The 125,999-nt window shown below is 43.7% G+C and overlaps 1 protein-coding gene across 2 annotated transcripts; it reads right to left on the bottom strand.

Moving 5' to 3' along the window:
- Positions 1-5,105: 5,105 nt before the first annotated feature.
- On the bottom strand, positions 5,106-87,193 carry LOC121545023 (storkhead-box protein 2-like). 2 transcript variants are annotated; one of them, XM_045208412.1, is made up of 4 exons: positions 85,733-87,193; positions 26,973-27,125; positions 13,799-16,151; positions 5,106-10,091 (listed from the first exon to the last, which is right to left on the bottom strand). In XM_045208412.1, the coding sequence occupies exons 1-4, from the start codon at positions 85,896-85,898 to the stop codon at positions 9,887-9,889; spliced, it is 2,877 nt and encodes a 958-aa protein (XP_045064347.1). In that variant the 5' UTR covers positions 85,899-87,193; the 3' UTR covers positions 5,106-9,886. The 2 variants fall into 2 exon arrangements, with proteins under 2 accessions (XP_045064347.1, XP_045064351.1); XM_045208416.1 differs by lacking the exon at positions 85,733-87,193 and adding an exon at positions 44,462-44,569.
- Positions 87,194-125,999: the final 38,806 nt, after the last annotated feature.

Here is a 125,999-nt window from a genome sequence, read left to right as displayed (position 1 = left end):
ACACCTGGAGCACTGGCAGCAGTGCATGGTTCCTTGTTGCTTTTGCAACATTTCTGTAAGTAATTGCCCATCAGACATAGTATCCATGGGATTTCCTCGATCCCTAAATAGGGAAAGGGAGATACCTAGTCAGTTGTACAACTGAATGCATTCAACTGAAATGTGTCTTCTGCATTTAACCCAACCCCTCTGAATCAGAGAGGTGCGGAGGGCTGCCTTAACCTCTACGGGATCGGTGTCCCTTATACGGGACGTTGTTGCTCAATATGCGATATGTGACTAGAATGGTGTTGTAAAGAATAGACATGTCTTCTATGTGCAGAAAGCTTAAATTATTGTTAATCTAACTGCAGTGTCCAATTTACAGTAACTATTACAGCTAAAAAATACCATGCTATTGTTTGAGGATAGTGCACAACAACAAAACACTTTTATCATGGCAACTGGTTTGGTACATTAACCTCTGAAGGTAAATAATGTACTTACATTCAGTAATCTTGCTCTGATTTGTCATCCTGAGGGTAGTGTAGTCATCCAAATGTAGTGTAGTTTTGTTTGAAAAATAAATGTGTATATTCAAATGTAGGAACTGGGTTCTACAGTTTGACCTCTGACTCCATACCCACCTCCATCTAGATGAAGGTTAGTTTATTTTATGTAGGGAAGCTAATGATCCATCATTTATGACATTCCTGGAAGTGTGCAATCTTAAATGTTGTATTACCATAGCATTTTTGTATGTTCTCTATAGTTATGTACTTTAAAACAAATTTGGCACATTTGGGAAAACTCCTGGCAGACTTGATACAAAATATTGTGTAGTGATGTAATTCTTCACTGGATCAGTCTGAAACTTTGCACACACAATGCTGCCATCTGATGGACAACATCTAAATTACATCTAGAATCCTACATCACTGTCTGCATTTCTCTTCCATTTCAAAGATGAATAGAAAAATAAAATAAATGTTTTTTTGTTTGTATTATCTTTTACCAGATCTAATATGCTATATTCTCCTACATTAATTTCACATTTCCACAAATGTCAAAGTGTTTCCTTTCAAATGACATCAAGAATATGCATATCCTTGCTTCAGGTCCTGAGCTACAGGCAGTTAGATTTGGGTCCGATCCTTTTGACATCCACGTCTTCAGCGCCCAGGGAACAGTGGGTTAACTGCCTTGCTCAGGGGAAACGACATATATTTACGTTGTCAGCTCTGGGATTTGGTCCAGGAACCATTCGGTTACTGGCCCAACGCTCCTACTCGCCAGGCTACCTGCCGCCAGCCAAATACCTTCATTGAAAATGTTATTGCTTTCCTGTTGTTCTTCATCATCAGACATGATAATATATTCAGCCATGGTCTCAAAATGTAGCTAGCAGTTAAGGGAGCTCAGAAGGTACCTTAAGTTTATTATGTCAAATGTGCCCTTAAAGTCTTTTTTGCAACTGTCAAATTAGTTAAGGTTAACCTTAAGTGTGAATTCATATTTAAGGGAAACTTAAGGAAAATATGACATTCTTTTTAAGAAATCCCTTATGCAATCCACTTAGAGAAAAGCCAAGTTTAAGGGGGAAAATTAACTTAAGGTGTTTTATGCAACCGGGCCCAGAGCCTGAGGACATGGACCAACAGCACTCGGGTGTCCCTAACCAAAAGACCCCTATCTTTGGTCCATTTGTCACAATGAGAAATCCGGTGGGGAAAATAACTTCATTGATCAGCTCATTGTACATCTCAGACTATGAGGAGGAGGGGAAAGCGGTGACGACCTGAGTGAGGAGCCACCCAATCAGCCTACTGTGAGGGAGGAAACACGTTGAGAAAAAAAGTGTCAAACACAACGTTGCAGCGCAGCAGACAGAGTAAACAGCCAAGTAGCCTACTGTCTATGGTGATGAAACGGACAGCACTCTCCAAGGTGCTGATTAATTCAAACAATTTTAGACGTCACTGCAGTACCCTCATGCTGGCCCTGACCAAACCGATAAATTGCCCCTAACTATAGCTGCACTTCTCCACATGGACAGACTTATAGTGGTCTTCTCCCATTTTATTGCTCTTATGCTCATCCTTGAAAAATGCCATAAGTCTGAAAAAGGTCTGAAATAGACACCAAAGTCGACATAAGGTACAGTTGAAGTCGGACGTTTACATACACCTTAGCCAAATACATTTAAACTCAGTTTTTCACAATTCCTGACATTCAATCCTAGTTAAAATCCCCTGTCTTCGGTCAATTAGGATCACCACTTTATTTTAAGAATGTGAAATGTCAGAATAATAGTAGAGTGAAGCTCTACAGCTTTTATTTATTTCATCACATTCCCAGTGGGTCAGAAGTTTACATACACTCAATTAGTATTTGGTAGCATTGTCTTTAAATTATTTAACTTGGGTCAAACGTTTCAGGTAGCCTTCCACAAGCTTCCCACAATAAATTGGGTGAATTTTGGCCCATTCCTCCTGACAGAGCTGGTGTAACTGAGTCAGGTTTGAATGCCTCCTTGCTCGCACACGCTTTTTCAGTTCTGCCCACAAATGTTCTATAGGATTGAGGTCAGGGCTTTGCGATGGCCACTCCAATACCTTGACTTTGATGTCCTTAAGCCATTTTGCCACAACTTTGGAAGTATGCTTGGGGTCATTGTCCATTTGGAAGACCCATTTGCGACCAAGCTTTAACTTCCTGACTGATGTCTAGAGATGTCGCTTCAATATATCCACATAATTTTCCTTCCTCATCCTGCCATCTATTTTGTGAAGTGCACCAGTCCCCCCTGCAGCAAAGCACCCCCACAGCATGATGCTGCCACCCCCGTCATTCACAGTTGGGATGGTGTTCTTCGGCTTGCAAGCATTCCCCTTTTTCCTCCAAACATAACGATGGTCATTATGGCCAAACAGTTCTATTTTTTTTTCATCAGACCAGAGGACATTTCTCCAAAGAAAACGATCTTTGTCCCCATGTGCAGTTGCAAACTGTAGTCTGGCTTTTTATGACGGTTTTGGAGAAGTGGCTTCTTCCTTGCTGAGCGACCTTTCAGGTTATGTCGATATAGGACTCGTTTTACTGTGGATAGACTGCGTACTATTGTTTGTACAGATGAACGTGGTACCTTCAGGCGTTTGGAAATTGCTCCCAAGGATGAACCAGACTTGTGGAGGTCTACAATTTGTTTTCTGAGGTCTTGGCCGATTTCTTTTGATTTTCCCACGATGTCAAGCAAAGAGGCACTGAGTTTGAAGGTAGGCCTTGAAATACATCCACAGGTACACCTCCAATTGACTCAAATTATGTCAATTAGCCTATCAGAAGCTTTTAAAGCCATGACATCATTTTCTGGAATTTTCTAAGCTGTTTAAAAGGCACAGTCAACTTAGTGTATGTAAACTTCTGACCCATTGGAATTGTGATACAGTGAATTATTAGTGAAATAATCTGTCTGTAAACAATTGTTGGAAAAATTACTTGGTGTCATGCACAAAGTAGATGTCCTAACCGACTTGCCAAAACTATAGTTTGTTAACAAGAAATTTGTGGAGTGGTTGAAAAAACTAGTTTTAATGACTTCAACCTAAGTGTATGTAAACTTCCGACATCAACTGTATCTATTTTTTACGTAACACTTATTTTTCTTAAAACTGCATTGTTGGTTAAGGGCTTGTAAGCATTTCACTGTAAGGTCTACACCTGTTGTATTCGGCGCATGTGACAAATACAATTTGATTTGATTTGATTTGAAAGTACATTAGTAAATGGTCCCTCATAACAGAGTCAAACAAAACTACCTCTGCTCCAAGCACCTCTGTAGCTGACATACCGTATATAGAACTCTCGGGAGAAAGAATATGTTTTTTCTGTCTGTACGAGATCTTCAGTTTCTTGGCAATTTCTCGCATGGAATAGCCTTCATTTCTCAGAACAAGAACAGACTGACGAGTTTCAGAAGATAGTTATTTGTTTCTGGCCATTTTGAGCCTGTGCTCCAACACACAATTGCTGATGCTCCAGATGCTCAGCTAGTCTCAAGAAGGCCAGTTTTATTGCTTCTTTAATCATCACAACAGTTTTCAGCTGCGCTAACATAATTGCAAAAGGGTTTTCTAATGATCAATTAGCCTTTTAAAATGATAAACTTGGATTAGCAAACACTACGTGCCATTGGAACACAGGACTGATGGTTGCTGATAATGGGCCTCTGTACATCTATGTAGATATTCCATTAAAAAATCTGCCATTTCCAGCTACAATAGCCATTTACAACATTAACAATGTCTACATTGTATTTCTGATCAATTTGATGTTATTTTAATGGACAAAAAAATTGAATTTCTTTCGAAATTTCTAAGTGACCCCAAACTTTTGAATGGTAGTGTATATTATGACTTCATTTTGTGAAGTTTTTGTGAAGTTTGTCTTCAGTTTTTGGGGGGCTGTTCGTGCACATTACATTTTTCTTGAGGCAAGTCGAAGTTCGGTAGGCAAAGTCTACGCCCCTTTGTCGGTGATTGGTGAACAGTACTACTCCTAGTAGGAGTGGGAACATGAAGTGTTGTCATTCAACGAGAGATGACTAGTTTTCATGCAAATGTTTTCACTTGAGAAATACTGCACCAAGCATCTTAGCTAGATGTAAAATTGAGCGACTAAGACGTCAATTTATGACAGATTTCTTGATTTATCTTAGATTCATTTTGACTATTTTGAGGAAGTGTTTCTGGCTAGGTTGTTGCTACGGTGGTTCAAGAGGGACAAACAGGAATATTAGTTATTTTTTATTTTTTCCCCAAGCAAAGGTCTTTAGTGAGTATGCGAGCACAGACAGTCGCTTTGCATAGCTGAGTTCTGCTAGGAGCAAACCAAACCTATGTAATCAGATGCCGTTAGCGCCATCTACAGGTGCAAACAAGCTCTTTCGGGGCCGTGTGTATCAAGTGTCTCAGAGTAGAAGTGCTAATCTAGGATCAGGTCCCCCGTCCATAATCTTGTTAATTGTGATCTAAAAGGCAAAACTGATCCTAAATCAGCAGCCCTACTCTGAGACACTTGATACATACAGCCCATGGGGTTTACATTAAATAAAGACATTCAAGACATAACCAAACATGTTATTTTATTATCTTAAAAAGTAACACAATCCCCAAAGGGTATATCACATACACTACAACAACAGTAAACACCATTACTACACAAAAGGAGACTTTCAGATATTACAGAAATAAAAAATCCCTCTTATTGTTTAAATTATTTTACTAGGCATGACAGAAACATAATTTACAATATGACATACCGTCACAATTAGAAACAATGTTATTGAAGGGAAGACATTTCATGGACTGTCAGCATTTCATGACATATTTTCAATATAAACAGATCATCCTTCTTGGATGGATTTTACAGCAACCAGAGACTAAGACCAGGCATTTATTTCAGTGCAAACGTGATAATACAAGGCAGTCTTGGCTGCAATTGTCCCTTTCGATTTCAGATGGGATTGATCATGTTAATCATTATTTGAAAATGTACCTTTTCAATGCGTTGTCTGGAACTTTAACACCAGAGTACCAAGGTTGACACCACTCCCTTCATAGGCTCATCATCATACTGTATGAGACATGGGTAGTGATGGTACACAACAGAGTCCCGAGAGGACGGTGATGTACTATACGTAAAAGCTATGCTATAAGAGGTCACCTTTGATCTTCGATATCCTTAACATTTAACAGAGCAGAGGAGAAATGACCCTCCTCTACTCAAACTGCACAGAAGTGATTACATTTCTGGTGAGGAACGGAGAGAGTCAGAGAGTGAGAACTGAGTGAGAAGAACACCACTAGTAAACGCAGAGCGAGAGACAGTGGGGCTAAATAGTCAAGTAGCACATACAGGTGAGCTCTGCTGTCGTGAGAATGACAATAGGAGAGTCAGTCCAGCACTTTGACCTGGTCTTCGTATGTGAGTCATTTCAAGAGCTTTTACATTGACATTCACAGGATACAGAATAATGACAGTGATTTGTAAGAGGAAAGCCACTACTCATTATCTTTTTGCTGTTGTGGAGGTAGTTGTATAAGTGAGTATCTGAGAACATAGGGTTAAATATGAAACCTGAATGTACAAATCAGAGGGGTGGTGAGAGAAGACATGATCTGCCTCTATAAAGGAGATGGTTTTTGACGTTGTCCATATTCAAAAGTCCCTTGTTGTTAATTTGAACATTACATGCATTCAACAGGAAAATACCACAGGTAATAGCACCAGTAATAGTGGGATTTCCCCCCCCCCAATAAAAATAAAAGTTACGTTTTTTTTCCATTATTGGCCATGACTGCCGTGTAGTACCGCTTTGAAACTCCCTGTCGGGCAAAGAGGCATTTCCCAAATCTGTATTTACAATGTACCGAAATGTGCCGAGCGACCTGATTCTATATATGTAAATGTTAGCTCTAAGAGCCCAGTTCAAACACTTGGATTTTGTTATCAAGTAATGCAGCAAGACTACAGCAGCATCGGGGCTGGGTTCAGTACCATGGAACACAGGGGTACTCTTGACACACCAATAGTACCCTACAGATAGAGGTTGGATGGACTGGACATGCTGCACTCTTAACATTCATAGGATAACATGTCACTTGTACCCTCCAGACCTGGGATAACTATAGTTTTAACTATGATTTGTGGAAAACAAAAATAAATTGGGGGAACAAATAGTTACAACTATTTGACTACAGATCTCAGAAAGTGACTACTTTTGTAAACTATTTGAACAAAATATTGGATTGGCTGCCTTAAACTAATGGCAGGGCTGTATCTGGAACTGCATGTTGAAGATACAAATTGGAAAGAATAGAGCACGCACTATTCCAATATTATCTGACAGTCATATTTGATCTACACAATACATTTCTGAACATTTAGTAAATGTCCTGAATGTCCATTGCCCCAGGTGTACATAATCAAGTCAAACCAATTAACCAATGATATTTTGTAGAGATACACACAAATAAGTTGTGATGCTGTGATACAGTATGACTTTTCAACATGCCACTGAAAAGGTTGAAAGCTGCAATTCATTTTATGATACCTGAAAATACTGTAGAGTAATTCAAAGCCATTTGCAAACAGCAGGTTGGATGCTTAGAAAAAACAACTTTGATCCTCTTTGTCCATCTGAGGGTAAGTGTTCTTGTTCCAAACACTCACTATACCATATTTAAAGGAATCGTTTACTCAGAATACAAACTAACATGATTTTCAAACTACCTTGGCTGTATTTGATTCAAGAAAGTAGTTTGGGGATATTTTGTTTCCTTTCGACACTTAATAGCCATATTTTGTTACTGTTAGTATTCTCGGTAACACTTAACATGAAACTGTTTTTGTGCCTGTGTAACAAAACAAATTACTTTTGGAGAAACATTTTATTAGCATGTTGTTACATAATACTTTGGTCAATGCATTTTAATTGCATAGCAATGAGCTGAGAGGTTTTGTAACTACTGTACACATGAGGAAGTGGGACAGTTCCTTATTCCACGTATGTAATAACGCCAATATAATGCAATTATAAAGCAATTTCCAAAGTCCTATGTAACAACTGTTGCGATTGTACAATTCTAATTGTATAAGAACTTGATGTCAAGTATTACTGTATAACATGTCTCACTCATTATGAAAATATATGTGTTAGTCATTTTGAAGCTGCAAAAGTGGTCTACTCTAATGTTCAGGTGATTTCATGTCCTTCATGTATTTAATTCTAGGCTATAGGTTATATTAATATCTATGAGCCCTCCAAACCATGTGCTTATGGTCATATATTTACACCAATTCAAAGTAACTGTTGTAGTTTTTGGTTCATAAAATATTTGGCAGCCATCAAATAAATGTTTTTTTGTTTTCAAATAAATTGCATATATTCAAATACCTTCAAATGTTAATTGGTTTTCTGAGAGTTATTCAAAACACTTTCAAATACATTTTTAAAAAAATTGTTTGACCTGTATTTGAATATCAAAGAAAATAGTTGCCTTTTAGTTGAAACTCTATATAAACTATATTCGACTACCTTGAGTATTTGCCCAGGTCTGGTACCCTCTAACCCACCCTATGTAAGAATGTCATAATAATGTGATAACATTATAAACCATAATGGCAGCTCCTTATGTCTGCCTATGGCAACTCACTTGACACAGTCATGACACAAACCGTTACTCAAGTATGCGTATTTGCTGGCCTAAACAACGGTTTCTGTTATGATAGTGGTAAATCAGTTGTCATAACGGTTTATTATATGTTATATTATCATGATGTAGGACTTATGACAGAGGGTTCAGGTAAAGTGTTTTCATACTTGTCTAGCAGAGCTCTGTATTTGTGATGTGCAGTTTGCGAATGAGTCGTTTTTTTTGAACGACTCTTTTTACTGACTCGTTTTTCTGAGTGACCCGTTCATTTTAGTGCTTAGTTTGACCTGCTGGCCGCAATGAATTCTACAGCAGGATTAATACGCGCTCCTCTGGTGACTCTCGAGATGTGCTCCGACCAACAAATGTCTGTCATATATGCGCGCAGGCAAACTAGATCATGCTGCAGGCAGCATAGAGAATAAAAAGACGTGTAGAACTGATTATGATCGCATGGTGCAAGAATGAATAAAACTGATTGATTATAGAATGCTATGATGGACAGTTTTGTAGAACCAAAACATACACAGCCACTTCTCAACAAACTCGAGCGAATTGTCTGGGGTGATGCAGTTTGCGAACGATATTGTGCTAATCACCCTAATGGCAGTCAAGCAATGCATTCCGCCAAGAGTCGTTTACAATGTAGTCCGGTTGCTGCCCACAACTAGACCTCGTTTCAAATGTACCATGAAACATAGCCGTGGAAATTAGGGGTGCTGAAAACATCTCAGGTCCCCCACCCGGCGAAAATAATCGCAGAACGCCCACCCCCAAACTACCTCCCGCGGCTATGCCAAAGAAATTGTTATTCGTATGCATAGAAATCAACAAATGTACATAGTTTAAAACACGCTTTTACAAGTCTCATTCACAAATGACAACTCCAATAAGCCCCTTACGGTGAACGATGTGAACGAGAGGCTTGTAAGATCATGACTATTTCGAGTTTTTAGTTCATCGTTTGCAGACAGGGGATCCTGCGTGCTCTGGGCATTACTGACTCAAATGAATGAAATGAGTCGAAAGATTTGTTATTTTGACTGAACGAGTCGAAAAGATCAGAGTCAGTAAAAAGAGCTGAACTTCCCATCACTACTCTGTTTGCATGGCACTATGTCACAGCTCTATGTGAGCCAGTAGAGGGGGCTAAAGAGTAGGTTTAGTAAGCTGAACAGCCACACAGCCAAAAAAATTGTAAGAGTGTAATTATTACACGTGACCTGAGATTATACAATTATAAATTTGACACCAAAACAAATAACAGAATATCAACTGGTAGGTCAAAGTCAAATCAATCACATTAAAGAAATACATACTGCTCAGTAAAAACAAAAACCTAAAAGGACCGGTAGAATTACATGATTTTCTTTCAAGGTTTAGAATGGGTTTGAAAAAGATCACTGCCTTTAATACATATTTTTATAAATATCCTCTTGTGAGAATAAGTGGTGTTACAATGTAGTAGTGAGCATCACAAATTCAAATATTACCCAACAGAAGATGAGGAGAACTAATCCAAAAGCATTGAATGACAGATGTAGTACCAGTCCTTGAGCTGGCTGGTGTATGTTGTGAAGTTCCTGTCAGTCTGTATGCTGTAACCGTCCCAGTTACAGGTGGAGGTGTAGGGTATACATCCAAACCCAACACTTCCCTCTTTCTTTTTTTACCTCCCACTCCGGCCACTGTCACACACTCGTTATGGAGGTCAAACAGTTTGAGGGTTTCTGCAGTTTCTCGGGTTGGGCGGTGGGCGGCTCTGGAATGGTCCGGTAGGTGAAAGGTGGACCATTGCCCGTGGCGATTCCCAGGTGTCCGGGACTCAGAGCCAGATTCTGACGTCTGTTGCTCTCCACAATGCTGGAGGTGTTTGAGGCCAGGCTCTCTCGTGTGCTGACCCAAGGAAGAAAGAAGACGAGAGGAAGGGAGAGAAAAAAATAATGGTGAAGAGAATGAAGAGAAAGAGGGAGAGAGGTCCACACACAGAGGATACAGAAAAATGTTACGCTGCCTGGGCTTCCCTTGTTTGTGTGGAATTGTGTGAGAGCAGAAAGTATCGGATTGATTGTTGACACATTGTCTATAATATTTTCCAGCTATTGGCTGCACTTATTGAGGTTAGGTCGTTCCCTTCTAGTAAAACAAAACTTGATATCCTCTCCATATTAACCACTAACTGCTGTAACTAATGCCCAAAGAGGAAGTAACAAAAGATGAGAAGAAAAGATGGGTAAAGCGAGAAGAGAGAATGAGAGAAGGGTCATTTGTGAGTAAGTCTCTGGCAGATATAGACAAGTGTGGTCCTCATTCATGGTTTCTCTGATATTCTCTACAATGGGATTGTTTTAAACATTATATGACTGATAATATGTAAGGTATTAGCCTAATATCTGTATGACAAGACACTTCTTTGGAATGGTGTCATTAGTGGTTTACAGAGTAACAGCATGTCAAAAAGTCTGATCACGCCAGTTTCTTGTTATATTTGTGTACTTGTTTGATATTTTACTGCATTGTTAGGAGCAACTAACATAAGCATTTCGCTGCACCCGCTGTAACATCTGTTAAACTGTGTACATGACCAATAAACTTTTATTTGTTTGTATCTTTTCACTTCCAGCTAGACCAGGTGACCCATGAAAGGTGGATGTGCTTCTGGTCACTGCCTCCATCTGCAGGCCAGGGCTATGGAAGAGAGGGGTGGAGCTGAGCTGAGCTGCCTGGGGGAAGGGAGGGGGCCAAATGACCAAGTACACATCTGTGGACAGATGCCCTTTACAACAGCAGTCACAGAGGAGATGAGTGAAATCTGCCCTGATGGCTCATACAGTGGGGGAAAAAAGTATTTAGTCAGCCACCAATTGTGCAAGTTCTCCCACTTAAAAAGATGAGAGAGGCCTGTAATTTTCATCATAGGTACACGTCAACTATGACAGACAAATTGAGAAAGAAAAATCCAGAAAATCACATTGTAGGATTTTATATGAATTTATTTGCAAATGATGGTGGAAAATAAGTGTTTGGTCACCTACAAACAAGCAAGATTTCTGGCTCTCACAGACCTGTAACTTCTTCTTTAAGAGGCTCCTCTGTCCTCCACTCGTTACCTGTATTAATGGCACCTGTTTGAACTTGTTATCAGTATAAAAGACACCTGTCCACAACCTCAAACAGTCACACTCCAAACTCCACTATGGCCAAGACCAAAGAGCTGTCAAAGGACACCAGAAACAAAATTGTAGACCTGCACCAGGCTGGGAAGACTGAATCTGCAATAGGTAAGCAGCTTGGTTTGAATAAATCAACTGTGGGAGCAATTATTAGGAAATGGAAGACATACAAAACCACTGATAATCTCCCTCGATCTGGGGCTCCACGCAAGATCTCACCCCATGGGGTCAAAATGATCACAAGAACGGTGAGCATAAATCCCAGATCCACACGGGGGGACCTAGTGAATGACCTGCAGAGAGCTGGGACCAAAGTAACAAAGCCTACCATCAGTAACACACTACGCCGCCAGGGACTCAAATCCTGCAGTGAAAGACGTGTCCCCCTGCTTAAGCCAGTAAATGTCCAGGCCCGTCTGAAGTTTGCTAGAGTGCATTTGGATGATCCAGAAGAGGATTGGGAGAATGTCATATGGTCAGATGAAACCAAAATATAACTTTTTGGTAAAAACTCAACTCGTCGTGTTTGGAGGACAAAGAATGCTGAGTTGCATCCAAAGAACACCATACCTACTGTGAAGCATGGGGGTGAAAACATCATGCTTTGGGGCCGTTTTTCTGCAAAGGGACCAGGACGACTGATCCGTGGTAAAGGAAAGAATGAATGGGGCCATGTATCGTGAGATTTTGAGTGAAAACCTCCTTCCATCAGCAAGGGCATTGAAGATGAAACGTGGCTGGGTCTTTCAGAATGACAATGATCCCAAACACACCGCCCGGCAACGAAGGAGTGGCTTCGTAAGAAGCATTTCAAGGTCCTGGAGTGGCCTAGCCAGTCTCCAGATCTCAACCCCATAGAAAATATTTGGAGGGAGTTGAAAGTCCGTGTTGCCCAGCGACAGCCCCAAAACATCACTGCTCTAAAGGAGATCTGCATGGAGGAATGGGCCAAAATACCAGCAACAGTGTGTGAAAACCTTGTGAAGACTTACAGAAAACGTTTGACCTGTGTCATTGCCAACAAAGGGTATATAACAAAGTATTGAGAAACTTTTGTTATTGACATTTTTGTCACAGGAAAGGAAAATGACATGGTCATGAGAGGCTGTGAAATAGGCAAAAGACCCTACAAGAAAGGACCACCACTCCAACTCCAACTCCAGTTCTACAATCACTGCCATAAAAGGTCACCCATCTTGTTTGAATAAGTCAGCTGAGGAGGCAGGTCAGTCTGCTGAGGAGCATTAGTTAGCGACAGTCACGTCTGCTGAATAGAGATACATTATTTTCGATTACTGGCCACGGGGGAGAGCAGGAGGCTGTGTCTGGAAACGTGGAAGGGGCTGAGGGAAGGGGGGGCACTCAGCCAGAAAACAAATGAGTCGATCGTCCCAGAGGTCCTGAACTGCAAACCAATCAAAGACGACCGGCACTAGCGCGGGCATCCATCTTGTTTAGAGGCTGGAACATGTGGTCGGGGTTAGACACAGGAAGACACGTGACCCTAATGAAGTGTCACACACTCCCACTATGCCAGAGGGGCCCGGGCGAAAAGGATTTGGTAAAATCAGGCACAGTGTTGTAATGCACAAAATATTTTGGGGGTTGCTATCTGTGTAATGTAAAACCAAAGTTTAATAGGCAGTCTTTTAAAACAACTGGAATACAATTCTACACACAATTTGAAAGTACATTTAAAAAAACTGTGCTTAGTTCTTCGCGATATATTAGCTGTTACGGTTCTGACCTGACAGATGAACTCCATACACACTATGACAGAGACAGGCCTACTCCCCCTTTCTCCCTCTTTTAGCACTGATAAATATCAAAATCCTCCATGTTGCTTTTGGGACCAAAAAAGGTAATATTTTGTCGGTTGATGGTAAAGCCATGTGAATGGTTGTCTTAATGGACATATTTCAGTAACAGACACCATGTATCATGAGCTAAAAACTCCACAAAAACACAGATGTCTGCTTACGCTCAAGTGATTCAAGAGACTAAGAAAAATATCTGAGTTCAAATGAACGTGAATCATTGAGTGAAGCAGAGACATCAGAAAGAAACAAAAAGTAACAAAGAAAGCAAACCAAATCCATTCAGAGCAAAAATGAGGTTTTGTAAACAGACAAGCATAGGCTCACATGAATGAGGCAATTATGAAATTAGGAAACATTGGAACCTCCTATTCTGTCTCTTCTACAGGGCTATAACCCATGATAGGTTGTACCTCAGATTCACTAGAATCAATAGCACCATATTTTATAATAGTACCGGTCCATTTGGTTCTCATGTGAGAACAATAATCCCACCATTAGTCTATTCACAGAATAAGAAGCCATCCCCTCTCATTACCACCGCCGACACAAACAGAGACGCTGTGTGTGTCTATGTGAGTGAGTGTGTTGTTTTTACCCGACCAAGGCTTACCGTGGAGAGTTAAATCCACTGTCCACTGTAACACTGTTGCTGTCCATGCTGTCCAGCCTGGCCGAGTGGGCCGACTGCTGGCTCTGGTTGTTGTGGTCGCTCTCCTTGGGGTTGGGGAAGGTCAGGTTCCTCTCAAACCTGCGCTGGAGGTCCCTCTCCTTCTCCCTCTCCAGCAGCCACTGCATGGTGCCCCCTCCTCCCCCACCACAACCCTCTGGGGCCTTCTGCTTCTGCTCTGCCCGCTTGGCCGAGGCAGCGTCCTCCAGCTCGTCGTCAGACACATTGTAGTAGTCGAAGGCGGCCTCCCCGGCCTGGCACGAGCCAGCCTGCTCCATCCCCGAGGGTCCAGAGGAGGGGGGCCGGGGCACAGCTAGCAGGGGGCCAGGCTGCTCAAAGTGCTCCTGGCTGTCCAGCACCTCGGCTGACAACATGACCTGGGTCTTCCTCAGCGTGCTTGACCTGGAGTAGCTGCCGTCCCCATAGGCTCCTGTCAGCGCGTTGGGCGGCGGTTTAAACAGAGTGTCTTTGCTGAAGATCTCCTTCCTCTTGTCCATGCTACCGGAGTTGGTGTTGTGGTGCTGTACCGAACGTCCATTTGGCAAAGGCTCAGGCATCTGGCAGGGCATGGGTAAACTAACGCCGTTATGTCCCTTTGTAGTTTCCTCTTTGTACTCTGGGGGTTGAGGGGTCTGTCTGTCGGACATACAGCCCACCTTCACCTTAAGTAAGCTATCGTGATTGTGTTTTCCTAAGGGGCTGGGAGCAGTGAAAACCACTTCGTTGGATGCATTGCACTGGAAATAGTCCTCAGCCATGGGTTTGGGAGAGTAAGCCTTCAAGCTGTCGTAGGCAGGTAAAATGTCTCTACTTTTGTTCTTTTCAAGTGTCATCCCGCCGTCGGGCCCACACACATCAGAGGTTAACTTAGCAGCAGGGGGCATGGCCCGCGAGTGGGAGTAGTGGGAGGCCTGGGTTGAGGCCCTCAAGGTCCCGTCGTCTGTGTAGTAGCGGCTCCTCTCTCTGTCCCTCTCATCAGGGCTGCGCTCAAAGTAGTCCGGGGGCCCAATCAGCCCGACCCCCAGGGGCCCTTTGGAGTTATCCATGGAGCGGGACCTCTCTTTGGCCTTGTTGTCTGAGCGCTCGTTGCGAGACTTCCTCTCCTGTGTGTGGCTGTGGCTGCGGTGCACCTTGGAGTGGGACGGCCCGTGCGAAGGCTCGGGGAAGGGCATCTCCGTCCTTCTCTTGGCCAGCTCTCCCGACACGTCCCACTCCGGGGTGACGGGCAGGTGGGAATCCATGATGTTGGGGTTGCTGTGGGCCAGGTGGCGGGCACGGCTGCATTCCCTGGAGGCGGCGGCGTCCCGCGGCGAGTGCGCCAGGGAGGAGCTGTAGGCCCAGTAGTCCCTCTCAGCCGCCAGGTCCATGTTGGATCCCTCAGAGGGGTCTCCCCGGGAGGCGCGGGTCTTACTGTGGGAGCGTGAGGGCTTACCCTGGGGCTTGCGGTGTCCGCGGCTCCTCCTGCTGCGTGCGCTGTGTTGGGCAGACGAGCTGGCCTTGCTCCTCTGGGCCCTCTCCTCCTCCAACCTCTTCATCACGGCTGTGTGCCTCGCCACGTTCTCCACCGTCAGGTCCGGGTTGATCCGTCTGATGATCTCCATCTCCACATCGCGTGGCACGGCCGTGGGCGTCTCCTCGTCCCGCAGAGGCCACTCTTCCGGGGGGAACTGGGCCGAGAAGGTGGTCAGTTGCTTGGTCTTGTCCTTCTTGAAGCTCAGCCTGAACAGCTTAAGGCCAAACTTCTTGGACTGCTTCTCCCCGCTGCTGCCACCCTCGCGGTGCTTGGTCAGTGTGTCCGACTTGAAGGGGAAGCTGAGGGTGCTCCGGGTCTTCTCCGTGGTGTGCTGGGGCTGTGTGGGGGTGTGAGGGGAGTGGGGTGAGTGAGGCGAGTGGGGCGAGTGGGGCGAGTAGGCCTCTCGGTGCTCCTTGGGGGACTTCCTGGTGAGGGTGGTGTGGTGGCTGGGGGGGTCATCACGGTAACTATTATAAGAGTCTCCATGGTTCTTAGGATAGGACCTGTCCCTGACACAGCCAGAGGTAGAGGGGGTGATGGTTCCAGAGAGGGGGGAGGTACACTGCTGCTGTTGTTGTTGTTGTTGTTGCTGCTGCTGCTGGCGGTCCGGTATCCTCTCGTCCAGGTGGTACCACTTGGAGCTGGTCCTGATGAGAGAGGGCGTGATGAAGTAGGTCTGGGGCGTGATGATGAAGTAGCCCTCCGGCGTAGGGTAGATCTTCCTCTCCCGGACCAGCATGCTCAGGGTGTGGTGGAGGATCTCCGCCGTTGGCGTGGGCACACCTAGACAACGACACGGAGAGGAACATGTCATATATGTCAAACATAACATTCTAGATGCATCTCAAATGGCACGCTATTCCCTTTATAGTGCACTCCAATAGGGTGCCATTTGGTACGCACCCTATATCACGTGATAACGTCTTAATTTGTGATATTATCATATAATAGCATTGAATGCTCATTATTCAGCAATGGATGCGCTATTATTTGTAATAACCAATACATCGATCGTGAAAACTGTCATTCGCCCAATACATCAACCACATAGTCGACCTGGATCTATCAGATAGTAATCTGACAGAACAGATTGTTATATGTATAGAATAAATGTCTTCACTGTCTGATCATCCCTTTGGGGAGCCAGTCAGCCGGGGCCCTTGATGCAGGGAGAGACGTATTGCGTCCCAAATGACACCCTATTCCCTATATAGTGCACTACTTTTGACCAGGGCCCATAGGTCAAAAGTAGTGCACTATATAGGGAATAGGGATCCATTTCAGACACACACAGAGAGAGACAGGGCGATCAATGCTGCAGCAGTAGCAGCTCCCCATCCACTCCTCCATGCCACTCACAGCACAGCACGGCGCTGAACTGCTTCACTTCACTGGAGGTAGTATTACTCACAGTTACATCATGGTGCCCTTTCAGCCCGTCCAGCGTGATGCAATCCCACCAGCCAGCCACATATGCAGACTGAGGCTGCAGCAAAATACAGGCAGGCGAGGAAGCTAGCGGTCACACCCATCTCAGACTCACGCAGCACCCAGCCCCTCCACGACTACACACAGACACACGCACACGCACCGGACAGAATAGCTTCACTACAATGCTTGGCATGTGATAGGGAGAGGCAGCTACTGTGTCTACAATACAGGTACAATACAGGTCTACTGTCGTGGAGCAATAGAGAGGGATTATTTAAAATCCCTAAAATGAACTGACTAAATATGCCCCCTGCTGAATGAAAGGAATGTTAACAGTCTAAAATAGGATAATACATACTAGATTCAGCTTAGGAAATGAGTAATGGGACTAAACATGTATGCACTCACTAACTGTAAGTCGCTCTGGATAAGAGCGTCTACTAAATGACTAAAATGTAAATGTAAAGGCAAACGTAGTGTAAATTGAGTTGACAGGTTATGGTAGTGTGTACGCATTTGGCAATAGTGGTTGACTGGTCGTCCCTCTTAGTCCAGACAAAAATAGTCAACACACAAACGCATTAATTAAGATCTATTGGTAAACTGGCAGGCAGGCAGTTACCCGCCTGCACATACGTCTGTACGATAGATAAGCCTTGACTAGTTGGGGTTGCCTGCCATTACATCATATGGGTTTAGTTGCCCGACCAAAGTGACGCAACTTCCTCTTGTTCCTTCTTGTGACTCAAGTGTCTACAGAGGGGTAGTAGTCTAGGAAATGCATCCCAAATGGCAACCTATTCCCTATTTAAAAGTGGTGCATTATAAATAGAATAAGGTGCCGTTTGGGACCCAGCCCATTTGCCATTATGAAGCAGGACTTACGCTCACCTACATAAACTATCATCCAGTTCAACTCCTCTTTATACCTCTGTATCCAGGATTACAGCACACAGTTACACACACACACAAACACACACACACCTGAGCTGACGGTCCAAACTTATTCATTAGCCGGATTGGAGGGAAGGGGCCATATGATGGAGATGATTTGATTGGTATGGTGAGGTAAAGGGGGGTGACACATAACTGAGGGGCTTTGATGTTGAAACAGCGAGAAAGAAAGAGGACAGAAAGAGAGAGAGGACAGAGAGAGGACAGAAAGAGAGAGAGGACAGAAAGAGAGAGAGAGAGACTGAGTTAACAGCTAACTGGATCAGCTCCTCCTCATCCTAATCCTTCCAGCGCTGGCTCTGAACTTCCAGAGTGGAGAGAGAGGGGCTGTGTCTGAGGGGGGGATTGGGGAGGGGGCCTGATTGGATGGTCAGGGAGAAGGCAGATGGGGCTAGGGGCTTATTCAACACGGGGCTCAATATTCTGAACGTTGCAGAATGTAATTTCTATAATAAACAGACTATGGAACACAAAAGGGTTGTACCTGGAACCAAAAAGGGTTATTCAAATGGTTATCCTATGGGGACAGCCGAAGAATCCTTTTAGGTTCTAGATAGATAACTATTTTCCTAAGAGTGTACACAAAATGCCGCCGTGACCTGTTTGTTGTTCCAGTGTAAAGCCAGCGTGGATCATGTTTAGGTCTATCAGTATTCAGTAGGGGAAAAAAGTATTTAGTCAGCCACCAATTGTGCAAGTTCTCCCACTTAAAAAGATGAGAGAGGCCTGTAATTTTCATCATAGGTGTACGTCAACTATGACAGACAAATTGAGAAAAGAAAATCCAGAAAATCACATTGTAGGATTTTTAATGAATTGATTTGCAAATTATGGTGGAAAATAAGTATTTGGTCAATAACAAAAGTTTCCCAATACTTTGTTATATACCCTTTGTTGGCAATGACACAGGTCAAACGTTTTCTGTAAGTCTTCACAAGGTTTTCACACACTGTTGCTGGTATTTTGGCCCATTCCTCCATGCAGATCTCCTCTAGAGCAGTGATGTTTTGGGGCTGTCGCTGGGCAACACGGACTTTCAACTCCCTCCAAAGATTTTCTATTGGGTTGAGATCTGGAGACTGGCTAGGCCACTCCAGGACCTTGAAATGCTTCTTACGAAGCCACTCCTTCGTTGCCCGGGCGGTGTGTTTGGGATCATTGTCATGCTGAAAGACCCAGCCACGTTTCATCTGGACATGTATTGGCTTAAGCAGGGGGACACGTCTGGCACTGCAGGATTTGAGTCCCTGGCGGCGCAGTGTGTTACTGATGGTAGGCTTTGTTACTTTGGTCCCAGCTCTCTGCAGGTCATTCACTAGGTCCCCCCGTGTGGTATTGGGATTTTTGCTCACCGTTCTTGTGATCATTTTGACCCCACGGGGTGAGATCTTGCGTGGAGCCCCAGATCGAGGGAGATTATCAGTGGTCTTGTATGTCTTCCATTTCCTAATAATTGCTCCCACAGTTGATTTCTTCAAACCAAGCTGCTTACCTATTGCAGATTCAGTCTTCCCAGCCTGGTGCAGGTCTACAATTTTGTTTCTGGTGTCCTTTGACAGCTCTTTGGTCTTGGCCATAGTGGAGTTTGGAGTGTGACTGTTTGAGGTTGTGGACAGGTGTCTTTTATACTGATAACAAGTTCAAACAGGTGCCATTAATACAGGTAACGAGTGGAGGACAGAGGAGCCTCTTAAAGAAGAAGTTACAGGTCTGTGAGAGCCAGAAATCTTGCTTGTTTGTAGGTGACCAAATACTTATTTTCCACCATCATTTGCAAATAAATTCATTAAAAATCCTACAATGTGATTTTCTGGATTTTTTTCCCTCAATTTGTCTGTCATAGTTGACGTGTACCTATGATGAAAATTACAGGCCTCTCTCATCTTTTTAAGTGGGAGAACTTGCACAATTGGTGGCTGACTAAATACTTTTTTCCCCCACTGTATGTGGATATAAAGAGCATATAAGGAGACTAGGGGAGCATCCCACTTAAAGGGTAGCCTAAGCTTCAGTGCTACACATCCACTGTCTGCAATTCATATCTGCAGCCTTGTGCAATTAGATTACCTCAGCATGTGTCAAATGCTTTATTTTGTAGTTATACACAGAGAGAAAGAGAGGGAACTGGTTGGCCAGGCAGTGAATAGACACAGTCCTATCCCAAGTAATGCCCATCTGTAACAACCTTCCCCACTCTCCTATTGTCCCAGAAAAGTGGACCTTTCCGTAACATCATATGGAGCAGACTGATTGTGCATCCCAAATGGTAACCTATTCCCTATTTAGTGTCCAACTTTTGACCAGAAGTCAAGTTGGTACCGCTGATGTGCCAACTTGTGTCTCTCACGAATACGTACATGTTGGTTGTTCTGCTATACAACGCCCACAAGCCTCGTCTAAAGGTAACCCGGTAATAGTTAAAACAATACGGACGTATACACTCAGTGGCCAGTTTATTAGGTACACCCATCTAGTACCGGGTCTGACCCCCCTTTGCTTCCATAACAGCCTGAATTCTTCTGGGCATGGAAACATGCTCAATTGGTATCAAGGGACCTAACGTGTGCCAGGAAAACATTCCCCACACCATTACACCACCAGCCTGTACAGTTGATTACAGGCAGGATGGGGCCATGGACGCTGCTTAATCCAAACCCTGACTCTGCCATCAACATAACACAACAGGAACCGGGATTCATCGGACCAGGGGATGTTTTTCCACTCATCAATTGTCCAGTGTTGGTGATCACTTGCCCATTGGAGCCGCTTCTTCCTGTTTTTATCTGATAGGAGTGGAACCCGGTGTGGTCGTCTGCTGCAATAGCCTATCAGTGGCAAGGACCGACAAGGTGTCCGTTCCAAGATGCCGTTCTGCACATCACTGTTTTACTGCGCCATTATTTGCCTGTTTGTGGCCCGACTGTTAGCTTGCATGATAATTGCAATTCTCCTTCAACAAGCTGTTTTCGCCCACAGGACTGCCGCTGACTGGTTGTTTTTTTATTTGTCGCACCATTCTCGGTAAACCCTAGACACTGTTGTGCGTGAAGGCCGGCAGTTTCTGAGATAATGGAACTGGCGCGCATTTAAAAACAAATATATTTAAGTAGACTGAGAACACATTCTCATTTACAGCAACGACCTGGGGAATAGTTACAGGGGAGAGGAAGGGGGATGAATGAGCCAAGTGGAAGCTGGGGATGATTAGGTGGCCATGTTAGTATGAGGGCCAGATTGGGAATTTAGCCAGGACACCGGGGTGAACACCCCTACTCTTATGATAAGTGCCATGGGATCTTTAGTGACCACAGAGAGTCATACCACCCTCAAAGTCGCTTAGGTCACTTGTGTTGCCCATTCTAACGTTCAATCGAACAGTAAATGAATGTCTCGACGCCTGTCTGCCTGTTTTAAATAGCAAGCCACGGCCACGTGACTCACTGTCTGTAGTAGTGAACCATTTGTGAACAGGGTGGTGTACCTAATAAACTGGCCACTGAGTGTATATGGAAGAAGTTAAATATGGGTAAAAAAAACAATTTCCAGAGCTTTCTTATATCTCCCAGATATAGGAGACACTTCAAAACATATCATTTTATTTATTTTTTGACTATCTGTTTTGTCATGTACGAATGCTATTAAATGTGTTTCTATGGGCGAATAGCAGTCAGGCCAAATTCAATGTTTCATTTTGTAAATATTTGTTTTTATACCTACAGGGGTCCCTCTTAAACTTTATTTATATATTTTAGATGATTTTCTATATATACAGTACCAGTCCAAAGTTTGGACACATCTACTCATTCAAGGGTTTTTCTTTATCTTTACTATGTTCTACATTGTAGAATAATAGTGAAGACACAAAAACTATGAAATAACACATGGAATCATGTAGTAACCAAAAAAAGTGTTAAACAAATCGAAATATATTTTAGATTCTTCAAAGTAGCCACCTTTTGCCTGGATGACAGCATTGCACACTTTTGGTTCTCTCTTTCTCTTGAAGGAGTTCCCACATATGCTGAGCACTTGTTGGCTGCTTTTCCTTCACTCTGCAGTCCAACTCATCCCAAACCATATCAATTGGGTTGAGGTCGGGTGATTGTGGAGGCCAGGTCATCTGATGCAGCACTCCATCACTCTCCTTCTTGGTCAAATCGCCCTTATACAGCCTGGAGGTGTGTTGGGTCATTGTCCCGTTGAAAACCAAAATATAGTCCCACTAAGCACAAACCAGATGGGATGGCGTATCGCTGCAGAATGCTGTGGTAGCCATGCTGGTTAAGTGTGCCTTGAATTCAAAATAAATCACCCCCACATCTCCTCCTCCGTGGATCACGGTGGGAACCACACATGCGGAGATCAAATCAAATTGTATTTGTCACATGTGCCGAATACAACAGGTGTAGACCTTACAGTGAAATGCTTACTTACAAGCCCTTAACCAACAATGCAGTTAAGAAAAATAAGTGTTAAGTAAAAAATAGATAAAGTAAAAAAATAATTTTTAAAGAGCAGCAGTAAAATAACAGTAGCAAGGCGATATACCGGTACCGGAACAGTGTCAATGTGCGGGGGCACAGGTTAGTTGAGGTAATTGAGGTAATATGTACAGTACCAGTCAAAAGTTTGGACACCTACTCATTCATTCCCATCACGGTGGGAACCACATATGCAGAGATCATCCATTCACCTACTCTGTGTCTCACAAAGACACGGCGGTTGGGACCAAAAATCTCAAATTTGGACTGGTCTAATGTCCATTGCTCGTGTTTCTTGGCCCAAGCAAGTCTCTTCTTCTTATTGGTCAACTTTAGTAGTGGTTTCTTTGCAGCAATTCGACCATGAAGGCCTGATTCACAAAGTCTCCTCTGAACAGTTGATGTTGAGATGTGTCCGTTACTTGAACTCTGAAGCATTTATTTGGGCTGCAATTTCTGAGGCTGGTATCTCTAATGAACTTATCCTCCTGTGGCGGTCCTCATGAGAGCCAGTTTCATTACATTTACATTTACATTTACATTTACATCATTTAGCAGACGCTCTTATCCAGAGCGTCTGCTTGATGGTTTTTGCAATTGCACTTGAAGAAACGTTCAAAGTTCTTGACATTTTCCAGATTGACTGACCTTCAAGTCTTAAAGTAATGAAGGACTGTCATTTCTCTTTGATTATTTGAGCTGTTCTTGCCATAATATGGACTTAGTATTTTGCCAAATAGGGTAATCTTCTGTATACCACCCCTACCTTGTCACAACACAACTGATTGGCTCAAACGCATTAAGAAGGATATAAATTCCACAAATGAACTTTTAACAAGGCACACCTGTTAATTGAAATGCATTCCAGGTGACTACCTCATGAAGCTGGTTGAGAGAATGCCAAGAGTGTGCAAAACTGTCATCAAGGCAAAGGGTGGCTCCATTGAAGAATCTCAAATATATTTTGATTTGTTTAACACTTTTTTGGTTACTACATGATTCCATGTGGAATTTCATCGTTTTTATGTCTTCACTATTATTCTACAACGTAGAAAATAGTAAAAATAAAAGAACAACCATGGAATGAGTAGGTGTGTCCAAACCTTTGACTGGTGCTGTACATATAGGTAGCGGCAGGTAGCTTAGTGGTTAAGAGCGTTGTGCCAGTAACCGAAAGGTTGCTGGTTCTAATCCCAGAGCCACCTAGGTAAAAATATGTCGATGTGCCCTTGAGCAAGGCACTTAACCCTAATTGCTCCTGTAAGTTGCTCTGGATAAGAGCGTCTGCTAAATGACGTAAATGTAGAGTTAAAGTGCCTATGCATAGATAATAAACAGAGTAGCAGCAGCGTAAAACAGGGGGAGGGCAATGCAAATAGTCTGGGTAGACATTTGATTAGCTGTTCAGGAGTCTTATGGCTTGGGGGTAGAAGCTGTTAAGAAGCCTTTTGGAGCTCCGGCACCGCTTGCCGTAGAGAACAGTCTATGACTAGGGTGGCTGGAGTCTTTGACAATTTCTAGGACCTTCCTCTGACACCGCCTGGTATAGAGGTCCTGGATGGCAGGAAGCTTGGCCCCAGTGATGTACTGGGCCGTAAGCACTACCCTCTGTAGAGCCTTGCGGTCGGAGGCCGAGCAGTTGCCATATCAGGCAGTGATGCATCCAGTCAGGATGATCTCGGTGGTGCAGCTGTAGAACTTTTTGAGCATCTGAAGACCCATGCCAAATCGTTTCAGTCTCCTGAGGGGGAATAGGCTTTGTCGTGCCCTCTTCACGACTGCCTTGCTGTGTTTGGACCATGATAGTTTGTTGGTGATGTGGACACCAAGGAACTTGAAGCGCTCAATCTGCTCCACTACAGCCCCGTCGATGAGAATGGGGGCGTGCTCGGTCCTCCTTTTCCTGTAGTCCACAAACATCTTCTTTGTCTTGATCACGTTGAGGGAGAGGTTGTTATTCTTGCACCACACGGCCAGGTCTCTGACCTCCTCCCTATAGGCTGTCTCATCATTGTCGGTGATCAGGCCTACCACTGTTGTGTCGTCGGCATACTTAATGATGGTGTTGGAGTTGTGCCTGGCCATGCAGTCATCGGTGAACAGGGACTACAGGAGGGGACTGAGCATGCACCCCTGAGGGGCCCCGTGTTGAGGATCAGCATGGAAGATGTGTTGTTACCTACCCTTACCACCTGGAGGCGGCCCGTCAGGAAGTCCAGGATCCAGTTGCAGAGGGAGGTGTTTAGTCCCAGGGTCCTTAGCTTAGTGATGAGCTTTGAGGGCTCTATGGTGTTGAAAGCTGAGCTGTAGTCAACGAACAGCATTCTCACATAGGTGTTCCTTTTGTCCAGGTGGGAAAGGGCAGTTGAGTGACAACCTATGTAATTTGCTAGGTTATAATCTGATAGTGGGGTGGTAGATGCCTAGTCTCCCTTATGGCTCAGATCAGGTGCCTACATAGTACATACACAATTTTACGCACACACACGGCTTGGGCTATATATCGTTTATACCACATACCGGGGTATTTCGAAATACCGACGAAGGTATGATTTTCAATACCTTCAATAAAAACAGAAATATCGCATCTACATAAGTAATACCACACAGTCTGTTCTAACATATTTTTTTTTAAAAGCCTTTATTACAGCATAGCAAAGATTAAAATCAGACGAATTTGTAAAATTGCTTTATCCGACATTTTGCGGTTGCGTGAGGCTTGGTGCTCACGGAATCGGTAGGCTTATTAAACAAACATTCAAACTAGCAAAAGAAGCAAGATCTGTCTTATTTCTATAGATACAATGGGGGGGAAAAGTATTTAGTCAGCAACCAATTGTGCAAGTTCTCCCACTTAAAAAGATGAGAGAGGCCTGTAATTTTCATCATAGGTACACGTCAACTATAACAGACAAATTGAGGGAAAAAAATCCAGAAAATCACATTGTAGGATTTTTAATGAATTTATTTGCAAATTATGGTGGAAAATAAGTATTTGGTCACCTACAGACAAGCAAGATTTCAAGACAGAGGCTCCTCTGTCCTCCACTCGTTACCTTTATTAATGGCACCTGTTTGAACTTGTTATCAGTATAAAAGACACCTGTCCACAACCTCAAACAGTCACACTCCAAACTCCACTATGGCCAAGACCAAAGAGCTGTCAAAGGACACCAGAAACAAAATTGTAGACCTGCACCAGGCTGGGAAGGCTGAATCTGCAATAGGTAAGCAGCTTGGTTTGAAGAAATCAACTGTGGGAGCAATCATTAGGAAATGGAAGACATACAAGACCACTGATAATCTCCCTCGATCTGGGGCTCCACGCAAGATCTCATCCCGTGGGGTCAAAATGATCACAAGAACGGTGAGCAAAAATCCCAGAACCACACGGGGGGACCTAGTGAATGACCTGCAGAGAGCTGGGACCAAAGTAACAAAGCCTACCATCAGTAACACACTACGCCGCCAGGGACTCAAATCCTGCAGTGCCAGACGTGTCCCCCTGCTTAAGCCAGTACATGTCCAGGCCCGTCTGAAGTTTGCTAGAGTACATTTGGATGATCCAGAAGAGGATTGGGAGAATGTCATATGGTCAGATGAAACCAAAATAGAACTTTTTGGTAAAACTCAACTCGGTCGTGTTTGGAGGACAAAGAATGTTGAGTTGCATCCAAAGAACACCATACCTACTGTGAAGCATGGGGGTGAAAACATCATGCTTTGGGGCTGTTTTTCTGCAAAGGGACCAGGACGACTGATCCGTGGTAAAGGAAAGAATGAATGGGGCCATGTATCGTGAGATTTTGAGTGAAAACCTCCTTCCATCAGCAAGGGCATTGAAGATGAAACGTGGCTGGGTCTTTCAGCATGACAATGATCCCAAACACACCGCCCGGGCAATGAAGGAGTGGCTTCGTAAGAAGCATTTCAAGGTCCTGGAGTGGCCTAGCCAGTCTCCAGATCTCAACCCCATAGAAAATCTTTGGAGGGAGTTGAAAGTCCGTGTTGCCCAGCGACAGCCCCCAAACATCACTGCTCTAGAGGAGATCTGCATGGAGGAATGGGCCAAAATACCAGCAACAGTGTGTGAAAACCTTGTGAAGACTTACAGAAAACGTTTGACCTGTGTCATTGCCAACAAAGGGTATATAACAAAGTATTGAGAAACTTTTGTTATTGACCAAATACTTATTTTCCACCATAATTTGCAAATAAATTCATTGAAAATCCTATAATGTGATTTTCTGGATTTTTCTTTCTCATTTTGTCTGTCATAGTTGACGTGTACCTATGATGAAAATTACAGGGCTCTCTCATCTTTTTAAGTGGGAGAACTTGCACAATTGGTGGCTGACTAAATACATTTTTTCCCCACTGTATACTGTATATGGATGATTTATTTTGCACCATTATTCTTACATAATACAACCATTTACAATTTTAGTAGCACATGTCTTAGAGTAATGGACTGCGCCATCCCCGTGGCCTCCGCAATGGATTAGTCCACTGAGACAGGCGCATATCAGACAGGTGTCTTGTGCACCATAAAAATAATTATATTTGCGACTGCTCGACAAAATAAATCTTGGTCGACCAACAGCCTATTGACCAAACAATCGACCAGTCGATAAATGGGTTCAGCCCTAATCTAGATAAGTATCGAATCGTCTTGAAAGGGAAAGATGCACATCCCTACTGTTACATATGGAAAATAAAGTTGTATTGTTGATGTTACCTGGGAAACATGTTGCCAGGTGTTCTGTCAGGGCCTCTTGGGTGACAGGCTTGCGGGCTGAGTTCATGGCTGAGATGGCCAGGCACAGCACCTCCCCCAGAGGGATGAACTGTGACTGGCTGATGGGCGACATGCTGATGGGAGATACATCACCTGAGAGAGGAGGGAAGAAAACATAAAGATTACAAAATTAATCACATTTTATAAAGCCCTTTCTGAATCAGTCCCACAGTTGACAGTGCATCAAACAAGGTCCCACAGTTGACAGTGCATGTCAGAGCAAAAACCAAGCCATGAGGTCGAAGGAATTGTCCGTAGAGCGCAGAGACAGGAATGTAATTGAGGCACAGATCTGGGGAAGGGTACCAAACAATGTATGCAGCATTGAAGATCCCCAAGAACACAGTAGCCTCCATCATTCTTAAATGGAAGAAGTTTGGAACCCCCAATACTCTTCCTAGATCTGGTCGCCTGGCCAAACTGAGCAATCGGGGGAGAAGGGCCTTGGTCAGGGAGGTGACCAAGAACCCGATGGTCACTCTGACAGTGCTCTAGAGTTCCTCTGTGGAGATGGGAGAACCTTGCAGAAGGACAACCATCTCTGCAGCACTCCACCAATCAGGCCAAACAGAAGCCACTCCTCAGTAAAAGGCACGACAGCCCACTTGGAGGCACCTAAAGGACTCTCAGATCATGAGAAACAAGATTCTCTGGTCTGATGAAACCAAGATTGAACACTTTGGCCAGAATGCAAAGTGTCACATCTGGAGGAAATCTGGCACCATCCTTACGATCCTTGGGATGTTTTTCAGCAGCAGGGACTGGGAGACTAGTCAGAATCGAGGGTAAGATGAACGGAGGAAAGTACAGAGAGATCGCACTTGAACCTGATCGAACATCTCTGGAGAGACCTGAAAATAGCTGTGCAGCGACACTCTATATTCCATCCAACCTGACAGCACTTTAGATGATCTGCAGAGAAGAATGGGAGAAACTCCCCAAATACAGGTGTGCCAAGCTTGTAGCATCATACCCAAGAAGACTCAAGGCTGTAATCGCTGCCAAAGGTGCTTCAACAAAGTACTGAGTAAATGGTCTGAATATGTATGGAAATATAAATTTGCTAAAATTTCTAAAAACCATTTTTTGCTTTGTCATTATGGGGTAGTGTGTGTAGATTGATGAGGGGCAAAAAAACAATTTAATCAATTTTAGAATAAGGCTGTAATGTAACAAAATGTGGAAAAAGTCAAGGGGTCTGAATACTTTCTGAATGCACTGTAGGTTATTTAAAGAGTGCATGACCAGTGGAGGAATTTACCGACAAATACATGGATTTCTTCTAGCCTAATTTCCTCTGTCAAACAGGTAGGCCTACCTCTTATTTCATAAATAGGAAGAAATAGGCTCCAACACAAAGCACTCTTGGTGTTAGTAAAGTCTAATTAAAATGAAGACGGTTTAAATGAATTATGCCTACTCGAATTTGCCTACTTGCAGCACCATGAGCTGTCCATTTCCGATTGATTGTGCTGCGGCTGCTGCTTCAAGTATCTGCACCACAATGTAAGTTACTTGAATCTGGCTTATTGTGAGGTCAATAACTCTGATAAATACATAATTGGCAAGAAACATAGTTTTTTAAATAAAAACTCAATTATAGTAGTAGCAGGCTATAAAGTTGACCTCCGGTCCTCCTTCTGATCTTCGCTCTCTCCTTCTCAAACGGAACAGAACATAGGCTATAGGCTAGTCTGCGCACATTTTTTGGAGTAGCCTAATCAAAAATTATTTTCAGAAGAAACCTTTGACTCTCCTCCTGAACTGCCACCGTAGCCCTACACAGCACACAAAAACGTTTTTGGTCGGCTATTTGTTAGTCAACTTGTCTATAATTAGATACATGCAGCTTATCTTCTGTCATTAGGTTATTTATTGCACTAGAATACTAAATAAACCCTTGCTCACCAGAATAATGTCATAAATCACTAAATCATCAGTAAAGTTATCTTTCATCTCTGCTTCTTTCACGGAGCAAAGACGATTAGGGACCGGGGAGAATTTCTTTTTAAGGGACGATTTCCATGCAAAATGTCCAAATGACATCCGTTTGACCTGTCGTAAGGAAATAGAAAGCTGTGAAAACGACCCAACATGTTTGATACGATTTTAGATGGATGAATACTTTATATGGTTATTATTATATTCCTTTTTCTCCCCAATTGGTAGGTACAGTCTTGTCCCATCGCTGCAACTCCCCTACATACTCGGGAGAGGCGAAGGTCGAGAGCCATGCGTCCTCCGAAACACGACCCTGCCAAGCCGCACTGCTTCTTGACATACCGCTCACTTAACCCGTAAGCCAGCCGCACCAATGTGTCAGAGTAAACACCGTCCAGCTAGCGACCGAAGTCAGCTTGCAGGCGCTCGGCCCACCACAAGGAGTCACTATAGCGCGATGGGACAAGGAAATCTCGGCCGGCCAAACCCTCCCCAAACCCGGACAACGCTTGGCCAATTGCGCCGCCTCATGGGTCTCCCGGTCACGGCTGGATGTGACACAGCCTGGGATCGAACCCAGGTCTTTAGTGACGCCTCAAGCACATTAGATTAGGTGCCTTAGACCACTGCACCACTCGGGAGGCCAAAATATTTTATATGGTTGAAATACTATCAGCTTTTATGATGCTGATAAAGATAGCGCCTCTACAGACGGCCCTAACTGCGCATTCGCATTCTCTCAAGATGCTGAAAGAAATCATATTTCTCCATTGACATCTGGTATATCATTTTACTACAGGATATGCTTAATTCTGCAGGAGTTAATATTAAGGCTGTGAGAGCTTATACTGTAGACCTACAGTCAGTGTCCAGATTTCAGTTTCCATTTAACCCATCTGAACAGTAGGCTACAGTTCCCTTGACGTGCCATAGGCCCATTTGAAGTCCCCATCTTAAGACTGTCGAATTTGTACAGTGCCTCACAATCATCACACAACATTCACTGGTATCATCCTCTTTTAACACTTCACAAAATATTTCCCACAATGTACTTTTCTGGCCTCCCTTCTCTTCTCAACTCTCTATTTCGCAGCTTTTCTCTTATTGAATTAAACTCCGACATTGTCCTGACCTTTTCTGCCCGTTCCCTAAAGCATTTGGCACATCACCCAAGCTAGAAGGAAACCCAAAGAAACACAACATCATCTCCCCTCTGCATTCAAGCAGCCCTTGGCAGTTGATTCTGACCAGGCCAAAGAAATTACAAGAGCGTTAGGTAGGCTGTGTTAATATTTGGGTTTATAGCAGCAGATATGTGCCAATTCTCTGTGGTTGAGAACAGGGGGTTTCACCAACACGTGAAAGTACTCGAGCGATGTTATGAACGTCCCTCATGCACACATTTCAGCAAATACAGTTGAAGTCGGAAGTTTACATACACATTAGCCAAATACATTTAAACTCAGTTTTTCACAATTCCTGACATTTAATCCTAGTAAAAATGCCCTGTCTTAGGTCAGTTAGGATCACCACTTTATTTTAAGAATGTGAAATGTCAGAATAATATTAGAGAGAATGATTTATTTCAACTTTTATTCATTTCATCACATTCCCAGTGGGTCAGAAGTTTACATACACTCAATTAGTATTTGGTAGCATTGCCTTTAAATTGTTTAACTTGGGTCAAACGTTTCGGGTAGCCTTCCAGAAGCTTCCCACAATAGGTTTGGTGAATTTTGGCCCATTCCTCCTGACAGAGCTGATGTAACTGAGTCAGGTTTGTAGCCTCCTTGCTCGCACACGCTTTTTCAGTTCTGTCCACATATTTTCTATAGGATTGAGGTCAGGGCTTTGTGATGGCCACTCCAATACCTTGACTTTGTTGTCCTTAAGCCATTTTGCCACAACTTTGGAAGTATGCTTGGGGTCATTGTCCATTTGGAAGACCCATTTGCGACCAAGCTTTAACTTCCTGACTGATGCCTTGAGATGTTGCTTCAATATATCCACATAATTTTCCTTCCTCATGATGCCATCTATTTTGTGAAGTGCACCAGTCCCTCCTGCAGCAAAGCACCCCCACAGCATGATGCTGCCACCCCCGTGCTTCATGGTTGGGATGGTGTTCTTCAGCTTGCAAGGCACCCCCTTTTTCCTCCAAAGATAACGATGGTCATTATGGCCAAACAGTTCTATTTTTGTTTCATAAGACCAGAGGACATTTCTCCAAAAAGTACGATCTTTGTCCCCATGTGCAGTTGCAAACCGTAGTCTGGCTTTTTTATGGCGGTTTTGGAGCAGTGGCTTCTTCCTTGCTGAGCGGCCTTTCAGGTTATGTCGATATAGGACTCGTTTCACTGTGGCTATAGATACTTTTGTACCTGTTTCCTCCAGCATCTTCACAAGGTCCTTTGCTGTTGTTCTGGGATTGATTTGCACTTTTCGCACCAAAGTACGTATATCTCTAGGAGACAGAACGCGTCTCCTTCCTGAGCGGTATGACGGCTGCGGGGTCCCATGGTGTTTATACTCGCGTACTATTGTTTGTACAGATGAACGTGGTACCTTCAGGCGTTTGTAAATTGCTCCCAAGGATTAACCAGACTTTGTTTTCTGAGGTCTTGGCTGATTTCCTTTGATTTTCCCACGATGTCAAGCAAAGAGGCACTGAGTTTGAAGGTAGGCCTTGAAATACATCCACAGGTACACCTCCAATTGACTCAAATTATGTCAATTAGCCTATCAGAAGCATTTAAAGCCATGACATCATTTTCTGGAATTTTCCAAGCTGTTTAAAAGGCACAGTCAACTTAGTGTATGTAAACTTCTGACCCATTGGAATTGTGATACAGTGAATTATAAGTGAAATAATCTGTCTGTAAACAATTGTTGGAAAAATTACTTGGTGTCATGCACAAAGTAGATGCCCTAACCGACTTGCCAAAGCTATAGTTTGTTATACCAACTGATGTAGCTCAGTTGGTAGAGCATGGCGTTTGTAACGCCAGGGTTGTGTGTTCGATTCCCATGGGGGGCCAGTATGAAAAATAAAATAATGTATGCACTCACTGTAAGTCGCTCTGGATAAGAGCGTCTGCTAAATGACTAAAATGTAAATGTTAACAAGAAATTTGTGGAGTGGTTGAAAAACAAGTTTTAATGACTCCAACCTCAGTGTATGTAAACTTCCGACTTCAACTGTAGGTAGAACCCACTCTACACATTAGGAACACCTGCTCTTTCCATGACAGACTGACCAGGTGAATCCAGGTGAAAGCTATGATCTCTTATTGATGTCACCTGTTAAATCCACTTCAAATCAGTGTAAATGAAGGGGAGGAGACAGGTTAAAGAAGTATTTTTAAGTCTTGAGACAATTGAGACATGGATTTTGTATGTGTGCTGTTCAGAGGGTCAATGGGCAAGACAAAATATGTAAGTGCCTTTGAACGGGGTATGGAAGTAGGTGCCAGGCGCACCGGTTTGAGTGTGTCAAGAACAACAGTTTCCCGTGTGTATTAAGAATGGTCCACCACCCAAAGGACATTCAGCCAACTTGGCACAACCGTGGGAAGCATTGGAGTCCACATGGGCCAGCATTCCTATGGAACACTTGACACCTTGTAGAGTCCACGTCCTGACAAATTGAGGTTGTTCCGAGGGCAAAAGAGGGTGCAACTCAATATTAGGAAAGTGTTCCTAATGTTTTGTACACTCAGTTTATATAAGCAATCCAATGCTGGAGTTTTCAATGAATTATCCAATGCAACATGTTACCCCAGAGTGGGAGATATACCGCGCAACAGACATGCCCCCTTTATGAGAGTCACAATTGCGCATCTGGCACTGGAGGCAGTGTGTCATGGTGCGTTCGTAACCAAGTGGGAAGAGGGAATTTACCACATGACTGGGGAAATCTACTTGAACGGCCCTCAAACTGATAATTACTAGTGGGAAACTCGTCTATCATCCTGAGAACCCACTTCTCCTACATGCTGACCTCTGACGTCACCTACTAAGGAAATGGCATCGACAGCATTTTCGGCAGTTAAATGCAACAACAAAACATTATTCATAAAAAGCAATCTATTAAATGTGTTTTTTTAACTCCATAATTTGTTTACAAGCATGATAGCTGTACTTTAATTTATGGTTGACAGCTTAACAAGTTCAAATCACATGAATGCATCCAATTGGTATTTAGGACTTCACAACTTTGGTTTCAAACTCACCATCAGAGTGGAAACTTGAGAGGCCCAACATAACGATCCGGTCACAACAGACAATACAAGGAACATTGTGAATGCTGAACATTGTGAATGGCATTACATTTCCTGCTGTACCGAAACTGAACCGTGACTCCAAAACCGCAAACTGTTGCACCCCTACTACATAGGGGCCCGTGTAGCTCAGTTGGTAGAGCATGGCGCTTGCAACGCCAGGGTTGTGGGTTCGATTCCCACGGGGGGCCAGTATGGGGGGAAAAAATGGGGGGGAAATGTATGCACTCACTAACTGTAAGTCGCTCTGGATAAGAGCGTCTGCTAAATGACTAAAATGGAATAGGGTGCCATTTGGTATACATCCATAGTAGGTTGTCAAACTGTAAAGTTTTACCACTGATCCAACTTGGCCAAGCTACTAGTATGGCCACACAGAGCGGTTTGGAACACACTTGGCTAGAGGGTGGTGTAGAGAGGAAGGAAGCTAGCTAGTTTTGGGGTAGGGGTAAGGGTGAGACTGCTGGCCTTGCCAAACGTAAAGCTGGGTGAGAAAGGTCAAGCAGGCAGATAGTGAGCAGTAGGAGGTCCTTGCTCGCTCCTTGCTTTGGTACTGCCCGTGGGGAGCCAGCAGAGAGAAGGGAAAGCCCTGCTGGAGAATACTAAGAAGGCAAAGTAAGGACAAAAACTAGAATGGAAATCTAGTAGTATCCGGCCTGCATCCAAAATGACACCCTATTCCTTTATAGTGCACTACATAGGGAATAGGCTGCCGTTTGGGACGCATATCCAGTCTAGAGGGAGCAAGGCTAAGCCGATTAACCTGAGCAGAGCGTGTGAGAAAGGTAAACACCGTGAGTCCAAGACGCTGGCCTGGCCTGCATCTATGGAGAGAAGATGCTAAACACAGCTTGTTTCTATGTGCTGCAATAGTTAGTCATTGGATGGCAACTCACACATACACATCATCACAGGATAGAACAGGGCTAATGCAAGCCAAACATTGTGGAGGAAATCTAGGATGTGCCCCAAATGACATCCTAATTCCTTATATAGTGTACTACTTTTGACCAGGGCCACAAAGTCACAGAATGGCACTTGATCCAGACAGAAACTCAGCTACTGCTTGGGCATCTTTGAGTTCAATATTTTTACATCAACCTTTTTCTGAGACAGCCATGTATGCATTAATGAATCAATTATACAAACAATTTGACTTTGTTTTTACCAATCTAACTACACAATGGTAATTATTTATCTGAATAGTAAATCTTTATTGATAAACTGGGTAAATCAAGATGTAGCCTAGGTAGGGCTGTGGGAGTCATGGCATTTTGTCAGCCGGTGATTGTCAAGCAAATAACTGCCAGTCTCCGTAAATTAACAAACACATTTAGTATCTCCTGCTTTCCACGCATAGCCTACAAACCACTGATGCAGACCTTTGGAACATCTACATTTAAAAAAATCTAACAAATCCATGTAAAATAGCTTACACCATCACAATAAATCCATTATTTATTTCAGAAGAACAGAATAGCATAATCTGAATGTCCTTATGTTAGGCCCTGATCTGGCTCTGCCATTTGGCTGTGGGCTACACTAGTTGATTTAGCAGACAAGATTTGCTTAGAATTCTGTGGCATTATTTTATATTATTTTATAGTATGAAGAAAACAATTGAACATATTTGAAAAAATTAGAAAGGATATTTTCTCCAAACGATGAGGGAGTGCGCACATGCGGCTATTCTGTGTTGAGCGGTTAACGAAGAAACAGGTACTATGTGCTTAATTTAGAGTTATTTATGTAACTTTAGTTGTGATACAAATGTTGGGCTATATGTTTTCATTTTTAATACATTCTAAGGCTGCATGATGCGACTCCAATGTTGATTTGAAAAAAGTTGCATGGAAGGCATGAGCCCTGCTTTATTCTTTGCGCAGGCTGTACACACTTCATCAGTCTCTCAATCACAATTTGACAAGCACTTGATAACGCCTCGAATTTCCCAGTGGCATCGCCTTTGTGTGGCCATAATGCCCCCTAAAAATATCCATGCCTTTTGCGGCCAGTGGCCGTTGTGCCCTTGGGCTGAATATAATCATTATAATTCCCTTTTCCTTGCTGCGTGCTCTGAAGCACCTCTCACTCACATGGCTCTCCGTCACATGATCGGGTCTTTCTCACAGGCTACAAGTGAAGACAGACACATCAGGGAGGCAACTGCACGCATACTTATCTAATTCTGAGGCCCATATTTAAGATATTGGAAGAATTGTTCACATTTACTTCTCGTCAGCCAAACAGATGAGTAGGCCTAACGAACAGCAAAAGCACTAGCCTACGTCAATCTACTATCCCCCATAGTACAAAAGTTGACCTATTCTGTGTGAGAAATAAATATTCCAAACATCGTCTGGGACAGTTGTGGGATGTGATAGATACCAAATTAGTACAACCACTAGCATCAAAAAAACGTTTTTACGCAATGAGGCTGACACAACAGATCAGAACGTTTAGCTTAAAATGTTGATAAACTATTAAGCGACTTCTAATAAGCACAGCAATGCACACACGGCAGTAGGCTTTAAGCACGAATGTTCCATTAGCAGGAAAACACCATCATCAAAAGTGATCACAAATGTGATTATGCATGTAATGCTTTTATTATAAAAGGTGCATTGTTATGGTGAAAATTATCTTCCCCAAACTTGAAACTCACGCGCTGCTTATGTATGCCAGTTAGGCTCTACACCCGTTGTAAAGCGGAATAATGTGCTTCATTTCAAGAAGTTATTTGGCCACTTTAGTTGCGATACAAACCTTATCAAAACATATAGGCCTATTGGCTAGGCTACATGAGGTGTGCGACTAGGATCTGAAAAAGTAGCCAAAAAAAGGCATGCGCTGTTTCTTGCCTTAATGCACAAAAGCTGGGCATCATTCACAATTGATAATATATAATTCACAAGTGATAGGCTAATATTGTCACCCATCAGACTATTCTTCATTTAATATTGTCTTTACATATACTAAATAATATATGTGTGAAATTTGTTTTGATTTAGAATGGACCACTATCATGCACCTGTCTTGAAACAGGGGCAGGGAGAAAAATACATGTAATCTATGCACTTAAATAGCGAATGGAGGACGCTTTTCCCATGGTTCATTTTCATGACAGCCAGGGAGGCTATACTCCTGTTGTAAGGAGAAGCAATGTGCTTAATATTAGGAAAGTTGAGAAATAAATATAGTAGGCCTAGCCTATAGAAAGCTGATGGTATCCTCCTCTTTTTAATAGATGCCATCACTCTGTTTTCTCACGCAACATGAGCTCATTGGCTCTCATGAAATGTTTTTGATACATTTGCATTTATGTCAGAGTGATAAGAGGGACAATCAAGTGCTGAGTACCAGGCAGTTAGCAAGTTTGGTAGGCTACTAATGACCATCAGTGGCATCAGAGTTGGGAGAAGCCTAATTAGCGTGACTAAACGGTCACATAGAATTTCACTGCCGTCATGACTCGTGACCTCAGGTGTGGCGGTAATACGTCACCATAACAGCCTTTAGCCTATCCACAATACAGGTGAATGCATATTCAATAGGAGTGTGTGCATGCATTGAGTTATTGAGCTTGTTTTGGCTGATTTCATGGGGCTACAGATAATCTGTTTCCCTTCCTTTTGGGACTTATTTTATTGTACTGATCAAAAACATTTGCATAGAAGTAGCTTATTTTATAAAAATGTGCGCTGTCTCTTTAACCAGTAATTACATCATTCAGAAGGCAGTCAGTTCGCTGAGGCAATATGCCGCGTTCAAAACAACTGGGAACTCTAAAAAATGTGGTCAAATCATGACGTCAGTGATCTTCATCTCTGAAAGTCTGAGCTCTAGAAAGAGGCCGAGTTCTGAGTTGGAATTCCGAGTTGGATGACGGTTCAAATCGATATTTCCCAGTCAGAACTAATTTTTTTCAGAGTTCCCAGTTGTTTTCAACGCACTGAAGTCGGAGAGTTCCGAGTTCTCAGTTGTTTTGAATGTGGCAATAGAGCCCCACAGTGGAGGTGTCATAACACCCATAAAAGCTTTGTTTCGTGTAGGCTTACCCTGGCGTGACATTTTGATAACCATGTAAGTCTCTCTCGGACAAAGTGACTTATATCAATATATTCAGCTCTATTTACTAAGGCTGACCCCATTTAGTCGACTGGTCAATTGTTTGGTCGATAGGCTGTTGGTCGACCGAGATTTCTTTAGTCGAGCAGTAGCAAAAAAAAAAATAATCATGGTGTCAACAACTGATTGATTCGCACATGTCTGAGTGGACTGATCCATTGTGGAGGCCGTCGGGACGGCACAGTCCATCAGTCTAAGACATGCTACTGAAATTGTATATGATTATATTACATAATACAAAAAAACAAAAAGTTACAGACTCTGGTACGCTTATAATTTATTTAGTGTTGTTTACATTGTTCCAAACGGTCAGAAAAATTATATTCTAATCTAACAGCACCTATTTGGCACACATAATATGCACGCAGCGCTTGCTCCTTACCTTATTTTTCTTGATCTCCAGTATTTTCCACAATTAGTCAAATGTATTCCACACATCTGACTTTACCTCCTGAGCCACCAGTAAACATTCCCCCGTTTTGAATTTATTTGTCACGTCCTCTGCATCTATTTTGCTGTCACATGTGTTACGGTGTTACATTTTTTTGGGGGGTAGATCAGCTTTAATATTGCAGATAGATTGTAACTTACATCAATGTAATTGTCTGCATCACTTCCAATCCCCCATATGTTTTTTTCTCTCGCATATATACAGTGGGGAAAAAAAGTATTTAGTCAGCCACCAATTGTGCAAGTTCTCCCACTTAAAAAGATGAGAGAGGCCTGTAATTTTCATCATAGGTACACGTCAACTATGACAGACAAAATCAGAAAAAAAAATCCAGAAAATCACATTGTAGGATTTTTAATGAATTTATTTGCAAATGATGGTGGAAAAAAAGTATTTGGTCAATAACAAAAGTTTCTCAATACTTTGTTATATACCCTTTGTTGGCAATGACACAGGTCAAACGTTTTCTGTAAGTGTTCACAAGGTTTTCACACACTGTTGCTGGTATTTTGGCCCATTCCTCCATGCAGATCTCCTCTAGAGCAGTGATGTTTTGGGGCTGTCGCTGGGTAACACGGACTTTCAACTCCCTCCAAAGATTTTCTATGGGGTTGAGATGTGGAGACTGGCTCAGGCCACTCCAGGACCTTGAAATGCTTATTACGAAGCCACTCCTTCGTTGCCCGGGCGGTGTGTTTGGGATCATTGTCATGCTGAAAGACCCAGCCACGTTTCATCTTCAATGCCCTTGCTGATGGAAGGAGGTTTTCACTCAAAATCTCATGAAACATGGCCCCATTCATTCTTTCCTTTAAACGGATCAGTCGTCCTGGTCCCTTTGCAGAAAAACAGCCCCAAAGCATGATGTTTCCACCCCCCATGCTTCACAGTAGGTATGGTGTTCTTTGGATGCAACTCAGCATTCTTTGTCCTCCAAACACGACGAGTTGAGTTTTTACCAAAAAGTTATATTTTGGTTTCATCTGACCATATGACATTCTCCCAATCCTCTTCTGGATCATCCAAATGCACTCTAGCAAACTTCAGACGGGCCTGGACATGTACTGGCTTAAGCAGGGGGACACATCTTGCACTGCATGATTTGAGTCCCTGGCGGCGTAGTGTGTTACTGATGGTAGGCTTTGTTACTTTGGTCCCAGCTCTCTGCAGGTCATTCACTAGGTCACCCCGTGTGGTTCTGGGATTTTTGCTCACCGTTCTTGTGATCATTTTGACCCCCACGGGGTGAGATCTTGCGTGGAGCCCCAGATCGAGGGAGATTATCAGTGGTCTTGTATGTCTTCCATTTCCTAATAATTGCTCCCACAGTTGATTTCTTCAAACCAAGCTGCTTACCTATTGCAGATTCATTCTTCCCAGCCTGGTGCAGGTCTACAATTTTGTTTCTGGTGTCCTTTGACAGCTCTTTGGTCTTGGCCATAGTGGAGTTTGGAGTGTGACTGTTTGAGGTTGTGGACAGGTGTCTTTTATACTGATAACAAGTTCAAACAGGTGCCATTAATACAGGTAACGAGTGGAGGACAGAGGAGCCTCTTAAAGAAGAAGTTACAGGTCTGTGAGAGCCAGAAATCTTGCTTGTTTGTAGGTGACCAAATACTTATTTTCCACCATCATTTGCAAATAAAATCATAAAAATCCTACAATGTGATTTTCTGGATTTTTTTCCTCAATTTGCCTGTCATAGTAGACGTGTACCTATGATGAAAATTACAGGCCTCTCTCATCTTTTTAAGTGGGAGAACTTGCACAATTGGTGGCTGACTAAATACTTTTTTCCCCCACTGTATATATATATATATATATATATATATATATATATATATATATATATATATATATATATATATATATACACACTATCGTTCAAAAGATTGGGGTCACTTAGAAATGTCCTTGTTTTCGAAAGAAAAGCAATTTTTTTGTCCTTTAAAATAACATCAAATTGATCAGAAATACAGTGTAGACATTGTTAATATTGTAAATGGCTCAAAATGGCCAGAAACAAAGAACTTTCTTCTGAAACTCGTCAGTTTATACTTGTTCTGAGAAATGAAGGCTATTCCATGCAAGAAATTGCCAAGAAACTGAAGATCTCGTACAACGCTGTGTACTACTCCCTTCACAGAACAGCGCAAACTGGCTCTAACCAGAATAGAAAGAGGAGTGGGAGGCCCCGGTGCACAACTGAGCAAGAGGACAAATACATTAGAGTGTCTAGTTTGAGAAACAGGCGCCTCACAGGTCCTCAACTGGCAGCTTCATTAAATAGTACCCGCAAAACACCAGTCTCAACGTCAATAGTGTAGAGGCGACTCCGGGATACTCACCTTCTAGTCAGAGTTGCAAAGAAAAAGCCATATCTCAGACTGCCCATCTTAATCTTTTATTTTTATTGGCCAGTCTGAGATATGGCTTTTTCTTTGCAACTCTGACTAGAAGGTCAGCATCCCGGAGTCGCCTCTTCACTGTTGACGTTGAGACTTTAAAAAAGATTGAGGCACAGTTGAAAAGTTAAAGCACTAGATTCATTAGAAAATAAAATAAGTACTTTTTTCAATGCGTGAGAAATAAGAGGTGTGGCATGTGAGCGTGTGAAGAGGGTTGAATGCGTGTGTCTCACACCCAATGTGTGAGAGATGGCAGCACTGATGTAAGCTTTAGCTGTCAGCTAGCAAGGAAAGTTAGCCTACAAAGCTGGAAGCTACCGGTATCTTCTTCTATTGTACAGTAAAGTGTTCTAGCCTGTATGGACATTGTTTTGCGTAATTAAGAGTTTCAAGATTTCTACATGCCGTGTTGCATTATTCAAGTGTATTAACGTCTGTGCAGCATGAGTGGGAAGCGAACATGATGCAGCCCAGACTCCCAGTGCAGGCTAGCAATGAGTAAGTGGAGCAGGCACGGTGCCCGCTATGATAAGTAACACAAATTCTAGTACCAAACCGTTTTTCATGTTCTAGTATTGAAAAAGTACCAACGTTTCAGTATACTGTGCAACACTATTTGCGACGCAGATCTCATCTCAGGTGATATGCACTTAGGATGATAATCCTCATTTCTCCATGATTGTAACATACATAACTCATGACAATAAATACCTAGGAAAACATTACTGTTAAGTCATAAAAAGGTGGACAATCCGGATCCTGCTTCAATATCCTGTTGAGCCGGATGTTGGAAATGTAAACCAGAGAAATGCATATAAACCATAAACCCCCAACAGGCTGAGCAGAGGTCACAGAAGACACATACTCTCTTGGCTGACACCATGATGAGCTTAGGTCCTCAGGCATCAGCCAGTTGCTATATGGTGAGTGATAAGGCAAACACACTACACACACGCATGCACACACAGCAGCAGAGTTATATGGAAAATAAGATTCATTATACTCTTCTTTTGGGAACACAGTTAACTGTGGTCCTCTGTAGCTCAGCTGGTAGAGCACGGCGCTTGTAACGCCATGGTAGTGGGTTCGAACCCCGGGACCACCCATACACAAAAATGTATGCACGCATGACTGTAAGTCGCTTTGGATAAAAGCATCTGCTAAATGGCATATTATTATTATATTATTATTTAACACAGTCATAATACTATAATAATACGTCATTTAGCAGACGCTTTTATCCAAAGCGACTTACAGTCACGCGTGCATACATTTTGGTGTATGGGTGGTCCCGGGGATCGGTAGCGCCGTGCTCTACCAGCTGAGCTACAGAGGACCACAGTAATAGGATAGGCCTGTTCATATTAGGCTATATTAGCCACACAATATAAAGGCTATTTCAACTGGCCTTAATGCAGTGTTTTAGTCTGTTCTGACATAAGAATGTAAAATCCTGTTAAATTTCACGATTGTTTGTAAAACTGTACATTGACATCACAGTGTTTTCTGTGGGGGATTTACCCAATTTGCCCATTAAATTGCTGTTAGCATATGTAGGGTGTGCAAATTTCTTGCGTAATTTTTTACACAGCTTACTATTCCGTTAGTCAGCACCTCTACTATTTTCAGGTGTGCGTCAGCTCATGCTTTTCACTGTATGAGAAACATAACCAGTGTGCTACAGAGAAACTGTACTTTGGTTTTATGATAATCATTTACAATCTGTAACACATTCAGTTACAGTGCATTAAGAGATTTGAATACAGACGGTTTATCGGACGTAGCCAACCAGACACAAGCCAAGTCAACCAATTACAATAATATCTTTATTTGGGGTGGATTGCAAAAAAAAACTATCCCTAATTTCCTTATTCAGGGCTCAGGAGAGGGGCCCCAAACTGTTGAGTCTGGCTACAGATTGCTCTGTTGTAGTTTCCCACCTTCATTGAGGCCTGATTTGAATAGCTTTGATCTCCTAAACAGTCAACAGTCTTGAATGACCATCCTGGTTGTTTTTGATAGAAAACAACAGTATAACGTTACGATCCTTTTGAATATCAATGGATAAGGGAGGGTCAAAACCAGAAACTGTAGCCTAGGTCTTTGGAGAAACCTGTTTGCAAAGAAAAGCCTTGCAAAATAGAACACAGGTTGACTTGTATAGTCATGAATCTTGCCATGGAGGCAGAACTGAGCGATTTCCACTAGATGGGCCAGCTGCAAAGTTAAAATAGGCTATGTTGTAAAAATTCATTAAAACAAAATGAGCTTTTTGGTTTTCATTTAAGGTAAGGGTTAGGCATTAGGCTTAGCATTGTGGTTAAGGTTAGGTTTAAAATCAGATTTGACTTTGTGGTTGTGCTAGCTAGTGACCACTCTGCAGAGCTGCCTCCAGAACAAGATTCATGATGGAAAAACACTAACCTGCAAATAAAACTAGATAATACTAGTGAGGAGAGAAACTGGAAACCACACGTCAGCTGTGTAGTATTAATAGGGTAGCCTACATCAAAACGTCATGCCAGGGTAAGCCTACACGAAACACAGCCCTTATTTTAAGTGTTTCTAAAATCCCCTATGGGAAAAATGAATGGTGGAAAAACGATTGGAACCATTTCCTTGTTTGACCGCTAGGTTTTATGGGTATTATGACTCATACTGTGGTAATCTATACTACGATCACATCTATCTGCGCTCCATCTTGTTGAACGTCCGAGCTGATGGGGAGAGGAGGAAGAGACCTAATTCCCATATACCCATATGTAATGAGCGAGAGAGCGAGAGCGAGCGAAAGGAGGAGTTAAACATTTGATAATAGTCCACTCTAGCTTCACAGTGGGAGAGAAATGAGCAGACATTTTTAAATGGCTGAAGTTATCGACACAGGGCTGTCACATCTCCCCTGCCTGCATGCCTGCTGCAGTGTCACGGCAAGCACAGAGAAATGGGGGTCGTTCCAGGAGGAGAAAGAGGGAGAGGAGTGAAAGAGAGAAAGAGGGAGCGATTGGGAGAGGAAAAGAGAGAGATCACAGCTGCAAAGGCCTAGTGGAAACAGCTTCAGCCAATACCCCCGCCGACAACTGTGCTGCCCTCCTCCCCATGGAGGGGGTGACCATAGACTGAACCTACTACCCCCAACACACACACACACACAGCAACACACACTCCTCACGTATTCTGTGGAAGAGCATGCCTTTATGAAAGATGGGTAAAAATGGAGTGTGACAATCCAGAGAAAAGAGAAAGCCATTAGACGCCAGCTCAGTGAGAGAAAGAAAGAAAGACAGCATAAAGTGGAGCATTAAAAGTGGTATGCTAGTGACGCCATTGGTACAGTCTTATATTCCAAGAAACTAGGCTACTATCAGTGTAGCCCAATAAATTAGACCTAATGAATCGAAACACCAAAAAGTGAAATGACATTCGCCAATTGTCATTGGGTCTAGACTCCAGTAGCTTGAATTAATTGATGCGTGCTGACAAAATGACATTTTTTGTAGAAAGCTAAGTTTGGACACCTAAAAAGTGCCTGTGATACTGGACTCTCCAGAGATGATAAGTGCAGCCACATTGGGAAACAAATTGTTTAAACCACAACAGAGGTTTGTTTAATTTGGAATAAGCTTTTATTTTAATATTGACTACTGTAGCAGTACAAATTGCATTTTAAACCAATATGAATATGGTTAAATTAGCATTATTTAGAGACCCCCCTCCCCCCCAAAGTTTGACTTTGTTGCATTTAGGGCCCACCATAATTCACACTCGCTATGGAATGCCCTTAGATCTGACTTAATTAATTAATCACATTTTAGTCTTGAACCATTTTCGTCTTGAACTATCTGAAAGATTGGTTGTATTCTACCACTAAGTACAGAATATTGTTAAAATAAAGAATAACCGTTATTATTATTCCTACAGTATTGGGTCAGAGGTATTTGATAGTGCACGTTAGAGAGCTGGTTAACATGGAAGCTTTCCTATGAGAGAGGAGAGGAGGAACTCTGCTGCAGTGGTAGTAAACAATTCACACAGCCAGCCAGTGAGGCAGTGTCCTTTGTCCATGCGCCTCCTGCTTAACCCCACCCCCTTCTTTTGTGATTCATTCCGGCAAAGCTACACAACACTATCTACAACATTTACACATGCTATCTAGAGCAGGAAAAAAGTGAGAGAAGGTGAGAGAACGTCGGAGAGATAGACGAATGAGATGGGTAGTACCTTAGCTGATTGTGTCGACTCCTCTGCTTTAATCCAAGCAGGTCCGGAGACAGCTCTTTTAGTTGCAGCCCTCAGACAAATGATAATTCACTCAAGGGCCTTACCCAGCATGCTCCACTCCACACAAAGACAAGGGGGTGTGACCAATCACATCGTGCTTCAGTATGCACTGTTTTTCCCCCCTCTCTCTCTCTGCTCCCTCCCTCTCTCTCTCTCTAAGTTCCCTCCCCTTAATGCCCACTGACGCACTAGCTTGTGGGCGGCCTGCCGAAAGCGTTGTTATGGCAACGCATCCCCAGTTGCACCCAAAGCCTGTTCTGCAAGATTTTTCTCCCTCCCCCTCTTCATGGCTCTCTCTATTCAATTTAAGGGGCTTTATTGGCATGGGAAACATATGTTTCCATTGCCAAAGCAAGTGAAATAGATAATAAACAAAAGTGAAATAAACAATAAAAAAAATCACTGTAAACATTACACTCACAAAAGTTTCAAAAGAATAAAAACAGTTCAAATGTCTTATTATATGCAAATAGTTAAAGTAGAAAAAAGGGAAAATAAATAAACATAAATATGTGTTGTATTTACAATGTTGTTTGTTCTTCACTGGTTGGCCTTTTTTTGTGGCAACAGGTCGCAAATATTGTTGCTGTGATGGCACACTGTGGTATTTCACCCAATAGATATGGGAGTTAATCAAAATGGGGGTCTGTGTAATCTGAGGGAAATATGTGTCTCTAATATGGTCATGCATTTGGCAGGAGGTTAGGAAGTGCAGCTCAGTTTCCACCTCATTTTGCGGGCAGTGTGCACATAGCCTGTCTTCTCTTGAGAGCCAGGTCTGCCTACGGCGGCCTTTCTCAATAGCAAGGCTATGCTCACTGAGTCTGTACATAGTCAAAGCTTTCTTTAAGTTTGGGTCAGTCACAGTGGTCAGGTATTCTGCCACTGTGTACCCTCTGTTTAGGGCCAAATAGCATTCTAGTTTGCTCTGTTTTTTGTTAATTCTTTCTAATGTGTCAAGTAATTAATTATCTTTTTGTTTTCTCATGATTTGGTTGGGTCTAATTGTGTTGCTGTCCTGGGGCTCTGTGGGGTCTGTTTGTGATTGTGAACAGAGCCCCAGGACCAGCTTCCTTAGGGGACTCTTCTCCAGGTTCATCTCTGTAGGTGATGGCTTTGTTATGGAAGGTTTGGGAATCGCTTATTTTTAGGTGGTTGTAGAATGTATCTCTCTCCCTCTGCTCCAATGAAAACGTAAGCGCTGCTCTCCGCAGATTGGGCTCAGAAGCTCGTCCAGTCAAGTAAGATGGGTGATATGCCACTCTCCTCTACTCTTGCCACACAGTTCTCTCTCTCTCTCTGTGAGTGGGGTTTCTCTATGTGACCCAATTAGAAAAGGACAGCCCAGATACAGTAGCTCCATTTCAGGAGGCTTGCAGTCAGATCCAGGATATAGGGCAGGTTTATTTGTATAAGCAAATAAAAGGGGATTCACTGAACACTATGTTATGTAGACAGTACACTACTTCTCATGCTGCCAGGGAACTGGGTCTCCATTGGCACCGGTGTAGTGAAGAACTTGATACAAACCTGCTAATGAGACAAGTGGGTGTGTGAGAGAGAGAGAGATTTGAGAGAGAGAGGGAGAGAAAGAGAGAGAGAAAGAGAGAGAGAGAGAGCGAGCGAGAGAGAGAGAGCGAGAGAGAGTGTGTGTGTGTGTGTGTGGGGGGAGCGCATTATATGTAAGTGGGGGAGGGGTGGACATTCACAGGGCCCTCCCCCACAAAAGGGCCCTTGAGTTGATCCCAAGTATGCAAAATCTGAAAGTAGGCCTATTTAAAGGGTAGAGAACCTACATAACCCTTCCAAATTTAGGCCAAACTATTGATCTGAGAGATTTACCTGTACTCAAATGGTTTGTTGCCAAGTTCCCAGCTTAAACATGAGACCAGTGTCTCATGGCGCCGGAGAAGATGGCTGCCGTTTTACAGCCCTCTAACCAATTGTACCATTATGTGTGTTTTTTCGCGTTATTTGTAATTTATTCTGTACATAATGTTTCTGTCACCGTCTCTTATGACCAAAAAGAGCTTCTGGATATCAGGACAGCGATTTTTTCTTCAACGAGTCGGACGCGAAGGATATCCTACAGACACCCGACAAGGCCCAAATCCCTGTCATTCGCATGAGAAAGATACTGAGATATCGTGGACGTAGGTCGGGGTGCCTTGTAAGGATCCGACGGCGAGCGAGTAAACTGCCTCTTCCATCAGTCCTATTAGCCAATGTTCAATCATTTGAAAACAAATTGGACAAACTAAGATTAAGGTTATCCTAACAACGGAACATTAAAAACTGTTATATCATATGTTTCACATAGTCGTGGCTGAACGACGACATGGATAACATACAGCTGGCGGGATATACGCTACATCGGCAGGATAGAACGACTGACTCCGGTAAGACAAGGGGTGGCAGTCTGTGTATATTTGTAAACAACAGCTGGTGCATAAAATCTAATACTAAGGAAGTCTCGAGGTTTTGCTCGCTGGAGGTAGAGTATCTCATGATAAGCTGTAGACCACACTATTTACCAAGAGAGTTTTCATCTATATTTTTCGTAGCTGTCTATCTACCACCACAAACCGATGCTGGCACAAAGATTGCACTCAATGAGCTGTATAAGGCCATAAGTAAACAGGAAAACGCTCATCCAGAGGCAGCGCTCCTAGTGGCCGGGGACTTTAATGCAGGGAAACTTAAATCCGTTCTACCTAATTTCTACCAGCATGTTAAATGTGCAACCAGAGGAAAAAAAACTCTAGACCACCTTTACTCCACACACAGAGACGCATACAAAGCTCTCCCTCGCCCTCCATTTGGCAAATCTGACCATAACTCTATCCTCCTGATTCCTGCTTAAAAGCAAAAACTAAAGCAGGAAGCACCAGTGACTCGGTTACTAAAAAAGTGGTCAGATGACGCAGATGCTAAGCTACAGGACTGTTTTGCTAGCACAGTCTGGAATATGTTCCGGGATTCTTCCGATAGCACTGAGGAGAACACCACATCAGTCACTGGCTTCATCAACAAGTGCATCGATGACGTCATCCCCACAGTGACCGTACGTACATACCCCAACCAGAAGCCATGGATTACAGGCAACATCCGCACTGAGCTAAAGGGTAGAGCTGCCGCTTTCAAGAGTCCCTCTCTAATCCGGACGCTTATAACAAATCCCGCTATGCCCTCCGACGAAACATCAAACAGGAAAATAGTCAATACAGGACTATGATTGAATCGTACTACACCGGCTCTGACGCTCGTCGGATGTGGCAGCGCTTGAAAATTATTACAGACTACAAAGGGAAGCACAGCCGCGAGCTGCCCAGTGACACAAGCCTACCAGATGAGCTAAATCACTTCTATGCTCGCTTCGAGGCAAGCAACACTGAAGAATGCATGAGAGCATCAGCTGTTCCAGATGACTATGTGATCACGCTCTCCATTGCCGATGTGCATAAGACTTTTAAGCAGGTCAACATTCATAAGACTGCAGGGCCAGACGGATTACCAGGACGTGTACTCCGAGCATGCGCTGACCAACTGGCAAGTGTCTTCACTGACATTTTCAACATGTCCCTGACTGAGTCTGTAATACCAACATGTTTCAAGCAGATCACCAAAGTCCCTGTGCCCAAGGACACTAAGAAAACCTGCCTAAATGACAACCGACCCGTAGCACTCTGAAGCCATGAAGTGCATTGAAAGGCTGGTCATGGCTCACATCAACACCATTATCCCAGAAACCCTAGACCCACTCCAATTTGCATACCACCCCAACAGATTCACAGATGATGCAATCTCTATTGCACTCCACACTGCCCTTTCCCACCTGGACAAGAGGAACACCTACGTGAGAATGCTATTCATTGACTACAGCTCAGCGTTCAACACCATAGTGCCCTCAAAGCTCATCACTAAACTAAAGACCCTGGGACTAAACACCTCCCTCTGCAACTGGATCCTGGACTTCCTGACGGGCCACCCCCAGGTGGTAAGGGCAGGTAACAACACATCTGCCACGCTGATCCTCAACATGGGGGCCCCTCAGGGGTGTGTGCTCAGTCCCCTCCTGTACTCCCTGTTCACCCATGACTGCATGGCCAGGCACGACTCCAACACCATCATTAAGTTTGCTGACGACACAACATTGGTAGGCCTGATCACCGACAACGATGAGACAGCCAATAGGGAGGAGGTCAGAGACCTGGCCGTGTGGTGCCAGGATAACAACCTCTCCTTCAACGTGATCAAGACAAAGAAGATGATTGTGGACTACAAGAAAAAAAAGAGGACTGAGTATGTCCCCATTCTCATCAACGGGCTGTAGTGGAACAGGTTGAGAGCTTCACATTCCTTCACCAACAAACTATCATGGTCCAAACACACCAAGACAGTCGTGAAGAGGGCACGACAGAGCCTATTCCCCCTCAGAAGACTGAAAAGATTTGGCATGGGTCCTCAGATCCTCAAAGATTTTTACAGCTGCACCATCAAGAGCATCCTGACTGGTTGCATCACCGCCTGGCATGGCAACTGCTCGGCCTCCGACCACAAGGCACTACAGAGGGTAGTGCGTACGGCCCAGTACATCACCGGGGCCAAGCTACCTGCCATCCAGGACCTCTATACAAGGCGGTGTCAGAGGAAGGCCCTAAAAATTGTCAAAGACTCCAGCCACCCTAGTCATAGACTGTTCTCTCTGCTACCGCACGGCAAGGGGTACCGGAGCGCCAAGTATAGGTCCAAAAGGCTTCTCAACAGCTTCTACCCCCAAGCCATAAGACTCCTGAACAGCTAATTATGGCTACCTGGACTATTTGCACTGTCACCCCACCCCCCCACCCCATCCCCCTTTTTTACGCTGCTGCTACTCTGTTTATTATTCATGCATAGTCACTTTAACTCTACCCACATGTACATATTACCTCAATTACCTCTACTAGCTGGTGCCCCCGCACATTGACTCTGTACCGGTACCCCCCCTGTATATAGCCTCCCTAATGTTATTTTATTTTACTGCTGCTCTTTAGTTATTTGCTTTTATTTTTTTACTTAACACTTTTTTTATTTGACTGTTTCTTTAAAAAACTGCATTATTGGTTAAGGGTTTGTAAGTAAGCATTTCACTGTAATGTCTACACATTTACATTTAAGTCATTTAGCAGACGCTCTTATCCAGAGCGACTTACAAATTGGTGCATTCAACTTAGGATAGCCAGTGGGACAACCACCACTAGGGAGGGGGGGTGTACAGCACCTGTTGTATTCGGCGCATGTGGCAAATAAAATTTGATTTGATTAGATTAGGTGCTACTGCTACAAATGTACAATCACCACCCTGCAAGTCCTGAGAAAAGTACCATGGGAGACCACAAATAGAGTAGCAACATTTCACACTCATATTGTAGCACTTTACATTACAACACAAGATAACATGGTAATAGGATGGTAACACGTTGTAGTGAGTGGTATGAATGCTTTCAATGTGAGTAACTATTACTTGTTGCCATACTATTACCAAGTTATAAGGCCTACTACTTGATTCTGTAAAGTGCTACCTCAATATTTATATTTTGAAGGAATAAACTACACTGTCTCAGGAAACGGTTTGTATGAATTCTTAATATTCACAAACTAAAACATTGAAAAAAGCATCAGGTTCTGTCTCTCTATGACCTGTTAGAGAGAGTAACTGGACACGGCACTTGCTCAATGACCTTAAGGTCAGCAGGAGTTAAAATCCCAGAACTTGCCTGTCCTTACTGACCTATACACCTGGTGACAACAATCAAACTGTCACACAACACAAACAAACAGAACTATTAGGCCTATCCTGACCATAGACACTATTAAACCACCTAGATACGACTGAAGGCACCATGTGGTCAACAGTGTTTGTAAGGCTAATTCACATGCCTTAACACTAGATGGGGGTAAGAGACTTACTGGCTCACAGTCACAATGTCAAAACTGAATGAACCTCTGAGGTGGCAGTAAGTAAGTCAAATCTCCATGTGCGATTGCTTTTGTTGTTGCTTCTCTTTCCTAAGGGATCTAGGATGAGGTAGAACTGGTCTTTTCACTTAATCTAATTACAACTCAAGTTGGAACGTGTTCTGTTGTAGATCTTTTAGGGGTGTAAAAGGAATTCATATACTATTTTACAGAGCATTACAGGGGGACACCCCCGTCTTATCATGACTAGAATTACCATCACTGTACCACTATTACTACTACTACAACTAGGCCTACTACTTCTACTACTACAACTAGGCCTACCACAAATAGAGTGCCTTTTGTAACCTTTTGAAAAACGAGATTTGCTTGTTGGGGGTGTGGTTCAATGTGGGTGTGTTATGTTCTCTATATTTCATACCCACATTTTTGTCATTTAGCAGACGTTCTTATCCAGAGCGACTTACAGTTAGTGAATACATATTTTTATTTTTATTTTTTTTATACTGGCCCCCCATGGGAATCGAATCCACAACCCTGGCGTTGCAAACACCATGCTCTATCAACTGAGCTACATCCCTGCCAGCCATTCCCTCCCCTAACCTGGACGACGCTGGGCCTAATGTGCGCCGCCCATGAGTCTCCCGGTCGTGGCCGGCTGTGACAGAGCCTGGATTCAAACCAGGATCTCTAGTGGCACAGCTAGCACTGCGATGCAGTGCCTTAGACCACTGCGCCACTCAGGAGACCTGGCAGATACTGTTGTTTGTCCCTCTTGTCATGGTAGCAGCATTTCGCCCTCAGAATAGTCAGATAAAGATAAAACAAGAAATCTCTAATTAATTTTGACGTTTTTGCAATTTTACTTTAGTGCAGTATTTTTCAAGTAAAACAATTGACATGAAAACTAGTAGTGCACTGCAGACAATATCGAGTCAGCTGCTGCTGCGCATGATTGATTTCTGGGAACTTGTCTACAACTTAATCAGCAAGCTGTCAAACTATCATAAATAAAGCACAAGCTACACACTGTTTATCAGTGCCCAAAATCAAGTAGCTAGCAGGCACATTGAGCAGGCAGGCCACGTTAGCTAACAGTACGTGTCCACTGAGCACGATAGGGGCAAAGAAACAATGGAACCTTTTCCTTTTCAATGGAGGCAAGCGAAGTGGGCAGGGGACCATTGGGAGATGCGAGCATGGGCGAGGGAGCAGGAACAGGGCGGGACCTAAGTTGAGGAAAACTGAACTTTATGCATATACTCAGCGATATCACGGCGCGATTGACCAATCGAAGTTCACTATAGCTTCCAGCACCTACTGGATTGGCTGATGATACCTATAACTACCTAGCATGTTTGCTAGCTTGCTAGCACCCACATGAGGGTGAAGCTAGCTTGGCTATCCGAATGAACACAAAGAGTGTGAATCCCCTGTTAATCAGCTTATCAAGTCACTGGCAAGTGGCAATGTGCTTTGGTGCCGTTTAGTTTTTACAACTTTCTCAATATCTATTACCGGTGTGCGTCTGTCTGGCAGTGTTTTATAGCGAATCATGTTACAAAACAGGTCGCGGCGGGACAAAAGATGCTCGCGAATGGCTTTAGAATTTTGGAATATTGACAAGTGGCAGTCAATTCTCATGTTGCCCAAAACAGTAGCAGACTTGACTGATCACTATCAAACACATCAGCAAGTGGCCAATCGATAAAGGGCTTAGGGGAAAACATAACATTGCCGACATGTTGTCTTATGTAAACAAGTCTGAGGCGCTGCGTATGTGGACAGGTCTGCCTCACTGTCTGTAGGTTCTGCCGTACGATTGGATAGAGCGCAATCAGCGCAGCCGTTTCTCTGTGCATGACAATTCTCACTAGGCGTTAACATCCCGTGTTAGCGGGTATGATCAAAATCAAAACCCTACCCTCAAATATCCAAATTGTGTGAGGGGTAGGAATGGGCAGATTTCTCCAGCCCCTTCTCCGGCCATTGTATTGGGCAGTTCAATGGTGAGAAATGTCTCAGTCACTGGAGAAAAAACTTTGTGCTATCCTGGAGCATGAGTACAGGACATCCATTTTTTTAAAACTTGCATCAGGAAATTGAGTCTATCATACTTGTGGGATTCAATGACATTAAGAAGTGCAGCTCAGAAGATGGATTTTAAAGAACTGTTTGGGTCACTACTTGACACCAACAAATGCCACATAATATCTGGCCCTGTGCCCTCCTTAAATCGTGGCATTGAACGTTTCAGCAGATTTTAGCCCTCCGTAACTGGCTACGTGACTATTGCAGCTCTGTGGGTGTAACATTTTATTGACAATTTGGATACCTTCTGGAAACTAAGCTTGTTTTATAAGGAGATTGGGATCCATCCAAATAATTCGGGTTCCTGGATCCTTTCACAGCATCATAAGGCTGCGTTGAGACAATGACTTATCAATGACCCAAGCCCAGCACAGTTAATCCCTACCATGGTGTCGCTAAGTTGTCATAATCCTTCAGCAAATGTACATTATACCAGGGGCATTGGAAGACACAATGTAAGTAACCTAATTTATGTCCCTCTAACTGCCCTGAATGGCTCTGCTGATCCTGCAGCTATTGTATGCAGTAATCATGTGCCTATGAACCAGAGTTATACTGTTAGCACTGAGGTGGTGTGACCTAGTAGGAAGTCCACTGTGTGCAGCTCACCCTGCACTAACATAAATAACATGAGCATGTCTACTTATGCTAAGCTTCCCAGTAAAGCAATGAAAACAATCAAGCATCCCAGAAAAGTGCTAAAAATAGCCCATGTTAACATTTGTAGCTTAAGAAACAAGGTTCATGAAATCAATAATTTGCTAATAACAGATGACATTCATATTCTGACAATCTCTGAAACTCACTTAATAATACCTTTGAAGATACAGTGGTAGCAATACATCGTTATAACATCTACATAAAAGACAGAAACGGCAATGGTGGAGGTGTTGATGTTTATGTTCAGAACCATATTCCTGTAAAGTTCTCATGTTAAATACTGTTGAAGTAATATGGCTACAGGTTCATCTGCCTCACCTAAAGCTCATTCTTGTGGGAAGCTCCTATAAACCACCAAGTGCTAACAGTCAGTATCTGAATAACATGTGTGAAATGCTTGATAATGTATGTGATATCAACAGAGAGGTATATTTTCAGGGTGATTTAAATATTGACTGGCAGTGGCCTCCCGAGTGCATCGCATTGCTAGCGGCGTCACTACAGACCCAGGTTCAATCCCGGGCTGTATCACAACCGTCCGTGATTGGGAGTCCCATTGGGCAGCGCACAATTGGCCCAGTGTCGTCCAGGTTAGGGGAGGATTTGGCCGGGGGTCTTTACTTGGATCATCGCTGTAGCTACTCCTTGTGGTGGGCCGGACACCTGAAGGCCGACCTCGGTCGTCAGTTGAATGGTGTTTCCTCCGACACTTTGGTGCGGCTGGCTTCCGGGTTAAGCGGGCGGGTGTTAAGAAGCGCGGTTTGGTGGGTCATGTTTAGGAGGATGCATGACTCGACCTTCGCCTCCTGAGCCAGTTGGGTACTAGCAATGAGACAAGATCAAAATTGGGGAGAAGAAAATAAAATAATAATAATATTATTAACTGGCTTTCATCAAGCTGCCCACTCAAGAAAAAGTTTCAAACTGTAACTAGTGCCTGCACCATTGTTCAGGTTATCAGTCAACCAACCAGGGTAGTTACAAACAGCACAATAATCAAATCATCAACATCTATTGATCACATCTTTACTAATGCTGCAGAAATGTGCTTTATCCAAATCCATTGGATGTAGTGATCACAATATACTAGCAATATCTAGGAAAACCAAAGTTCCAAAGGCTGGGCCTAATATAGTGAATAAGAAGTTATACAATAGGTTTTGTAGTGATTCCTATGTTGTTGATGTAAATAATATTTGTTGGTCTGTGGTGTGTAATGAGTAGCAACCAGACACTGCACTTGACACATTCATGAAATTGTCACACCCTGGCTCTGGGACTCTATATGTTGAGCCAGGGTGTGTTCATTCTATGTGTTCTGTTTCTATGTTGGGAGTTCTAGTTTGTTTATTTCTATGTTGGCCTGAGTGACTCCCAATCAGAGGCAACGAGTGTCAGCTGTGGCTGGTTGTCTCTGATTGGGAGCCATATTTAAACTGTCTGTTTTTCCCTTTGTGTTTGTGGGTTCTTGTTCCAGTTGGTTGTGTTTGTACCGTGGACTTCACGAGTCGTTTGTTGTTTTGTTGATTGTCCGTATTTATCACTAAAGATAAATAAACATGTTCGTTCAACACGCTGCGCATTGGTCTACTTCCTACGACGATCGCGACAGAAATTGCTTGCTCCAGTTACTAATAAGCATGTACCTATTAAGAAAATGACTGTAAAAACTGTTAAATCCCCATGGATTGATGAGGAATTGAAAAATTGTATAGTTGAGAGGGATGAGGCAAAAGGAATGACAATTGGCAAACGTACTGCAAATTGAGAAATCATGTGACTAAACTGAATAAAAAGAAGAAGAAACTATACCATGAAACAAAGATAAATGATATTGATAGTAATATTGATAGAATGATAGTAAATGAAAACCTTAAATGAAATTTTGGGCAAAAAGGCAAACTCAGCTCCATCATTAATTGAATCAGATGGCTCATTCATCACAAAACCCACGGATATTGCCAATTACTTTAATTATATTTACCCAAGAATAGTAAAGCCCCCTTTACTGGCTCAAATAGCCGACCAATCAGCCTGTTACCAACCCTTAGTAAACTTTTGGAAAAAATTATGTTTGACCAGATTCAATGCTATTTCACTGTAAACAAATTGACAACAGACTTTCAGCACGCTTCTAGGGAAGTACATTCAACAAGCACAGCATTTACACAAATGACTGATGATTGGCTGAGAGACATTTATGATAAAAAGATTGTGGGAGCTGTTTTGTTAGACATCAGTGCGGCTTTTGACATTATTGATCATAGTCTGCTGATGGGAAAACATATGTGTTATGGCTAGGGATGTTACGGTGACAATATTACCGCCACACCGGCGGTCACGCGTCATGAAGGCAATCAAATTCCACGTGACCGTTTAGTCACGGTAATTAGGCTTCTCCAAGCTCTGATGCTGCTGATGGTCATTAGTAGCATACCAAACTTGCTAACTACCTGTTACCCCACACTTTATCGTCCCTCTAATCACTCTGACATCAATGCAAATGTAATCGAAAATCTAATCAAACAATTTATGAGAGCCCATGAGCTCATGTTGCGCAACATTTCTATAGGCTATGCAATTCCGTGAGAATTAAAGAGGAGGATCCCATCAGCTTTCTATAGGCTTACAATATTTATTTCTCAACTTTCCTAATATTAAGCACATTGCTTCTCTTTAAAAGTATAGCCTACCTGGCTGGCATGAAAATGAACCACGGGAAAAGCGTCATCCAGTCGCTATATAAGTGCATAGATGACATGTATATATTTATTCCCGCTGCCCCTGTTTCGAGACAGGTGGATGATAATGGTCCATTCTAAATCAAAACAAATTTCACGCATATATTATTTAGTATATGTAAAGACAAGATTAAATCAAGAATAGTGTGATGGGTGACAATATTAGACTATCTCTTGTGAATGATATATTATCACTTGTGAATGATGCCCAGCTTAAGGCAAACAGCTCATGCTTATTTTTTTGGGACTTTTTCAAATCATAGTCGCACACCTCATGTAGCCTAGCCCATAGGCCTATATGACAACTAAAGTGGGCAAATAACTTCTTAAAATGAAGCACATGAATCCGCTTTACAACGGGTGTAGTGCCTAACTGGCATACATGAGTTTCAAGTTTTTTGTAAGATTATTTTCCCCATAAAAATGCACCTTTATAATAAAAGCATTACATGCATAATAGCATTTCTGGTCACTTTTGAGAATGGTGTTTTCCTGCTAATGGAACATTTGCGCTTATAGCCTACTTCCGTTTGCGCATTGCTCTGCTTATACTAAGAAGAAATAGCTTTTTAATCAACATTTTAAGCTAAACGTTCTAATCTGTTGCGTCAGGCTCATTGCTTAAAAGAGGTTTGTTGATGCAAGTGGTTGTATTAGTTTGGCAGCTATCACATTCCACAACTGTCCCAGACTATGTTTGGAATATTTATTTCTCTCACAGAATAGAACAGGTCAACCTTTGTACTATCGGGGATAGTAGATTGACATAGGCTTGTGCTTTTGCTGTTCGTTAGGCCTACTCATCTTGTTGGCTGACAAAAAGTAAATGTGAACAGTTCTTCCAATATCTTCAAAATGGATTGGATAAGGAGTGCACGCAGTTGCGTCACTGATGTGTCTGTCTTCACTTGTAACCTGTGAGAAAGACCTGATCACTTGACTGAGAGCCATGTGAGTGAGAGGTGCTTCGGCACACAGCCAGGAGAAGGGAATTATAATTATTTTATTCAGCCCAAGGGCACAACGGCCACTGGCCGCAAAAGGCATGGACTTCTTTAGGGGGCCTTACGGCCACACAAAGGCGATGCCGCTGGGAAATTCGAGGCATTATCAAGTGCTTATCAAATTCTGAATGAGAGACTGAAGTGTGTACAGCCTGCACAAAAAAAACAAAGCAGAGCTCATGCCTTTCATAATACTTTTTTCAAATCATAATTCGAGTCGCATTATGCAGCCTTAGAATGTATAAAAAATCAAAACATATAGCCCAACATTTGTATCACAACTAAAGTTACATAAATAACTCTAAATTAAGCATATAGGAGTACCTGTTTCTTTGTTAACCGCTCAACACAGAATAGCCGCATGTGTGCACTCCCTCAAATCGTTTGGATAAAATATCCTTTCAATTTTACTCAGCTATGTTCAATTGTATTCTTCATACTATAAAATAATATAAAATAATGCCATTGAATTCTAAACAAATCTTGTCTGCTAAATGAATGCACCAATTTGTAAGTCGCTCTGGATAAGAGCGTCTGCTAAATGACGTAAATGTAAATGTAAATGGTGGCCTTGTATCTGTCCCAAATAGTACCCTTTTCCCTATATAGTTCACTACTTTTGACCAGAGTCCTATGGGCCCTGGACAAGATGTGTGCAATACATGGGGAATAGGGTGCCATTTGGGATATAACCTTGTATCTGGGGCCAGATCACAGAGGTGACAGGGTGAAGGCTCTGACCAGGCACAGTTCTACACTGGGAACAATTTCTCAATCAGTGGACAGTGGAGAAACTCATGGTTTAGGTCTGGCTCTGTTGAAAAAAATTGTTGTCTGCAGAGCCCAGGGCACTGGCCAGGCCTGGCTGACACACAAAGCCACTGCCTGCTGGAAGAAGTGCTGACTGATAGCCTGGCTCTATTGCCCCAGCAACAGCCACTGCAACAGGTCACAGACAGCAGTGATGGTCATCCAACACAGTGTGCCCATCTTTCAGATTAGATTTACAACTACAACTAGCTCAGTAGCTCAGTTGGTAGAGCATGGCGCTTGCAACGTCAGGGTTGTGGGTTCGATTCCCACGGGGGGCCAGTATGAAAATGTATGCACTCACTAACTGTAAGTCGCTCTGGATAAGAGCGTCTGCTAAATGACTAAAATGTTATGTAAATGTAAATGAACTATTGTAGCCCACAACCATATGGCATAGACAGATCAGAGCCTAACATAAAGACAACTCAGAGTATGCTATTCTGTTCTTCTGAAATAGATGGATTTATTGTGATGGTGTAGGCTATATTATATGGATGTATTAGACTTTTTAAAATGTAGATATTCCAAAGGTCTGCATCAGTGGCTTGTAGGCTATGCGTGGAAGTCAGGAAATGCTAAATGTGTTTATGTTAATTAACGGTCAATTACCGTGAGACCGCCAGTTATTTGCTTGACAATCACCGGCTGACACAATTTCATGACCGCCACAGCCCTAGTTATGGCTTTACACCCCCTACTATTTTGTGGATAAAGAGTTACCTGTATAACAGAACAAAGAGGGTGTTCTTTAATGGAAGCCTCTCCAACATAATCCAGGTAGAATCAGGAATTCCCCAGGGCAGCTGTCTAGGCCCCTTACTTTTTTCAATCTTTACTAATGACATGCCAATGGCCTTGAGTAAAGCCAGTGTGTCTACGTATGCGGCTGACTCAGAACTATACACGTCAGCTACTACAGCAAAGGAAATCACTGCAACACTTAAGAAAGAGCTGCAGTGAGTTTCAGAATGGGTGGCAAGGAATAAGTTAACCCTAAATATATATATATATATTAAAAAAAAAGCTAAAATAATGTGGAAATTGAGCAAGTTGAGGTGACTATACTGCTTAGAGTAACCCTGGATTGTAAACTGTCATGGTCAAAACATATTGATACAACAGTAGCTAAAATGGCGAGAAGTCTGTCCATAATAAAGCACTGATTTGCCTTTTTAAACAACACTATCAACAAGGCAGGTCCTACAGGCTCTAGTTTTGTCGCACCTGGACTACTCCTCAGTCATGTGGTCAGGTGCCACAAAGAGGGACCTCGGAAAATTACAATTGCCTCAGAACAGAGTTCTAACATTAAAATTATGCATGTAAATCTGTCATGGCTCAAAGTGGAGGAGAGATTGACTTCATCCCTACTTGTTTTTGGAAGAAGTGTTGACATGCTGAATGCACCAAGGTGTCTGTTTGAACTACTAGCACATAGCTCAGACACTCATGCATACCCCACAATACATGACACCAAAGTAGGGCTGACCCCAATTAGTCGACTGGTCGATTGTTTGGTCGTTAGGCTGTTGGTCGACCGAGATTGTTTTAGTCGAGCAGTAACAAATACAGTGAGCTCCATAATTCACTGGACAGTGACCATTCTTTTGTTATTTTGGTTCTGTACTCTAGCACTTTGAGTTTGAAAGGATACAATGACAATGAGGGTGAAGTGCAGACTGTCAGCTTTAATTTGAGGGTATTTTCATACATATCGGATGAACCGTTTACGAATTATAGAAGCTTTTGTACATGGTCCCCCCCATTTTCGGGCATCAAAAAACATTGGACAGTTTAACATAATGTAGAATAAAGTAATCATTGTTAATATTTGGTCGCATATCCTTTGCATGCAATGACTGCTTGAAGTCTGCGATGCATCGCCATCACCAGACGCTGGGTATCTTCCCTGGTGATGCTCTGCCAGGCCTGTACTGCAGCCATCTTCAGTTCCTGCTTGTTTCGGGGACTTATTGCCTTAAGTCTCCTCTTCAGCATGTAAAATGCATGTTCAATTGGATTCAGATCTGGTGATTGACTCGGCCAGTCAAGGTTTTTCCACTTTTTGGCCATCAAAAACCCCTTTGTTGCTCTAGCAGTATGTTTAGGGTCATTGTCTTGTTGCGTGATTAAGTGCCGTCCAATGAGTTTGGAGGCATTTGGTTTTATCTGAGCAGATAAAATATTTCTGTAGACTTCAGAATTCATTGTTCTACTTCTGTCTGCAGTCACATCATCGATGAAGACAAGTGAGCCTGTTCCACTGGCAGCCATACAGGCCCAAGCCATAACACCCCCTCCACCATGTTTCATGGATGAGGTGGTATGCTTTGGATCATGGGCATTTCTTTTTTTCTCCACACTTTTGTCTTTCCATCACTCTAGTACATGTTAATCTTTGTCTCATCTGTCCACAAAAAATTTTTCCAGAACTCTTGGGGTTCTTTTAGGTGCTTTTTAGCAAACTGTAATCTTGCCTTTCTGTTCTTCAGGCTTATCAGTGGTTTGCATCTTGTAGTGTACCCTCTGTAGTCCTGCTGGTGTAGTCTTCTGCGTATGGTAGACTTTGACACATCTACACCTGCATCCAGGAGAGTGTTTTTGATCTGTTGGGCTGTTATCAGGGGTTTTTTCTTCACCATAGAGAGTATTCTCCGGTCATCCACTACAGTGGTCTTCCTCTGTCTACCGGGTCTTTTGACATAATTGAGTTCACCGGTTGTTTTTTTCTTGTTAATGATGAACAAAACTGTTGACTTGGGCATGGCCAGGGTTTTTGCAATGTTCCTGTATGATTGATTTTCATTTCTGAGCCTTATGACGGCCAACTTCATTTGCATCGACACTGCTGTCTTCCTCATGTTGTCACACCCCAATAACAACCTCCAAAGGCAATAGCAACGTCTAGAATCATTACTATTCATCAACAGCTCTCCTGCATTCACTAACGACACAAATGAATACACCTGCCTAACGACACACATCTGTGAAGCCAATTTAACAAATACTTGTAGTACCTTAAAATGGGGGGACCATGTACAAAAGGTGCTGTCATTTCTAAACGGTTCATCCGATATGTATGAAAATACCCTCAAATTAAAGCTGACAGTCTGCACTTCACACTCATTGTCATTGTATCCTTTCAAACTCAAAGTGCTAGAGTACAGAACCAAAATAACAAAACAATGGTCACTGTCCAATGAATTATGGAGCTCACTGTATATATGGTACCGGTCAATAGTTTTAGAACACTTACTCATTCAAGGGTTTCTCTTTATTTTTACTATTTTCTACATTGTAGAATAATAGTGAAGACATCAACACTATGAAATAACACATATGGAATCATGTAGTAACCAAAGAAGTGTTAAACAAATCAAAATATATTTTATATTTGAGATTCTTCATATAGTCACCCTTTGCCTTGATGACAGCTTTGCACACTCTTGGCATTCTCTGAACCAGCTTCATCAGGTAGTCACCTGGAATGCATTTCAATTAACAGGTGTGCCTTCTTAAAAGTTAATTTGTGAAATGTATTTCCTTCTTAATGCGTTTGAGCCAATCAGTTGTGTTACCAATTTGGTAAAAGACCAAGTCCATATTTTGGCAAGAACAGCTCAAATAAGCAAAGAGAAACGACAGTCCATCATTACTTTAAGACATGAAGGTCAGTCAATTCAGAATATTTCAAGAACTTTGAAAGTTTCTTCAAGCGCAGTCGCAAAAACCATCAACCACTATGATGAAACTGGCTCACATGAGGACCGCCACAGGACTGGAAGACCCAAAGTTACCTCTGCTGCAGAGGATAAATTCATTAGAGTTACCAGCCTCAGAAATTGCAGCCCAAATAAATCCTTCACAGAGTTCAAGTAACAGACACATCTCAACATCAACTGTTCAGAGGAGACTGTGTGAATCAGTCCTTCATGGTCGAATTGCTGCAAAGAAACCACTACTAAAGGACACCAATAAGAAGAAGAGACTTGCTTGGGCCAAGAAAAACGAGCAATGGACATTGAACCGGTGGAAATGTGTCCTTTGGTCTGGAGTCCAAATTGGAGATTCTTGGTTTCAACCGCCGTGTCTTTGTGAGACGCGGTGTGGGTGAACAGATGATCTCTGCATGTGTAGTTCCCACCGTAAAGCATGGAGGAGGAGGTGTTATGGTGTGGGGGTGCTTTGCTGGTGACAATGTCTGTGATTTATTTAGAATCAAGGCACACTTAACCAGCATGGCTACCACAGCATTCTGCAGTGATACGCCATCCCATCTGGTTTGGGCTTAGTGGGACTATCATTTGTTTTCAACAGGACAATGAACCAACCTACCTCCAGGCTGTGTAAGGGCTATTTTACCAAGAAGGAGAGTGATGGAGTGCTGCATCAGATGACCTGGCCTCCACAATCACCCGACCTCAACCATATTGAGATGGTTTGGGATGAGTCGGACTGCAGAGTGAAGGAAAAGCAGCCAACAAGTGCTCAGCATATGTGGGAACTCCTTCAAGACTGTTGGAAAAGCATTCCAGGTGAAGCTGGTTGAGAGAATGCCAAGAGTGTTTAAAGCTGTCATCAAGGCAAAGGGTAGCTATTTGAAGAATCTCAATTATAAAATATACTTTGATTTGATTAACACTTTTTTGGTTACTACATGATTCCATAAGTGTTATTTCATAGTTTTAATGTCTTGACTATTATTTAAATAGTAAAAATAAAGAAAAATCCTTGAATGAGTAGGTGATCTAAAACTTTTGACCGGTAGTGTATATAAATGATTTGCGCCCTTCTCAGTGAACTAATACATTGCGGAGGCCTAGACTAAAAGCCAATTTATGCTTGATCCAAAAATGGATCGGAGGCTCCATATGGAGGGTGTGACGCAATTGCGGCCCTTCCAGAGTCATGCAGAGGCCAAATCGAGCTCCATACTGCATCACCATGCGCCTCCGACATTGTTTAACAATGCAGAGGGCTCTGTATAGCTCCACATTGACATTATTGGTTGACGGTTGGTGGGGGCGGTATATCCTGTAGAAAACACAAATTCACTTCCTTGACAAAAGCTCTGCACTGCTCCTGGAAGCGCAATAATTATAAATGCCCTGACTTTTTCTGAGGCCGTATAACCGTAAATGCTGCATGGCCAATGCAGACGTCAGATTGACTATGCGCCCAAGATGCACACATTTTTGCACATTCATTGTTTCATAACATCATTGTGTGAATTGTTTGCGTATATCAATTCCCCATTACATATATCACCAGTAGTACATTTACTGTTAATTCCAATATTTTATAATCTACAATGTTTATTACTTTAGTTATGGTAATTTCTGGTAATGTATTAAATATTATTATTCCAGTCTTCCAGTTATCATTGTCGGAGTGGATACATTGTTTGCAGAGTGCACAACCTATGCTGCACTTGTGAGAAACACATTTTGGTTTATTTCATTCCATTTACGAGTTTTGTCAATTTAGTCATTGTCTTTTGTTTGGAGCGCTCCTGTCAATGTTGAGTAAAGATGCGCACGCATAGAAGTAGGCCTATAGGCTACCTGGCCTGACTGCAAATGTAGGCATATAAATGTGCCCATTTGTGGATCTGATAGTATTTATGATTGGCTTTACGGCCACCACTAATGACCTTTGGAGCGTCTCAAAGTAATGTTTTCTTCACCTCAAACAGCAAGCAAACAAAGTCTGTTTTTACATATATTGATAATTACAATAGTTCCTCAATGAATTTGAAACATCTTTCCAGCTCTATCCCTTTCGATAGCGTGAAAGAGAAAAATGTAATGCTCTGATCCAGTGGAAACGTCATAAAATAGGCCTACCTGATTACTTCTTATCAGTGCTTGACTTGGACTAAAATAGGTTCCGGTACTCATTTTGGGTGCTGGTACTGTTTATATTTAGGAGCTAATATTCTATAAAAGGAACAGGAGCTCAAGCAGTAGAAAATGTAAGGTGCCGGTACTCAGCGCCGGTGAGCTCCTGCCCAAGACAAGCACTGCTTCTTATCCCTTGCGCAAATAGCCTACAGCTGTGTCTGTCCCGAGCTCAGTGGCGCCGGAAACTCTGAGGGCCCAGAATATTGTATACAATGTTGCAAGTTCGCTAGCGCAAGCTTTGGGCCGGACCCAAGTTAGTAGTTGATACAATGTTTCAAGTTCATTGCAGACAGGCCATGTGTATCCAATGTGATTTATAGGATATTTATTTTTATCAGGATATTTTCTACCTGCAGGCTGCAATGTTTTATTTGTTGGCTTTATGTAAGCTATTTGTACATAGTTGGCAATGGCTATAGAAGTTACTTTTTAGGTTTGTATCATTTTCATTTAGATTTGGGTAGAATTTTGATTAACCACATGACAATGATTTTGAGATACGAAGACGTTATTATAAATTAAATGAAACCATTCCACGAAAATGTGCATATGAAAACTATAACTGGCACGCAGATCGGTAGAAATTGTAAGACAAATTGGCATTCCAACTTCAGGAGAGTAAAGGCAGAATCTGCAAAAGCCAGCAGGAGCGGGAGGAGGATGGTCGGGTCAGGTTAAGGTTTTAAAGCATCAGACAAGCTCAATACATATAGTTCATTTTATTAAAACACATAGGGTGTGTCTATATATGGAAAAATAGACGTTTAAACATTTTGACCAGATGATTGGTCGAAAGAACAGACAACATTCGGTCAACCAAGATTTTCTTTAGTCGGGGAAGCACCCCCCTGCCGACCCCTCACAGTTTGGGAACCACTGGCTTATGTTACCACTGTATGCGATTGCCTACTGCTATGGCCTACTAGCCTAGCATGCTAACTACTATCATGTATATAGTGTTTATATTGAGTGATTATATGAATCTGAAACTTATTGATTGATTTAATTACTTATGCATCTATTTAAAGCTGCGATATCTAACTTTTTGGTCGACCCGAGCAAATTCACATAGAAATGTAAGTTATAGATCTGTCAATTGTCTTGAAAGCAAGTCTAAGAAGTGGTAGATACAGTGGGGAGAACAAGTATTTGGAACACTGCCGATTTTGCAGGTTTTCCTACTTACAAAGCATGTAGAGGTCTGTAATTTTTATCATAGGTACACTTAAACTGTGTACCTATGATTTTTAAGTAATTCATTTGCATTTTATTGCATGACATAACTATTTGATACATCAGAAAAGCAGAACTTAATATTTGGTACAGAAATCTTTGTTTGCAATTAAAGAGATCATACGTTTCCTGTAGGTCTTGACCAGGTTTGCACACACTGCAGCAGGGATTTTGGCCCACTCCTCCATACAGACCTTCTCCAGATCCTTCAGGTTTCGGGGGTGTCGCTGGGCAATACGGACTTTCAGCTCCCTCCAAAGATTTTCTATTGGGTTCAGGTCTGGAGACTGGCTAGGCCACTCCAGGACCTTGAGATGCTTTTTACGGAGCCACTCCTTAGTTGCCCTGGCTTTGTGTTTTGTGTCGTTGTCATGCTGGAAGACCCAGCCACGACCCATCTTCAATGCTCTTACTGAGGAAAGGAGGTTGTTGGCCAAGATCTCGCGATACATGGCCCCATCCATCCTCCCCTCAATACGGTGCAGTCGTCCTGTCCCCTTTGCAGAAAATCATCCCCAAAGAATGATGTTTCCACCTCCATGCTTCACGGTTGGGATGGTGTTCTTGGGGTTGTACTCATCCTTCTTCTTCCTCCAAACACGGCAAGTGGAGTTTAGACCAAAAAGCTCTATTTTTGTCTCATCAGACCACATGACCTTCTCCCATTCCTCCTCTGGATCATCCAATTGGCAAACTTCAGACGGGCCTGGACATGCGCTGGCTTGAGCAGGGGGACCTTGCGTGCGCTGCAGGATTTTAATCCATGACGGCGTAGTGTGTTACTAATGGTTTTCTTTGAGACTGTGGTCCCAGCTCTCTTCAGGTCATTGACCAGGTCCTGCCGTGTAGTTCTGGGCTGATCCCTCACCTTCCTCATGATCATTGATGCCCCACGAGGTGAGATCTTGCATGGAGCCCCAGACCGAGGGTGATTGACCGTCATCTTGAACTTTTTCAATTTTCTAATAATTGTGCCAACAGTTGTTGCCTTCTCACCAAGCTGCTTGCCTATTGTCCTGTAGCTCATCCCAGCCTTGTGCAGGTCTACAATTTTATCCCTGATGTCCTTACACAGCTCTCTGGTCTTGGCCATTGTGGAGAGGTTGGAGTCTGTTTGATTGAGTGTGTGGACAGGTGTCTTTTATACAGGTAACGAGTTCAAACAGGTGCAGTTAATACAGGTAATGAGTGGAGAACAGGAGGGCTTCTTAAAGAAAAACTAACAGGTCTGTGAGAGCCGGAATTCTTACTGGTTGGTAGGTGATCAAATACTTATGTCATGCAATAAAATGCAAATTAATTACTTAAAAATCATACAATGTGATTTTCTGGATTTACAGACCTCTACATGCTTTGTAAGTAGGAAAACCTGCAAAATCGGCAGTGTATCAAATACTTGTTCTCCCCACTGTATGTTCTATGTGCTCTATTTCTATGCTTCCTGTTCTTAAGTTTAGGTTTTGCATATTATACTTTCGGTTTTGTACACCAGCTTCAAACAGCTGAAAATACAATCTTTGTGGTTATGGAAAATATATTTCACAGCGGTTTAGATGGTACAATGATTCTCTACACTATAGTTGCTTGTTTTGTCACATAAACTGAAATTAGGCGAACCAATATAATTGTAGCAACCAGGAAATGGCAGAGCGATTTCTGCATAGTGCATCTTTAATTATGTTGTTAGGTAAAGTGATCATTTTAACATCTATCTTTATTTTGGCAAAATAACAGGTGTTTTGGCGTCAAGTGTCAATAATAGAGATAAATGGAGGACTAGATGGATATAACTCATTTTAGTATATACACTGCCATTGAGGGCTTCCACCACTCAAAATTAGTCAACTAGGTGGGGATTCCTATGAGTTGGGAGTGGTCAGCCAATGATCAGAGAGCATTGTCTTCTTCAAATTAGGTTGCCCATGGTTTGTAAACCAAAGAATAAGGTAATATCCAGCCTGAGCCAAGACTTGGGCTGCACGATTTGGACGAAATAAAATAATTTCGGGTTCCTAACGGTGGAATTGTTTGGGTGGTTCTCTTGTTTAGTATACGTAGCTAGCGTTAAGTCACTTGGTTATTGTAAACCCTACAAAAAAACATTACTGTGACACGAGTGCCCACACTTTTGATTACGGCCATTGCCAGAGCCCCCTGTGTCCATAAAGGGCCAGGCTTCATCCAGGATATACAGTCTCAACAAAGCACAACTTAGTATGGAAGCTTGTCCATGTTTAAAGCCCCCCTCTTACCCCGCGCTCCACTGCGTTCACAGGGTTCAAGGGGTATATCAATATCCCCAGGGTGAGAGTAATAAATTGGGCGATTCGCTCTCTGTCCACATGGGTGCACAGTACGCTTTCACCAGGGCCAGGTGTTGTTCTGCAATATGGTCACGACAGACGGGTCCCACCAAGGGTGGGGAGAGCTGTGAGGGTTACTCAATTCGGGTAGAGTGGACGGTGTCGCAGAGAGCTCGGCATATCAATTACCTGGAATTTCTGACGATGTACTTGGTTCAAAGGCGCCTCCTCCTGCGTTTGTCGGGCTGGCATGTGCTGGTCAGATCTGACAACATGACGACGGTGGCATATATCAACAGGCAGGGGGGACACGGTCCCTCTCCTTCCTCACCTTGGCTCGCTCCCTGTTGCTCTGGAACAGTGCGCATTTGCTCTCAATTCGGGCGAAGCATGTTCCCGGTTGCCTCAACTTGGGAGTGGAGACTACATCCCTGGGTGGTAGCCCAGATATGGGACAGGTTCGGCAGGGCCAAAGTAGATCTTTACGCATCACGAGAAAATGCGCAGTGTCATCTGTTTTTCTCGATGAGGGACCCGAATGCGTACGCTCTGGTGTTTCCGCCAGTGGTTCTGATTCAGCCCTCGTTGGAGAGGGTGCACCAGGAGGGCTATAATTGGTTCTTGTGGCTCCCCGTTGGCCCAGGCAGCCGCATCTGGCGTGGTCAGGTCTGGGTGGTCTGCCATGGGCCATTTCATTTAGTATCCGTTGGGGTCGGGTTGAGGCATGAATATATTTCCCCATAGTATGTTGTACCGAAGTTGACTGACTGAAAGGGAAAGGGAACGTTATGACTGTAACTACTGTTCCCTGAAGGAGGGAAACGAGGTACAACAACTGTTTGGCCCCGCGCCGCCCATTTTACTATCGTTGTGGGGACATACAATTGATTTCCATAAAAAAATAATGTTTTCCATAGCCTAAACCTAACCCTTACCATAACCTTAACCCTAACCTTAACCCCTAATCCTAACCCTAACTCCTAACCCTAACCCCTAAAATAGCCTTTGTTATTTTCCTTGGTTTACTATCCTTGTGGGGACTTTTGGGGATCTTTGGTACCCACAAGGATAGTAATAGACACACGTACCAGATGGTGAAGTGACAGCATCGTGCTGGCGTCCTACTTTCAGCTGGTTAGTGTGCTCTATCTCCTGAATAGCAGCTATGTTGAGACTTACTGCTGCTGCCCTCTCTAGAATTCAGACCCTCATCTCGTGAACAGCACTCTCACAGCAGTCACTAGAAAGATGTAGTATAGTAGAAACACCATCTAGCCTACCATAAGGCAAGAGTGAGGTAATAGCATAGTGTTTACTACTGGTCAAGGTCACGCGGGAACGGAGTCACACTCCCACTAAATACAAACAGCCTTTTTTACAATCAGGGCCAAGTCTTAAGGCTATATATGTTCTCGTAGGCATTTGTTAGTGCTTTAATGCAATTTAATGCAAATACTAACTAGTAATTGTTCAAATATATTGTTCTTGCAAAAAACGGATTAGTGCTTGGTAACGGAGTCACAGCCAGTTAACATCTATTTTGGCGGGGTATATGCAAACCTGCATAACATGCAGTTCTTTAGTGATAACCAATTAATGTAACATATCCTCTGATAAAATACTTAGTTGACTATATCAACACCAATTTTGGTATCATTTGATGCAATATTTCATCATGAAAATACAGATAATCCAAAGAGATGTCCGGTAACAGTTTAAAACGTGCATAATAGCATATTGCAATAGCACATATGATCTTTCAATCTGTATTTCTAGGACAATTTCCTGATTGCAAGACTGAATGTGTCATGGAGCCAAATGGGAGTCATAAAATGCATCAAAATTATGTCAAGTAAGATGTATTGTTTCATTTCTGGGCAGCTGTGACTATCACCAAGCACTAATAAATGTTTTGCATTAAAGATATATTTGAACAATTACTTGTTAGTATTGCATTAAATCACTAACAAATACTGTACCTACAAATACTGTACATATATAGCATTAAGATTTGGCCCTGGTTATAAAAAATATATGGCCATTATTATAGCGGGAGTGTGACTCCATTACCGCATGGCCTTGCCCTTGTGTCATTGGTTTGAAGGGATATCAATCACAGAGGGGCAGTGCTTCGCCTTGCAAATTTAAAGGTGACAAGAGAGTGAGGGGATATTTATTAGGGGCGGGACGATACCAGTATCGCGATACTCGTTAGTATTCTGGCAAAGAAACAAAACATGAAGCGGACTTAACTTCTTTGGGAAAACAGCCCTAATGTTGGAAACAAACATTATGCAGTCATTCAGTCACATTTATTTATTTTCCAAGCTAAAACACACAATATTTTATACTGAACAAAAATATGAAAGCAACATGCAACAACTTCAACGATTTTACTCAGTTACAGTTCATATAAGGAAATCAGTCAATTTAAATAAATAAATAATGCCCTAATCTATGGATTTCACATGACTGGGCAGGAGCGCAACTTCTCAGTTTCATCAGCGGGTGGCTGTTCTCAGACAATCCTGCAGGTGAAGAAGCCGGATGTAGAGGTCCTGGGCTGGCATGGTTACACGTGGTCTGCGGTTGTGAGACCAGTTGGACGTACTGCCAAATTCTCTAAATTGACGTTGGAGGCGGCTTATGGTAGAGAAATGAACATTACATTCTCTGGCAACAGCTCTGGTGGACATTCCTGCAGTCAGCATGCCAATTGCACGCTCCCTCAAAATTTGAGACATCTGTGGCATTGTGTTGTGTGACAAAACTGCACATTTTAGAGTGGCCTTTTATTGTCCTCAGCACAAGGTGCACCTGTGTAATGATCATGCTGTTTAATCAGCTTCTTGATATGCCACACCTGTCAAGTGGATGGATTATCTTGGCAAAAGAGAAATGCTCACTAACAGGGATGTAGAGAAATTTGCGCACAACATTTTAGAGAAATAAGCTTTTTGTGCATATTGAAAAATTCGGGGATCTTTTATTTCAGCTCATGAAACATAGGATCAACACTTTACATGTTGCGTTAACGTTTTTGTTCAGTTTAGATACAGAGGTCGGTGAAAGGGCCGACCAAGAGTTCCACTATTTAGTTCCACAGCACTGAATAAGAAAAAAACTGAACACCCACCAAAAAACAACATTAGTGTTCAATGGGCTTAACCAAAGCCAGCGGGGAGGGGGAGGGCTTGACTGTTGGAGGTGTGCAATCCTTATAGGCACAAACCATCTGACTTCTCCTTTTATCCATTGTTAATAAGCCATAGCTTTTCATAGTTTAGGCTCCATTTTTTCACCTTGAATTTTGGATTATCAATCCCACTAATCCAGGCTGCTAATGCTTCCTGGTTTTGATGAACTCTGCCTTGAGGCCCTGTGCTCTTTGATAGGCAGCAATCAAAGTACAGTGCATTAAAAGCTGCGATGTGCTTGAGGTCTTGAAGTTCACTGCAAAGATGATGTACAGTATTTTTCCAGTGCAGAGTGAATGCTGTTGAGAGTTGTCTTAATTTTTTTTTAAGCTGCAGTGTGCTAGTACTCACTCTCTCCCTCACATGCATACTCACAACCCCCACCCCCTCCCCCCTCCCCCCTCCACACACACACAGCTGCTGAGGATTTCATACATCATTAAATGAACGTGCCACAATGTGCAAGAGAACAGAAATAGCACAAGCCTCCTGCGGGGCAAATGCCTCTGAGTGCTAGTACGGGAGTTGAGGGTCTCAGATAAAAAACAGGCCAGGGCTCGGCCACAGCAGATTGGTGCAGAGCCCTGTGACAAGCCATGGGGAGGCAAGGAGGGGGCGGTGAGTGGTGAGTGTGACTGCAACGTCACTCAAAGTGTTAAAGCCAGAGCGAACATGATGATGGTATCAAATCAGATCAAATTTGATTGGTTGCGTACACAGTTTAGCAGGTGTTATGGCGGGTGCAGCGAAATGCTTATGTTCCTAGTTCCAATCAATCAATTCAGTAAATGTCAGACAATCACACAATAATCCGAAATGTAAAAATCTTTTTAAAACATGTACAGCAGTAGGTACAGTGAGGGAAAAAAGTATTTGATCCCCTGCTGATTTTGTACGTTTTCCCACTGACAAAGAAATGATCAGTCTATAATTTTAATGGTAGGTTTATTTGAACAGTGAGAGACAGAATAACAACAAAAAAATCCAGAAAAATGCATGTCAAAAATGTTTTAAATTGATTTGCATTTTAATGAGGGAAATAAGTATTTGACCCCTCTGCAAAACATTACTTAGTACTTGGTGGCAAAACCCTTGTTGGCAATCACAGAGGTCAGACGTTTCTTGTAGTTGGCCACCAGGTTTGCACACATCTCAGGAGGGATTTTGTCCCACTCCTCTTTGCAGATCTTCTCCAAGTCCTTAAGGTTTCGAGCCTGACGTTTGGCAACTCGAACCTTCAGCTCACTCCACAGATTTTCTATGGGATTAAGGTCTGGAGACTGGCTAGGCCACTCCAAGACCTTAATGTGCTTCTTGAGCCACTCCTTTGTTGCCTTGGCCGTGTGTTTTGGGTCATTGTCATGCTGGAATACCCATCCACGACCCATTTTCAATGCCCTGGCTGAGGGAAGGAGGTTCTAACCCAAGATTTGCCGGTACATGGCCCCGTCCATCGTCCCTTTGATGCGGTGAAGTTGTCCTGTCCCCTTAGCAGAAAAACACCCCCAAAGCATAATGTTTCCACCTCCATGTTTGACGGTGGGTATGGTGTTCTTGGGGTCATAGGCAGCATTCCTCCTCCTCCAAACACGGCGAGTTGAGTTGATGCCAAAGAGCTCGATTTTGGTCTCATCTGACCACAACACTTTCACCCAGTTCTCCTCTTAATCATTCAGATATTCATTGGCAAACGGGCCTGTATATGTGCTTTCTTGAGCAGGGGGACCTTGCGGGCGCTGCAGGATTTCAGTCCTTCACGGCGTAGTGTGTTACCAATTGTTTTCTTGGTGACTATGGTCCCAGCTGCCTTGAGATCATTGACAAGATCCTCCCGTGTAGTTCTGGGCTGATTCCTCACCGTTCTCATGATCATTGCAACTCCACAAGGTGAGATCTTGCATGGAGCCCCAGGCCGAGGGAGATTGACAGTTATTTTGTGTTTCTTCCATTTGCGAATAATCGCACCAACTGTTGTCACCTTCTCACCAAGCTGCTTGGCGATGGTCTTGTAGCCCATTCCAGCCTTGTGTAGGTCTACAATCTTGTCCCTGACATCCTTGGAGAGCTCTTTGGTCTTGGCCATGGTGGAGAGTTTGGAATCTGATTGATTGATTGCTTCTGTGGACAGGTGTCTTTTATACAGTTAACAAACTGAGATTAGGAGCACTCCCTTTAAGAGTGTGCTCCTAATCTCAGCTCGTTACCTGTATAAAAGACACCTGGGAGCCATAAATCTTTCTGATTAAGAGGGGGTCAAATACTTATTTCCCTCATTAAAATGCAAATCAATTTATAACATTTTTGACATGCATTTTTCAGGATTTTTTTGTTGTTATTCTGTCTCTCACTGTTCAAATAAACCTACCATTAAAATTATAGACTGATCATTTCTTTGTCAGTGGGCAAACGTACAAAATCAGCAGGGGATCAAATACTTTTTTCCTGTATATAAATAGTATGTAAATATTATTAAAACCCTAGATTTGATATCCGAACCCCCGTGGAAATCGAATTAGCATAATAAATGAATCCCCGTTAAAATATGTCGGTTTAAGCTAGAGATATTAGTTTTTTTGCATTGGACACCACTTCCGCATCTGCGGTGATAGGTGACACAGCTAGAGCGGTGTTTGTCATACCATGAGACATCCTGAAATTTGGTCTTCTCACAAAATCGTCTGGCATATATATATATATATATATATATATATATATATATATATATATATATATATATATATATATATATATACACACACTACCGTTGAAAAGTTTGGGGTCACTTAGAAATTTATTTGTTTTCGAAAGAAAAGCAATTTTTTTGTCCATTAAAATAACATCAAATTGATCAGAAATACAGTATAGACATTGTTAATGTTGTAAATGGCTATTGTAGCTGTAAACGGCTGATTTTTTTATGGAATATCTACATAGGTGTACAGAGGCCCATTATCAGCAACCATCAGTCCTGTGTTCCAATGGTACGTTGTGTTTGCTAATCCAAGTTTATCATTTTAAAAGGCTAATTGATCACTAGAAAACCATTTTTCAATTATGTTAGCACAGCTGAAAACGGTTGTGCTAATTAAAGAAGCAATAAAACTGGCCTTCTTGAAACTAGTTGAGTATCTGGAGCATCAGCAATTGTGGGTTCGATTACAGGCTCAAAATGGCCAGAAACAAAGAACTCAACTATCCGGGAAAGATCATATTCAATTTGTTTGTAGCAAAGTGATGACATCTGTTGGCATCATCATGAAGATCAGTGGTTTAGTTCATCAGGCTTGCTTCCTAACTCTATACTATAGCTTCATTTACCCATACAGTGCATTCGGAAAGTATTCGGACCACTTCACTTTTTCCACATTCTGTTACATTACAGGCTTATTCTAAAATGGAATGTTATTCTTTTCATTAATTTACACACAATACAGTACAGTACTGTACAGTACATTGAGTAGAGCACACAGAGTACAGTACAATACAGCAGGGGTTCCCAAACTCTTTCATACTGGGCTCCCCTTGATCATTGGGGAACATCCCAGAATAGATTATTTCAAACTCAAGGTGCCAGGTCATAGTTGACACCCCATTCTTTCTGCAAACATCTTTGAATCTTAATTCGGAGCAGATGTTAAACAGAGTTTTTGGAAAATGTCATCGCATAAAAATATGATGGAGATTTTACCGTAATTCCGTTACCAAAATTTGCATCTGCACAGTTCTAATACTAAATTCGTTTTTGTATATTTTTCAGTGGTAATTCCATTACCGAGGAATTGCCCAACAGTAAACCTGCACAGTGGGTTCTGGGTCCTGATCGATGCAAGAGGTCTAGCCAGTCAGCAGGTTCAGAGTAGCAGCCCTGAGAGGGGAAGCAGAAAGTCTTCCTGCGCTGTAAATCTGAGGTGGAAATAGCAGAGCTTAGCTGCATGCCGGCCTTTCGGTCGGTTGGGTGGCGGGCGGACAGGTGGCGACACGTGCCGCCCGGTGTAAGTCCCGGTGTGAATCTGCCCAAGAGAGAGAGAGAGAAAGAGAGGACACCTGACAAAATCCCCAGCCATGACAAAGAGCAGGGGCTTTACCTGGGCTGGCTGTGGCCCAGTCAGTCTGACCTGGTCTGGCCTGACAGAGAGTAGAGGAAGGAGGGGGGAGCACAGTGCTCTCCCACTGAGCAGCACACACACACATCACCTTGCAGAGGAGAGGAGAGGTGTGAGGGTACCGGGGCCAGGCTTACAGCAGGTCTTTGTGGTACAGTATGTACAGGACACTGAGGTTAACAGTAGGGCCATACGGCTTAAATGCTGCTTATCTTGAAACCTGGAAACCAAAAGTGCCTCAGTGGCATTGATTAAGTTCAACATCTTGATACCTCCAAGATAAAACAAGATACCGAGCTCATTTTACAAATGGTGGAAGTTGAGGCACGATAAATCAAAATGACTTTTATACCCCCATCCTAGTGGCCCGGTATGATTTATGATATGAGAGGAGCCTGTAGGTTGACAGTAAGATGAAGGTGGTAAAAAAGCTAAGTGTGTGTGTGCGCACGGGGCAGGAAAACAGTGAGTGAATGAACACTACAGAGGATATGGGTAGGAACATGAAACGATCATGGCTCTTTGGAGCTGTGTGAGAGACAGCTTTATGATGCTACACACATTCACATGCCTTTGAAGGTCATTAAAATGTACGAGAGAAAAAAAAAAGGTCATTAAAACCACTACAGATGTAAGTAAAAGTCCAATGGTAACAGAGCGGACGCTTAAAATGACTTACAGCTGACCGGGTGGACACACATCCAAAGGGGGGCTGAGACACCTACAGTATGTGAGAGGAGCACCTATGTGAGAATGTTGTTAATTACAAGCTCATCCCTAAGCTCCGCACCCTGGGACTGAACACCTCCCTCCGCAACGCTGACCCCTCAGCATGGGGGCCCCTCAGGGTACGTGCTTGGCCTGCTCCTGTACTCCCTGTTCAACCACGACTCCAACACAAAAAGTTTGCTGAAGACACAACGGTGGTAGGCCTGATCATCAACAACGATGAGACAGCCTATAGGGAGGAGGTCAGTGAGGACAACAACCTTTCCTTCAACGTCAGCAAGACAAAGGAGCTGATCGTGGACTACAGGAAAAGGAGGGCCGAGCACGCCCCCATCCACATCGACAGGCTGTAGTGGAGCGGGTCAAGAGCTTCAAGTTCCTCGGTGTCCACATCACTAAGGAATTAATATGAGCCACACACACCAACATAGTCGTGAAGAAAGCACGACAATGCCTCTTCCCCCTCAGATCCTCAAATAGTTCTAAAGCTGCACCATTGAGAGCATCTTAGCTGGCTGCATAACCACTTCGTATGAGGAAACTGCTTGGCATCCGACTGTAAGGCGCTACAAAGGGTAGTGCGTACGGCTCAGTACATTTCTGGGGCCGAGCTCCCTGCCACCCAGGACCTCTATACCAGGCAGTGTCAAGAGGAAGGCCCTAAAAAACGTCAAAGACTCTAGCCACCCTAAGTCATAGACTGTTCTCTCTGCTACAACACGGCAAGCGGTACCGATGCCCCAAGTCTGGAACCAACTGGACCCTAAACACCTTCTACCCCCAAGCCATAAGACTGCTAAATAGTTAACCAAATAGCTATCTGCATTGAGCCCCCTTTGCACTAACTCTTTTGACTCATCACATACGCTGCTGATACTGCTTATTATCTATCCTGTTGCCTAGTCACTTTATCCCTACCTATATGTATATATCTACCTCAATTACCCCGTACCCCTGCACATCAACTCGGTACTGGTACCCTGTGAATATAGCCAGGTTATCATGACTTTTTATTTTTCTATCATTTTCTATTCTTCTCTCTGCATTGTTGGAAAGGGCCCGTAAGTAAGCATTTCACTGTTAGTCTACACCTGTTCTTTACGAAGCATGGGACAAATAAAACATTTGATTTGACGAGGGCGAGAGGGGGGTGAGACAAGGGGGAAATGTAGGGGAGGGGTGAGGATGTCTGAGGTGGGGTAGTGTCTGGGGAGAAGATTTTAGCAGTTTACTGAAATGTGTCAACAAGGAAAAAATATGAAACTAGCTGACCTGGGCCTATGGAAATGTGGGCTAGGAGGTGGGAAGAGGGAAGGAGAGGGGTTATGGTAAGACTTGCTGGGCCTGGACGGCAGAGTATCTCCAGCTAAACCCTGGGATAGCATGCTGATGATGTTGGGGCTGGGGGTGGAGCTGGGGGACTAGTATCTCCCTGAACACTATCCTTAAGAAGAAGAGCTCCTCTGAATAATACTATTGAGTGGAGGAGAACTGAAACCCTATACCCTTGTTTGGCTACAAAGCAACTACAGTCAGAGTAAAACTTTGAACAGCATATTAGTGGCTTATGAAAATAACTTGGGAGTCACAACAATTAGGGCTCTCCAAGGACTTGTGATCCAAGATAACACCTGAGATCAAGAAATGCAAGCCTTTCAGGCCAACAATTTCAAATGTATAGCCTACACAGTATGTCCTTGGTTATTGTTTGCTAGTTCTTACAGAGGGACATTGCTGAGCCATTCATTGATATTGGTAATATAATGTCAACTGATTATGTCTGATGAAATAAATATCCAGTCTTTCAATTTACCCCATAATAAAAAGAGAGAATAAGTAGTATACTTTCTGCAGACATTCTGAGGAGTCTACTGTGACATTTCAGTTACAAGCTCACATGCTACATTTTCCCCAATCATCTAGAGTAAATCTGCCAGAGCAGGGTTAGTGATGTCAGCATCTGGGATTCCAGAAGGTGACTGTTTATTTTTAGCTGGCACAATTTGTGTGCAGTGCACTGCGAGAGATTACGTGTGCGTGTGTAGTTGAGAGAGCGATTCAGTTTGCGAGTAAGAGAGGGAAATGGAGAGGAAAAAGAGAGGGGAGAGAAAGATAGAAATCCCACATAGGTGCCTACTACTGAAATATATAAAACGCAACATGTAAAGTGTTGGTTCATGAGCTGAAATAAAGGATCCCAGAATTGACTATACACACAAAAAATGTTTTTCTGTAAAATGTTGTGCACAAATTTGTTTACATCTCTGTTAGTGAACATTTCTCCTTTGCCAAGATAATCCATCCAACTGACAGGTGTGGCATATCAAAAAGCTGATTAAACAGCATGATCATTACACAGGTTCACCTTGTGCTGGGGACAATAAAAGGCCACTCTAAAATATCACACAACACAATGCCATAGAGGTTACAAGTTTTGAGGTAGCGTGCAATTGGCATTCTGACTGCAGCATTGTCCACCAGAGCTGTTGCCAGAGAACTGAATGTTAATTTCACTACCATAAGCCGCCTCCAACGTCGTTTTTGAGAATTTGGCAGTACGTCCAACCGGCCTCACAACCGCAGACCACGTGTAACCACACCAGCCCAGGACCTCCACATCAGGCTTCTTCACCTGAGGAATCGTCTAAGACCAGCCACCCGGACAGCTGATGAAACTGAGGAGTATTTCTGTCTGTAATAAAGCCCTTTTGTGGGGGAAAAACTCATTCTGATTGGCTGGGCCTGGCTCCCAAGTGGGTGGGCCTATGCCCTCCCAGGTTTATATTTTTGTTCAGTATATATACAGTGATATTAAAAGGACGAGCACGAGAGGGATAGAAAAGGGAGGGAGAGAGTGACGGAGTGAGCAATGGTGACACAGCTTAAAGGCTCTAGCCTAGCCTAGCGTGACCGATCATATTATTTGTGGGTCAGTCTTTGACACCCTTCAGCTGACTGAGGGACATTCATGTACCATTCTCAAGTGTCCATCCAACACAAATATTTGTTTCAGAGGAAGGAGACAAATATTTGCCAGAAGATTCATCTTTAGTTCAATAAATGTCAAAACAAGGTAATGACTAAAACAGGATATTGGGAGCATTACCCATCCTAAACCGGTATCATATCACCCACCACATATTTCCTGCTTCTCAGTCTACATGTAGTAGATTTGCTTTGGCAGACATCGAAATTACACACCAGGGATTGCGAGGCATTTACTTGCCAAGTGCTCTTAAAAGCTCTCTCACAATCACAAGTTTACTTTACAAAACCATGAAAGACAGGCAGCTTCTCTTTTGAGGTTGTCTTATATACCGAACACAGTTCACAGACAAGGACATAGGTCTACCACACACACACCCAGAGACAGACACACACAACATGCAATTTCGCTAATGGAATTGGGATCACCTCCAAATACGCCCCCATACTCTGTCTTTACAATTTAATGCTGAATGATGTCCAGGTGAGATAGCAAGTAACTTAGAAAACGCAAAAAGTTTCAGCTTCCTCAGTCTTTGGGTTCATGTTATGATTTCCCCCTTCAATCTGAATCCAGGTGACATGCAATAAAAGCTGGGGATGCATTTCTGCCTGTGTGATGTTCCTAGTTTACGGTAGCATAGACCAATGCATTTACTTAAATTTTGTATGTTCTTTGCAGTGAAAGGCTCGGGGTACAAGGCAGTATTAATGTAAGTTTGCAACCTTGTACCAACCCAATCAACAATGAGGTCCTGATTAATGCAGGGGCTTACAGGGGCTGAGGCCCTGGGGCCTAAGCCCGTAGGGGGCCCATGAGGCAGAGAAAAATTGAAATGTATATCAATATATATATATATATATTTTTTTTTACTGCAACCACCAACCATAGGAGCCCACTGAGTGTAGATAGCCTGCTGCCGATCTGCTAATCATCAGATGGGGGGAGGAGTGGAGGTAGGGGGCCCACGTGTGTAACTGGGGGGTCCTGCCTTGGCTGGGTAGCTGATTCAGTGCCACCCCATCTCGCGGGCAAAGGTGCAATCTACACATTTTGTCATGGGGCGTAGAGAACATTTTGCAGTTTTAAAGCAAGTTTTCTGCAATTCTACACATTTTGCCCTGACTTATGCCATGTTAATGATATATGTGTGAGAGTGACTAACAAAATCAATGGGGGCCCCCTGGAGGTCAGAGCCCCTGGGCTTATGCCCTGCGTGCCCGGTCGGTATTCGGCCATGATTACTACAAGTTTAGATAGCTGGCTAGACTAACTTACCAATCAAAAAATGGTTAGCTGACATGGCTATTTGAGTGACTGTCAGTGACTGACATAACAACAGAAAAACTGCTGACACCAGGGCTCAAGACTAACCTTTTCCATCACCTTCTCAGAATCGCCCGGATTGCAATTTCAACCGTCCTAAACTGAACATTAAATTACTTGTTTAAAAAATATAGATGTTTTGAAATGCCAATACGGGTCTAGGACCTACGTCATTGACTGTGATTTAAAAGTAGGCTAAGAGTAGGCCTACTAAATAAATAAATGATGCTGTCAAATGAGTCAAAAATTCACAGGTTTCAGATTATAATTTTTTTTAGGAATAATCTAAAAAATTTAGATTTTTAAGTGTATTTACTCTTTAATTCAAGTGCACAGGCACCTAGCACTATTTTGTTAGCGGTGTTTCTGTAGCACACATGAAATGGAGTTTGCAAAACAAATTGCCACTGGATTTATACAAATAATCATGATATCATTCTCCCAGGTAGGCATAGGCTACTTTGTCACTTGTCACCTTAACTGAGAAGGTTTTGGGAAAGCCTTTCCATCTACCAGAAGACGGTTAGGCTAGGCCTATCATTAGCATCACTATATTTTTCCTGTTCCTAAATTGTTTGAAAGCTGGACGATTTATTTCATATTTTGAGGCAGCAGGCATGCTTTGCCTTGCTTCAAAGTAGCCTAGCCAAAATCCGACCATAGTTGAGGGAAATATTTAATAAACACTTCCTCATATGCGCTCTCCTGTTCTCATGGATCGCGTTGTGTTTCAAAATCCAACATTTTCAAAAACGCAGACCCTCCAAAAATCTGCTTTTTAATAGATTTCACCTGCGTTCTAATTAAACAAATGGACAATAAATACATGGGTCCACTCAGTGTTCTAGAATGCAGGAAAATTTGGTTCAAGAGGGTGCTATGTGAAAACGTAGTTTGCTTTACCCTATGGCAATATAATCCCATACAATAATCATTCATTTGAATGATATTATAGCCGTAATATGCTTGTAGCCTACTCGACAGTGTTGATGAAATACAGGTATGTTGGAAAAATGACAAACTCGCGACACGCATCTGATTAATTCATTATGAATAGGATTTATTTGATTTCATTCTTTTACATTCTTCATTGTAACCACAATGTAACAAATAATCATACTCCGGTTCGAACTATAGCAAACAAACTAGTGTGAAAATTATGTGTGAAAAACACAGAATTCTGCATTACTGCACCCCTGGTTCAATTGGTTTAAATCAACTTTATTTAATTGTCTAGCACCCAAAGGTATTATCCTAGTCATATTAGCAACCCATGATAGTTGTTTCATCTTTAGATCTCCCCTCTTTTTGAAATTCTCACGGATATTTCCATTTCTGTCTATGAAACCGCTCAGCATGTACAGTGCACATTTTAGAACGTTTTTTTTCCTGCAAATTGAATTTTTTAACAATCATACTTGTGCACATTGCTGCCCTTAAAATGTGAAGAAATAATAGTTTATCAACATTTTAAGCTAAACATTCTGATCTATTCCATCAGTCTTATTATGGTTTAACATTTTTGGATGTAGGCTAACTGTGGTTGTATGAATTTTGGATCTATCATCCTAGGACTGTCCCAGAGTCTGTTTTGAACCATCCCAGACATATATTTTTTCATCCGGGATGATGGGACGATCTCCATTTAGAGAGCCCTGGCTGATGCACACAAAAAAAAATAATCAATTGCACCTTGTATCCTACTTTTCTAACTCTCAACAGTAAATTGAGATCCCGACTCAGTTCCAAAGTGGTGCACTATATAGGGAATAGGGTGCCATTTTGGACGCAGATTAGTGGCCAGAGCAGGAGATGCAGCTAAACTGGAACCCCCCATATATACAGTGAGGGAAAAAAGTATTTGATCCCCTGCTGATTTTGTACGTTTGCCCACTGACAAAGAAATGATCAGTCTATAATTTTAATGGTAGGTTTATTTGAAAAGTGAGAGACAGAATAACAACATCAAACATCCTGAAAAACGCATGTCAAAAATTTGATAAATTGATTTGCATTTTAATGAGGGAAATAAGTATTTGACCCCCTCTCAATCAGAAAGATTTCTGGCTCCCAGGTGTCTTTTATACAAGTAACAAGCTGAGATTAGGAGCACACTCTTAAAGGGAGTGCTCCTAATCTCAGTTTGTTACCTGTATAAAAGACACCTGTCCACAGAAGCAATCAATCAATCAGATTCCAAACTCTCCACCATGGCCAATACCAAAGAGCTCTCCAAGGATGTCAGGGACAAGATTGTAGACCTACACAAGGCTGGAATGGGCTACAAGACAATCGCCAAGCAGCTTGGTGAGAAGGTGACAACAGTTGGTGCAATTATTCGCAAATGGAAGAAACACAAAAGCACTGTTAATCTCCCTCCGCCTGGGGCTCCATGCAAGATCTCACCTTGTGGAGTTGCAATGATCATGAGAACGGTGAGGAATCAGCCCAGAACTACACAGGAGGATCTTGTCAATGATCTCAAGGCAGCTGGGACCACAGTCACCAAGAAAAAACATTTGGTAACACACTACGCAAAATCAGCAGGGGATCAAATACTTTTTTCCCTCACTATATATATATATATATATATATATATATATATATATATATATATATATATGGGGGGTCCATATATATTTGAAGTTATACTTCAAATGTATAACCTCAAATTAAACCAAATAGTTTCAGTTAAATGTTCTGCCAACTTACAAGCAAATACTTGGAATGTATTGTTACAAATCAACTTCCAAGGTTGCTAGCCAACTAGCCTGCTAATGTTAGCCCTACTAGCCTGCTAACGTTAGCCCTACCAGCCTGCTAATGTTACGTTAGCACTACATGAGTCAGCCAGTTGCTATCAACACCTAGCTTACAGCTAAAGTATGACAAAGTTTTGGAATTATATAACACATTTAACCAGTTATCAAAGAATGTTTGCTATATGCAGTTATCTTAGCCTGCAAGATAGCCAGCCAGCTAATGTTAGCTATTTAGCCAACTAGCTATTAGCCTAGCCAGCCTAGCTAACCACCACGATTATGGTCGGCAAGTTAAAGCCCAACTACCGGAGACCAGCTAAAACAAAACTAACACAACTAAAACATAATCACAGATCAAAGCAAAGAGAGAGCAGAGACTTACAGATTGGGGCCCATCCAATGGTAACATTTTAAAAGCGTGCAGGCTGAATTAGCTTCACCGGCCAATGGAGAGTCAGGGAAATCCCAAATAGATAGATTTCAGATGTCTGTCAGCTAGCGCGCTAGCACTAAGCCAAGGTGAAAAAAGTTACAAAACTCCTGTAGCCTACTTTTACCAGAGAACATGACGAAAAGTTGACAAAACAAAAAGGAGAACAGACGAGGTACTACAAAATTAGAGCAAGCTGGTATGATTTTCTCTTTCGTTTTGAGCCCACGGGAAGAAGGCACCAGAGGCTAACGGGTTCTCACTAGATAACACAGCCACAAAGTCTGTGAAGAGCACGCTGCATGGCCGCACGTGCCCCATCTGCTTCTTGTTTACATCCCACTTCCTGTGATTGGTGGATTGTAGCTCACCACCACCAATGTTTTGTCTGGAATGTAATACATGCTAGCATGGCTAGTTTGAGTTAGGAACCGAGCTAGCATATGAACTCGGTAGCACAGAGTAGATCCTCCATATGACGCTGAGAAACAGTGCATTGTGGGTAGTCTAGAAGATATCCGAAGATATCCGTAAATATGTAATAACCCAAAAACATAACTATGTTTGTACTTATAGGTAACCAGATCGTGACTACAACTAAGTTACCAAGTCTTTGACCACACTGTGTTGCTACATTGGTGAGTAAAAACTCATGCTTCCTACCCTTTAATACCACCACTGGTGTACTACTCCTATTGCTCAAAAAATACAAACGGTTCACATGATGCCTTCACACACCGAGGAATAGTCTGTATGTTGTCACTTGTCTGCTTTGCTGCACGATTACTGCCCTATCTTGGTCAGGTCGCTATGGTAAAAGAGAATATGTTCTCAATGATTTACCTGGTTAAATAACAAATACAATAAAAATAGTTTTGCCAATATCTATGATCATTTATTATTAATTTGATATATGCGTGAATATGCTTGTCATGTATCTCAACTGCCAGGCCGCTGTATTGTGTATTCTGTTCTTCCTATGTGTGACGCTACTGTAGCTGCTGGCTCTCAGACTGTCCTGACGCACACAGAAAACCGTTGACTGACAAAAATGTAGCGAAAATGGCCTGGCTCTGATTCCCCGGTCATTTATTCTAATTTGAGGTATTTTTCCTCCAAATCATATTCATTTCCAACAATGGCCATGTAATTTACCCTCTGACCTGCTGTGTTGCTAGGCAACGAGAAGAGGGCTTGAATCAATGCGAGGCTTGGCGGTCCTCGACTCAGCCTCCATTCAGCCCTTCTCTATGGGCTCCTTCAGGCTGAAAATACACTGCCTCTCCTTTTCTCTGCCATTCTCAGGCCACCTAACGTACACTGACTTTACAAACATTAAGAACACCTGCTGTTTCCATGACATAGACTGACCAGGTGAATCCAGGTGAAAACTATGATCCCTTATTGATGTCACTTGTTAAATCCACTTAGACCACTTAAATCCACTTAGACCACTGCGCCGAGTGGCGCAGTGGTCTAAGGCACTGCATCGCAGAGCTAGCTGTGCCACTAGAGATCCTGGTTTGAATCCAGGCTCTGTCGTAGCCGGCCGCGACCGGGAGACCCATGGGGCGGCGCACAATTGGCCCAGCGTCGTCCAGGGTAGGGGAGGGAATGGCCGGCAGGGATGTAGCTCAGTTGGTAGAGCATGGCGTTTGCAACGCCAGGGTTGTGGGTTCGATTCCCACGGGGGGCCAGTATGAAAAAATTATAAAATAATGTATGTACTCACTAACTGTAAGTCGCTCTGGATAAGAGCATCTGCTAAATGACTAAAATGTAAATGTAAAATCAGTGTAGATGACGGGGAGGAAACAGGTTAAAGAAGGATTTTTAAGCCTTGAGACAATTGAGACCTGGATTATGTATGTGTGCCATTCAGAGGGTGAATGGGCAAGACAAAAGTTTTAAGTGCCTTTGAATGGGTTATGGTAGTAGGTGCCAGGCGCACCGGTTTGTGTCAAGAACTGCAACACTGCTGGGTTTTTCACACTCAACAATGTCCCATGTGTATCAAGAATGGTCTACCACCCAAAAGACATCCAGCCAACTTGACACAACTGTGGGTAGCAACTGGGGGGGTGTGCAACTCAATATTAGGAAGGTGTTAGGATGGGTTTGTCTATGGGTTTGTGTCAGCTCTGCTCCCCACATTAACGAGCAGTAATTAAATCAACCAAGGGTCGGCCCGCTTAAAACATTATTCGAATGGATGAAACAAAACAGAATACCCTGGCACTGTAGAGTGGCAATGCATTCTGGGATGTGTGGTTCTATGGGGGGGGCTACAACCTCTGCTGAAAATAAACACTGGAGGTTGTATTTTTCCTTTGATAAGCTACATAAAAAATGGCCTACTGCTGAATATGAATCAAACTAGGGCACTCTTTTTTCATGGATTGTAGGTTATTTTCTCTGGCACAGGTGGTTGACTACATTGACAGTGCTGTTTCACAAGCATTACAAGCATGTTTAGCTGGTGTTATCTGACCCTGATCCTGCCTGGTCCATATTATTCTCATCCCAAGATTCAGACAAAGGCCTCTGCACCATCTGATTCAACCCTATATCTAATTAGCCTACTGAATCATACCAACTAACTCAGCCTTATGACACAATCATACCATTCTTGACTGATGCTCAGCTGATAGTCTTCTTTACTATCATGAAAAATCATGGTAGTCAATCTAAATAATGATGTCATCATGTGATATATTGCTTGGCCCATCTTTAATAACGGAGACACATTGTAATTTGTAAAGCAAATAATAGGCTATGATGACATATTTCAAGACAAACAAGCACCCCTCCTGGAAAAATAAACACCCACATCATCACACTTTACTACAGTACAAACAGCAAAACACACACACACACAGACATACACAGAGCGAGCCGTAGTAACTAGCTCCATGGTACACAGTACGGCACGGCACACAGCAGAGCAGAGCGCTGGCTGAGAGACCCACCTGATGTCAAGTACCCCCGGGGGGACTGGCAGATGTACTGAGGGGGGTAGTGTTTGTGGAGGCGGTAGTCCTTCTCGCTGCGTGACCGGGTGCGCTCTGAAGCCCGGTCTGAGAAATCCGAGCAGGGCCAGGCCCGACGCAGGGTGGTGCTACGTGTCTTCTTCATGGGGAGGCAGGGAGGGAGGGTTAGGCTGACCTCCTGAGGGTTGTTGTTACCCCGTGTCCCCACATCCACCCTGGGGGAGGACCCCTCAACCACACCTCTGTGGTCCAGATACACCTCAGCCGAGGTCAGGCTGGAGACATGGCAGCAGACAGATAGAGCTAGGACACTGACGTAGTATTACACTCCCTCGTCCTCTATCGCTCCGTCTTGCTCCCTGCTACACACACGCATACACACCACACACCCAAAGACACACGGCACGATCTCACAGACAAACAGTGGTAATGCTAGCCCTGCTGCTCCGGCAGAAATAGAAGGATGTGGGAAGGTCCCCTTCCTTTCCTTTTCCTTGAGTGATCCAAAAGCAGAGGCAGCGTCCAGAGATGAATTACCCTCCACCGTCTGCCATTAATCCAGGCTTATAGCCTCCAGCTTCACGTGTGACCAGAGACAAACGAATGATGTGGCCTCACAACCACCAGAGGAGGGAGCGGGAAACGATAGAGGAGGGAGGGGTTGGTGAGGGTGGTTTTGGTTTGTCAAAAGGAGGTTTGGGGGTTGAGGGGTTGTGGGTGGGATTGGGGGGGGGGCAGCGTGAGAGACCCTGAGATCCAGACAATAGCTCAATTCAGCGCGGGTGGGAGGGCTTGGATAACCGCGAGTCGTGAACACAAAAGAGGCAAAACAAATGAGAGCTGCAGCCAGGGGAGGGCTGTACAGAGCCAGTGTCACTCACCGTCTCACTGGTCTCCCGGAGGAAAGCTTTGTGCCGTGCTGTGGGCCTTACGCTAAGCCAAACAGCAAATGAACAAACAAAAGCCCAACCCTCCTTTCCTCTAATCAAAATCGAATCAGAGAAATCAATGAAGCCACTGTGCAGAAAAAGCGCTCCTTCTTCATCAGTAGCAGGCAATCCTCTGTTAAAACGGGTCCATCCACAGCCGCAGCTTTTTCTCCTTCAGAAAGGGTGTGTAGTGAGCAAGCGTCTCTACGCTCTCTCTCCCCGTGTGTGGATGGATTGATGATGGAGGATTTGAGCTTGATACCCCTTCTTTTTACAGTCATTGTTTGATACACACGAGCGAGTGGATAAGAAAAACACACATGGGCGCGCAGGGAAGAGAAAAAAAACACCCAGCCAGTGCTTACAAGCTGAAAGCAAAGCGTTTCTCCTTCCCTTTTTTATTTCTGTTTTTCTCCTCCAGCCGTCAGTGTGGCAGTCTCTCTCTCTCTTTCTCCCTGCCACTCGCTCGCCGGCTGTGTTGTTGTCCTGAACATCTCTTCTGCTCACAGATCAGGCGTTCTGGAAGAGGAGTGGGTAGGGGAGGGAGGGAGACAGAGAGGGGGGAGCAGGGAGCCAGTCAATCAGCCCACCTGTCCCATGCTAATAGGGGAGCTGTTTTGCGTTAGATGTGCTGATCCTGTCAAGCTTTGCATTTCAATGTTGAAACCCTTTTAGGCTCCCACAGCCCCCCTGGCTCCCAGCCTAGCCTATGAGTGAGGAGCTGGTCGGTTATTTACATACAAAGCTGCACAATTTACAGATGATTCTGAAATTATTCATACCCCTTGACTTTTTCCACATTTTGTTACATTACAGCATTATTCTAAAATGGATGAAATTTCATTTTTTCCTCATCAATCTACACACACTAGCCGATAATGACAAAGCAAAAACAGGTTTTTATAAATTTTAGTGAAGTTATAAAAAAATATAAAAGCTGAAACATTACATTTACATAAGTATTCAGAACCTTTACCCAGTACTTTGTTGAAGCACCTTTGGCAGCGATTACAGCCTCGAGTCATCTTGGGTATGACGCTACAAGCTTGACACACCTGTTTTTGGGGAGTTTCTCCCATTCTTCTCTGCAGATTCTCTCAAGCTCTGTCAGGTTGGATGGGGAGCGTCGCTGCACAGCTATTTTCAGGTCTCTCCAGAGATGTTTGATTGGATTCAAGTCCGGGCTCTGGATGGGCCACTCAAGGACATTCAGAGTCTTGTCCCGAAGCTACTCCTGCGTTGTCTTAGCAGTGTGCTTAGGGTCGTTGTCCTGTTGGAAGGTTGTCCTCTGGAACAGGTTTTCATCAAGGATCTGTCTGTACTTTGCTCCGTTCATCTTTCCCTCGATACTGACTAGTCTGAAAAACATCCCCACAGCATGATGCTGTCACCACCATGATTCACCGTAGGGATGGTGCTAGGTTTCCTCCAGAAGTGACACTTGGCATTCTGGACAAAGAGTTCAATCTTGGTTTCATCAGACCAGAGAATCTTGTTTATCATGGTCTGAATCTCCAAGCGGGCTGTCATGTGCCTTTTAATGAGGAGTGGCTTCCATCTGGCCACTCTACCATAAAGACCTGATTGGTGGAGTGCTGCAGAGATGGTGGTCCTTCTGGAAGATTCTCCCATCTCCACAGAGGAACTCTGGGGCTCCTTCAGAGTGACCATCCGGTTCTTGGTGACCTCCCTGACCAAGGCCCTTCTCCCCCGATTGCTCAGTTTGGCCGGGCGGCCAGCTCTAGGAAGAGTCTTGGTGGTTCCAAACTTCTTCCATTTAAGAATGATGTAGGCCACTGTGTTCTTGGGGACCTTCAATTATGCAGACATTTTTTGGTGTTCTTCCCCAGATCTGTGCCTTGACACAATCCTGTCTCGGAGCTCTACGGACAATTCCTTCGACCTCATGTGCTTAGAGCGTTGTCCTGTTGGAAGGTTGTCCTCTGGAACAGGTTTCCCTCAAGAATTTCCCTGTATTTAGCGTCATCCATTATTCCTTCAATTCTGACCAGTTTCCCAGTCCCTGCCAATGAAAAACAGGGACTGGGAAATCTTTGGTCTCTTTGTTGCCTCTCTGATTAATGCCCTCCTTGCCTGGTCCGTGAGCTTTGATGGGCGGCCTTCTCTTGGCAGGTTTGTTGTGGTGCCATACTCTTTCCATTTTTTAATAATGGATTAAATGGTGCTCCGTGGGATGTTCAAAGTTTCTGATATTTTTTGTCCCTGACCTGTTTGGAGAGCTCCTTGGTCTTCATATTCCCTTGCTTAGTGGTGTTGTAGACTCTGGGGCCTTTCAGAACAGGTGTATATATACTGAGATCATGTGACAGATCATGTGACACTTAGATTGCACACAGGTGGACTTTATTTAACTAATTATGTGACTTCTGAAGGTAATTGGTTGCAACATATCTTATTTAGGGGCTTCATAGCAAATGGGGTGAATACATATGCACGCACCACTTTTCCATTATAAATTTTTTAGCAAGTAATTTTTTTTCATTTCACTTCACCAATTTGGACTATTTTGTGTATGTCCATTACATGAAATCCAAATAAAAGTCCATTTAAATTACAGGTTGTAATGCCAAGAGTGTGCAAAGCTGTCATCAAGGCAAAGGGTGGCTATTTGAAGAATCTCAAATATAACATATATTTTGATTTATTTAACACCTTTTGGGTTACTACATGATTCCATATGTGTTATTTCATAGTTTTGATGTCTTCACTATTTTTCTACATTGTAAAAAATAGTAAAATTAAAGAAAAACCCTTGAATGTGTAGGTGTGTCCAAACTTTTGACTGGTACTGTATACATATATACTGAACAAAAATATAAGCACAACATGCAACAATTTTATAGAGTTACAGTTCATATAAGGCAATCAGTCAATTTAAATAAATTCATTAGGCCCTAATATATGGATTTCACATGACTGGGCTGGGACGCAGCCATGGGTGGGCCTGGGAGGGCATAGGCCCAAACACTTGGGAGCCAGGCCCAGCCAATCAGAATGAGTTTCTCCCCCACAAAAGGGCTTTATTACAGACAGAAATACTCCTCAGTTTCATCAGCTGTCCGGGTGGCTGGTCTCAGACGATACCGCAGGTGACGAAGCCGGATGTGGAGGTCCTGGGATGTACTGCCAAATTCTCTAAAACGACGTTGGAAGCGGCTTATGGTAGAGAAATTAACATTACATTCTCTGGCAACAGCTCTGGTAGACATTCCTGCAGTCAGCATGCCAATTGCATTCTCCCTCAAAACATCTGTGGCATTGTGTTGTGTCACACACAAAACTGCACATTTTAGAGTGGCCTTTTATTGTCCCTAGCACAAGGTGCACCTGTGTAATGATCATGCTGTTTAATCAGCTTCTTGAAATGCTACACCTTTCAGGTGGATGGATTATCTTGGCAAAGGAGAAATGCTCACTAACAGGGACGTAAACAAATTTGTGCAAACAATTTGAGAGAAAAATGCTTTTTGTGCATATGGAACATTTCTGAGATCTTTTATTTCAGCTCATAAAATATGGGACCAACACTTTACATGTTGTGTTTATATTTTGGTTCAGTATATACTATTTATATATACTATTTTCACATTTTGTTGTGTTACAGCTTGAATTTAAAATGGATTACATTGAAATTGTTTGTCACTGGCCTACACACAATACCCCATAATGTCAAAGTGTAATTATATTTTTTGCCATTTTTACAAATTAATTAAAAATGAAAAGTTGAAATGTCTAGAGTTAATACGTATTCAACCCCTTTGTTATGGAAAGCCTAAATAAGTTCAGGAGTAAAAATATGCTTAACAAGTCACATAATAAGTTGCATGGACTCACTCTGTGTGCATAAATAGTGTTTAACATGATTTTGGAATGACTAACTCATCTATGTACCCCACACACACAATTATCAGTAAGGTCCCTCAGTCAAGCAGTGAATTTCAAACACAAATTCAACCACAAAAACCAGGGAGGTTTTCCAGTGCCTCGCAAAGAAGGGCACCTATTGGAAGATGGGTAAAAATAAAAGCAGACATTTAATATCCCTTTGACCATGGTAAAGATATGAATTACACCTTGGATAGTGTATCAATACACCCAGTCACTACAAAGAGACAGTCGTCCTTCCTAACTCAGTTGCCGGAGAGGAAGAAATCCCACTCAGTGATTTCACCATGATGCCAATGGTGACTTTAAACAGTTACAGAGTTTAATAATGGCTGTGATATGAGAAAATTGAGGATGGATCAACAACATTGTAGTTACTCCACAATACTAACCTAATTGACAAAGTGAAAAGAAGGACACCTGTACATAATACAAATATTCCAAAACATGCATCCTGTTTGCAACAAGGCACTAAAGTAACTTTTTGTCCTGAATACAAAGTATTCAACAAGTACCACTCTCCATATTTTCAAGCATAGTGGTGGCTGCATCATGTTATGGGTATGCTTGTAATTGCTAAGAACTGAGGAGTTTTTCAGGATAAAAAATGAACGGAATGGAGCTAAGCACAGGCAAATTCCTAGAGGAAAACCTGGTTGTCTGATTTCCACCTTTCAGCATGACAATAACTTAAAACACAAGGCCAAATCTACACTGGAGTTGCTTACCAAGAAGACAGTGAATGTTCCTGAGTGGCCGAGTTACAGTTTTGACTTAAATCTACTTGAAAATCAATGGCAAGACTAATCTAATCAATCTTGAACAGGATGATCCATTTTGGATGCAATTTGAATGGAATTGACAGAGAGATAAAAAGACAGAGAGAGTGCACGCGTGGGCACTGATTTAAAGCAACAAATCAACTCCACAGATGTAATAAAAATAAACAAATCTTTACAATAAAAAAGTATGATGACCCCTTAAAGCTAGATGGAGATGTGTAAATTAGACGCGCATTCAGATATACAGATATACATATCCTAATATTACTGTAGCATAGGCTATGCTGCCTGCAGCAAATGTACGTACTTGTCACAAGAAAAAGAGTAACCACCTAATGAGAGGAAACATGCATTGTGAACTGCGCACCATATGAGATGCAATGTCTGTCCCCACCCTGAATTGATGATTAATCATGCAGATAGAGCAGAAAAGGCCGTAAAGACAGATTTAGACATCACATATCATTTAACAGTTCCATTTCGTCCCTGTCTCTGTGAGTTTGATCAGTTACCTCCCGTCCCCAGGATGATGTGTTGTCTCCCAGCCGTGCGTTTGGTTCCATCCAGACAGAGACTCCAGCTAGCACACCCGCTCAGAGTGAGAGCAGAACACCTTCACTCCACAGTGGCAAACCACTCTCCACAGTCTACTCAACCACTCTACATCAGGAATACAATGACAGTTAGTGAGAGGCAGGAGACAAATTCTATGTATGCTCAACATATAAATTATAGATGTTCACAAAAAGTGCAAGCAGGGCAAGAGGTATTTGTCTTTTGTGTTACAGAGTTAGCCTGGATTTCGGGATCGTCTTTGTTTCATTGAAATCCATTGAAGAGACATGCTAAACGGTATTTTCCGCTCTGAGCCGGACATTAATCAAGGGAGGGACCTCTCTCTCTCTCTAGCTGGAGGTGATGAGTGATGATGCCAGAGAGTAATGTTTTTCCAATAAGGATGAAGTCAGAGGTCACTGGTATGGAATAATGACACACCTCCTCCACCATATGTCCTCACCCAGTCTCTGTAAGGCTCAGAATGGCCCAGTTGTACAATATTGAGCGATGAAGATAGTGTTAAGGGGCGTTGGTGAGTGGGGGGTTTGGAGGGTTCCCCTCCACTTTCCACTGGCTGGACACATAGAGGAGGATAGTGGAGGACTCAGCTGACTGAGCAACAGGCCACAGCCAAAATGTCAAACTCATAGATTAAAGGAAGAATATAAATAAATCAAAACATAGGCAAAAGTACAAAAGTACCACTGTTATTCAAGACTGGTGCTAAAAGTTGACAGTTAAAGTAACAAAAAAGAACATGGCAACGGCCCTGGTTAGCTAGTGCCAACAGTTTTTTTCACTTTTCATAGTAACAGAAAAAATACAGCCCTTAGCAGTGGTATATTGGCCATATACCACAAACCCTGGTTATCAACATAAATAGAACAGTAAACAATTATTTTTGCGTCATATCCGTGGTATATTGTCTGAAATACCACAGCTTTCATTTTCATCAATTTAGTCATTGTCTTTTGTTTGGAGCGCTCCTGTCAATGTTGAGTAAGGACGCACACGCATTGAAGTAGGCCTATAGGGTACCTGACCTGCGCGCAAATGTAGACATATAAATGTGCCCAGTTGGGGATCTGATAGTATTTCTGATTGGCTTAATGCACCACCACTAATGAACTGTGGAGATTCTCAAACGAATGTTTTCTTCACCTTAAACAGCAAGGAAACCAAGTCTGTTTTTACATCCATTGAGAATTACAATAGTTCCTCAATGTATTTGAAAAATCTTTCCAGCTCTGTCATTTTCGATAGCGTGAAAGGGAAAAATGTCATGCTCTGATCCAGTGGAAACGTAATAAAATAGGCCTACCTGATTACTTCTTATCAGTGCTTGACTTGGACTGAAATAGGTTCCAGTACTCATTTTGGGTGCTGGTACTGTTTATATTTAGGTGCAGGAGCTTCACAATACTTTTGAGTTAATATTCTATAATATTCTATAAGAGGAACAGGAGCTCAAGCAGTAGAACATTTGAGGTGCCGGTACTCAGCTCCGGTGAGCTCCTGCCCAAGTCAAGCACTGCTTCATATCCCTTGCGCAAAAAGCCTACAGCTGTGTCTGTCCCAAGCTCACTGGTGTGGGAAACTGAGGGCCAGAATATTTTATACAATGTTGCAAGTTCGCTAGCGCAAGCTTCGGGCCGGACCCAAGTTAATAGTTGATACAATGTTTCAAGTTCATTGCAGACAGGCCATGTCTAGCCAATGTGATTTATACAGTCGTGGTCAAAAGTTTTGAGAATGACACAAAAATTAATTTTCACTAAGTCTGCTGCCTCAGTATTTATGATGCCAATTTGCATATACTCCAGAATGTTATGAAGAGTGATCAGATGAATTGCAATTCATTGCAAAGTCCTTCTTTGCCATGAAAATCAACTTAATCCCCCCCAAAATAATTCCAATGCATTTCAGCCCTGCCACAAAAGGACCAGCTGACATCATGTCAGTGATTCTTTCGGTAACACAGGTGAGAGTGTTGATGAGGACAAGGCTGGAGATCACTCTGTCATGCTGATTGAGTTAGAATAACAGACTGGAAGCTTTAAAATGAGGGTGGTGCTTGAAATCATTGTTCTTCCTCTGTTAACCATGGTTACCTGCAAGGAAACAAGTGCCGTCATCATTGCTTTGCACAAAAAGGGCTTCACAGGCAAGGATATTGCTGCTAGTAAGATTGCACCTAAATCAACCATTTATCGGATCATCAAGAACTTCAAGGAGAGAGGTTCAATTGTTGTGAAGAAGGCTTCAGGGCGCCCAAGAAAGTCCAGCAAGCGCCAGGACCGTCACCTGAAGTTGATTCAGCCGTGGGATCGGGGCACCACCAGTGCAGAGCTTGCTCAGGAATGGCAGCAGACAGGTGTGAGTGCATCTGCACGCACAGTGAGGCGAAGACTTTTGGAGGATGGCCTGGTGTCAAGAAGGGCAGCGAGGAAGCCACTTCTCTCCAGGAAAAACATCAGGGACAGACTGATATTCTGCAAAAGGTACAGGGATTGGACTGCTGAGGACTAGGGTAAAGTCATTTTCTCTGATGAATCCCCTTTCCGATTGTTTGGGGCATCCGGAAAAAAGCTTGTCCGGAGAAGACAAGGTGAACGCTACCATCAGTCCTGTGTCATGCCAACAGTAAAGCATCCTGAGACCATTCATGTGTGGGGTTGCTTCTCAGCCAAGGGAGTGGGCTCACTCACAATTTTGCCTAAGAACACCATGAATAAAGAATGGTACCAACACATCCTCAGAGAGTAACTTCTCCCAACCATCAAAGAACAGTTTGGTGACGAACAATGCCTTTTCCAGCATGATGGAGCACCTTGCCATAAGGCAAAAGTGATAACTAAGTGGCTCGGGGAATAAAACATCGACATCCCATTGAGAACTTGTGGTCAATCCTCAAGAGGCGGGTGGACAAACAAAAACCCACAAATTCTGACAAACTCCAAGCATTGATTATACAAGAATGGGCTGCCATCAGTCAGGATGTAGCCCAGAAGTTAATTGACAGCATGCCAGGGCGGATTGCAGAGGTCTTGAAAAAGAAGGGTCAACACCGCAAATATTGACTCTTTGCATAAACTTAATGTAATTGTCAATAAAAGCCTTTGACACTTATGGAATGCTTGCAATTATACTTCAGTATACCATAGTAACATCTGACAAAAATATCTAAAAACACTGAAGCAGCAAACTTTGTGAAGACCAGTACTTGTGTCATTCTCAAAACTTTTGACCACGACTGTAGGATATTTATTTTTATCAGGGTATTTTCTACCTGCAGGCTGCAATGTTGTTATTTGTTGGCTGGCTTTACGTATGGCTATTTGTACATAGTTGCCAACGGCAATAGAAGTTACCTTTTGGGTTTGTATCATTTTCATTTAGATTTGGGTAGAATCTTTATTAACCACATGACAATGATTTTGAGATATGAAGATGTAATTCTAAATTAAATTAAACTTTCACAAAAATGTGCATATAAAAACCATAACTGGCATGCAGATCGGTAGAAATGGTAAGATAAATTGGCATTCCACATGAGAAAGTTTGCCGACTCCTCTTGTAGCCTATTACCGGCAACTTCAGGAGAGTAATGACAGAATCTGCGAAAGCCAGCAGGAGCGGGAGGAGAATTGTTGGGTCAGGTTAATATTTTTTTCCTTCTGGTTATCTAGATCTCTGGCGCCCTCTAGAGGCATTTCTCTTATTTAATTAAACCGTAAGCTTAAAGCATCAGACAAGCTCAATGCATCTAGTTGATTTTATTAAAACACATAGGGTGTGTCTATATATGGAAAAATACATGCAAAAAAAGAACAGACGACTTTCGGTCAACCAAGATCTTTTTTAGTTGGTGACAGCCCAATAAGTACAGTATCTATATTGCTAGCCAACATTGAATTACTGCATGTTTTCTTAGCTAACCTAGCTAGCTAGCTAACGTTCGTGAACTAGCTAGTTAGCTAGCTCAAGTTGAGACAAGCCATTTTGGTCTGCTCTAAATTGCTCGTAAACTTATTGCTGTGCGACCTAGAAAAACATCACCCAGATAGCAATTATTGTGATGATAGGCTATATCGCAGCCTCTGAGTGCCATAAAGAACACACTGAGTGCAGATTCGTGACTGTTATGTTTTCACCATTACTACCACCATTCTATCAGTTCAAAACATGAACCATATTATTGACAGGCTGCATTTTACACATAAACCACATCGTGGGCCTTACTTGCGAGCCACTTAAGCCGATGCGAATGACCAGTACACTGTGTTGTTTTGAGTTGCCTGCTGACCTAAGGTGCAGTGGGCACTGGGCAGCTGTAGCCTATCACACTCACGGTGTCACCGGCGGTAGCTAGTAGCTAGTAATCTCTCCCAGGATAATATTTGAAATAGGATAGCAGCCTACACAAGAAATAACTAATATTGGTAGCCATCTAGATGTCACTGTGATATAGTATACTCAATGGGGAGAGCATGAACGGGACACAGTGTCCTCCTTAGCTGTCACAACCCTGTTTGATTCGGTTCACTCGGCTTTCAGCGGAGTGACATAAGACATCGTTTTGCAGGCCAGGAGTGTCCGTATAGCCTCTCCCCACTAACCATTTGTTTGATTTAAACAACATAGTTGTCACGTTCGTTGAGTACAGGATTGGACCAAGGTGCAGCGTGGTATGCGTACATGTTCGTTTATTGAATAAACACCGAACAAAACAACAACAGCAACATAACATGAAGTTCTAAAGGCTAACATCAAACAAGCCAAACACACAGAAACAAGATCCCACAACATTGGTAGGCAACATGGCTGCCTAAGTATGATCCCCAATCAGAGACAACGATCGACAGCTGCCTCTGATTGGGAACCACACCCGGCCAACATAGATATACACAACATAGAATGTACAGCTTGACCAAACCAACAAGAAACAACAGGCATTAAAGGTCAGGGCATGACAGTACCCCCCCAAAGGTGCGGACTCTGGCCGCAAAACCTAACTTAACAGGGGAGGGTCCGGGTGGGCATTTAGCCTCGGTGGCGGCTCTGGCTCCGAGCGTGACGTCCTCTCCTTTACTGCCTCCCCGTTGCACCCCTGGTCCGGTCTGGACCTCGGAGCGATGCTTCCCCTCTCAGTCCTCCCACGATGCACCAAGCCCTGTCTGGACCCTGGTGTGGGAGGCCCCGACCCTGGAGAGGGGTTGACGTCTGGTTCTGGAGTGGAGCCGCTGACCGGAGCTGAACTGGACCCCGGTGGAGCGGACTGCTCTGGTTCTGGACTGGAGCAGCTGACCAGAGCTGGACTAGGCACCGGTGGAGTGAACTGCTCTGGCACTGGAGTGGAGCAGCTGACCGGAGCTGGACTAGGCACCGGTGGAGCGGACTGCTCTGGCACTGGAGTGGAGCAGCTGACCGGAGCTGGACTGGACACCGGTGGAGCGGACTGCTCTGGCACCGGAGTGGAGCAGCTGACTGGAGCTGGATTAGGCACGGTAGAGCGGACAACTCTGGCACCAGCCATACCGGGCAAGGGACATGCACCACTGGTCTGGTGCGGGGAGCAGGCACGGGCCGTGCCGGACTGGAGACACGCACCACTGGTTTGGTGCGAGGAGCAGGAACGGGCCGTACCGGACTGGAGACACGCACCACTGGTTTGGTGCAAGGAGCAGGCACGGGCCGTACTGGACTGGATACACGCACCACTGGTTTGGTGCGGGGAGCAGGTACGGGCCGTACAGGACTGGATACACGCACCACTGGTTTGGTGCGGGGAGCAGGTACGGGGCGTACCGGACTGGATACACGCACCACTGGTTTGGTGCGGGGAGGAGGTACGGGGTCGTACCGGGCTGGATACACGCACCACTGGTTTGATGCGGGGAGCAGGTACGGGCCGTACAGGACTGGATACACGCACCACTGGTTTTGTGCAGGGAGCAGGTACGGGCGTACCGGGCTGGAGAGGCGCACTGGTGACACAGTGTGTAGAAACGGCGCAGGATATACTGGACCGTGGAGGCGCACTGGAGGTCTGGAGCGTAAAGCTGGCACAACCCGTCCTGGCTGGATGCCCACTTTCGCACGGCACGTGCGGGGTGCTGGCACAGGACGCACTGGGTTGTGAAGGCGCACTGGCGACACAGTGCGTATCTCCGCATAACCTGGTTCCACAATGAACACACGCTCCTTACAGCGAGTGCAGGTAGCTGGCTCTGCTAACCTCTGCTCTAACGACTGTGCTCTCTGTTGCTGGAGGGTTAATTCCTCTCTCAGCTTCTCTTGTTGCCTGGCCAGCTCCTCTCTCCGTGCAACCATTGACTCCTTCTCCCTAAGGGCCTCCTGCAGCGCCTCCTCTTGAAGGGAGCTCTCCTGCTCTATCTTCGAGTTCAGCCCCCGTAAGGTGGTTTCCTCTTCTATCAGAGTGCTAATCTGCAGGTCTCTCCGAGCCTCCTGCTGCTTAGCCAACCACCCCGTGTGCCCCCCACATTTTTTTTCTTGGGGTTGCCTCTCGGGCTTCCTTAGCGGACGGCACCGTTGATCCTCTCCTACCTGGGCTTCTACCTTCGCCCAGGGTCCTTTACCAGCAAATATCTCCTCCCAAGACCACATCTTCCCCACCTGTGTCCAGGGTGTTTGCTCCTCCTGGGCACGCTGCTTGGTCCGTTGGTGGTGGGATCTTCTGTCATGTTCGTTGAGTATAGGATTGGACCAAGGTGCAGCGTGGTATGCGTACATGTTCGTCTATTGAATAAACACCGAACAAAACAACAAAACAACGTAACGTGAAGTTTTAAAGGCTAACATCAAACAAGCCAAACACACAGAAACAAGATCCCACAACATAGGTAGGCAACATGGCTGCCTAAGTATGATCCCCAATCAGAGACAACGATCGACAGTTGCCTCTGATTGGGAACCACACCCGGCCAGCATAGAATGTACACCCTGACCAAACCAACAAGAAACAACAGGCATTAAATGTCAGGGCGTGACAATTGTTCCATAATGTTACAGTATTAGCTAAACCTGTTCACCAGTAGTAAACAAACATTTGGTGGCACAGAAAGAAACGACAATTAAAAAAATAATCTCTGGTATTGTGTAGGCTATAGCAATGTTTTATTAGTTAGCTAGGGTTTAAAGTAGGTGTATCTAGCGGTCTTATTTGAATTTGTTAATTGTTCCAATTGATTTCATAAACTACACTGCTCAAAAAAATAAAGGGAACACTTAAACAACACATGCTAGATCTGAATGAATGAAATAATCTTATTAAATACTTTTTTCTTTACATAGTTGAATGTGCTGACAACAAAATCACACAAAAATTATCAATGGAAATCAAATTTATCAACCCATGGAGGTCTGGATTTGGAGTCACCCTCAAAATTAAAGTGGAAAACCACACTACAGCCTGATCCAACTTTGATGTAATGTCCTTAAAACAAGTCAAAATGAGGCTCAGTAGTGTGTGTGGCCTCCACGTGCCTGTATGACCTCCCTACAACGCCTGGGCATGCTCCTGATGAGGTGGTGGATGGTCTCCTGAGGGATCTCCTCCCAGACCTGGACTAAAGCATCTGCCAACTCCTGGACAGTCTGTGGTGCAACATGGCGTTGGTGGATGGAGCGAGACATGATGTCCCAGATGTGCTCAATTGGATTCAGGTCTGGGGAACGGGCGGGCCAGTCCATAGCATCAATGCCTTCCTCTTGCAGGAACTGCTGACACCTCCAGCCACATGAGGTCTAGCATTGTCTTGCATTAGGAGGAACCCAGGGCCAACCGCACCAGCATATGGTCTCACAAGGGGTCTGAGGATCTCATCTCGGTACCTAATGGCAGTCAGGCTACCTCTGGCGAGCACATGGAGGGCTGTGCGGCCCCCCAAAGAAATGCCACCCCACACCATGACTGACCCACCGCCAAACCGGTCATGCTTGAGGATGTTGCAGGCAGCAGAACGTTCTCCATGGCATCTCCAGACTCTGTCACATGTGCTCAGTGTGAACCTGCTTTCATCTGTGAAGAGCACAGGGCGCCAGTGGCGAATTTGCCAATCTTGGTGTTCTCTGTCAAATGCCAAACGTCCTGCACGGTGTTGGGCTGTAAGCACAACCCCCACCTGTGGACGTCGGGCCCTCATACCACCCTCATGGAGTCTGTTTCTGACCATTTGAGCAGACACATGCACATTTGTGGCCTGCTGGAGGTCATTTTGCAGGGCTCTGGCAGTGCTCCTCCTGCTCCTCCTTGCACAAAGGCGGAGGTAGCGGTCCTGCTGCTGGGTTGATGCCCACCTACGGCCTCCTCCACGTCTCCTGATGTACTGGCCTGTCTCCTGGTAGCGCCTCCATGCTCTGGACACTACGCTGACAGACACAGCAAACCTTTTTGCCACAGCTCGCATTGATGTGCCATCCTGGATGAGCTGCACTACCTGAGCCACTTGTGTGGGTTGTAGACTCCGTCTCATGCTACCACTAGAGTGAAAGCACCGCCAGCATTCAAAAGTGACCAAAACATCAGCCAGGAAGCATAGGAACTGAGAAGTGGTCTGTGGTCACCACCTGCAAAACCAGTCCTTTATTGGGGGGTGTCTTGCTAATTGCCTATAATTTCCACCTGTTGTCTATTCCATTTGCACAACAGCATGTGAAATGTATTGTCAATCAGTGTTGCTTCCTAAGTGGACAGTTTGATTTCACAGAAGTGTGATTGACTTGGAGTTACATTGTGTTGTTTAAGTGTTCCCTTAATTTTTTTGAGCAGTGTATATTGGATATATGCTGTAGGTTCGAATCAACCCAAGATGATGAACCCTGAAGATGGGACAAATTGAATGACAAGGTGGCCCAGAGGAAGCCAGCTGTTCTCTACCCCTACATTGCATAATTCTTCCAAGAGCTCAATGAGTTTGAATAAAGACCTCTAGTGAGGTAAGTACACACACATAACACCAGCTTGATATGTCCCTTGTTCCCTTACTTTTTACCCACAGAGTTACAGCCCTGGTCTTCTCTGTCTCTAATCCTATTATTTTCCTTTTCTATGCTTGTCCTAGGGGTGAGAAGAGCTGACAAAATCAGAACTGAGGAGGATTGTTACGGATCCCCATGGGGAACACCTTATGCTGCGCTGACTTCTCGCTCCTGGATGCGCTCCTGCCCAAACTGTCCCATTGAGTGTTACACTACCTCTGAACCCCCTTACCACGAATAAAGTGGTGCCTGATCATAGATCTAGGATTGTACCCAATCCCACTTTTAATTCCATCTCCCTTTCTCCCTTTGTCTCCCACTCCCTCACACCCCACACACACCCCACACACACAGGCACCCAAGATAGTTTTTAAAGTAGAATTGTAATGATGCTCTTATTTGGTTACATATGTGTTCACTTCTTGTTACTTCTATTGTCAGTTCTGTTGTTAATGTTGTTACCAATTTGAATAAAGAATCAATTGGCACCCCTAGAAATTGATGTACTTTTTAAAGTTTCTTTGGGAACTCTTAAGTGGTCATCCATGACTTCCTGTTTCACTGGGGTATAAATATGAGGTAACACACAGGCTAAACTCCCTTAGTCATCCATCAACATGGGAAAGGTCAGAGAACACACAAATGAAATTAGACAAAAGTTTGTTGACTTTCACACGCCTGAAAATACCCATCTCCACTTTTAAGGCAATAATTAATACATTTTTAAAAAATTAACCTGCCTAGAAGAGGATGCAAGTGTATTTTGCCCCCACGCACAGTGAGAAGGATGGTTCAAGTGGCAAAATAGTCTCCAAGGATCACAGTTGGAGAATTGCAGAAGTTGGCCACCTCCATGCCAACAAGTTATTTGGAAGGGTTGCCAGAAGAAAGCCTCTGCTGTCCAAACCACAAACGTAAGCGACTGGAGTTTGCTAAATGTCATTGGAACTTTGATTGGAACCAGGTTCTATGGTCTGATGAGACTAAAATTGAGGTTGGATTGGCGTAAAAAGAGCCATGGACATGCAGAAAATAACCTAATCCCCACTTTGAAGTACAGTGGTGGATCTGTGATGTGAAGCTGTTTTACTTCCAAAGGCCCTATGAACGTTGTTAGGATACATGGCATCATGGACTCCATCATGTACCAGCAGATTGTAGGCCAAATCCTGTTTGCCTCTGCCAGCAAGACAACGATCCAAAGCATACCTCCAAATCCGCGTAAAAAAATGTTTGTTCTCGGTTGCAACACTCACCGAGTTCCAAACTGCCTCTGGAAGCAACATCAGCAAAATAACTGTTCATCGGGAGCTTCATGAAATGGGTTTCCATGGCCGATCAGCCTAAGATCACCATGCGCAATGCCAAGCGTCGGCTGGAGTGGTGTAAAGCTTGCCGCCATTGGACTTTGGAGCAGTGGAAACGCTTTCTCTGGAGTGATGAATCACGCTTCACCATCTGGCAGTGCGATGGACGAATCTGGGTTTGGCGGATGCCAGGAGAACGCTATCTGCCCGAATGCATAGTGCCAACGGTAAGAGGAGGAATAATGGTCTGGGGCTGTTTTTCATGGTTCGGGCTAGGCCCCTTAGTTCCAGTGAAGGGACATTTTAACGCTACAGTAGCTGTAGCTGTAGCTCAGCTGGTAGAGCACGGCGCTTGTAACGCCAAGGTAGTGGGTTCGATCCCCGGGACCACCCATACACAAAAATGTATGCACGCATGACTGTAAGTCGCTTTGGATAAAAGCGTCTGCTAAATGGCATATTATTATTATTATTATTATTATTATTATTATACAATGACATTGTAGACGATTCTGTGCTTCCAACTTTGTGGCAACAGTTTGAGGAAGGCCCTTTCCTGTTTCAGCATGACAATGCCCCCGTGCACAAAGCGAGGTCCATACATAAATGGTTTGTTGAGATTGGTGTGGAAGAATTTAACTGGCCTGCACAGAGCCCTTACCTCAATCCCATTGAACACCTTTGGGATGAATAGGAACGCCGAATGCGAGCCAGGCCTAATCGCCCAACATCAGTGCCCAACCTCACTAATGCTCTTGTGGCTGAATGGAAGCAAGTCCCTGCAGCAATGTTCCAACATCTAGTGGAAAGCCTTCCCAGAAGAGTGGAGGCTGTTATAGCAGCAAAGGGGGGACCAACTCCATATTAATGACCATGATTTTGGAATGAGATATTCGATGAGCAGGTGTCCACATACCTTTGGTAATGTAGTGTTTCTACCTCAATTATGTACATATCTACCTCAATTACCTCGTACCTCTACACATTGACTAGGTACTGGTACCCCGTGTATATATCCAAGTTATCATTACTCGTTGTGTATTTATTATTACTTTTCTATTATTCCTATATTTTATTTCGCTCTTCATTGGTGGGAAGGGCCAGTAAGTAAGCATTTCACTGTTAGTCTACACATGTTGTTTACGAAGAAGGTGACAAATAAAACTTTGATTTGTAATTATATTAGGGTAGCTAGCTAGCTAACGTCAGCTAGCCATCCTGTGGCTGTTGCTGACTACTTGTTCCATGTGGTTTAAACCTGATCTGTTAGTGGATGTTAGCTAGAGTCTAGTTGTGCTAGTATGTGGCTAGGATTGCTAAGGCTAGCTAAGTTTATTTATTTAGATTATTTCTCATTAAAATGTGAGAGAAGATCTGTATTAAAAATGATTCATTTAGGAACTTGAAATCAAATATGATTGAGCCCAACCCTGTTGTCCTGTTGTCATTCACTTTATCCAGCTACAGTGTGCCCGCATGCCCCTCATCTCTAGCGTGTACGTGCCTGCCTGCCATCTCCAGTGTGGCCGCCATCCAGAGTGTGTGTGCAGACCTGCCCGTCATCTCCAGAGTGTGTGTGTGCCCATGATCTCCTAAGAGTGCCATGGTACACCCAAATATGTTTTTTTACTTGAAATAATATCCACTTTCTGAATAGAGTGAATGTAATTATATTTGAGCCCAACCCTGTTGTCCTGTTGCCATTCACTTCATCAGCTCCAGTGTGCCCGCCTACCCACCATATCAAGTGTGCCTGCCAACCCACCATATCCAGAATGTGGCCGCTTGTCCGCCATCTCCAGAGTATTCCCGCCTGCCTGCCATCTCTAATGTGCCCACCCTACCCACTGTCTCCAGTGTGCCAGCCCTGAACACCATCTCCAGAGTGTGTGTGTCCTGCCCGCCATCTCTAGTGTACCTGCCTGCCATCTCCAGAGTGTGTGCTCACAATCTCCTGTATATAATAGGCATTAAAATGTATCCATAACATTCTGTTTAAAGATCCATAACATTCTGTTTAAAGATCCCTCTAAATGTAAATACATATGAGAATTTGTGTGGGAAAGGAGAATAGGGAAAGGGATACATGTTCTTGTTTGTATTAAATTACATTGACACAGTATGAATTTGTCTGAATACATACCATATTATAGGCATTGCTTACCACCAGGACCAAAATGCAGTGGAAATGCAAGCTGTTCCCGATTTCTTGCTCTATAAAGGTTTCTCTTTTCAAATATTGTAGATTAAAACATGGTCAGTTTTCTACTATTTGCCCTTTACCATGCCTCTATGACAACTGCATGTGTACATTCACCACAATTTCACTCAGAAAACGAATAAACCCAAGGTTGTCATGAGCACTCTCTCTCCCTGGTAGCAACATTAATTGCATTCAATTATCTTCCACTCTGCTCACCTCCCTCTCTCTACTCAGCCTAACTAGCTCCACCTGCCCTGCTCTGCTCTTGTTACCTGGCCAGCTGCACTGCATTTCCCACTCACCATCCTCACCTTGCCTCACTCTGTTCTAATTACTCTGCCAGCTGAACTGCATTTCCCCACTACCTCTCCCAGTATATCAAGCCCTGTTTTTCAGCCAAGCCCTGTCAGATCGTCTTCAAACCCGGACCAGTAACCTGCCTGTCTGCGCTCTGACTCCTGTTTGTGATACCGATCCTTTCTTGACTGCCTCCTTGTTCTACTGCCCCGTCTATCCCAACCTGCCTTCTGGACCTCGACTACTCTCCGATCTTCAGCCCCTCCGGTAACTCGTTTCTGCCTTCTGTCTCTCACCACGATATTTGCCCAGCCCTGATCTGTACTTCTGCCTGCCATTCATATTGCTGTTGTGTGTGTGTGTTCCCCCAGGTCTCCGACCACCAGATGAGCGTGCCCAGACGTTTCACCACCCTCAGCCCGATACGCCGCTCCATCACTGGGGAACACACACACTAAGCACTTGGACTGGACACCCCCGGACATTTGGTGACCCCCGGAGCACAGGTACCCACAGGAGGACCCTGAAAGACCCCTGACACCCCTGGGACTCCTCTTCCCGCCTGTAACCTTGAATAAAGAACTCTGAATTTGAACTTGCGCTCTTGGGTCCTCTTCTGTTCGTGACAGAACGATCTGACCATCATGGACCCAGCGCACTCCCTGACCACGATGGAGGAAGAGCCAGAGAGGACTGCCCTACAGCGACTGGAACGCTCTGAGGGAGACATAAATCGGATGGCTGGCGACATCGCTTCCCTTCTCCAGCTATTCAACCAGCAGCAACAACAGTTCCAACTGCAGCAACAACAGCTAGCCCAAGCCCTGCAACTACTCTCAAGCCCGGCTACTCCACCTGCACCCCCCCTGGTCCTTTTGTTCCTGTACCACCGATACTCCTTCATCCCTCCGCTGGAGGTCCCAATGCTGCAGGCCCGGCAGTGCTGCCACCAGATCCCCACGCTCCTGAACCAAGGATTGGGAACCCGGAACGTTTTGATGGCAACCAGAAGCAAGTAAGACCATTCTTGAGCAGCTGCCGAATCCAGTTTGCACTACAGCCCAGGACTTTCTCAACAGAGGGAGCCAAGGTGGGGTATGTCATCACACATCTCACCGGTCGAGCTCGGTTGTGGGGAACGGCGGAATTCGACCGGCAAACCCCAGCCTGTGCCTCCTTCAGTGCCTTTGAGGAGGAGATGTTAAAGGTCTTTGACCTAGGCTCGCCAACAGCCGAAGCGTCACAAGCTCTGCTCACCATCCGTCAGGGCAATCGGACAGTGGCAGACTTCTCCATTGACTTTCGTACCCTGGCCAGTCAAAGCTCGTTTAACCCAGAGGCACTGGTGCAAGCCTTCCTCCATAGCCTGGCGGACTATATCAAGGACGAGCTTGTTTCCCATGACCCGCCCTCAACGCTTGATGCCGCCATTGACCTTGCCGTTCGCATTGACCGCCGTATACAGACCCGGAGGAGGGAGAAGGGCCGTCTCAGTCAACCTGCCATCCGTACTCGGGTCGATACCGCTTCTGTCCAGCCCCTGCCTGTCAAGTCCCATAGCCAACTCAATCAGCCTGAGCCCATGGAGATTGGCCGTGCCTCTCTGACTCCCGAGGAGCGTCGGCGCCGTCTAAGCTCCAACCTTTGCCTCTACTGTGGTGGCGAGAATCACCGTGTCGCTACTTGTCCGGCAAAAGCCGCAGCTCACCAGGTGTAGGGGAGATCCGGGTGAGCTCAACAAGCCTTCAGTCTCCCTCCATCCGAAAGACCCTGATTCATCTCCGCCTTCAGCTTTCTGACAAGACTCATACATTGGCCGCCCTTGTGGATTCCGGAGCCGAAGCAAACATCATGGACCCTGAGCTTGCACAGCAACTGGGCGTGAACCATCATCAACTGACACAACCCATTCCTGCACGAGCCCTGGATGGGCATCATCTTGGCACTGTCACTCATATCTCCGCCCCTGTGACAATCCTGCTGTCAGGAAACCACCAGGAGTCCATCCAGTTTCACCTCCTACACTCACCTGGCCAACCACTCATTCTTGGATACCCGTGGCTCCGTCAGCACAACCCCCACATCGACTGGGAGACAGGAACAGTCCGTGAGTGGGGAAGGAGTTGTCACCAGACCTGTTTAAGGGGGGCCACCCTGCCCGTTCACCGGGGAGGGATCTAGCGCTACCTCCGACATATCCAATGTTCCGGCCTGTTACCACAGCCTGAAAGAGGTGTTCAACAAATCCAAGGCGACATCTCTACCCCCCACACAGACCCTATGACTGCGCGATTGATCTCCTGCCTGGCACAGCACCTCCCAAGGGTCGTCTGTATTCACTGTCAGCCCCGGAAAGAAAGGCCATGGAGGACTACATTAATGACTCTCTTGCCTCCGGGATAATTAGACCGTCGTCTTCCCCCGCAGGAGCGGGATTCTTCTTTGTCGGCAAGAAGGACGGTTCTCTTCGTCCATGCATAGATTACCGGGGTCTGAACGACATCACGGTTAAGAATCGCTACCCACTGCCCTTACTTTCGTCTGCCTTCGAACTGCTGCAGGGAGCCACTGTATTCACTAAGCTGGACCTTCGCAATGCCTACCATCTGGTGCGGATGAGGGAGGGAGACGAATGGAAGACAGCGTTCAACACACCAACCGGCCACTATGAATATCTCGTCATGCCCTTCGGCCTCACCAATGCCCCAGCAGTTTTTCAAGCCCTAGTGAATGATATCCTCAGGGACATGCTAAATACGTTCGTATTTGTGTACCTTGACGATATTTTAGTATTCTCAAAGACTCTGTCAGAACACACGCACCACGTCCGGTTGGTCCTGCGCCGCCTGCTGGAGAACTCTCTTTTCGTGAAGGCAGAGAAGTGCGAGTTCCATGCCAAGACCGTTTCATTCCTGGGGTATGTGGTGACCGAGGGCAGCATTCAGATGGATCTCACGAAGGTGTCGGCTGTCACTTCCTGGCCAGTTCCTGAGTCTCGGAAGAAGTTGCAACAGTTCCTGGGCTTTGCCAACTTTTATAGGAGATTCATCAGAAACTATAGCACAGTGGCTGCACCCCTCACGGCGCTAACCAGCACTAAACAACCGTACCAATGGACATCAGCTGCTGATAAGGCCTTCAATATCCTCAAGACATGTTTCACTTCTGCTCCCATCCTCCAGATGCCAGATGCAGCAAGGCAGTTTGTGGTGGAGGTAGATGCTTCGGACGTGGGAGTGGGTGCAGTGCTTTCTCAAAGAGCAGCTGAGGATGGCAAGATGCACCCCTGTGCCTTCTACTCCCGTCGGCTAACCCCTGCCGAATGCAACTACGACATTGGGAACCGCGAGCTGTTGGCTGTCAAGCTCGCCCTTGAAGAATGGCGGCACTGGTTAGAGGGGTCAAAGGAACCATTCGTAGTGTGGACAGACCACAAGAACCTGGAGTATATCCAAACAGCCAGGAGGCTGAACTCCCGTCAACAGCGGTGGTCTCTGTTCTTTACGCGCTTCAATTTCACGCTCTCCTACCGCCCGGGATCTCGCAACATCAAACCTGATGCTCTTTCCCGGATGTTTCAGAAGGACGAGACCACCGCCATGACAGCTCCCATTCTTCCCAGCCACTTGGTCGTAGCGGCCCTCACCTGGGAGATCGAGAAGCAGGTCATGGAGGCTCTTCGGGACCAGCCAGGTCCAAGCACCAGCGCCCCCAACCGTCTGTTTGTTCCAGCAAATCTCAGGTCACCTGTGATTCAGTGGGGGGCACGAATCCCGTCTGGCCTGTCATCCCGGCATCACTCGCACCCTTCATCTGGTCCGCCAGCGGTTCTGGTGGCGGGGGATGAGACGGGATGTCCGAGAATTCATCCGAGCTTGTCCCACTTGTAACCGAAACAAGACTCCCAACCAGCCTCCTGCTGGGTTGCTGCAACCCCTACTCATACCCAAGAGGCCCTGGTCCCACGTTTCACTGGACTTTGTTACGGGCCTTCCGCCCTCTGACGGACACACAGTCATCCTTACCATTGTTGACCGCTTTAGTAAGATGACCCACTTCGTGCCCCTTCCCAAACTACCCTCTGCTAAAGAGACCTCCCAGGTGGTCCTGGAACATGTGTTTCGTATCCATGGCCTACCCCAGGATATAGTGTCAGACCGGGGCCCGCAATTCTCAGCAACCTTTTGGAAGGAGTTCTGTCATCTCCTTGGGGCCACCGCCAGCCTATCGTCTGGATTCCACCCCGCAGTCAAACGGCCAGACTGAACGCATGAACCAGGAGCTGGAGAAGGCACTGAGGTGTGTGGCTTCCCAAAATCCCCGGGCCTGGGCTCAACACCTGCTCTGGGTGGAATATGCCCATAATTCACTCACCAGTTCCTCCACCGGGCTCTCCCCCTTTCAGTGTGTCTACGGGTATCAACCTCCACTGTTTGCCAGCCAGGAGGCGGATGCCACCTGTCCGTCTGCTCTTGCGTATGCCCGCCGCTGCCGCCGCACTTGGGCCCAGGCTCGCACTGTGCTCCTGAAGTCTGGAACCAGCTACGCCGTCGGTGCCAACCGACGGAGGACCCCAGCACCTACTTACCGGGTTGGTCAGAAGGTCTGGCTGTCTGCCCGGGATCTGCCGCTGCGGGTTGTATCACGAAAGCTGGCCCCCTCGCTTCATTGGTCCTTTTCCTGTGCAGAAAGTCATCAGTCCAACGGCGGTCCGACTTCAGTTGCCCGCTTCCATGCGGGTCCACCCCACCTTCCACGTCTCCAAGGTCAAGCCGGTCCATGAAAGTCCCCTGGTCCCTGCAGCTCCGGCGCCACCTCCTCCGCGCCTCGTAGATGGCGGTCCTGTCTTCACCGTCCGGCGGCTGCTCCGCTCTAGGCGAAGGGGTAGGGGTCTCCAGTACCTCGTTGATTGGGAGGGATATGGTCCAGAGGAGAGGACCTGGATCCCGGCCAGGAGGATAGTGGACCGGACCCTTATCACTGACTTCCACCGACTACATCCTGATCAGCCTGCAATCCGTAGGGGCCGTCCAAGAGGGGTTCCTAGCCGTCCGGCCCGCCCCTGCTCCTGTCTCAGTGCCTGTCCTGTCTCCCCGACCGTGACCCTCCAGCTCCTTCTGAGGATGAGGAGATTCACTCGGACCGCTCGGAGGAGTTCTGACCCGCCGCCTGCTCCCCTCCACCCTCCCGGCATGATGTTGTTCTTGGGACTTCTGGGGCCGTCCCTTGGAGGGGGGTCCTGTCATGAGCACTCTCTCTCCCTGGTAGCAACATTAATTGCATTCAATTATCTTCCACTCTGCTCACCTCCCTCTCTCTACTCAGCCTAACTAGCTCCACCTGCCCTGCTCTGCTCTTGTTACCTGGCCAGCTGCACTGCATTTCCCACTCACCATCCTCACCTTGCCTCACTCTGTTCTAATTACTCTGCCAGCTGAACTGCATTTCCCCACTACCTCTCCCAGTATATCAAGCCCTGTTTTTCAGCCAAGCCCTGTCAGATCGTCTTCAAACCCGGACCAGTAACCTGCCTGTCTGCGCTCTGACTCCTGTTTGTGATACCGATCCTTTCTTGACTGCCTCCTTGTTCTACTGCCCCGTCTATCCCAACCTGCCTTCTGGACCTCGACTACTCTCCGATCTTCAGCCCCTCCGGTAACTCGTTTCTGCCTTCTGTCTCTCACCACGATATTTGCCCAGCCCTGATCTGTACTTCTGCCTGCCATTCATATTGCTGTTGTGTGTGTGTGTTCCCCCAGGTCTCCGACCACCAGATGAGCGTGCCCAGACGTTTCACCACCCTCAGCCCGATACGCCGCTCCATCACTGGGGAACACACACACTAAGCACTTGGACTGGACACCCCCGGACATTTGGTGACCCCCGGAGCACAGGTACCCACAGGAGGACCCTGAAAGACCCCTGACACCCCTGGGACTCCTCTTCCCGCCTGTAACCTTGAATAAAGAACTCTGAATTTGAACTTGCGCTCTTGGGTCCTCTTCTGTTCGTGACAAAGGTAGTTGGGACAGTTTTGCTTTTCATTGTCCTCTTTGTTGAAAATGACATGTTCCTTCATCTAAGGGGTCATCTAAAAAATCACAAAATTGTGCCATGCTCATTCAAAGATTGCAATTTTAAAACATATGTATACTCCACATTTAATTCTCACCAATGAAGTACAGTAACTGTATACAGAAATGACCAACCCCAAGAGTCACAGAGTAGTGACATAGAACAACATTCTAATGTTTCTACTGAAAATGCATCCACATCAGTGGCAGTTGAGTGTAACACTGATGTATTTTAATTTATTATGGATCCCCATTAGCTGCTGCCAAGGCAGCAGCTACTCTTCCTGGGGTCCAGCAAAATTAAGGCAATTAAACATTTTAAAAACATTACAATACATTCGTAACAAATTTCACAACATATTAAGTGTGAGCCCTCAGGGCTCTACTCTACTAACACATATCTATAACACAAAATACATGTGTATGTTAATCGTGTGTTTGTATGCATGTGTCTATGTTTGTGTTGCTTCACAGTCCCCGCTGTTCCATAAGGTGTATTTTTATCTGTTTTTTAAATTTTATTTTACTGCTGCCATGAGTTACTTGATGTGGAATAGAGTTCCATGTAGTCATGGCACTACGTAGTACTGTGCGCCTCCCGTAGTATGTTATTGACTTGGGGACTGTGAAGAGACCTCTGGTGGCATGTCTTGTTATTCATTACAACATTTGCAGTGGGGAAAAAAAGTATTTAGTCTGCCACCAATTGTGCATGTCCTCCCACTTAAAAAGATGAGAGAGGCCTGTAATTTTCATCATAGGTATACGTCAACTATGACAGACAAAATGAGAAAAAAAATCCAGAAAATCACATTGTAGGATTTTTTATGAATTTATTTGCAAATTATGGTGGAAAATAAATATTTGGTCAATAACAAAAAATTCTCAATACTTTGTTATATACCCTTTGTTGGCAATGACACAGGTCAAACGTTTCCTGTAAGTCTTCACAAGGTTTTCACACACTGTTGCTGGTATTTTGGCCCATTCCTCCATGCAGATCTCCTCTAGAGCAGTGATGTTTTGGGGCTGTCGCTGGGCAACACAGACTTTCAACTCCCTCCAAAGATTTTCTATGGGGTTGAGATCTGGAGACTGGCTAGGACACTCCAGGACCTTGAAATGCTTCTTACGAAGCCACTCCTTCATTGCCCGGGCGGTGTGTTTGGGATCATTGTCATGCTGAAAGACCCAGCCACGTTTAATCTTCAATGCCCTAGCTGATGGAAGGAGGTTTTCACTCAACATCTCACGATACATGGCCCCATTCATTCTTTCCTTTACACAGATCAGTCGTCCTGGTCCCTTTGCAGAAAAACAGCCCCAAATCATGATGTTTCCACCCCCATGCTTCACAGTAGGTATGGTGTTCTTTGGATGCAACTCAGCATCCTTTGTCCTCCAAACACGATGAGTTGAGTTTTTACCAAAAAGTTCTATTTTGGTTTCATCTGACCATATGACATTCTCCCAATCCTCTTCTGGATCATCCAAATGCACTCTAGCAAACTTCAGACGGGCCTGGACATGTACTGGCTTAAGCAGGGGGACACATCTGGCACTGCAGGATTTGAGTCCCTGGCGGCATAGTGTGTTACTGATGGTAGGCTTTGTTACTTTGATCCCAGCTCTCTGCAGGTCATTCACTAGGTCCTCCCGTGTGGTTCTGGGATTTTTGCTCACCGTTCTTGTGATCATTTTGACCCCACGGGGTGAGATCTTGCATGGAGCCCCAGATCGAGGGAGATTATCAGTGGTCTTGTATGTCTTCCATTTCCTAATAATTGCTCCCACAGTTGATTTCTTCAAACCAAGCTGCTTACCTATTGCAGATTCAGTCTTCCCAGCCTGGTGCATGTCTACAATTTTGTTTCTGGTGTCCTTTGACAGCTCTTTGGTCTTGGCCATAGTGGAGTTTGGAGTGTGACTGTTTGAGGTTGTGGACAGGTGTCTTTTATACTGATAACAAGTTCAAACAGGTGCCATTAATACAGGTAACGAGTGGAGGACAGAGGAGCCTCTTAAAGAAGAAGTTACAGGTCTGTGAGATCCAGAAATCTTGCTTGTTTGTAGGTGACCATATACTTATTTTCCACCATCATTTGCAAATAAATTCCTAAAAAATCCTACAATGTGATTTTCTGGAGAAAAAAATTCTCAATTTGTCTGTCAAAGTTGACGTGTACCTATGATGAAAATGACAGGCCTCTCTCATCTTTTTAAGTGGGAGAACTTGCACAATTGGTGGCTGACTAAATACTTTTTTACCCCACTGTAGTTGAGGTTTAGGGTTTAGTGAATGATTTGTCCCAAATACAATGCTTTTAGTTTTAGAAATATTTAGGACTCTTATTCCTTGCCACCCATTCTGAAACTAATCCGGCCTCTCTTTGTTAAGTGTTGCTGTCATTTCAGTCGCTGTGGTAGCTGACATGTATAGTGTTGAGTCATCCGCATATATGAACACACTGGCTTTACTCAAAGCCAGTGGCATGTCGTTATTAAAGATTGAAAAAAGCAAGGGGCCTAGACAGCTGCCCCGGGGAATTCCTGATTCTACCTGGATTTTGTTGGAGAGGCTTCCATTAAAGAACACCCTCTGTGTTCTGTTAGACAGGTAACTATTTTTCCACAATATAGCAGGAGGTGTAAAGCCATAATACATAAATTTTTTCAGCAACAGACTATGATCGACAATGTCGAAAGCCGCACTGAAGTCTAACAAAACAGCCCCCACAATATTTGTATCATCAATTTCTCTCAGCCTATCATCAGTCATTTGTGTAAGTGCTGTAGTTGTTGAATGTCCTTCCCTATAAGTGTTCTGAAAGTCTGTGTTCAATTTGTTTACTGTAAAATAGCATTTTATCTGGTCAAACACAATTTTTTCCAAAAATGTACAAAGGTTTGGTAACAGGCTGATTGGTTGGCTATTTGAGCCAGATAAGGGGGCTTTATTATTCTTAGGTATGGGAATAACCTTTGCTTCCCTCCAGGCCTGGGGGCACACACTTTCTAGTAGGCTTAAATTGAACATGTGGCAAACAGGAGTGGCAATTTCGTCCGCTATTATCCTCAGTAATTTACCATCCAAGTTGTCAGACCCCGGTGGCTTGTCATTATTGATCGACAATAATACTTTTTTCACCTCTTCCACACTTACTTTACGGAATTCAAAATTACAATGCTTGTCTTTCATAATTTGGTCAGATGTACTTGGATGTGTAGTGTCAGCGTTTGTTGCTGGTATGTCATGCCTAAGTTTGCTAATCTTGCCAATAACACATAATTAAAGTAGTTGGCAATATCAGTGGGTTTTGTGATGAATGAGCCATCTGACTCAATGAATGATGGAGCGGAGTTTGCCTTTTTGCCCAAAATGTCATTCAATGTGCTCCAAAACTTTTTACTATCATTCTTTGTCATTTATCTTTGTTTCATAGTGTAGTTTCTTCTTCTTTTTATTCAGTTTAGTCAATTTCTCAATTTGCAGTATGTTTGCCAATCGGTTGTACAGCCAGACCTATTTGCCATCTCTTTTGCCTCATCCCTCTCAACCATACAATGTTTCAATTCCTCATCAATCCACAGGGATTTAACACTTTTTACAGTCATTTTCTTAATGGGTGCATGCTTATTAGTAACTGGGATAAGCAATTTAAAAAATGTGTCAAGTGCAGCGTCTGGTTGCTCGTCATTACACACCACGGACCAACAAATATTCTTCATATCAACAACATAGGAATCACTACAAAACGTGTTGTCTTTGGAACTTTGGTTTTCCTAGATATGGCTCCTATATTGTGATCACTACATCCGATGGATTTGGATACTGCTTTCAAACAAATTTTTGCAGCATTAGTAAAGATATGATCAATACATGTTGATGATTTCATTCCTCTACTGTTTGTAACTACCCTGGTAGGTTGATTGATAACCTGAACCAGGTTGCAGGCACTAGTTACAGTTTGAAGCTTTCTCTTGAGTGGGCAGCCTGATGAAAGCCAGTCAATATTTAAATCACACAGAAAGTATACACCTCTATTGATATCACATATATTATCAAGCATTTCACACATCTTATCCAGATCATGACTGTTAGCACTTGGTGGTCTATAGCAGCTTCCCACCAGAATGGGCTTTAGGTGAGGCAGGTGAACCTGTAGCCATATTACTTTAACAGTATTTAACACCACCCCCGGTTCTTGATTATTATTTTTCTTGCTTTACTGGGAATCTTAGCAGAGGTAGACATACTCATATTATTTTTATTAGTGCAGGGTGAGCTGCACACAGAGGACTTCCTACTAGGGCACACCACCTCAGTGCTAACAGTATTAACCTGGTTCGGAGGCATATGATTACTGCATTCAATAGCTGTAGGATCAGTAGAGGCATTCCGGGCAGTAAGAGGGACATACATTAGGTTATTTACATTGTGTCTTCCAACGCCCCTAGGATAATGTACATTTGCTGAAGCATTATGACAACTCAGCGACACAATGGTAGGCATTAAATGATCTGGACTTGGGTCATTGATAAGTCATTGTCTCAAAGCAGCCTTATGCTGTGAAATGATCCAGGAACCCAAATGATTTGGGTGGATCCCATCCTCCTTATAATGCGAGCTTTGTTTCCAAAAGGTATCAAAATGGTCAATAAATGTTACACCCACAGAGCTGCAATAGTCTCGTAGCCAGTTATGGAGGGCTGAAAGTCTGCTGAACCGTTCAATGCCACGATTTAGGGAGGGCAGAGGGCCAGATATTATGGGGTGTTTGTTGGTGTCAAGTAGAGACCCAATCAGTTCTTTAAAATCCATCTTCAGCTGTTCTGAGCTGCCCTTCATATTGTAATTTGACCCCACATGAACCATGACAGTATCATCCCCCGGTGACTGACTCACAGCCTCAGGAAGCAACCTGGTGATATCCTGAACTTTTGCCCCAGGAAAAAACAAATCTTTGCCCCAGGTACATATACAGTGGGGCAAAAAAGTATTTAGTCAGCCACCAATTGTGCAAGTTCTCCCACTTAAAAAGATGAGAGAGGCCTGTAATTTTCATCATAGGTACACGTCAACTATGACAGACAAATTGAGAAAAGAAAATCCAGAAAATCACATTGTAGGATTTTTAATGAATTTATTTGCAAATTATGGTGGAAAATAAGTATTTGGTCACCTACAAAACAAGCAAGATTTCTGGCTCTCACAGACCTGTAACTTCTTCTTTAAGAGGCTCCTCTGTCCTCCACTCGTTACCTGTATTAATGGCACCTGTTTGAACTTGTTATCAGTATAAAAGACACCTGTCCACAACCTCAAACAGTCACACTCCAAACTCCACTATGGCCAATACCAAAGAGCTGTCAAAGGACACCAGAAACAAAAGTGTAGACCTGCACCAGGCTGGGAAGACTGAATCTGCAATAGGTAAGCAGCTTGGTTTGAAGAAATCAACTGTGGGAGCAATTATTAGGAAATGGAAGACATACAAGACCACTGATAATCTCCCTCGATCTGGGGCTCCACGCAAGATCTCACCCCGTGGGGTCAAAATGATCACAAGAACGGTGAGCAAAAATCCCAGAACCACACGGGGGGGACCTAGTGAATGACCTGCAGAGAGCTGGGACCAAAGTACAAAGCCTACCATCAGTAACACACTACGCCGCCAGGGACTCAAATCCTGCAGTGCTAGACGTGTCCCCCCTGCTTAAGCCAGTACATGTCCAGGCCCGTCTGAAGTTTGCTAGAGTGCATCCAGAAGAGGATTGGGGAGAATGTCATATGGTCAGATGAAACCAAAATATAACTTTTTGGTAAAAACTCAACTCGTTGTGTTTGGAGGACAAAGAATGCTGAGTTGCATCCAAAGAACACCATACCTACTGTGAAGCATGGGAGTGAAAAACATCATACTTTGGGGCTGTTTTTCTGCAAAGGGACCAGGACGACTGATCCGTGTAAAGGAAAGAATGAATGGGGCCATGTATCGTGAGATTTTGAGTGAAAACCTCCTTCCATCAGCAAGGGCATTGAAGATGAAACGTGGCTGGGTCTTTCAGCATGACAATGATCCCAAACACACCGCCCGGGCAACGAAGGAGTGGCTTCGTAAGAAGCATTTCAAGGTCCTGGAGTCTCCAGATCTCAACCCCATAGAAAATCTTTGGAGGGAGTTGAAAGTCCGTGTTGCCCAGCGACAGCCCCAAAACATCACTGCTCTAGAGGAGATCTGCATGGAGGAATGGGCCAAAAATACCAGCAACAGTGTGTGAAAACCTTGTGAAGACTTACAGAAAACGTTTGACCTGTGTCATTGCCAACAAAGGGTATATAACAAAGTATTGAGAAACTTTTGTTATTGACCAAATACTTATTTTCCACCATAATTTGCAAATAAATTCATTAAAAATCCTACAATGTGATTTTCTGGATTTTTTTCCCTCATTTTGTCTGTCATAGTTGACGTGTACCTATGATGAAAATTACAGGCCTCTCTCATCTTTTTAAGTGGGAGAACTTGCACAATTGGTGGCTGACTAAATACTTTTTTCCCCCACTGTATATGCCTAACCACCGAACTCCCTATCACAATCGGCGGAATGATCCGGCCTCTGTCGTGTCTCGAAGCAGATTGCGAGGCCAGAGCCACAGAACTAACCTGAGAAGAGGGCTGCTGAGACTCCGGCTGCGTGCAGGCCACAACTGCCAAAGGGACAGAGCTCTGATCCAGAGAGCACGGCCCAGCGGAGGGGGGCCGCGGTGGTCCAGGCTGTGCCCAGGCAGTTGATTGACTAGGACAGGGAGAGATCGCTGGAGGTTCATCCACAGCCATGGAGGGAACACCCAAGCCCCCGGCAGAAGACAGCTGGTACAGGGGCTCAAAGGGATTTGAAAGTCTTAAGTCCAGACGTGGGGGAAGAAGGCAGGAGCTCCGAGAACAATTATTTTCCTTCTTTCTGGTTCCGACACACATCCATTTACACTCACCTGGAGTCGAACACTGAGCAACATTTTTCTGGTTCAAGCTAGTAGAGGGGTGCAGTGGCGGAAATTGATCATAGTCCAGGAAGGTCCCATTATGATCATCTTGGATGTTTTGATGGGAAGCATTTAAAGATGCCAATAGTCTCATAGAATCCTTATTCAGTTCAAGGCGCTTGGTCAAATGTTTTATTTCTTCATGAAGAGTAATAATCCTTTCTTTAGCTGCATCAAGTTCAATACATATTTCACAAATGAAGGTATCCTTCAGACCTTTCCCCGTAACAACAACGAACATGTCGCATATTATACATTTAATAGCTCGCGAGTCCCCTGCAGATTCAAATGAGTTTTCACTGCTGCACGCCGACAGTCCAAGGGAACAAACATTTCCACTTAGATGCTCCCTCCATGGTCGCGGATTCCCCCACCAGCCCCCCGCACAACTGTGTTGTTGTCTGTCTCTCGTTGAATGTGAGAGCGAGAGAGAAGCGCAGGGGGGCGGGTGATGTCTGGGTCGGTTATCAGTGGCAGGTCGCCGGCTGTTCCTTTCTATGCACCAGCCCGGCTGCGTGTTAGTGTTCGGTGTAGCTTCTCAGAGCTGTCTCAGGCGTGTTCCCAGTCTCTGTAGTCATGGGGGATACAAAACATACAATTACAGCATTTACTGGCCAACAATTGGAGTCACACTCATGCACTGGAAATTAGCACTTTCCTTTAGTAGTTTTAAAGAGAGTGTTGTATGAGTTGAGCTCTTCGTAGCTTGGCTCGGTCGTTGGTATCCAGGTACTAAAGCGTCCGGTGGGAAAAGTTGAATGAAAAAAGTTGAGCGAGGAAAAAACTATGTTAGTAAATGTATTAAATCCAGAGTTTTGATTAAGCAGTTATCAAAAGTAAAACACGACTTGGCAGGTAGCCAAGTCGCAGCAAACAGCACATTAGCACGACAAGGCGGAAGAGCATTTGCAGAGTAGGCGTGAGAGCTATCTATGAAGTTGCAGTGGTCAGTGATGAATTAATCAGGGAGGTGAGAAGGTCTCCAGAGATGGTGTGGAGTCATTTGGTGATTGTGTGCTTTTCTGTAGTGGCTGACAATCTTGCTGCCCATGGTTTAGCTGGCTTTAAAGAGAGTTTTAACTGTACGCATAGTTGTCCGTTTTGTTGTGCATCAAAAGCAGACATACAGACTACAGATGTAAGCAGTGGTAATTGTGATCTGAGGACCAAAAAAATAATCATAATACTCTTGTTCAAGAGCACCAGGGCGATGGCAATAAAGTTGATTACGGTGTTTAGGCCAGCTGTGTCTTTTCTGATAACCTCTTGTACTTTCATCCTATCAGGGTGTAGTCCCTGGTGAACTTGCAATATGCATAGAGATGATTTCAACGACAAAAAATCTTTAGATAATTTAAACGATGCTATTGGAACTTTTCCGTACAAACACTAGGCAGGGTTGACCATCCTCACCATATTCCTAAAAGTTTTGCCACTCTACGTTTAATAGTTGGGAAGGGTCATGAGAACTGCACTCTTATCAGACTGCTACCCATTCTCATTGGATCGTATGGTCCAGAAGGTGACAATGTTTGGGAAATCTTAATGGAATTGAAGGATATAGTTAAGCTGGCAGTCTCCCATACATTTATAGATGAGTCAATCCAGTACTTGGCTTGAAAGATTGCTGATCACATGCAACTTCTTCAGGAAGTCTTTCCTAACTTTGTGTTGCGCCCTAAGCATCATTACAACTTCAAGAACATTTTGAAAACGTTGACTGAGAGACACCAAAACATGATGGCATTCTACCTGTCTTCTCCAGCATTCTTTAAGCAATCTGTGCAAACCTCACAAGTGAAATCGGTATTTGTGGATACATTGCCTACAGTTCCTCAACAGTTCATAACAAACATATCTGACAGCAAAACTGTTCATACTACAACTCAGGTGACCATTGATCGTAGAGCATTTACGGTGAGCTGACAACAGACCAGGGAAGGGGTCTCACTGTGAAATCAGTACAGGAACTGTATGATCTAATGCCATTAACTGCCTACAGGGTGAAGAATGAACTTATCCGGACCACCAAGAGATTCATCCAGCTCTCAAAGTTATAGTCACTGCTTGGTGAGTAAATCTGTGTAATCTTCTACTTTTATGTACTTTCTACATAATTCCTACATGTTCAGTTAATGTGCAATGCTTGACAATTGACTCTAAATCCAAAATAAGTTCCATAATGGTGAAGCCAGTATAAAATCTACTTTGTACATGTTTTGTTGACTGTCAGTAGGATAAAGAGTCAACTTCTCCCACACGTCGTCATCTCCACACCGGTGTTTTGCTGTCAGTTATGTTTGTTATGAACTGTTGAGGAACTGTAGGCAATGTATCCACAAAGACCAATTTCACTTGTGAGGTTTGCACAGATGGCTTAAAGACTGTTGGAGAAGACATGTAGAATGCCATCATGTCAACGTTTTCAAAATGTTCTTGAAGTTGTGTGTATATGAAAATTATTTGATAAAATATTGAATTTGGCCTTTACTACTATAGCCCATAGAAACGCATTGAATAACACATTCGTAATGGCAAAAAAATACAGTCAAGAAATACATAAGGAATAAGGTTTTAAAGTATCTGTCCTATATCTAGGAGATATAAGAAAACTCAGGAAATATTTTCCTTTTTTTGGACACATATTTAACCCATATTCTTGTTGGCAAAAGATTACCTCCATACTTCCATTGGTTTGTGTTGGTTATCTTCAGACGAGTGCCCTGACACTTGTGGGGGTCGTAGAGCAAAACGAAGAACATCATCATGTTCATGCGAGTTTCCCCTTTCCATAGAGTGGTCATAAACGTTCGGACGCTACAGACGTTTTCGTGAGAAGACTGATTTTCGGGATGTCTCATGGTCTGACAAACACAGCTGTAGCTCGGCCACCTTCCACTGCAGATGCGGAAGGCCAACATTGGCAGATGCAGTGGATTGAGACGCAGCCCATGCAAAAAAACGGATATCTCTAGCTTAAGCTGACAGATATTAATGAGGATATTTTGTATTATGTTACTTAGATTGACGCACGAGACTCTTAAGGATGAACTGCTCACTGGGCGCTGCACTGTGGCTTCCCACTGCTCCAGCCTCTCCCTTAGTGTGTGTGTGTGTGTGTATGTGTGTTGCTGGCCTTGAAAAACAAACTTGTTGCTGAGTAATGTCTGCATAGTGGGTAGGGTGGGTTTGAGGAAATTTGTCCTCTCCTATTCTCCTCACTTGCAGTCTGCGGCCTTGAACTGTGTGTCTGAGTGAGCATCCAGTAGGGCGAGAATATGTCCCATTTATTTGTCTTTCTTTTATTTATTTACAAAGTGCACAAAGGCATTAAAGAGAACACAAAAAACAAATACACCATTTAACATTTTTATTTTCCATTTGTTTGTCTCATATTTACGGAATGATGTCATGGTTATCAGCGAATAGTGTTTTCAAATACACAATGTGGCCAGAATTCTTCCTCACTGTTTAGTCAGCTGCGTAGCCTAAAGGCTAGCATGTTTTCCTTCAGGGAGTTCGATGGTGAGGCATATACTGTGCCTTGCAAAAGTATTCATCCCTCTTCGGGTTTTTCCTATTTTGTTGCATTACAACCTGTAATTTAAATGGCATTTTATTTGGATTTCATGTAATGGACATACACAAAATAGTCCAAATTGGTGAAGTGAAATGAAAAAAATAACATGTTTCAAAAACTTCTACAAAATAAATAATGGAAAAGTGGTGCAGCATATGTATTCACCCCCTTTGCTATGAAACCCCTAAATAAGATCTGGTGCAACCAATTACCTTCAGAAGTCACATAATTAGTTAAATAAAGTCCACCTGTGTATAACCTAAGTGTAACATGATATCAGTATATATACACCTGTCCTGAAAGGCCCCAGAGTCCGCAACATAAGCAAGGGGCACCATGAAGACCAAGGAGCTCTCCAAACAGGTCAGGGACAAAGTTGTGGAGAAGTATCGATCAGGGTTGGGTTATAAAAAAATATCAGAAACTTTGAATATCCCATGGAGTACCATTAAATCCATTATTAAAAAATGGAAAGAATATGGCACCACAACAAACCTGCCAAGAGAGGGCCGCCCACGGACCAGGCAAGGAGGGCATTAATCAGAGGCAACAAAGAGACCAAAGATATCCCCGAAGGAGCTGCAAAGCTCCACAGTGGAGATTGGAGTATATGTCCATAGGACCACTTTAAGCCGTACACTCCACAGAGCTGGGCTTTACGGAAGAGTGGCCAGAAAAAAGCCATTGCTTTTTAAGCAAACACGTTTGGTGTTCACCAAAAGGTATGTGGGAGACTCCCCAAATATATGGAAGAAGGTACTCTGGTCAGATGAGACTAATATTGAGCTTTTTGGCCATCAAGGAAAACGCTATGTCTGGCGCAAACCCAACACCTCTCATCACCCCGAGAACACCATCCCCACAGTGAAGCATGGTGGTGGCAGCATCATGCTGTGGGGTTGTTTTTCATCTACAGGAACTGGGAAACTGGTCAGAATTGAAGGAATGATGGATGGTGCTAAATACAACACGAGTGGTTTAAGGGGAAACATTTAAATGTCTTGGAATGGCCTAGTCAAAGCCCAGACCTCAATCCAATTGAGAATCTGTTGTATGACTTAAATATTCCGCTGTACACCAGCGGAACCCATCCAACTTGAAGGAGCTGGAGCAGTTTTGCCTTGAAGAATGGGCAAAAATCCCAGTGGCTAGATGTGCCAAGTTTATAGAGACATACAGTTGAAGTCGGAAGTTTACATACACTTAGGTTGGAGTCATTAAAACTTGTTTTTCAACCACTCCACACATTTCTTGTTAACAAACAATAGTTTTGGCATGTCGGTTAGGACAACTTATTAGGATTAGTGCAATCAGTTTCCTTAAACCATTTGAGTAGTTTTCATGTTCAAGTAAGCTTAACTCATTTGTGTGTGAGTCAACTTCATTTAAAAGTTTTATGTTACAATAACATGGTATATTTAAGTAAAGTCGACAACATAATTTAAGTACACTTTCACCCAATTATTCAAGTAAAGTCAACAACATTATTTAAGTTACCTTTACTCAACAGTGTTATGTTACATTTACGTTGTTTATTCAAGTAAAGTCAACAACATTATTTAAGTTAGCTTCACCCAATTGTGTTATGTTATATTTACATTGTTTCTTTAAGTATGGTTAACAAGAACACTTGTTGTGCTTACTCAAACATTGCAGTGATGTGTACTGACCTGTCATTACTCAAATTATTCATTTTTCAAACTCAAAATGTTTCAATGCAATCGGTTTCCTGAAACCATTTGAGTAAACTTAACTTATCAGGTTTTACAGTGATATGAATGCAGCTACCACTGTATTGAAGCCATTGGAAGCAGTTAAACATTACGGGCGACAGGTTCAGTACACATGCATTCTGTACAGAAAGTAGGCTGGCCCTCTGAAGTCTCGTACATCGATGCATTGCACTCTTTTTGTTTATAAAGCCCTCTTGCACAAACTTCCGACGTACCTTACTTCATTGTTAACCTTCAGATGTACTCGCTACCAGACCCTGTCTCAGGGATGGCTAACTCTGGAAATCCCTTTGATCAGCTTTTTTTTTTGCACCTTACTTTTGGAATAATCTCCAAAACTCTCTAAAATTGCACGATTTGGTGCCTCACGGGCAATTCAAACTGCTGATTAAGGACCTTTTTACTGAAGAATGTGTTTGTTTTATATTATTGTGTTTTGTATCTCTGTTTTGCTTTTCATACTGTATAGATGTGTATATTTTTGTAATTACTGGACTCATCTGTAAAAGAGACCTTGGTCTCAGCATTACTGCCTGTCAAAATCAAGGTAACAAATAAACAAACAAATAACAGCCTATCCTTTCCCAATAATGTATGGTATCTGCAATAAGATACTAGGCCTATAGGTCACATTTTCTTTAAACACAATAATGTACATTGAATCCCGAAGCTTTCACTGCCTTCCAGATAATCCAATCACTTTCTGATTGTTTGATCCCTGATTGTTTGATCTCTGACCATTGTGGCTTGCATTTGCAATGGTGACTGACTTCCTGATATTTCTACCATTCCAGTTGAACAGTCTACTCAGTCTCTTCACAGTTCAGGACCATTGGCCACTGGCCCAGATACAAAAACATTGCCACGATTTCAGACAGAAATATGTTTTCTAGCTGCTGCACACCCACATCTTAATCAGATTTAAGAGTCCCTCATTGCCTTTAAGTCTCCCAGACACAGTAGGGAAGTGGCCGTATATATATCCTGCCATTTGGGCAGCAAGGCAACTTTTTCTGGGCTCTTTAAAATAGCATAACACAGTTTTTATGGAAATGTGGTTGAAACATGTGCGAGTGCTTAAAATTAAGATTTATTTGGTTTCTAGCAATGAGGCATGCTCCAGAACAGCCCATCCCCGCCAGCCAATTGGCACAGTGAGTGTCAGGTACATGACACTATCACTCTCCAATCAACTAAAATAACACTCCTCACACAGCTATGACCCCCTTAGCTGTGTGTGTGTGTGTTAGTGTGTGTTTGCAGCCAATCAAAGAAAACACACACAGATTCTCTAATTCGATGGCACACCAAACCTAAAGCACCATGCAGGATAATTTAAAAGACAGTCATTATCATCATCACCACCACCGCCAAATGAATCACTTTGAATTACTAGTCACTTAAACCTCTGACAAAAACTGTATAGTTGTACAGAACCAACTATTGAGGAAGTCGACTAAACCATTCCAACGTTTCTGCAACTACCTCCCCCTAACAAGCAATGTTTGAAATATGTTCTACCCTCTTGTGGCTTTGAGTCAGTGTCTCTGGGGGGTCCAGGGGGCATGCACACCTTGAGATGTTTTTGTAGAACGAATGTGAGAAGGCCACTTTTTAAAAGGACATTCTACTCCAAGATGAATTAAAATGTAAGACTCTGAATGCATCAAATGCATTAAATGCTACAAATATATGTTGTAACTTGTCACTCCAGGGTTTTTTCTGGGTCAAAATGGGGCTTTGGTGGTTGGTGTGGTGGGGGCGTGGTATATCTTCATGAGTGATAAGTATAATTTTTGTCTTAATCTGTTGTTGTTTAGTATTGTCTTTTTGTTAGGTAAACCATCTACACTAAGTGTACAAAACATTATGAACACCTGCTCTTTCCATGACATAGACTGACCAGGTGAATCCAGGTGAAAACTATGATCCCTTATTGATGTCACTTGTTAAATCCACTTCAATCAGTGTAGATGAAAGGGAGGAGACAGGTTTAAGAAGGATTTTCAAGCCTTGAGACAATTGAGACATGGATTGTGTATGTGTGCCATTCAGAGGGTGAATGGGCAAGACAAAATATTTAAGTGCCTTTGAACAGGGTATGGTAGTAGATGCCAGGCACACTGGTTTGTGTCAAGAACTGCAACGCTGCTGTTTTTTTTACGCTGAACAGTTTCCCGTGTGTACCAAGAATGATCCACAACCCAAAGGACTTCCAGCCAACTTGACACAAATGTGGGAAGCATTGGAGTCAACATGGGCCAGCAACCCTGTGGAACACTTTCAACACCTTGTAGAGTCCATGCCCCGACTATTTGAGGATGTTCTGAGGGCAAACTCAATGTTCTGCAACTCAATATTAGAAAGGTGTTCTTAATGTTTGTACACTCAGTGTCCTTTAAGTATTACCTGTCTTCCCAGTAGCCTGATTGGTGTGTGAACTGCTCACTGCTCATAACTTGCAGATGATTGTTGACATGTCAACCAGGATTAAGGGTCAGGGCAATTTGTGACTGTTGTTGTTTTTGTAATCAGTGACTGTATTGGAAGGGAGTGGTTTCTCCTCTGTAAGGCAATTAGTGTTAGTACTTCAGTCTCCCCTGTTTTCTCAGCAACAGTTGTAAGTGGTGGTTGTGTCGCAAAACTAACATGCTGACCAAACCAGCTCCACGCGTGTGTATGCGTGCGCAATCGTGTGCGTGTTGATTTTGTCTATACACACCAGACGTGTTCATGACACGTAGGTTCAAATACCAAAGCCAACTGTGAACCAACTATATTAATTTGGGGACAGGTCGAAACACACATGACATGGACATTTAACTAGCA

The sequence above is a fragment of the Coregonus clupeaformis genome, chromosome 3, assembly GCF_020615455.1.
Source record: "Coregonus clupeaformis isolate EN_2021a chromosome 3, ASM2061545v1, whole genome shotgun sequence".
NCBI lineage: Eukaryota > Metazoa > Chordata > Actinopteri > Salmoniformes > Salmonidae > Coregonus > Coregonus clupeaformis.
This window is presented reverse-complemented; position numbering and strand designations above follow the sequence as displayed.

Bases quoted from the DNA above. Each gene is read 5' to 3' on its own strand.
- LOC121545023 (XM_045208412.1), bottom strand. From the start codon at position 85,898: ATGAAGAAGACACGTAGCACCACCCTGCGTCGGGCCTGGCCCTGCTCG. The intron at 16,152-26,972 runs GTAACATCAACA...GTCGTTGTCTAG, and splicing joins CCTGGCAACATGTTTCCCAG to GTGTGCCCACGCCAACGGCG. The intron at 10,092-13,798 runs GTAAGCCTTGGT...TCCTTGGGTCAG, and splicing joins AGTGGATTTAACTCTCCACG to CACACGAGAGAGCCTGGCCT.